The sequence below is a fragment of the Oncorhynchus keta genome, chromosome 17 (genome assembly GCF_023373465.1).
Source record: "Oncorhynchus keta strain PuntledgeMale-10-30-2019 chromosome 17, Oket_V2, whole genome shotgun sequence".
Classification (NCBI taxonomy): Eukaryota; Metazoa; Chordata; class Actinopteri; order Salmoniformes; family Salmonidae; genus Oncorhynchus; species Oncorhynchus keta.
The window spans coordinates 55,801,705-55,945,883 of record NC_068437.1 but is presented as its reverse complement, the minus strand read 5'-3'; the positions used below and the strand labels follow the sequence as shown (position 1 = coordinate 55,945,883).

General features: G+C 42.1%; 3 protein-coding genes and 2 long non-coding RNA genes across 7 annotated transcripts in view; 3 read left to right on the top strand and 2 right to left on the bottom strand.

Annotated features, from left to right (window-relative positions):
• Nucleotides 1-46,505, top strand: part of LOC118374167 (tyrosine-protein kinase CSK-like) — a 54,866-nt gene extending 8,361 nt beyond the window's left edge. Inside the window, exons 2-12 of the mRNA XM_052466677.1 lie at nt 31,930-32,023; nt 34,906-35,022; nt 35,629-35,741; nt 38,728-38,947; nt 40,250-40,409; nt 40,720-40,819; nt 42,241-42,331; nt 42,450-42,523; nt 43,840-44,035; nt 45,668-45,754; nt 46,168-46,505. Of these exons, the coding sequence (XP_052322637.1) occupies nt 32,009-32,023; nt 34,906-35,022; nt 35,629-35,741; nt 38,728-38,947; nt 40,250-40,409; nt 40,720-40,819; nt 42,241-42,331; nt 42,450-42,523; nt 43,840-44,035; nt 45,668-45,754; nt 46,168-46,350 (1,356 nt within the window). The 5' untranslated portion in view covers nt 31,930-32,008 and the 3' untranslated portion in view covers nt 46,351-46,505. The remainder of the gene's footprint in view (nt 1-31,929; nt 32,024-34,905; nt 35,023-35,628; nt 35,742-38,727; nt 38,948-40,249; nt 40,410-40,719; nt 40,820-42,240; nt 42,332-42,449; nt 42,524-43,839; nt 44,036-45,667; nt 45,755-46,167) is intronic.
• Nucleotides 46,506-51,906: 5,401 nt separating this feature from the next.
• On the bottom strand, nt 51,907-108,787 carry LOC118374171 (caprin-1-like). 3 transcript variants are annotated; one of them, XM_052466653.1, is made up of 17 exons: nt 108,618-108,787; nt 86,527-86,700; nt 83,604-83,666; nt 82,995-83,081; nt 82,068-82,315; nt 81,671-81,753; nt 74,261-74,461; nt 73,799-73,851; nt 73,451-73,528; nt 71,517-71,693; nt 61,467-61,907; nt 61,092-61,202; nt 57,114-57,245; nt 54,296-54,440; nt 53,966-54,136; nt 53,444-53,553; nt 51,907-52,992 (listed from the first exon to the last, which is right to left on the bottom strand). In XM_052466653.1, the coding sequence occupies exons 2-17, from the start codon at nt 86,698-86,700 to the stop codon at nt 52,879-52,881; spliced, it is 2,388 nt and encodes a 795-aa protein (XP_052322613.1). In that variant the 5' UTR covers nt 108,618-108,787; the 3' UTR covers nt 51,907-52,878. The 3 variants fall into 3 exon arrangements, with proteins under 3 accessions (XP_052322613.1, XP_052322611.1, XP_052322612.1); XM_052466651.1 differs by lacking the exon at nt 108,618-108,787 and adding an exon at nt 91,756-91,907; XM_052466652.1 differs by lacking the exon at nt 108,618-108,787 and adding an exon at nt 87,606-87,777.
• Nucleotides 57,252-59,942, top strand: LOC127908390 (uncharacterized). The gene is made up of 3 exons (XR_008067080.1): nt 57,252-57,911; nt 58,425-59,304; nt 59,729-59,942. It is a non-coding gene; the product is annotated as an uncharacterized LOC127908390 (long non-coding RNA).
• On the bottom strand, nt 76,095-78,397 carry LOC127908400 (uncharacterized). Its single transcript, XR_008067097.1, has 3 exons — nt 77,704-78,397; nt 76,630-76,703; nt 76,095-76,555 (listed from the first exon to the last, which is right to left on the bottom strand). It is a non-coding gene; the product is annotated as an uncharacterized LOC127908400 (long non-coding RNA).
• A 3,994-nt stretch (nt 108,788-112,781) lies between the features above and the next one.
• lmo2 (LIM domain only 2 (rhombotin-like 1)) lies at nt 112,782-124,047 on the top strand. Its single transcript, XM_052466696.1, has 13 exons — nt 112,782-113,445; nt 114,083-114,298; nt 114,563-115,832; nt 115,877-115,915; nt 116,492-116,886; nt 117,087-117,325; nt 117,487-118,081; nt 118,243-118,520; nt 121,223-121,617; nt 121,819-121,896; nt 122,014-122,091; nt 122,131-122,520; nt 123,868-124,047. Exons 1-3 carry the CDS (start codon nt 113,405-113,407, stop codon nt 114,783-114,785), a joined length of 480 nt encoding a protein of 159 aa, XP_052322656.1. The 5' UTR covers nt 112,782-113,404; the 3' UTR covers nt 114,786-115,832; nt 115,877-115,915; nt 116,492-116,886; nt 117,087-117,325; nt 117,487-118,081; nt 118,243-118,520; nt 121,223-121,617; nt 121,819-121,896; nt 122,014-122,091; nt 122,131-122,520; nt 123,868-124,047.
• The last annotated feature ends 20,132 nt before the right edge of the window (nt 124,048-144,179 follow it).

Below are 144,179 nucleotides of genomic sequence, written 5' to 3'. Positions count from 1 at the left end.
GCAAATGTACAAAAAATAGAAAACTGATATCACGTTTACATAAGTATTCAGACCCTGTACTCAGTACTTAGTTGAAGCACCTCTGTCAGCGATTACAGCATTGAGTTTTCTTGGGGAATGATGCTACAAGCTTGTCACACCTGTATTTGGGGAGTTTCTCCCGTTCTTCTCTGCAGATCCTCTCAAGCTCTGTCAGGTTGGATGGGGAGCGTCACTGCACAGCTACTTTCAGGTCTCTCCAGAGATGTTCGATTAGGTTCAAGTCGGGGCTCTGGCTGAGCCACTCAAGGACATTCAGACACTTGTCCTGAAGCCACTCCTGCGTTATCTTGGTTGTGTGCTTAGGGTCGTTTTCCTGTTGGAAGGTGAACCATCGCCCCAGTTTGAGGTCCTGAGCACTCTGGAGCAGGTTTTCATCAATGATCTCTCTGTACTTTGCTCCGTTCATCTTTCCCTCGATCCTGACTAGTCTCCATTAGACTCTTAGCGGTTTTAAAGTCACCTTTGGCCTCCTGATAAAAATCCCTGAGATGTTTCGTTCCTAATTCACACACTTATCAAGAAAACAACCCTGGTCATCCCTGCTGCCTCTGGTGTTGCAGACTCACTAAGCACACGCTTAGTTTGTAAATCAAGTCTGAGTGTTGGAGTGTGCCTCTGCTTATCCATAAATGTAAAAAAAAACAAGAACATTATGCCGTCTAGTTTGCTTTATATATGGAATTTGAAATGATTTATACATCTTTTGATACTTAAGTATATTTAAAACCAAATACTTTGACTTTTACTCAAGTAGTATTTTACTGGGTGACTTTCACTTTTACTCAAGTCATTTTCTATGAAGGTATCTTTACTTTTACTCAAGTATGACTGTTTACTTTTTCCAGTAGTAGTAACAGTAGTAGTAGTAGTAACAACAGTAGTAGTAGTAGTAACAGCAGTAGTAGTAACAGCAGTAGTAGTAACAGCAGTAGTAGTAGTAACAGCAGTAGTAGTAGTAACAGCAGTAGTAGTAGTAACAGCAGTAGTAGTAGTAACAGTAGTAGTAGTAGTAACAGTAGTAGTAGTAGTAACAGCAGTAGTAGTAGTAACAGTAGTAGTAGTAGTAGTAACAGTAGTAGTAGTAGTAACAGTAGTAGTAGTAGTAACAGTAGTAGTAGCAGTAACAGTAGTAGTAGTAGTAGTAACAGCAGTAGTAGTAGTAGTAGTAGTAACAGCAGTAGAAGTAGTAGTAACAGCAGTAGAAGTAGTAGTAACAGCAGTGGTAGTAGTAGTAGTAGTAACAGCAGTAGTAACAACAGTAGAAGTAGTAGTAACAGCAGTAGTAGTAACAGCAGTAGTAGTAGTAACAGCAGTAGTAGTAACAGCAGTAGTAGTAACAGCAGTAGTAGTAACAGCAGTAGTAGTAACAGTAGTAGTAGTAACAGTAGTAGTAGTAACAGCAGTAGTAGTAGTAATAACAGTAGTAGTAACAGCAGTAGTAGTAACAGCAGTAGTAGTAACAGTAGTAGTAGTAGTAACAGTAGTAGTAGTAGTAACAGCAGTAGTAGTAGTAATAACAGTAGTAGTAACAGCAGTAGTAGTAACAGCAGTAGTAGTAACAGCAGTAGTAGTAACAGTAGTAGTAGTAACAGCAGTAGTAGTAACAGTAGTAGTAGTAACCGCAGTAGTAGTAACAGTAGTAACAGTAGTAGTAGTAGTAACAGCAGTAGTAGTAACAGCAGTAGTAGTAACAGCAGTAGTAGTAGTAACAACAGTAGCAGTAGTAGTAACAGTAGTAGTAGTAGTAGTAGTAACAGTAGTAGTAGTAACAGTAGTAGTAGTAGTAACAGTAGTAGTAGTAGTAACAGTAGTAGTAGTAGTAACAGTAGTAGTAGTAGTAGTAGTAACAGCAGTAGTAGTAGTAGTAACAGCAGTAGTAGTAGTAGTAGTAACAGTAGTAGTAGTAACAGTAGTAGTAGTAACAGTAGTAGTAGTAACAGTAGTAGTAGTAATAACAGTAGTAGTAACAGCAGTAGTAGTAATAACAGTAGTAGTAACAGCAGTAGTAGTAACAGCAGTAGTAGTAACAGTAGTAGTAGTAACAGTAGTAGTAGTAACCGTAGTAGTAGTAACCGCAGTAGTAGTAACAGTAGTAGTAGTAACAACAGTAGCAGTAGTAGTAACAGTAGTAGTAGTAGTAACAGCAGTAGTAGTAACAGCAGTAGTAGTAACAGCAGTAGTAGTAGTAACAACAGTAGCAGTAGTAGTAACAGTAGTAGTAGTAGTAGTAGTAACAGTAGTAGTAGTAACAACAGTAGCAGTAGTAACAGTAGTAGTAGTAACAGCAGTAGTAGTCGTAACAGCAGTAGTAACAGCAGCAGTAGTAGTAACAACAGTAGTAGTCGTAACAGCAGTAGTAACAACATCAGTAGTAGTAACAACAGTAGTAGTAACAGTAGAAACAGCTACAGTAGTAACAGTAGTAACAGCAGCAGTAGTAACAGAAGTAGTAGTAGTAGCAGCAGTAGTAGTAGTAGCAGCAGTAGTAGTAACAGCTGCAGTAGTAACAGCTGCAGTAGTAACAGTAGAAACAGCTGCAGTAGTAACAGTAGAAACAGCTACAGTAGTAACAGTAGAAACAGCTGCAGTAGTAACAGTAGAAACAGCTGCAGTAGTAACAGTAGTAACAGCAGCAGTAGTAACAGAAGTAGTAGTAGTAGTAACAGCAGTAGTAGTAACAGCAGTAGTAGTAACAGAAGTAGTAGTAACAGAAGTAGTAGTAGTAGTAACAGCAGTAGTAGTAACAGCAGTAGTAGTAGTAGTAACAGCAGTAGTAGTAACAGCAGCAGTAGTAACAGAAGTAGTAGTAGTAGTAACAGCAGTAGTAGTAACAGCAGTAGTAGTAGTAGTAACAGCAGTAGTAGTAACAGCAGCAGTAGTAGTAGTAGTAGTAGTAGTAGTAGTAACAGCAGTAGTAGTAGTAGTAACAGCAGTAGTAGTAACAGTAGTAGTAGTAGTAACAGCAGTAGTAGTAGTAGTAGTAGCAGCAGTAGTAGTAGCAGTAGTAGTAACAGCTGCAGTAGTAACAGTAGAAACAGCTGCAGTAGTAACAGTAGAAACAGCTGCAGTAGTAACAGTAGAAACAGCTGCAGTAGTAACAGTAGAAACAGCTGCAGTAGTAACAGTAGAAACAGCTGCAGTAGTAACAGTAGTAACAGCTGCAGTAGTAACAGTAGAAACAGCTACAGTAGTAACAGTAGAAACAGCTACAGTAGTAACAGTAGTAACAGCAGCAGTAGTAACAGAAGTAGTAGTAACAGCAGCAGTAGTAACAGCAGCAGCAGTAGTAGTAGTAGTAACAGCAGTAGTAGTAGTAACAGCAGTAGTAGTAGTAACAGCAGTAGTAGTAGTAGTAGTAACAGCAGTAGTAGTAGTAGTAGTAACAGCAGTAGTAGTAGTAGTAGTAGTAACAGCAGTAGTAGTAGTAGTAGTAGTAACAGCAGTAGTAGTAGTAGTAGTAGTAACAGCAGTAGTAGTAGTAGTAGTAACAGCAGTAGTAGTAGTAGTAGTAGTAACAGCAGTAGTAACAGTAGTAGTAGTAGTAACAGCAGTAGTAGTAGTAGTAGTAGTAACAGCAGTAGTAGTAGTAGTAGTAGTAACAGCAGTAGTAGTAGTAGTAGTAGTAACAGCAGTAGTAGTAGTAGTAGTAGTAACAGCAGTAGTAGTAGTAGTAGTAGTAACAGCAGTAGTAGTAGTAGTAGTAGTAACAGCAGTAGTAGTAGTAGTAGTAACAGCAGTAGTAGTAGTAGTAGTAGTAACAGCAGTAGTAGTAGTAGTAGTAACAGCAGTAGTAGTAGTAGTAACAGCAGTAGTAGTAGTAGTAGTAGTAGTAACAGCAGTAGTAGTAGTAGTAGTAGTAGTAACAGCAGTAGTAGTAACAGTAGTAGTAGTAGTAATAGTAGTAGTAGTAGTAACAGTAGTAGTAGTAGTAACAGTAGTAGTAGTAGTAACAGCAGAAGTAATAACAGCAGTAGTAGTAACAGCTGCAGTAGTAACAGTAGTAACAGCAGTAGTAACAGTAGAAACAGCTGCAGTAGTAACAGTAGAAACAGCTGCAGTAGTAGTAGAAACAGCTGCAGTAGTAACAGTAGAAACAGCTAGTAGTAAGTAGTAACAGCAGAAACAGCTGCAAGTAACAGAAACAGCTGCAGTAGTAACAGCTGCAGTAGTAACAGTAGAAACAGCTGCAGTAGTAACAGTAGAAACAGCTGCAGTAGTAACAGTAGAAACAGCTGCAGTAGTAACAGTAGAAACAGCTGCAGTAGTAACAGTAGAAACAGCTGCAGTAGTAACAGTAGAAACAGCTGCAGTAGTAACAGTAGAAACAGCTGCAGTAGAAACAGCTGCAGTAGTAACAGTAGAAACAGCTGCAGTAGTAACAGTAGAAACAGCTGCAGTAGTAACAGTAGAAACAGCTGCAGTAGTAACAGTAGAAACAGCTGCAGTAGTAACAGTAGAAACAGCTGCAGTAGTAACAGTAGAAACAGCTACAGTAGTAACAGTAGTAACAGTAGAAACAGCTACAGTAGTAACAGCTGCAGTAGTAACAGTAGAAACAGCTGCAGTAGTAACAGTAGAAACAGCTGCAGTAGTAACAGTAGAAACAGCTACAGTAGTAACAGTAGTAACAGTAGAAACAGCTACAGTAGTAACAGCTGCAGTAGTAACAGTAGTAACAGCTGCAGTAGTAACAGTAGAAACAGCTGCAGTAGTAACAGTAGTAACAGCTGCAGTAGTAACAGTAGAAACAGCTGCAGTAGTAACAGTAGAAACAGCTGCAGTAGTAACAGCTGCAGTAGTAACAGTAGTAACAGCTGCAGTAGTAACAGTAGAAACAGCTGCAGTAGTAACAGTAGAAACAGCTACAATAGTAACAGTAGTAACAGCTGCAGTAGTAACAGCTGCAGTAGTAACAGTAGAAACAGCTACAGTAGTAACAGTAGAAACAGCTGCAGTAGTAACAGCTGCAGTAGTAACAGTAGAAACAGCTACAGTAGTAACAGTAGTACCAGCTGCAGTAGTAACAGTAGAAACAGCTGCAGTAGTAACAGTAGAAACAGCTGCAGTAGTAACAGTAGAAACAGCTGCAGTAGTAACAGTAGAAACAGCTGCAGTAGTAACAGTAGTAACAGCTGCAGTAGTAACAGTAGTAACAGCTGCAGTAGTAACAGTAGTAACAGTAGTAACAGTAGTAACAGTAGAAACAGCTGCAGTAGTAACAGTAGTAACAGCTGCAGTAGTAACAGTAGAAACAGCTGCAGTAGTAACAGTAGAAACAGCTGCAGTAGTAACAGTAGTAACAGCTGCAGTAGTAACAGTAGAAACAGCTGCAGTAGTAACAGTAGAAACAGCTGCAGTAGTAACAGTAGTAACAGCTGCAGTAGTAACAGTATAAACAGCTGCAGTAGTAACAGTAGAAACAGCTGCAGTAGTAACAGTAGAAACAGCTGCAGTAGTAACAGTAGTAACAGCTGCAGTAGTAACAGTAGTAACAGCTGCAGTAGTAACAGTAGAAACAGCTGCAGTAGTAACAGTAGAAACAGCTGTAGTAACAGTAGTAACAGTAGTAACAGCTGCAGTAGTAACAGTAGAAACAGCTGCAGTAGTAACAGTAGAAACAGCTGCAGTAGTAACAGTAGAAACAGCTGCAGTAGTAACAGTAGAAACAGCTGCAGTAGTAACAGTAGTAACAGCTGCAGTAGTAACAGTAGTAACAGCTGCAGTAGTAACAGTAGAAACAGCTGCAGTAGTAACAGTAGAAACAGCTGCAGTAGTAACAGTAGAAACAGCTGCAGTAGTAACAGTAGTAACAGCTGCAGTAGTAACAGTAGAAACAGCTGCAGTAGTAACAGTAGAAACAGCTGCAGTAGTAACAGTAGAAACAGCTGCAGTAGTAACAGTAGAAACAGCTGCAGTAGTAACAGCTGCAGTAGTAACAGCTGCAGTAGTAACAGTAGAAACAGCTGCAGTAGTAACAGTAGAAACAGCTGCAGTAGTAACAGTAGTAACAGCTGCAGTAGTAACAGTAGTAACAGCTGCAGTAGTAACAGTAGTAACAGTAGTAACAGTAGTAACAGTAGTAACAGTAGAAACAGCTGCAGTAGTAACAGTAGTAACAGCTGCAGTAGTAACAGTAGTAACAGTAGTAACAGTAGTAACAGTAGTAACAGTAGAAACAGCTGCAGTAGTAACAGTAGTAACAGCTGCAGTAGTAACAGTAGAAACAGCTGCAGTAGTAACAGTAGAAACAGCTGTAGTAGTAACAGTAGTAACAGCTGCAGTAGTAACAGTAGAAACAGCTGCAGTAGTAACAGTAGAAACAGCTGCAGTAGTAACAGTAGAAACAGCTGCAGTAGTATAAACAGCTGCAGTAGTAACAGTAGAAACAGCTAACAGTAGAAACAGCTGCAGTAGTAACAGTAGTAACAGCTGCAGTAGTAACAGTAGAAACAGCTGCAGTAGTAACAGTAGAAACAGCTGCAGTAGAAACAGCTGCAGCTAGTAACAGTAGAAACAGCTGCAGTAGTAACAGTAGAAACAGCTGCAGTAGTAACAGTAGAAACAGCTGCAGTAGTAACAGTAGTAACAGCTGCAGTAGTAACAGTAGAAACAGCTGCAGTAGTAACAGTAGAAACAGCTGCAGTAGTAACAGTAGTAACAGCTGCAGTAGTAACAGTAGTAACAGCTGCAGTAGTAACAGTAGAAACAGCTGCAGTAGTAACAGTAGAAACAGCTGCAGTAGTAACAGTAGTAACAGCTGCAGTAGTAACAGTAGTAACAGCTGCAGTAGTAACAGTAGTAACAGTAGTAACAGTAGTAACAGTAGTAACAGTAGAAACAGCTGCAGTAGTAACAGTAGTAACAGCTGCAGTAGTAACAGTAGAAACAGCTGCAGTAGTAACAGTAGAAACAGCTGTAGTAGTAACAGTAGTAACAGCTGCAGTAGTAACAGTAGAAACAGCTGCAGTAGTAACAGTAGAAACAGCTGCAGTAGTAACAGTAGTAACAGCTGCAGTAGTAACAGTAGAAACAGCTGCAGTAGTAACAGTAGAAACAGCTGCAGTAGTAACAGTAGTAACAGCTGCAGTAGTAACAGTAGTAACAGCTGCAGTAGTAACAGCTGCAGTAGTAACAGAAACAGCTGCAGTAGTAACAGTAGAAACAGCTGCAGTAGTAACAGTAGTAACAGCTGCAGTAGTAACAGTAGTAACAGCTAGTAAGTAGTAACAGCTGCAGTAGTAACAGTAGAAACAGCTGCAGTAGTAACAGCTGCAGTAGTAACAGTAGAAACAGCTGCAGTAGTAACAGTAGTAACAGCTGCAGTAGTAACAGTAGAAACAGCTGCAGTAGTAACAGTAGTAACAGCTGCAGTAGTAACAGTAGAAACAGCTGCAGTAGTAACAGTAGAAACAGCTGCAGTAGTAACAGTAGTAACAGCTGCAGTAGTAACAGTAGTAACAGCTGCAGTAGTAACAGTAGAAACAGCTGCAGTAGTAACAGTAGAAACAGCTGCAGTAGTAACAGTAGAAACAGCTGCAGTAGTAACAGTAGAAACAGCTACAGTAGTAACAGCTGCAGTAGTAACAGTAGAAACAGCTGCAGTAGTAACAGTAGTAACAGTAGAAACAGCTGCAGTAGTAACAGCTGCAGTAGTAACAGCTGCAGTAGTGACAGTAGAAACAGCTGCAGTAGTAACAGTAGAAACAGCTACAGTAGTAACAGCTGCAGTAGTAACAGCTGCAGTAGTAACAGTAGAAACAGCTGCAGTAGTAACAGTAGAAACAGCTGCAGTAGTAACAGCTGCAGTAGTAACAGCTGCAGTAGTAACAGTAGTAACAGCTGCAGTAGTAACAGTAGAAACAGCTGCAGTAGTAACAGTAGAAACAGCTGCAGTAGTAACAGTAGAAACAGCTGCAGTAGTAACAGTAGAAACAGCTGCAGTAGTAACAGTAACAGCTGCAGTAGTAACAGTAGAAACAGCTGCAGTAGTAACAGTAGAAACAGCTACAGTAGTAACAGTAGAAACAGCTGCAGTAGTAACAGTAGAAACAGCTGCAGTAGTAACAGTAGAAACAGCTACAGTAGTAACAGTAGAAACAGCTGCAGTAGTAACAGTAGAAACAGCTGCAGTAGTAACAGTAGAAACAGCTGCAGTAGTAACAGTAGAAACAGCTGCAGTAGTAACAGTAGAAACAGCTGCAGTAGTAACAGTAGAAACAGCTGCAGTAGAAACAGTAGAAACAGCTGCAGTAGAAACAGTAGAAACAGCTGCAGTAGTAACAGTAGAAACAGCTGCAGTAGTAACAGTAGAAACAGCTGCAGTAGTAACAGTAGAAACAGCTGCAGTAGTAACAGTAGAAACAGCCGCAGTAGTAACAGTAGAAACAGCTGCAGTAGTAACAGTAGAAACAGCTGCAGTAGTAACAGCTGCAGTAGTAACAGTAGAAACAGTAGAAACAGCTGCAGTAGTAACAGTAGAAACAGCTGCAGTAGTAACAGCTGCAGTAGTAACAGTAGAAACAGCTGCAGTAGTAACAGTAGAAACAGCTGCAGTAGTAACAGTAGTAACAGCTGCAGTAGTAACAGTAGAAACAGCTGCAGTAGTAACAGCTGCAGTAGTAACAGTAGAAACAGCTGCAGTAGTAACAGCTGCAGTAGTAACAGTAGTAACAGCTACAGTAGTAACAGCTGCAGTAGTAACAGTAGAAACAGCTGCAGTAGTAACAGTAGTAACAGCTGCAGTAGTAACAGTAGTAACAGCTGCAGTAGTAACAGTAGAAACAGCTGCAGTAGTAACAGCTGCAGTAGTAACAGTAGAAACAGCTGCAGTAGTAACAGTAGAAACAGCTGCAGTAGTAACAGTAGAAACAGCTGCAGTAGTAACAGTAGAAACAGCTGCAGTAGTAACAGCTGCAGTAGTAACAGTAGAAACAGCTGCAGTAGTAACAGTAGAAACAGCTGCAGTAGTAACAGCTGCAGTAGTAACAGTAGAAACAGCTGCAGTAGTAACAGCTGCAGTAGTAACAGTAGTAACAGCTACAGTAGTAACAGCTGCAGTAGTAACAGTAGAAACAGCTGCAGTAGTAACAGTAGTAACAGCTGCAGTAGTAACAGTAGTAACAGCTGCAGTAGTAACAGTAGAAACAGCTGCAGTAGTAACAGCTGCAGTAGTAACAGTAGAAACAGCTGCAGTAGTAACAGTAGAAACAGCTGCAGTAGTAACAGTAGAAACAGCTGCAGTAGTAACAGCTGCAGTAGTAACAGTAGAAACAGCTGCAGTAGTAACAGTAGAAACAGCTGCAGTAGTAACAGTAGAAACAGCTGCAGTAGTAACAGTAGAAACAGCTGCAGTAGTAACAGTAGAAACAGCTGCAGTAGTAACAGTAGAAACAGCTGCAGTAGTAACAGTAGAAACAGCTGCAGTAGTAACAGCTGCAGTAGTAACAGTAGTAACAGTAGAAACAGCTGCAGTAGTAACAGTAGAAACAGCTGCAGTAGTAACAGTAGAAACAGCTGCAGTAGTAACAGCTGCACTAGTAACAGTAGAAACAGCTGCAGTAGTTACAGTAGTAACAGCTGCAGTAGTAACAGTAGTAACAGTAGAAACAGCTACAGTAGTAACAGTAGAAACAGCTACAGTAGTAACAGCTGCAGTAGTAACAGTAGTAACAGCTGCAGTAGTAACAGTAGAAACAGCTGCAGTAGTAACAGTAGTAACAGTAGAAACAGTAGTAACAGCTGCAGTAGTAACAGTAGTAACAGCTGCAGTAGTAACAGCTGCAGTAGTAACAGTAGGAACAGCTGCAGTAGTAACAGTAGTAACAGCTGCAGTAGTAACAGTAGTAACAGTAGTAACAGTAGGAACAGCTGCAGTAGTAACAGTAGAAACAGCTGCAGTAGTAACAGCTGCAGTAGTAACAGTAGAAACAGCTACAGTAGTAACAGCTGCAGTAGTAACAGTAGAAACAGCTGCAGTAGTAACAGCTGCAGTAGTGACAGTAGAAACAGCTGCAGTAGTAACAGCTGCAGTAGTAACAGTAGAAACGGCTGCAGTAGTAACAGTAGAAACAGCTGCAGTAGTAACAGCTGCAGTAGTAACAGCTGCAGTAGTAACAGTAGTAACCGCTGCAGTAGTAACAGTAGAAACAGCTGCAGTAGTAACAGCTGCAGTAGTAACAGTAGTAACAGTAGAAGCAGCTGTAGTAGTGACAGTAGAAACAGCTGCAGTAGTAACAGTAGAAACAGCTACAGTAGTAACAGCTGCAGTAGTAACAGTAGTAACAGTAGAAACAGCTACAGTAGTAACAGTAGTAACAGTAGAAACAGCTGCAGTATTAACAGTAGTAACAGTAGAAACAGCTGCAGTATTAACATTAGTAACAGTAGAAACAGCTGCAGTAGTAACAGTAGAAACAGTAGAAACAGCTGCAGTAGAAACAGCTGCAGTAGTAACAGTAGTAACAGTAGAAACAGTAGAAACAGCTGCAGTAGTAACAGTAGAAACAGCTGCAGTAGAAACAGCTGCAGTAGTAACAGTAGAAACAGCTGCAGTAGAAACAGTAGAAACAGCTGCAGTAGTAACAGTAAAAACAGCTACAGTAGTAACAGTAGAAACAGCTGCAGTAGTAACAGTAGAAACAGCTGCAGTAGTAACAGTAGTAACAGTAGTAACAGCTGCAGTAGTAACAGTAGAAACAGCTGCAGTAGTAACAGTAGAAACAGCTGCAGTAGTAACAGTAGAAACAGCTGCAGTAGTAACAGTAGTAACAGCTGCAGTAGTAACAGTAGTAACAGCTGCAGTAGTAACAGTAGTAACAGCTGCAGTAGTAACAGTAGAAACAGCTGCAGTAGTAGAAAACAGTAGTAACAGTAACAGAAACAGCTGCAGTAGTAACAGTAGAAACAGCTGCAGTAGTAACAGTAGAAACAGCTGCAGTAGTAACAGTAGAAACAGCTAGCAGTAGAAACAGCTGCAGTAGTAGTAACAGTAGTAGTAACAGCTGCAGTAGTAACAGTAGAAACAGCTGCAGTAGTAACAGTAGAAACAGCTGCAGTAGTAACAGTAGAAACAGCTGCAGTAGTAACAGTAGAAACAGCTACAGTAGTAACAGTAGAAACAGCTACAGTAGTAACAGTAGAAACAGCTACAGTAGTAACAGTAGAAACAGCTGCAGTAGTAACAGTAGAAACAGCTACAGTAGTAACAGCTACAGTAGTAACAGCTGCAGTAGTAACAGCTGCAGTAGTAACAGCTGCAGTAGTAACAGTAGAAACAGCTGCAGTAGTAACAGTAGAAACAGCTGCAGTAGTAACAGTAGAAACAGCTACAGTAGTAACAGTAGAAACAGCTGCAGTAGTAACAGTAGTAACAGCTACAGTAGTAACAGCTACAGTAGTAACAGCTGCAGTAGTAACAGCTGCAGTAGTAACAGCTGCAGTAGTAACAGTAGAAACAGCTGCAGTAGTAACAGTAGAAACAGCTGCAGTAGTAACAGTAGTAACAGCTGCAGTAGTAACAGTAGAAACAGCTGCAGTAGTAACAGTAGAAACAGCTGCAGTAGTAACAGTAGAAACAGTAACAGTAGTAACAGTAGTAACAGTAGTAACAGCTACAGTAGTAACAGAAACAGCAGTAGTAACAGCTGCAGTAGTAACAGCTGCAGTAGTAACAGTAGAAACAGCTGCAGTAGTAACAGTAGAAACAGCTGAAACAGTAGTAACAGTAGTAACAGCTGCAGTAGTAACAGTAGAAACAGCTGCAGTAGTAACAGTAGAAACAGCTACAGTAGTAACAGCTACAGTAGTAACAGCTAACAGTAGTAAAGTAGTAACAGCTGCAGTAGTAACGGTAGAAACAGCTGCAGTAGTAACAGTAGAAACAGCTGCAGTAGTAACAGTAGAAACAGCTGCAGTAGTAACAGTAGAAACAGCTGCAGTAGTAACAGTAGAAACAGCTGCAGTAGTAACAGTAGAAACAGCTGCAGTAGTAACAGTAGAAACAGCTGCAGTAGAAACAGCTGCAGTAGTAACAGTAGAAACAGCTGCAGTAGTAACAGTAGAAACAGCTGCAGTAGTAACAGTAGAAACAGCTGCAGTAGTAACAGTAGAAACAGTAGTAACAGTAGAAACAACTACAGTAGTAACAGTAGTAACAGTAGAAACAGCTGCAGTAGTAACAGCTGCAGTAGTAACAGTAGAAACAGCTGCAGTAGTAACAGTAGAAACAGCAGTAGTAACAGCTGCAGTAGTAACAGTAGAAACAGCTGCAGTAGTAACAGTAGAAACAGCTGCAGTAGTAACAGTAGAAACAGCTGCAGTAGTAACAGTAGAAACAGCTGCAGTAGTAACAGTAGTAACAGCTGCAGTAGTAACAGTAGTAACAGCTGCAGTAGTAACAGTAGTAACAGCTGCAGTAGTAACAGTAGTAACAGCTGCAGTAGTAACAGTAGAAACAGTAACAGCTGCAGTAGTAACAGTAGAAACAGCTGCAGTAGAAACAGTAGAAACAGCTGCAGTAGTAACAGTAGAAATAGTAGTAACAGTAGTAACAGTAGAAACAGCTGCAGTAGTAACAGTAGAAACAGCTGCAGTAGTAACAGTAGAAACAGCTGCAGTAGTAACAGTAGAAACAGCTGCAGTAGTAACAGTGAAACAGTAGAAACAGCTGCAGTAGTAACAGCTGCAGTAGTAACAGCTGCAGTAACAGTAACAGCTGCAGTAGTAACAGTAGAAACAGCTGCAGTAACAGAAACAGCTGCAGTAGTAACAGCTAGTAACAGTAGTAACAGCTGCAGTCAGTAGTAACAGTAGTAACAGCTGCAGTAGTAACAGTAGTAACAGCTGCAGTAGTAACAGTAGTAACAGCTGCAGTAGTAACAGTAGAAACAGCTGCAGTAGTAACAGCTGCAGTAGTAACAGTAGAAACAGCTGCAGTAGTAACAGTAGAAACAGCTACAGTAGTAACAGTAGTAACAGCTACAGTAGTAACAGCTAACAGTAGTAACAGCTGCAGTAGTAACAGCTGCAGTAGTAACAGTAACAGCTGCAGTAGTAACAGTAGAAACAGCTGCAGTAGTAACAGAGAAACAGCTGCAGTAGTAACAGTAGAAACAGCTGCAGTAGTAACAGTGCAGAAACAGCTAGCAACAGCTGCAGTAGTAACAGTAGAAACAGCTACAGTAGTAACAGTAGAAACAGCTGCAGTAGTAACAGTAGTAACAGCTAACAGTAGTAACAGCTACAGTAGTAACAGCTGCAGTAGTAACAGCTGCAGTAGTAACAGCTGCAGTAGTAACAGTAGAAACAGCTGCAGTAGTAACAGTAGAAACAGCTGCAGTAGTAACAGTAGTAACAGCTGCAGTAGTAACAGTAGAAACAGCTGCAGTAGTAACAGTAGAAACAGCTGCAGTAGTAACAGTAGTAACAGCTAACAGTAGTAACAGCTACAGTAGTAACAGTACAGTAACAGCTGCAGTAGAAACAGCTGCAGTAAACAGCTGCAGTAGTAACAGTAGAAACAGCTGCAGTAGTAACAGTAGAAACAGCTGCAGTAGTAACAGTAGAAACAGCTACAGTAGAAACAGTAGAAACAGCTGCAGTAGTAACAGTAGAAACAGCTGCAGTAGTAACAGTAGAAACAGCTGCAGTAGTAACAGTAGAAACAGCTGCAGTAGTAACAGTAGAAACAGCAGTAGTAACAGCTGCAGTAGTAACGGTAGAAACAGCTGCAGTAGTAACAGTAGAAACAGCTGCAGTAGTAACAGTAGAAACAGTAGTAACAGTAGAAACAACTGCAGTAGTAACAGTAGTAACAGTAGTAACAGTAGAAACAGCTGCAGTAGTAACAGCTGCAGTAGTAACAGTAGAAACAGCAGTAGTAACAGCTGCAGTAGTAACAGTAGAAACAGCTGCAGTAGTAACAGTAGAAACAGCTGCAATAGTAACAGTAGTAACAGCTGCAGTAGTAACAGTAGTAACAGCTGCAGTAGTAACAGTAGTAACAGCTGCAGTAGTAACAGTAGTAACAGCTGCAGTAGTATCAGTAGTAACAGCTGCAGTAGTATCAGTAGTAACAGCTGCAGTAGTAACAGTAGAAACAGCTGCAGTAGAAACAGTAGTAACAGCTGCAGTAGTAACAGTAGTAATAGTAGTAACAGTAGTAACAGTAGAAACAGCTGCAGTAGTAACAGTAGAAACAGCTGCAGTAGTAACAGTAGAAACAGCTGCAGTAGTAACAGTAGAAACAGCTGCAGTAGTAACAGTAGAAACAGTAGAAACAGCTGCAGTAGTAACAGCTGCAGTAGTAACAGCTGCAGTCGTAACAGCTGCAGTAGTAACAGTAGAAACAGCTGCAGTAGAAACAGCTGCAGTAGTAACAGCTGCAGTAGTAACAGCTGCAGTCGTAACAGTAGTAACAGCTGCAGTAGTAAAAGTAGTAACAGCTGCAGTAGTAACAGTAGTAACAGCTGCAGTAGTAACAGTAGAAACAGCTGCAGTAGTAACAGCTGCAGTAGTAACAGTAGAAACAGCTGCAGTAGTAACAGTAGAAACAGCTGCAGTAGTAACAGCTGCAGTCGTAACAGTAGAAACAGCTGCAGTAGTAACAGTAGAAACAGCTGCAGTAGTAACAGTAGAAACAGCTGCAGTAGTAACAGCTGCAGTCGTAACAGTAGTAACAGTAGAAACAGTTGCAGTAGTAACAGTAGAAACAGCTGCAGTAGTAACAGTAGAAACAGCTGCAGTAGTAACAGCTACAGTAGTAACAGCTGCAGTAGTAACAGCTGCAGTAGTAACAGCTGCAGTAGTAACAGTAGAAACAGCTGCAGTAGTAACAGTAGAAACAGCTGCAGTAGTAACAGTAGAAACAGCTGCAGTAGTAACAGTAGAAACAGCTGCAGTAGTAACAGTAGAAACAGCTGCAGTAGTAACAGTAGTAACAGCTACAGTAGTAACAGCTACAGTAGTAACAGCTGCAGTAGTAACAGCTGCAGTAGTAACAGCTGCAGTAGTAACAGCTGCAGTAGTAACAGTAGAAACAGCTGCAGTAGTAACAGTAGAAACAGCTGCAGTAGTAACAGTAGTAACAGCTGCAGTAGTAACAGTAGAAACAGCTGCAGTAGTAACAGTAGAAACAGCTGCAGTAGTAACAGTAGTAACAGCTACAGTAGTAACAGCTACAGTAGAAACAGCTGCAGTAGTAACAGTAGAAACAGCTGCAGTAGTAACAGTAGAAACAGCTGCAGTAGTAACAGTAGAAACAGCTACAGTAGAAACAGTAGAAACAGCTGCAGTAGTAACAGTAGAAACAGCTGCAGTAGTAACAGTAGAAACAGCTGCAGTAGTAACAGTAGAAACAGCTGCAGTAGTAACAGTAGAAACAGCTGCAGTAGTAACAGTAGAAACAGCTGCAGTAGTAACAGTAGAAACAGCAGTAGTAACAGCTGCAGTAGTAACAGTAGAAACAGCTGCAGTAGTAACAGTAGAAACAGCTGCAGTAGTAACAGTAGAAACAGTAGTAACAGTAGAAACAACTGCAGTAGTAACAGTAGTACCAGTAGAAACAGCTGCAGTAGTAACAGTAGTAACAGTAGAAACAGCTGCAGTAGTAACAGCTGCAGTAGTAACAGTAGAAACAGCTGCAGTAGTAACAGTAGAAACAGCAGTAGTAACAGCTGCAGTAGTAACAGTAGAAACAGCTGCAGTAGTAACAGTAGAAACAGCTGCAGTAGTAACAGTAGAAACAGCTGCAGTAGTAACAGTAGTAACAGCTGCAGTAGTAACAGTAGTAACAGCTGCAGTAGTAACAGTAGTAACAGCTGCAGTAGTAACAGTAGTAACAGCTGCAGTAGTAACAGTAGAAACAGCTGCAGTAGAAACAGTAGTAACAGCTGCAGTAGTAACAGTAGTAATAGTAGTAACAGTAGTAACAGTAGAAACAGCTGCAGTAGTAACAGTAGAAACAGCTGCAGTAGTAACAGTAGAAACAGCTGCAGTAGTAACAGTAGAAACAGCTGCAGTAGTAACAGTAGAAACAGTAGAAACAGCTGCAGTAGTAACAGTAGAAACAGCTGCAGTAGTAACAGTAGAAACAGCTGCAGTAGTAACAGTAGAAACAGCTGCAGTAGTAACAGTAGAAACAGCTGCAGTAGTAACAGTAGAAACAGCTGCAGTAGAAACAGCTGCAGTAGTAACAGCTGCAGTAGTAACAGCTGCAGTAGTAACAGCTGCAGTAGTAACAGCTGCAGTCGTAACAGTAGTAACAGCTGCAGTAGTAACAGTAGTAACAGCTGCAGTAGTAACAGTAGAAACAGCTGCAGTAGTAACAGCTGCAGTAGTAACAGTAGAAACAGCTGCAGTAGTAACAGTAGAAACAGCTGCAGTAGTAACAGCTGCAGTCGTAACAGTAGAAACAGCTGCAGTAGTAACAGTAGAAACAGCTGCAGTAGTAACAGTAGAAACAGTTGCAGTAGTAACAGTAGAAACAGCTGCAGTAGTAACAGCTGCAGTCGTAACAGTAGTAACAGTAGAAACAGTTGCAGTAGTAACAGTAGAAACAGCTGCAGTAGTAACAGTAGAAACAGCTGCAGTAGTAACAGCTGCAGTAGTAACAGTAGTAACAGCTGCAGTAGTAACAGTAGAAACAGCTGCAGTAGTAACAGTAGAAACAGCTGCAGTAGTAACAGTAGAAACAGCTGCAGTAGTAACAGTAGTAACAGTAGTAACAGTAGTAACAGCTGCAGTAGTAACAGTAGAAACAGCTGCAGTCGTAACAGTAGTAACAGCTGCAGTAGTAACCGTAGAAACAGCTGCAGTAGTAACAGTAGAAACAGCTGCAGTAGAAACAGCTGCAGTAGTAACAGCTGCAGTAGTAACAGTAGTAACAGCTGCAGTAGTAACAGTAGTAACAGTTGCAGTAGTAACAGTTGCAGTAGAAACAGTTGCAGTAGTAACAGCTGCAGTAGTAACAGTAAAAACAGCTACAGTAGTAACAGTAGAAACAGCTGCAGTAGTAACAGTAGAAACAACTGCAGTAGTAACAGTAGAAACAGCTGCAGTAGAAACAGTAGAAACAGCTGCAGTAGTAACAGTAGAAACAGCTGCAGTAGTAACAGCTGCAGTAGTAACAGTAGAAACAGCTGCAGTAGTAACAGCTGCAGTAGTAACAGTAGTAACAGCTGCAGTAGTAACAGTAGTAACAGTAGTAACAGTAGAAACAGCTGCAGTAGAAACAGTAGAAACAGCTGCAGTAGTAACAGTAGAAACAGCTGCACTAGTAACAGTAGAAACAGCTGCAGTAGTAACAGTAGAAACAGCTGCAGTAGTAACAGCTGCAGTAGTAACAGTAGTAACAGTAGTAACAGTAGTAACAGCTGCAGTAGTAACAGTAGTAACAGTAGTAACAGTAGAAACAGCTGCAGTAGTAACAGTAGAAACAGCTACAGTAGTAACAGTAGAAACAGCTGCAGTAGTAACAGTAGAAACAGCTGCACTAGTAACAGTAGAAACAGCTGCAGTAGTAACAGTAGAAACAGCTGCAGTAGTAACAGCTGCAGTAGTAACAGTAGTAACAGCTGCAGTAGAAACAGTAGAAACAGCTACAGTAGAAACAGTAGAAACAGCTGCAGTAGTAACAGTAGAAACAGCTGCAGTAGTAACAGCTGCAGTAGTAACAGTAGTAACAGCTGCAGTAGTAACAGTAGTAACAGTAGTAACAGCTGCAGTAGTAACAGTAGTAACAGTAGTAACAGTAGAAACAGCTGCAGTAGTAACAGTAGAAACAGCTACAGTAGTAACAGTAGTAACAGCTGCAGTAGTAACAGTAGAAACAGCTGCAGTAGTAACAGTAGAAACAGCTGCAGTAGAAACAGTAGAAACAGCTGCAGTAGAAACAGTAGAAACAGCTGCAGTAGTAACAGTAGAAACAGCTGCAGTAGAAACAGTAGAAACAGCTACAGTAGAAACAGTAGAAACAGCTGCAGTAGTAACAGTAGAAACAGCTGCAGTAGTAACAGCTGCAGTAGTAACAGTAGTAACAGCTGCAGTAGTAACAGTAGTAACAGCTGCAGTAGTAACAGTAGAAACAGCTGCAGTAGTAACAGCTGCAGTAGTAACAGTAGAAACAGCTACAGTAGTAACAGCTGCAGTAGTAACAGTAGTAACAGCTGCAGTAGTAACAGTAGAAACAGCTGCAGTAGAAACAGTAGAAACAGCTGCAGTAGAAACAGCAGTAGTAACGGCTGCAGTAGTAACGGTAGAAACAGCTGCAGCGGTAGTAACTGTAGTGACTGCAGTCGAAACGGCAGTAGTAACAGTGGCAGCAGAAACAGCAGCAGTAGATGTGATTTATTAGGACCCCAATTAACCGACGCCAACGGCGACAGCTGGTTTTACTGGGGTTCCGACATATAACGAAAAATACATTACATACAAGACTTTTCAATTTAAAAAATGTGTGTGTGCATCTATCAGTTACATACATGTCAGTACATACACAACAACAAGTATATCACATGGGGGAGAGGCGTTGTGCCATGAGGTGTTGCTTTAATGTTTCTAAAAGCAAGAAATGACAAGTCAGTCTTTCCTCAACTCTCAGCCAAGAGAGACTAGCATACATAGTATTAGCCCTCTAACTACAATGAAGAGCAAGATGTGCCGCTCTGTTCTGTTCTGCAGCTTAACTAGGTCTTTCTTTGCATCAGTTGACTGATGACTGGACAATAATCGAGATGAGATCAAACTTGAGCCTGCAGGACATGTTTTGTGGAGTGTGGTGTCAAAACTCGGAGCATCTCTTTTATTACGGACAGACCTCTCCCCATCTTTAGAACCATTGAGTCTATATGTTTGGACCATTACAGTTTACAATCTGGTAATACCAAGTAATTTAGTCTCCTCAACTTGTTCAACAGCCACACCACGCATTACCAGATTCAGCAGAGGTCTAGAACTTAGGAAATGATTTGTACCAAATACAAACGCTCTTAGTTTTAGAGATGTTCAGGGCCAGTTTGTTACTGGCCACCTATTCCAAAACAGACCTACAACCCTTTAAGGGTTTCAGTGACTTCATCAGCTGTGGTTGCTGATGTGTATATGGATTAATCATCAGCGTAAATGGACACACATACTTTGTTTAATGCCAGGTCATTGGTGAAAATAATAGTAGAGGGCCTAGAGAGCTGCCCTGCGGTACACCACACTTTAGATGTTTGACATTCGATAAGCTTCCGTTAAAGAAAACCCTTTGAGTTCTATTAGATTGCCATATCGTGGATTCAGAGCTGAGGTTGAAAAGCCATAACGCATAGTTTTCTCAACAATAGATGATGGTCAATATCAAAAGCTACATTGAAATCTTACTGTACAGCTCCCACAGTCCTCTCATCAATTTATTTTTCACCAATCATCAGTCATTTGTGTCAGTGCGGTAAAAATAATAATATAAAATATAATAATATATGCCATTTAGCAGACGCTTTTATCCAAAGCGACTTACAGTCATGTGTGCATACATTCTACGTATGGGTGGTCCCGGGGATCGAACCCACTACCCTGGCGTTACAAGCGCCATGCTCTAACAACTGAGCTACAGAAGGACCAGTACTCTATAAGCATGCTGAAAGTCTGTTGTTAATTAGTTTACAGAGAAATAGCATTGTTTTTGGTGAAACACTCCTTTTTTTCCCCCCAACAGTTTGCTAAGAGCTGGCAGCCATCTGATAGGTCTGCTGTTAGAGCCAGTAAAGGTCACTTTACCACTCTTGGGTAGAGGAATTACTGTAGCTGAGAACAGACTTTCCTCTTGGCTCAGATTTAACGATGTGACAGGTAAGAGTGGCTATAGAGTCAGCTATTATCCTCAGTAGCTTTCCATCTAACATGCTGACCAAACTGGACGTGCGCACATTGTTTTTGTTCACCCACACCAGAAGGGATCAGGACACGCAGGTTAAAATATCAAAACAAACTCTGAACCAATTATTTTAATTTGGGGACAGGTCGAAAAGCATTAAACACTTTTGACAATTTAGCTAGCTAGCTAGCTAGCTGTTGCTAGCTAATTTGTTAACTATTTAGCTAGCTTGCTGTTGCTAGCTAATTTGTCCTGGGATATAAACATTGTGTTATTTTACCTGAAATGTACAAGGTCCTCTACGCTGACAATGAATCCACAGATGAAACGGTCAACCAAATTCCTTTCTCGTCATCCCTCCTCCTTCCTCATGCTGCTTCTTACTATTTTGGACTTTAATAGGATGGTTGGAAACCAACTTTACAGCGTCACATTCCAGTAGGTTGTAGTAGAAGTTCATCTTTCAATCACCCATGTGGGTATTTTTTATTTTTTATTTATTTTACCTTTATTTAACCAGGCAAGTCAGTTAAGAACAGATTCTTATTTTCAATGACGGCCTAGGAACAGTGGGTTAACTGCCTGTTCAGGGGGCAGAACGACAGATTTGTACCTTGTCAGCTCAGGGGTTTGAACTTGCAACCTTCCGGTTACTAGTCCAACTAGTATATGCTCATAAAAACCTATGAGGAGATGTGAGAGGCCAGACTTGCAGCGTGTTGAGCATCACAAATAGAACCGATTTTTCTATTTTAGCGCCTGTCCACCGAGATGTTCGTGAGGCATTGTGGGTGCAGTGATTGAATAACATGTATGTGTAAGATTTATTTTGCAGTGCTCGCGCACGTGACGTGTCTAGTATGGTCAGCGTGTAAGTTGTCAACGCCAGGAGGTTTGGCATTTTCATTTTGTTTTATTTAACCTACGTTTTAACTAGGCAAGTCCGTTAAGAACAAATTGTTATTTACAACGACGGCCTACGCTGGGCCAATTGTGTGCCGCCCTATGAGACTACCAATCACGGCCGGATGTGATACAGCCTGGATAGTATCACTTAGAGACATCAGAGGTTTTAGCATGCCATGACACTTTCCATATACTATGGAAAACAAATTCTATGGGTCTGAGCGTAGAGACCTGAGGAACGCCAAATGTGCCAATTGTGCGCCGCCCTATGAGACTTGTTAACAGTTATTGTCCACAATTGTTGGTTACACGATTGCTGTATATGATAGTTGGTTACACGATTGCTGTATATGATTGTTGGTTACACGATTGCTGTATATAATAGTTGGTTACACGATTGCTGTATATGATAGTTGGTTACACGATTGCTGTATATGATAGTTGGTTACACGATTGCTGTATATAATATTTGGTTACACGATTGCTGTATATGATAGTTGGTTACACGATTGCTGTATATAATTGTTGGTTACACGATTGCTGTATATGATAGTTGGTTACACGATTGCTGTATATAATAGTTGGTTACACGATTGCTGTATATGATAGTTGGTTACACGATTGCTGTATATAATAGTTGTGCCATCCTTAGCCTTTAGACTATCGACCAACATCGTAGAGATGTTGTGTTGACGTACTTCAATATCTTCTCTCTGGGACTGTCTATTTCATGATGTTAGTTAGCTGTGCCTCTACCTCTGTAAGTCAGTCACAGAGCACATCATGTCGCCATGCTGAGAGAGGCTTTTCATTGAAGCTAACTTCCTGGTTCCTGTTGTAGCCTCGGGCACATGTCACGCAGCACGACAGGCATTCTACTCTACTGTACTGCATGCACTGCAGCATGTATAGAGGAAACTGTGTGTGTGTGTGTGTGTGTGTGTGTGTGTGTGTGTGTGTGTGTGTGTGTGTGTGTGTGTGTGTGTGTGTGTGTGTGTGTGTGTGTGGAAGCCTGGTGGTGTCCATCAGAAAATATGTAGGCTGAGTTCACTTTGCTGAATTGTCAGTCAGGAACCAAGGTTAGCAGAGATTCGACTGCACTTCAGACCTCTGCAACTAAAGTATGTCTGACCCACACACACTCTGAGACCAGTAGAACCAGACCACAAAGACTGTGTAGTGTCTTCCTGTAAAGGGAAAGGCTGTGTAGTGTCTTTCTGTAAAGGGAAGGGCTGTGTAGTGTCTTTCTGTAAAGGGAAGGGCTGTGTAGTGTCTTTCTGTATAAAGGGAAGGGCTGTGTAGTGTCTTTCTGTATAAAGGGAAGGGCTGTGTAGTGTCTTTCTGTATAAAGGGAAGGGCTGTGTAGTGTCTTTCTGTATAAAGGGAAGGGCTGTGTAGTGTCTTTCTGTATAAAGGGAAGGGCTGTGTAGTGTCTTTCTGTATAAAGGGAAGGGCTGTGTAGTGTCTTTCTGTATAAAGGGAAGGGCTGTGTAGTGTCTTCCTGTAAAGGGAAGGGCTGTGTAGTGTCTTCCTGTAAAGGGAAGGGCTGTGTAGTGTCTTCCTGGAAAGGGAAGGGCTGGGTTAGGGGGTGGGGTTAGGGTTGGGTTAGGGGTAGGGTTGGGTAGGGGGTAGGGTTGGGTTGGGTTAGGGGGTAGAGTTGAGTTTCCCTACACTATGATGTTGGGCCTATCCAAGGAGTTTGCCTATGCTATGATGTTGGCCTATGCTATGATGTTGGGCCTATCCAAGGAGTTAGGGTTTCCCTACACTGATGTTGGGCCTATCCAAGGAGTTAGGGTTTCCCTACACTATGATGTTGGGCCTATCCAAGGAGTTAGGGTTTCCCTACACTATGATGTTGGGCCTATCCAAGGAGTTTTTCATACTGCATGTTCTTCACCCGGCAGGGCTAAATGCAGTGTGAACGCAAATTTACGTGGAGCTATTTCTGGTAGAGAGAAATGAAAAGTATCATGTGATGCAGGTGTGGTCCATGTTGTTCCATTCCTTACACAGTGATGTCACTGGCCGGGGGGCGGGACTTTGCCCAGACCCTCTCCTGTGGTCCATGTTGTTCCATTCCTTACACAGTGATGTCACTGGTCGGGGGGCGGGACTTTGCCCAGACCCTCTCCTGTGGTCCATGTTGTTCCATTCCTTACACAGTGATGTCACTGGCCGGAGGGGGGGGACTTTGCCCAGAGCCTCTCCTGTGGTCCATGTTGTTCCATTCCTTACACAGTGACGTCACTGGCCGGGGGGCGGGACTTTGCCCAGACCCTCTCCTGTGGTCCATGTTGTTCCATTCCTTACACAGTGATGTCACTGGCCGGGGGGCGGGACTTTGCCCAGACCCTCTCCTGTGGTCCATGTTGTTCCATTCCTTACACAGTGACGTCACTGGCCGGGGGGCTGCTGCTGCTATCAATATAACAAATCCAGATGTATTGTCATACAGATCAATATGTAAACAACAGTGAATCAAATTGATATCTCAAAAGCATCAGTTTGCATCAGTTAACCCACTGTTCCTAGGCTGTCATTGAAAATAAGAATTTTGTTCTTAACCGACTTGCCTCGTTAAATAAAAGGTATAAAAAATATATAGAAAAAAAGAACAGATTTGTCAGCTCGGGGATTTGAACATGCAACCTTTCAGTTACTATTAAATAAAGGTAACATAAATAACTTCAGACACGTCAGCTAATCTATTTCTGCATGTGAAGGAAGTGTGTGCTTGACCTTTGACCCGATAAAGGGCAACAGTATGTGGTATTACTCCTCATCATTACAACACCATGTGGAACTGAACCGCCTTGCCCAATGCCCAATGTGTCATGGGTAGGTCATACATTATATGACTGGGAGCCTTCAAGTGTTCTGACCTCTCCTGCTGCTCTACACACAATGTAGCTGTGTTGACCTGACCTCTCCTGCTGCTCTACACGCACCGTAGCTGTGTTGACCTGACTTCTCCTGCTGCTCTACACACACCGTAGCTGTGTTGACTTCTCCTGCTGCTCTACACACAGTAGCTGTGTTGACTTCTCCTGCTGCTCCACGCACACCGTAGCTGTGTTGACCTGACCTCTCCTGCTGCTCTACACGCACCGTAGCTGTGTTGACTTCTCCTGCTGCTCCACACACACCGTAGCTGTGTTGACCTGACCTCTCCTGCTGCTCTACACACAATGTAGCTGTGTTGACCTGACCTCTCCTGCTGCTCTACACGCACCGTAGCTGTGTTGACCTGACTTCTCCTGCTGCTCTACACGCACCGTAGCTGTGTTGACTTCTCCTGACGTAGCTGTCTCCTGACTTCTCCTGCTCTACACGCACCGTAGCTGTGTTGACTTCTCCTGCTGCTCCACACACACCGTAGCTGTGTTGACTTCTCCTGCTGCTCCACACACACCGTAGCTGTGTTGACCTGACTTCTCCTGCTGCTCTACACACACCGTAGCTGTGTTGACTTCTCCTGCTGCTCCACACACACCTTAGCTGTGTTGACTTCTCCTGCTGCTCTACACGCACCGTAGCTGTGTTGACTTCTCCTGCTGCTCCACACACACCGTAGCTGTGTTGACCTGAACTCTCCTGCTGCTCCACACACACCGTAGCTGTGTTGACCTGACTTGCGTTTAAAAAAAAATAAGTGTCTGTAGCGTAGTAACCATGGATGAAAGGTGTTTTCAAAGGGAAATGTCGTAGGTCCTCCTCACTACCAGTCACTCTAGCTGTGCAGCCAGCAGCAAAAAATGAAATGAACAAGAAAAAAATGACAGTGAACATTACACTCACAGAAGTTCCAAGTGAATAAAGACATTTCAAAAGTACAAAAAGGGAAAATAAATAAGCATAAATATGGGTTGTATTTACAATGGTGTTTGTTCTTCACTGGTTGCCCTTTTCTTTGTGGCAACAGGTCACAAATCTTGCTGCTGTGATGGCACACTGTGGAATTTCACCCAGTAGATATGGGAGGTTATCAAAATCAGGTTTGTTTTTTGAATTCTTTGTGGATCTGTGTAATCTGAGGGAAATATGTCTCTCTAATATGGTCATACATTGGGTAGAAGGTTAGGAAGTGCAGCTCCGTTTCCACCTCATTTTGTGGGCAGTGGCTCTTCTCTTGAGAGCCAGGTCTGCCTAAAGAATAGCAAGGCTATGCTCAATGAGTCTGTACATAGTCAAATATTTCCTTAATTTTGATGCATATCCCCCAGTAGTTATTGGGGTCAAATTTGTTTCCACTCTTGTGGATTGGGGTGATCAGTCCTTGGTGCCAAATATTGGGGAAGATGCCAGAGCTAAGGATGATGTTAAAGAGTTTAAGTATAGCCAATTGGAATTTGTTGTCTGCATATTTTATCATTTCATTGAGGATACCATCAACCCCACAGGCTTTTTTGGGTTGGAGGGTTTGTATTTTGTCCTGTAGGTCATTCAATGTAATTGGAGAATCCAGTGGGTTCTGGGAGTCTTTAATAGTTGATTATAAGATTTGTATTTGATCATGTATATGCTTTTGCTGTTTGTTCTTTGCTATAGAGCCAAAAAGACTGGAGAAGTGGTTTACCCATACATCTCCATTTTGGATAGATACAGTGGGGCAAAAAAGTATTTAGTCAGCCACCAATTGTGCAAGTTCTCCCACTTAAAAAGATGAGAGGCCTGTAATTTTCATCATAGGTACACTTCAACTATGACAGACAAAATGAGAAAAAAAATCCAGAAAATCACATTGTAGGATTTTTAATGAATTTATTTGCAAATTATGTTGGAATATAAGTATTTGGTCAATAACAAACGTTTATCTCAATACTTTGGTATATACACTTTGTTGGCAATGACAGAGGTGAAGACTTACAGAAAACGTTTGACAACGTTTGACACACTGTTGCTGGTATTTTGGCCCATTCCTCCATGCAGATCTCCTCTAGAGCAGTGATGTTTTGGGGCTGTTGCTGGGCAACACGGACTTTCAACTCCCTCCAAAGATTTTCTATGGGGTTGAGATCTGGAGACTGGCAAGGCCACTCGAGGAAGGAGGTTTTCACTCAAAATCTCACAATACATGGCCCCATTCATTCTTTCCTTTACACAGATCAGTCGTCCTGGTCCCTTTGCAGAAAAACAGCCCCAAAGCATGATGTTTCCATCCCCATGCTTCACAGTAGGTATGATGTTCTTTGGTGCAAATCAGCATTCTTTGTCCTCCAAACACGACGAGTTGAGTTTTTACCAAAAAGTTATATTTTGGTTTCTTCTGACCATATGACATTCTCCCAATCTTCTTCTGGATCATCCAAATGCTCTCTAGCAAACTTCAGACGGGCCTGGACATGTACTGGCTTAAGCAGGGGGACACGTCTGGCACTGCAGGATTTGAGTCCCTGGCGGTGTAGTGTGTTACTGATGGTAGGCTTTGTTACTTTGGTCCCAAGGTCATTCACTAGGTCCCCCTGTGTGGTTCTGGGATTTTTGCTCACTGTTCTTGTGATCATTTTGACCCCACGGGGTGAGATCTTGCATGGAGCCCCAGACCGAGGGAGATTATCAGTGGTCTTGTATGTCTTCCATTTCCTAATAATTGCTCCCACAGTTGATTTCTTCAAACCAAGCTGCTTACCTATTGCAGATTGTCTTCCCAGCCTGGTGCAGGTCTACAATTTTGTTTCTGGTGTCCTTTGACAGCTCGTTGGTCTTGGCCATAGTGGAGTTTAGAGTGTGACTGTTTGAGGTTGTGGACAGGTGTCTTTTATACTGATAACAAGTTCAAACAGGTGCCATTAATACAGGTAACGAGTGGGGGACAGAGGAGCCTCTTAAAGAAGAAGTTATAGGTCTGTGAGAGCCACTAAGTCTTGCTTGTTTGTAGGTGACCAAATACTTATTTTCCACCATCATTTGTAAATAAATTCATAAAAAATTTGATTTTCTGGATTTCTTTTCTAATTTTGTCTGTCATAGTTGAAGTGTACCTATGATGACAATTACAGGCCTCTCTCATCTTTTTAAGTGGGAGAACTTGCACAATTGGTGGCTGACTAAATACTTTTTTGCCCCACTGTAATTCTTCGTGTTGTTTTCATTCTAATTTTCCCAGAAGTGATTTGATTCTATGGATTATTCAATTACATTGAGCTGATTTCTGACGTGCTGTTCCTTCTTTTTCCGTAGTGTATTTCTGTATTGTTTTAGTGATTCACCCCAGTGAAGGTGTAGACTCGGGTTTTCTGGGTCTTTCTTGGAGTTTTTTTACGTTCTTCATCAAAACATTTGTCATTGTTGTTCATTTTCTTAGGTTGTCTGCTGACGTTGTTTATATTTGATAGAGACGCTGAGAGGTCAAACATACTGTTTACGTTTTCTACTGCCAAGTTTACACCGTCACTATTACAGTGGAACATCTTGATGTTGTCTAGAAGGGATTTCATTGGTTGCCTAATTGTTTTTTGGTAGGTTTCCACACTACTTTCCTTCTATAGAAAGCATTTGGCATGATTGAGTATTGCTCTGTCCAAGTAGACTGTGATTTTGCTGTGGTCTGATAGGGGTGTCAGTGGGCTGACTGAACGCTCTGAGAGACTCTGGGTTGAGGTCCGTGATAAAGTAGTCTACAGTACTACTGCCAAGAGATGAGCTATAGGTGTACCTACCGTAGGAGTCTCCTCGAAGCCTAACAGTGACTATGTATTGACTATGTACATACCCATTCATTTTCCCCCACCAGGATGCAGAAGCTGTCATCATTAAAGTATGGGGATTGTGTCTCTCTCTGTCTCTCTCTCTCTGTCTGTCTTTCTCAATTCAATTTGCTTTATTGGCATGATGTAACAATGTACATATTGCCAAAGCTTACTTTGGATATTTACAATATATAAGATAATATGAATCAACATTGTCACCGGGACAACAGTAACCACAATAACCAACACATTGAACAATAACAATAAGTATACAGTAGAGACATGTGCAGGTTGATTGGTCTGTCAGACACTGTCCCTCATCTTATGGCAGGCAGCAATGTAGTGCGCTGCCAACCCACAGCTCTCTGCGTCCTCCCCCAACAGGACAGGTAGCCTATCCTCATCAGAGAGGTCTTCAATGTAGTGCGCTGCCAACCCACAGCTCTCTGCGTCCTCCCCCAACAGGACGGGTAGCCTATCCTCATCAGAGAGGTCTTCAATGTAGTGCGCTGCCAACCCACAGCTCTCTGCGTCCTCCCCCAACAGGACGGGTAGCCTATTCTCATCAGAGAGGTCTTTGATGTAGTGGTCTGCCAACCCACAGCTCTCTGCGTCCTCCCCCAACAGGACAGGTAGCCTATCCTCATCAGAGAGGTCTTTTGAATTGAAACCTTGAATCAGGGTTTAAAATTTGGGGAAATGACACTAATTGTTTTATATTTTTTACATTTTGTCAGGAAATGCAGCTCCGTCTCAGGTTCTGCTGTGGTGCAGTGGTTGCACAGCCTTTCCTCTACAGGGAGACAGGTTCTGCTGTGGTGCAGTGGTTGCACAGCCTTTCCTCTACAGGGAGACAGGTTTTCATGTGCCTACCCTTCTCAATGGCAAGGCTGTACTCACTGAGCCTGTTTTGATCAGTAACCATGGTCTAATAGTTTGCCACGGTGTACAGTCGATTTAGGGCCAGATAGCACTGCATTTTGCTTTGTGTTTGTGTTTCCCAATAAGCAATGTAGTTTTGTAATTTGTTTTATTCTGATTGATTAGATGTTCTGGTCCTGAGGATTCAGTGTGTTAGTCTTTCTCTTGCTCTCGCTCTCGCTCTTTTCTCTCTTTCTCTTGCTCTCGCTCTCGCTCTTTTCTCTCTTTCTCTCTCTCTCTCTTTTCGCTCTTTTCTCTCTTTCTCTCTCTCTCTTTTCTCTATTTTCTCTCTTTCTCTCTCTCTCTCTCTTCTCTCTCTCTCTCTCTTTTCTCTCTCTCTCTCTTTTCTCTCTCTCTCTCTTTTCTCTCTCTCTTTTCTCTCTCTCTCTCTCTTTTCTCTCTCTCTCTCTCTTTTCTCTCTATCTCTCTCTTTTCTCTCTCTTTTCTCTCTCTTTTCTCTCTCTCTCTCTTTTCTCTCTCTGTCTCGCTCTCTCTCTCTCTCTCTCTGTCTCGCTCTACTTTTTCTCTCTCTCTCTGTCTCGCGCTTTTCTCTGTCTCTCTCTCTAAGCGTGTTTTTTAGTGAAACTACCCTAGTGTGGATTAATCAGTCTTGGCTCTCTGTCGTACAGGAAGTTCACCATTGGCAGTCCTCTCTAGCTGTAATGGGTTCTCTCTGTGATATGTCTCTAGGAGGAAATGATCTCACGTCGTTACTCAGCAGCCAGGGTCCTGTTCATTAGGGCATGCAACAGAAAACCTTTTATAAAACAGCGGAATAGGGAAACTGTGCATTTCACATTTGGAATAGGACCAAGTAGTCTCTCCCTGTTTTCAGTCGTTTCTTTTCATGTGGTCCCTAATGAACACTGCCCAGGACTCATCCATGGCAACTGACCCTGGCTGTGAAGTGGTTTGTCCCGGGATGATGACATCACTCATGGGCTGTGCATCCCCCGTGTGCATGGAAACAGAATTACTAGAATGGGTTTTTGTCTGTTCTGTTAATGACATCATCTACGCTTCTACATGCTGCTCTGTTTTGTGGATAAATACTATGTCCAATACATCCATATGTCATTTACTGTGGCCAATTTTTGTTAGAATAAAATATGCTTTAAAAAAAAAAACGCTTCACTCCCTATGGTTAGTGTCTGCCAACCTAGAAAATGAAGAATGAGAAGAATCCTTTAATGGTCCAACCACTGGTTTCCATTCCAGTGTTGAGGAGAACTATATTAACCCTACAGTAGATTCACTGGGTCTGAAAGTATCAACTCTGTTTTGGTGAGAAAAGGAATCCAGATGTCTTCTCCATATGGAATGAAACTATATTTTTAGTTTTTGGTTCATAGTTGCTTTTAACTAGCCTGGTTCCAGATCTGTTTGTATTTTCTTGCCAACTATTATGGTCATTGAGTTGTTTATACAGATCTGGGATCAGGCTAGTTTTAAACTGAGTAGGAGGAGATATACTGTGTTTAAAACCAAGTGGGAATTTGCCACCATAGAGTTGGATAGAGGACTCTAGGTGGATATAAACTGTTTTGGCATGGACATTGATGGTTTCACCATTTTAAAATAGTCAACTGGGTGGGCCGTCCTATGGGTGAATGATGGTTTCACCATTTTAAAATAGTCAACTGGGTGGGCCGTCCTATGGGTGAATGAGGGTTTCACCATTTTAAAATAGTGAACTGGGTGGGCCTTCCTATGGGTGAATGATGGTTTCACCATTTTAAAATAGTTAACTGGGTGGGCCGTCCTATGGGTGAATGAGGGTTTCACCATTTTAAAATAGTCAACTGGGTGGGCCGTCCTATGGGTGAATGAGGGTTTCACCATTTTAAAATAGTCAACTGGGTGGGCCGTCCTATGGGTGAATGAGGGTTTCACCATTTTAAAATAGTCAACTGGGTGGGCCGTCCTATGGGTGAATGAGGGTTTCACCATTTTAAAATAGTCAACTGGGTGGTGGTTTCACCATTTTAAAATAGTCAACTGGGTGGGCCGTCCTATGGGTGAATGATGGTTTCACCATTTTAAAATAGTCAACTGGGTGGGCCGTCCTATGGGTGAATGAGGGTTTCACCATTTTAAAATAGTCAACTGGGTGGGCCGTCCTATGGGTGAATGAGGGTTTCACCATTTTAAAATAGTCAACTGGGTGGGGTCCTATGGGTGAATGAGGGTTTCACCATTTTAAAATAGTATGGGTGAATGAGGGTTTCACCATTTTAAAATAGTCAACTGGGTGGGCCGTCCTATGGGTGAATGAGGGTTTCACCATTTTAAAATAGTCAACTGGGTGGGCCGTCCTATGGGTGAATGAGGGTTTCACCATTTTAAAATAGTCAACTATGGGTGAAAGAAGGATCACATGACTCTATCCGGGTCATTAGAAACCAATGAATTATAGTTGAAAGCTGGGGCGGCAGGGTAGCCTAGTGGTTAGAGCATTGGACTAGTAACCGAAAGGTTGCAAGTTCAAATCCCCGAGCTGACAAGGTACAAAATCTGTCGTTCTACTCTGAACAGGCAGTTAACCCGCTGTTCCTAGGCCGTCATTGAAAATAAGAATTTGTTCTTAACTGACTTGCCTGGTTAAATAAAGGTAAAATAAAAAAATAAAAAAAATAGTTGAAAGCAAATATTCCATAACTGTGATGTAGATGGCAGTAAATCACCGTGGAGCCCTTGGTGACGCTGCCCGTGCGCTCATGGACGCCATAAATGGGACATATAAAGATGTCTTTCTCTCTCTTTCTGTCTTTCTCTCTGTTTATCACATATTCCTGTGAATAATCTATTTAAATCGTACTGGTCATTACGAGGATCACTTTCCATCTTTAAGCTCAGGCCCAGAGGCTCCGTACGTGTGACTCAATTGCGGTACCTCTAGAGGCAGAGGTACCTCTAGAGGCAGAGGCCAAATCGAGCTCCGTATCGCATTGCCGTGTGCAAATTCTGTAACAATGTGGAGGGCTCTGCATTGACATGATTGGGGGGGGGGGCGTCCTGTATAAACTCACTACTTTTGACAACTTCCTTCACAACAGCTCTGCAGAGCGCAAGAAGAAGTTCTGCGGAGGCCGCATCACATCTAAATGCAGATTCCAGGAATGACCATAAATGGTCTTCTACATACGCAGCATTAATCTGCAGTTCTGTCTACCGTATTGGGCTGGGCCGAACAAAAATGTTGCTGATAACTCGGGAGTATGGTTATTATTGATTTGAAACAAAGATTACCCCCCTCCCCCATCACCACACGGTGACACCGTTGGATCGTAATGGAAACTTGGTAACCCACGGTTGCGAAAGTGACATGGAAAAAAAGAATTATCAAAAGACCTACTTACTTCTGCTTTCTACAGCCGGCTGTTATTTATACTCCTCCCTGTTCACCTGTTTTACTTTCAGATGTGTCTACTGACTGCCCCATTTTGAATGTTGAGTTTAGGTGGTGGTTGTTCACAGTATTGTACGTAACGGTCGCTTCTTGTCTCTCCACAGGTGTGTGTGTGTGTGAGTGTGCTATGGTAACGTCTGGTGTGTGAGGCCTGCGTCAGGAGACCCCACTGCCTTGTTCAGCATGTCTGAATCCCAGGTGAGACCCGGAGATCACAGACGAAGATGGCTTCATGTTGAATAGAGAAAACACGACACTATATACACAACATGTCATTTGATTTTTAGTTGTAGCCCTGAACCAGCTCACCTGATTCACCTATTCAGGGAGCTTGATGATCAGTCGACAAGTTGAATCGGGTGTGCTGGCCCCCGGAGTAGTTGAATCGGGTGTGCTGGCCCCCGGAGTAGTTGAATCGGGTGTACTGGCCCCCGGAGTAGTTGAATCGGGTGTGCTGGCCCCCGGAGTAGTTGAATCGGGTGTACTGGCCCCCGGAGTAGTTGAATCGGGTGTACTGGCCCCCGGAGTAGTTGAATCGGGTGTGCTGGCCCCGGAGTAGTTGAATCGGGTGTACTGGCCCCCGGAGTAGTTGAATCGGGTGTACTGGCCCCCGGAGTAGTTGAATCGGGTGTGCTGGCCCCCGGAGTAGTTGAATCGGGTGTGCTGGCCCCGGAGTAGTTGAATCGGGTGTGCTGGCCCCCGGAGTAGTTGAATCGGGTGTGCTGGCCCCCGGAGTAGTTGAATCGGGTGTGCTGGCCCCCGGAGTAGTTGAATCGGGTGTGCTGGCCCCCGGAGTAGTTGAATCGGGTGTGCTGGCCCCCGGAGTAGTTGAATCGGGTGTGCTGGCCCCCGGAGTAGTTGAATCGGGTGTGCTGGCCCCGGAGTAGTTGAATCTGGGTGTGAATCTGGCCCCGGAGTAGTTGAATCGGGTGTGCTGGCCCCCGGAGTAGTTGAATCGGGTGTGCTGGCCCCCGGAGTAGTTGCCCCGGAGTAGTTGAATCGGGTGTACTGGCCCCCGAGTAGTTGAATCGGGTGTACTGGCCCCCGGAGTAGTTGAATCGGGTGTACTGGCCCCCGGAGTAGTTGAATCGGGTGTACTGGCCCCCGGAGTAGTTGAATCGGGTGTACTGGCCCCCGGAGTAGTTGAATCGGGTGTACTGGCCCCCGGAGTAGTTGAATCGGGTGTACTGGCCCCCGGAGTAGTTGAATCGGGTGTACTGGCCCCGGAGTAGTTGAATCGGGTGTACTGGCCCCGGAGTAGTTGAATCGGGTGTACTGGCCCCCGGAGTAGTTGAATCGGGTGTACTGGCCCCCGGAGTAGTTGAATCGGGTGTACTGGCCCCGGAGTAGTTGAATCGGGTGTACTGGCCCCGGAGTAGTTGAATCGGGTGTACTGGCCCCCGGAGTAGTTGAATCGGGTGTACTGGCCCCGTAGTAGTTGAATCGGGTGTACTGGCCCCCGGAGTAGTTGCCCCGGAGTAGTTGAATCGGGTGTACTGGCCCCCGGAGTAGTTGAATCGGGTGTACTGGCCCCCGGAGTAGTTGAATCGGGTGTACTGGCCCCCGGAGTAGTTGAATCGGGTGTACTGGCCCCGGAGTAGTTGAATCGGGTGTACTGGCCCCGGGTAGTTGAATGAATCGGGTGCTGGCCCCCGGAGTAGTTGAATCGGGTGGCTGGCCCCGGAGTAGTTGAATCGGGTGTGCTGGCCCCCGGTGTACTGGCCCCGGAGTAGTTGAATCGGGTGTGCTGGCCCCGGAGTAGTTGAATCGGGTGTGCTGGCCCCGGAGTAGTTGAATCGGGTGTACTGGCCCCGGAGTAGTTGAATCGGGTGTGCTGGCCCCCGGAGTAGTTGAATCGGGTGTACTGGCCCCCGGAGTAGTTGAATCGGGTGTGCTGGCCCCCGGAGTAGTTGAATCGGGTGTGCTGGCCCCCGGAGTAGTTGAATCGGGTGTACTGGCCCCCGGAGTAGTTGAATCGGGTGTGCTGGCCCCCGGAGTAGTTGAATCGGGTGTGCTGGCCCCCGGAGTAGTTGAATCGGGTGTACTGGCCCCCGGAGTAGTTGAATCGGGTGTACTGGCCCCCGGAGTAGTTGAATCGGGTGTGCTGGCCCCGGAGTAGTTGAATCGGGTGTGCTGGCCCCGGAGTAGTTGAATCGGGTGTGCTGGCCCCCGGAGTAGTTGAATCGGGTGTACTGGCCCCCGGAGTAGTTGAATCGGGTGTGCTGGCCCCCGGAGTAGTTGAATCGGGTGTACTGGCCCCCGGAGTAGTTGAATCGGGTGTACTGGCCCCGGAGTAGTTGAATCGGTGTACTGGCCCCGGAGTAGTTGAATCGGGTGTACTGGCCCCGGAGTAGTTAGTTGAATCGGGTGTACTGGCCCCGGAGTAGTTGAATCGGGTGTGCTGGCCCCGGAGTAGTTGAATCGGGTGTACTGGCCCCGGAGTAGTGAGTAGTTGAATCGGTGTGCTGGTGAGTGCGGGTGTGCTGGCCCCGGAGTAGTTGAATCGGGTGTACTGGCCCCCGGAGTAGTTGAATCGGGTGTACTGGCCCCCGGAGTAGTTGAAGTACTGGTTGAATCGGGTGTACTGGCCCCCGGAGTAGTTGCCCCGGAGTAGTTGAATCGGGTGTGCTGGCCCCCGGAGTAGTTGAATCGGGTGTGCTGGCCCCCGGAGTAGTTGAATCGGGTGTACTGGCCCCCGGAGTAGTTGCCCCGGAGTAGTTGAATCGGGTGTGCTGGCCCCCGGAGTAGTTGAATCGGGTGTACTGGCCCCCGGAGTAGTTGAATCTGGTGTGCTGGCCCCCGGAGTAGTTGAATCGGGTGTACTGGCCCCCGGAGTAGTTGAATCTGGTGTGCTGGCCCCCGGAGTAGTTGAATCGGGTGTGTTGTTGAGGTACATAAAACGTCTGGTGGTCCCTGAGGAGACGTTTCAGAACCCCTTTGCACTACACCACCTATTGTCATTGAACTGGTTTCTGGCAGTGTTGAGGTCACTTCACTTTCAAATCCAGAATAAATCAAATAAATCAATTCCACTTTTGCTTTTTTGTGATAACCTTTTCCTCACTCCTCCTGTCCCTCAGACCCCATCATGGCCACGGGGCACAGAGTGTATGGCCAAGTACAACTTCAAGGGCACCACAGAGCAGGACTTGCCCTTCAACAAAGGAGATGTCTTGACCATCATCATTGTCACTAAGGTAAAGTACCTAAACTCTCTGTGTTTAGGAAGCAGGTTGTCTTTCACCACAGCTGCCATTGTCTCTGGCAAGCGAGACTAGAAAAACAGACCCAAATGGTTTATGGTTTTAAGGAGAAACGTAGGCTTAATCTTTCACATTTTTGTCGTGTTTCTTGAAATTCTAAAGAATAAAAAATAAAAAAAATAGTTTAGACAGTTTTTTTAATTTTTTTAAAGGAGGCGTAGTACTAAATAATATTTAACAATCTATATTTTATTGTTTTTTATTTAACTAGTCAAGTCAGTTAACAAATTCTGAAATGTATTCAGATCACTATTGTGATCTAACAATTGTTGACCAATCCAAAAGGTTATAAGCCACCCAATCAGCCAGCATCCTCTAGGAAAGGGGTGACATCTATGATGGTCTGAGGAGGTTGACTGTAAAATCACTGTCCTTTTGTGTTTTCTGGGTATTTGCCAAGCAGCCCCAGGTGACAGAACACATCATGATGTAGGACCAAGTCCCCCAGAGGGTTTCAGTCATGTTGTCCATCTCACTACATTATTTACTCAGTCAATCCTGATCTTCTAATCAGAGTAACGGTCACATGTTTTGTCTCAGGACCCCAACTGGTACAAAGCCAAGAACACAGCAGGTCGAGAAGGCACCATCCCAGCTAACTACGTCCAGAAGAGGGAAGGGGTGAAGCAAGGGGGCAAGCTGAGTCTAATGCCGTAAGTACAGTCTCCATAGCCTGGTTAAACCAGTCTGAGTCAGGGGAAGTACAGTCTCCATAGCCTGGTTAAACCAGTCTGAGTCAGGGGAAGTACAGTCTCCATAGCCTGGTTAAACCAGTCTGAGTCAGGGAAGTACAGTCTCCATAGCCTGGTTAAACCAGTCTGAGTCAGGGGAAGTACAGTCTCCATAGCCTGGTTAAACCAGTCTGAGTCAGGGGAAGTGCAGTCATCACTCCATGTTGTACTGAAATGACTTCCCATGGATACACTCGCCGTGGCGTGTTGCTGCAGGACTCGCCAGTGGCGAGGTGTTGCTGCAGGACTCGCCAGTGGCGAGGTGTTGCTGCAGGACTCGCCAGTGGCGAGGTGTTGCTGCAGGACTCGCCAGTGGCGAGGTGTTGCTGCAGGACTCGCCAGTGGCGAGGTGTTGCTGCAGGACTCGCCAGTGGCGAGGTGTTGCTGCAGGACTCGCCAGTGGCGAGGTGTTGCTGCAGGACTCGCCAGTGGCGAGGTGTTGCTGCAGGACTCGCATAGGAATGTGTTTTTGTAAGGGCTCTCATCAATTAAAGAATAAACACATTCAATGTAAAGTGAAGTCAAACTATGAAACATTTACGACTTTCAGTTGTTGTTCACCACTCAGTGACTGATACTCGGGGTTGAACGGTTTCTGTGTATCGGTATGTTTCTGTGTTTCTGTGTATCAGTGTGTTTCTGTGTATCAGTATGTTTCTGTGTTTCTGTGTATCAGTATTTTTCTGTATGTTTCTGTGTATCGGTATGTTTCTGTGTATCGGTATGTTTCTGTGTATCGGTATGTTTCTGTGTGTATCGGTATGTTTCTGTGTGTATCGGTATGTTTCTGTGTGTATCGGTATGTTTCTGTGTGTATCGGTATGTTTCTGTGTGTTTCTGTGTATCAGTATTTTTCTGTATGTTTCTGTGTATCGGTATGTTTCTTTGTATCGGTATGTTTCTGTGTATCGGTATGTTTCTTTGTATCGGTATGTTTCTGTGTATCGGTATGTTTCTGTGTATCGGTATGTTTCTTTGTATCGGTATGTTTCTGTGTATCGGTGTGTTTCTGTGTATCGGTGTGTTTCTGTGTATCAGTATGTTTCTGTTTCTGTGTATCGGTATGTTTCTGTGTATCGGTATGTTTCTGTGTATCGGTATGTTTCTGTATGTTTCTGTGTATCGGTGCGTTTCTGTGTATCGGTATGTTTCTGTGTATCGGTGTGTTTCTGGTATGTTTCTGTGTGTATCGGTATGTTTCTGTGTGTTTCTGTGTATCAGTATCGGTGTGTTTCTGTGTATGTTTCTGTGTATCGGTATGTTTCTGTGTATCTGTGTATCGGTATGTATCTGTGTATCGGTATGTTTCTGTGTATCGGTGTGTTTCTGTGTGTTTCTGTATATCGGTATGTTTCTGTGTATCAGTATGTTTCTGTGTATCAGTATGTTTCTGTGTATCAGTGTGTTTCTGTGTATCGGTGTGTTTCTGTGTATCGGTGTTTCTGTGTATGTTTCTGTATGTTTCTGTGTATCGGTGTGTTTCTGTGTATCGGTGTGTTTCTGTGTATGTGTGTGTTTCTGTGTATCGGTATGTTTCTGTGTATCGGTATGTTTCTGTATGTTTCTGTGTATCGGTGTGTTTCTGTGTATCGGTGTGTTTCTGTGTATCGGTGTGTTTCTGTGTATCGGTGTGTTTCTGTGTATCGGTGTGTTTCTGTGTATCGGTATGTTTCTGTGTGTGTTTCTGTATATCGGTATGTTTCTGTGTATCGGTGTGTTTCTGTGTGTTTCTGTATATCGGTATGTTTCTGTGTATCGGTATGTTTCTGTGTATCGGTATGTTTCTGTATGTTTCTGTGTGTTTCTGTGTATGTTTCTGTGTATCGGTGTGTTTCTGTGTGTGTGTTTCTTTGTGTTTCTGTGTATCTGTGTGTTTCTGTGTATCGGTGTGTTTCTGTGTATCGGTGTGTTTCTGTGTATCGGTGTGTTTCTGTGTATCGGTGTGTTTCTGTGTGTTTCTGTATATCGGTATGTTTCTGTGTATCGGTGTGTATCGGTGTGTTTCTGTGTGTTTCTGTATATCGGTATGTTTCTGTGTATCGGTGTGTTTCTGTGTGTTTCTGTGTATCTTTGTGTTTCTGTGTATCGTATCGGTGTGTTTCTGTGTATCGGTGTGTTTCTGTGTATCGGTGTGTTTCTGTGTGTTTCTGTGTATCGGTGTGTTTCGGTGTGTTTCTGTGTATCGGTGTGTTTCTGTGTATCGGTGTGTTTCTGTGTATCGGTGTGTTTCTGTATATCGGTATGTTTCTGTGTTTCTGTATGTTTCTGTGTTTCTGTGTATCGGTATATTTCTGTGTATCGGTATGTTTCTGTATATCGGTATGTTTCTGTATCGGTGTGTTTCTGTGTTTCTGTGTTTCTGTGTGTTTCTGTGTTTCTGTGTATCGGTGTGTTTCTGTGTTTCTGTGTGTTTCTGTGTATCGGTAAGTTTCTGTGTATCGTGTATCGGTGTGTTTCTGTGTATCGGTGTGTTTCTGTGTATCGGTATGTTTCTGTGTATCGGTGTGTTTCTGTGTGTTTCTGTATATCGGTATGTTTCTGTGTATCGGTATGTTTCTGTGTATCGGTATGTTTCTGTATATCGGTATGTTTCTGTGTGATTGAACAGTGCAGATAGGCTGTTTGTCGTGGCAGTGTGTTATGTGAATCTTAACCCCAGTTGGGCCGTGCAGGGCTGAGTCCTGCCTCTGTCTACTCAGCCCTGTAATTGTAGTGCACTGTCTGTTTCCAGCACCGCTTTGTGCTGTCTGTCTGTCTGTCTTTCTTGTTTCCTGTTGGTTCCTTTCAATCTCCCACATTTAGCCACATACTTCAGTTCTGAGAAGTGTGTGTGAGACTCTTTGTTGTAAAAAGAAAAGCACTTTGTGACAACTGTTGACAACAATGTTGACCCCCCCCCCATTTCCAGATGGTTCCATGGTAAGATCACCAGGGAGCAGGCAGAGGGTCTCCTGATCCCCCCAGAGACTGGCCTGTTCCTGGTCAGAGAGAGCACCAACTACCCCGGAGACTACACTCTGTGTGTCAGCTGTGACGGCAAGGTGGAGCACTACCGTATAGTCTACAAGGAGGGTCAGCTCAGCATCGACGAGGACGAGTTCTTCGAGAACCTCATGCAGCTGGTGGAGGTACAGGGGAAGACATATATATATGTGTGTGTGTGTGTGTGTGTGTGTGTGTGTGTGTGTGTGTGTGTGTAAGCCACCCAATCGCTCCCTACCCCCTCAACCTGACCCCTTGGCCCTTTACCATTTTGACTGTAGTAGATCTGAATATTCTAGATGGGTTTAAACAGTGTAGTTGTGGAGATTCTACCATATTGCGTCCACCTTACAGGTCTGTAAACATCAAAGGGCCAAGGGAAAAATGTAGGGAAGGAATTGGGACCGGCTCCTAAAGCAAGCTGGTACCAATGAGCTTTCCACTTGGTCAAAAAAGCTGTCTATTATTTTGCAAGCAGAGTGTGTGAGCACTGAGCACCGTTGTTGACTATACAGACATGGTTTCGCTGTTAGTGAGGTGTTCTGGCCTCTGAAACGGTTTGTTAGCGGTAGGTTCTAGATCATTTCCCCTGAAGACACCTGATCTGGCTTTCACTTTCAAAACCAGCCTCTTCCTTCTAAACCCCCCTCTCTCTTCCTTCCTTCTAAACCCCCCTCTCTCTTCCTTCCTTCTAAACCCCCCTCTCTCTCTCTCTTCCTTCCTTCTAAACCCCCCTCTCTCTCTCTTCCTTCCTTCTAAACCCCCCTCTCTCTCTCTTCCTTCCTTCTAAACCCCCCTCTCTCTCTTCCTTCCTTCTAACCCCCCCTCTCTCTCTCTTCCTTCCTTCTAAACCCCCCTCTCTCTTCCTTCCTTCTAAACCCCCCCCTCTCTCTCTCTCTTCCTTCTAAACCCCCCTCTCTCTCTTCCTTCCTTCCTTCTAAACCCCTCTCTCTCTTCCTTCCTTCTAAACCCCCCTCTCTCTCCCTTCCTTCTAAACCACCCTCTCTCTCTTCCTTCCTTCCTCCTAAACCCCCCTGTCTCTCCCTTCCTTCTAAACCACCCTCTCTCTCTTCCTTCCTTCCTTCTAAACCACCCTCTCTCTCTTCCTTCACTGTACATGTGCTTTAGGTCCACAACTCAGTCCATGTTGATGACATGCGTATATATATGCGTGTATATATTTTAAAAAAAATTTTTAAACCCAAACCAATGGTCTGCTGTATTTAATAATGCTGCCCTCTGTTGGTTACTGCGAGGTCCTGCTGAATAAATCCTAAAGTTCCTACCAGGGTTGGGATCAACTCTCTTTACTTCCTGAATTGACCCCAAACCTGGTTAAAATCTAACGCATCAACCATCACCAGTATTCACAACCTTTAACCCTTCCAGGGTCATGTTATTGACCTACGCCTTCTCTCTCTCTCTCTTTGTCCTCTCCTTGTCCTCAGCACTATACCAAAGACGCAGATGGTCTCTGCACCAAACTGATCAAGCCGAAGCTGGAGGAGGGAACTGTGGCAGCCCAGGATGAGTTCTCTAGGAGTGGCTGGGCTCTGAACAGGAAGGAGCTAAACATTCAGCAGTCCATAGGCAAGGGAGAGTTTGGAGGCAAGTATGTGTGTGCCTGTCCATGTATGTCTGCGGTTGTATGGGGACGTTAGGCCCTCGGGGGGGGGGGGGAGTCACACCCTGTTCTGGGATGTCAGTTCACTGGACCCAATATCTGTTCTGTTGGAGTGTGTGTGAAAAATGGTCTTAAATGGATGCTCTCATTCTCACTTACGCAGACGCAGGATGAGTGTTTAAACCGTTTACACAGAGTGTGCCGCTCATTGGCCACCCATGACTATTGAGCCCAGGTATTTCCAGGATGTGGAAGGGTTAAACACTGAGTCTGTGTCTCTCTCTCTCTCTTCAGATGTGAAGGTGGGAGACTACAGAGGGACCAAAGTAGCTGTGAAGTGTATCAAGCATGACGCCACGGCACAGGCCTTCATCGCAGAGGCCTCGGTTATGACGTAAGTTTCCGAGCTTTCAGAGAGGACCACAACTCTGGTCAGTTTCAGAGAGGACCACAACTCTGGTTACTTTCAGAGCTTTGAGAGAGGACCACAACTCTGGTCAGTTTCAGAGAGGACCACAACTCTAGTCAGTTTCAGAGAGGACCACAACTCTGGTCAGTTTCAGAGAGGACCACAACTCTGGTCAGTTTCAGAGCTTTGAGAGAGGACCACAACTCTAGTCAGTTTCAGAGAGGACCACAACTCTGGTTAGTTTCAGAGAGGACCACAACTCTAGTCAGTTTCAGAGAGGACCACAACTCTGGTCAGTTTCAGAGAGGACCACAACTCTGGTCAGTTTCAGAGAGGACCACAACTCTGGTCAGTTTCAGAGAGGACCACAACTCTAGTCAGTTTCAGAGAGGACCACAACTCTGGTCAGTTTCAGAGAGGACCACAACTCTGGTCAGTTTCAGAGAGGACCACAACTCTAGTCAGTTTCAGAGAGGACCACAACTCTGGTCAGTTTCAGAGAGGACCACAACTCTGGTCAGTTTCAGAGAGGACCACAACTCTGGTTAGTTTCAGAGCTTTGAGAGAGGACCACAACTCTAGTCAGTTTCAGAGAGGACCACAACTCTGGTTAGTTTCAGAGAGGACCACAACTCTGGTCAGTTTCAGAGAGGACCACAACTCTGGTTACTTTCAGAGCTTTGAGAGAGGACCACAACTCTGGTCAGGTTCAGAGAGGACCACAACTCTGGTTAGTTTCAGAGCTTTGAGAGAGGACCACAACTCTAGTCAGTTTCAGAGAGGACCACAACTCTGGTTAGTTTCAGAGAGGACCACAACTCTGGTCAGGTTCAGAGAGGACCACAACTCTGGTCAGTTTCAGAGAGGACCACAACTCTGGTCAGTTTCAGAGAGGACCACAACTCTGGTCAGGTTCAGAGAGGACCACAACTCTGGTCAGGTTCAGAGAGGACCACAACTCTGGTCAGTTTCAGAGAGGACCACAACGCTGGTCAGTTTCAGAGAGGACCACAACGCTGGTCAGTTTCAGAGAGGACCACAACGCTGGTCAGTTTCAGAGAGGACCACAACTCTGGTCAGTTTCAGAGAGGACCACAACTCTGGTCAGTTTCAGAGAGGACCACAACGCTGGTCAGTTTCAGAGAGGACCACAACTCTGGTCTGTTTCACAGTGAACCACAACTCTCATCAGTTTCAGAGAGGACCACAACTCTGGTCAGTTTCAGAGAGGACCACAACTCTGGTCAAGTGTTTAACATCCTTATTGTTTTCTTAGATCAGTTTGAGTGTTTGTTTGATCTGTGAGGTTTTGGTTGAATAAAATGTGTTGGTTTACTGTGCAGCTATTTAAACAGTGTTTCTAAAATGTTGAACTCTTGCTAATGTGTGTTGGTCCTCTTCTGCAGGCAGCTGAGACACAATAACCTGGTTCAGTTGATAGGTGTCATCGTTGAGGAGACGGGAAGCCTGTTTATTGTCAGCGAGTACATGGCCAAGGTAGGAAGGCTCTTTATGATTCAGTTAAGTTAAAGGGAGTTTATATATATAAAGAAAGAAAGAAAGAAAGAAAGAAAGAAAGAAAGAAAGAAAGAACTGAAGACTTGTCTTTCTATAGGGCAGTCTAGTGGACTACCTGCGCTCCAGAGGCCGGACAGTAATCTTCGGGGACTGTCTACTCAAGTTCTCACTGTGAGTATGATCATGATTGATCTGTACATCTTCAATCATATTATCAGAAGTCTGTTGACAGTGGCTTAGAGCAGCCAGTTGGAATTGTAACATCGTCAATTTTGGTTAGCATTGTCAGACTCTACATGTCGACCCCCCATTGTGACTTGCGTGTGAGGCGATGGAGTATCTCGATGCCAACAACTTGAACAGAGACCTCACTGCCAATGTAAACTGTACATTAAATAATTAAACTAAATGTTGCCTGTCCCTCCTCCTCCTCCCTCCTCCTCCCTCCTCCCCCTCCTCCCCTCCTCCCTCCTCCCCCTCCTCCCCCTCCCCCCCTCTTCCCCCTCCTCCCTCCTCCTCCCCCTCCTCCTCCCTCCTCCCCCTCCTCCCCCTCCTCCCCCTCCTCCCCCTCCTCCCCCTCCTCCTCCTCCCCTCTTCCTCCTCCTCCTCCCCCTCCCTCCTCCCCCCTCCCCCTCCTCCCCCTCCTCCTCCTCCCTCCTCCCCCTCTTCCCCCTCCTCCTCCTCCTCCCCCTCCTCCCCCTCTTCCCCCTCCTCCCTCCTCCTCCCTCCTCCTCCCCCTCCTCCTCCCTCCTCTCCCTCCTCCCCTCTTCCCCCTCCTCCCCTCCTCCTCCCTCCCTCCCCTCCCCCCTTCCCCCTCCTCCTCCCTCCTCCCCCTCTTCCCCCTCCTCCTCCTCCTCCCCCTCCTCCCCCTCCTCCTCCCCCTCCTCCCCCTCCTCCTCCCTCCTCCCCCTCTTCCCTCCCCCTCCTCCTCCCCTCCTTCCCCCTCTTCCCCTCCTCCTCCTCCCTCCTCCCCCCTCCCCCTCCCCTCCTCCCTCCCTCCCCCTCCCCCTCCTCCTCCCTCCCTCCTCCTCCCTCCTCCCTCCCCCCCTCCTCCCCCTCCTCCCCCCTCCCTCCCCCCTTCCCCCTCCTCCTCCTCCTCCTCCCTCCTCCCCCTCCTCCTCCTCCCTCCCTCCTCCCTCCTCCCCTCCCCCTCCTCTCCTCCCCCTCCTCCTCCTCCTCCCTCCTCCCCCTCTTCCCCCTCCTCCCTCCTCCTCCCCCCCCTCCTCCTCCTCCCCCTCTTCCCCCTCCTCCTCCCTCCTCCTCCCCTCCCCTCCTCCCTCCTCCTCCTCCCTCCTCCTCCTCCCTCCCTCCTCCCCTCCTCCTCCTCCTCCTCCTCCTCCTCCCTCCCTCCCTCCCCTCCTCCCTCCTCCTCCCTCCTCCCCCTCCTCCCCCTCTTCCCCCTCTTCCCCCTCTTCCCCCCTCCCCCCCTCTTCCCCCTCCTCCCCCTCTTCCCCCCCCCCCTCCCTCTTCCTCCTCCTCCTCCGTAGTGACGTGTGTGAGGCCATGGAGTATCTGGAGGCCAATAACTTTGTCCACAGAGACCTGGCGGCGCGAAACGTTCTGGTGTCTGACGAAAACATCGCTAAGGTCAGCGACTTTGGCCTGACCAAAGAGGCCTCATCCAATCAGGACACGGCCAAACTGCCCATCAAGTGGACCTCACCAGAGGCTCTGAGGGAAAAGGTAGGCTAGAACTCGCTAGCTGGAAATGTTCTCAATGTCGCTATCGAATGTGATCGTTTTCCATAGCTCAACTGGTTTGTATTTTGTCAAGGAGGGAGGTCACGTTTTAGCGAGGCACAGGGCCCGAGTTTGAGCCGTGGTATGGAAAGTTTACCCTGGGTTGTGTTCAGAAAGGGAGGAATCTGTAGGTCGTGGACTGGCAGTGCGCTCTGTTTCCCCAATAGATGGTGCTGTGGCCTGGCAGTGCGCTCTGTTTCCCCAATAGATGGTGCTGTGGCCTGGCGGCACGCTCCGTCATCGCAGCCACTTCATTCCTTGACGACTTTTGACGTGAAAAATGAGTGCTGCGAAAATGAGAAGTGGACTGAATGTTGTTTTAAAGAAGAATGGACAGCAAAATACTTGTTTTACTAATAATATGCCAAGAAAGTGTTGCCGTTTAACCTCTCTGGGATATTCGGGACGCTCAGGTCCCACCTCAACAACAGCCAGTGAAAGTGCAGGGCACCAAATTCAAAACAAACAGAAATCTCATAATTAAAATGCCTCAAGCATACAAGTATTTTACACCATTTTAAAGATAAACTTCTTGTTAATCCAGCCACAGTGTCTGATTTCAAAAAGGCTTTACGGCGAAAGCATACCAAACGAAACGTACGATGTTCAAGGCCAAACGTACGATGTTCAAGGCCAAACGTACGATGTTCAAGGCCAAACGTACGATGTTCAAGGCCAAACGTACGATGTTCAAGGCCAAACGTACGATGTTCAAGGCCAAACGTACGATGTTCAAGGCCAAACGTACGATGTTCAAGGCCAAACGTACGATGTTCAAGGCCAAACGTACGATGTTCTAGGCCAAACAGCAGGTCTTTTGCTCATGTTTCCACACTGAACACGCCCACATCAGGACATAGTTGCACGCAGAGTTTTCCCACCTCTTCTCAGACTTCACCAAGATCGAAACTGAGATGGAGCTTGTAGTATCATGGCTCCCTGTCTGTCGACAGTGAGAAAGCACCACCACACAGACACACACAGACAGACACACACAGACACACACACACACAATTGTAGCTCATCGACATCTATATATTTTTTTTAAAAGTTTGCACTTTACAAGGGTAGAGATGCAGGATCTGTGTATGCGTTTGACAGTGTCTGCGATGATATAAATTATATCAATTTTGTGAAGAATGTGTTCACAAGCAAACAAAGGGTAGGAAATGTTCTGCAGGCATATGTACTGTACCTACAGTTCACTAGTTGTTGCTGTGTCGCTGTGAAAATGAATAAAGGCTTCACACGTTGTCACACGTATAATATGTGGCCCTTGAGCCAAAAGGTTGGCCCAACCCCCCCTGCTCTTGGAACTTGTTTTGATTGGAGGAGATTGAATAGGTGTAAAGCAATATGGTAGCAATTCCATCTAGCCTATCGAGGGGACAAAATGGAGCTACCACCATATTGCTTACACTTATCTAAATCCTCTGAGATCTACAGGGAGTGTAGGGGTTAGAGGTCGACTTGAGATTTTAGAATATATCGATGGTATTGTACTGCTGATTGGCACCATTTTAATGATGTACTGTATGTGTTACACATGAGCTGAAATGCTGTCTTGATCAACAGAAATTCTCCACCAAGTCAGATGTGTGGAGCTATGGGATCTTGCTGTGGGAGATCTACTCCTTTGGCCGAGTGCCTTACCCCAGAATTGTAAGTATATTTTTGCCTGGACAGATTGGCAGGTGTGTGACAGCTTATACAGTATATATGAATCCAAGCAGTTAAGAGTTGATGTAGTAAATCTGAAATGTGTCCACTCTGATCCTCTATGACTCCCGTGTCCACTCTGATCCTCTATGACTCGTGTCCACTCTGATCCTCTATAAATGACTCCCGTGTCCACTCTGATCCTCTATAAATGACTCCCGTGTCCACTCTGAGCCTCTATAAATGACTCCCGTGTCCACTCTGATCCTCTATGACTCCCGTGTCCACTCTGATCCTCTATAAATGACTCCCGTGTCCACTCTGATCCTCTATAAATGACTCCCGTGTCCACTCTGATCCTCTATAAATTCATTATTTTCCGATTTCCTCATCCCGACCTTCTCCTCCTCCCTCAGCCTCTGAAGGAGGTGGTACCACGCGTAGAGAAGGGCTACAAGATGGACGCCCCGGACGGCTGTCCTGAGGTGGTGTATGAAGTCATGAAGCAGTGCTGGACCCTGGACCCCCTGGTGCGACCCCGCTTCAGAGTCCTCCGGGAGAAACTGCATCATATCCTAGCCAAGGAGCTCTACCTTTGAGAGGATAGGAATAGGAGGAAGGGGAGAGAGGACAAGGGTGGCTCTCCTTTCATTGAGGAAGAGGGGGAGGTAGAGAAATGATGAGAGAGAGGACAGACAAGGGTGGCTCTCCTTTCATTGAGGAAGAGGGGGAGAGAGAAATGATGAGAGAGAGAGAGAGAAGAGAGAGAGAGAGGGGAGAAAGGAGGAGAGAGAGAGAGAGAGAGAGGAGAGGAAGAGAGAGAGAGAGAGAGAGAGAGAGAGAGAGAGAGAGAGAGAGAGAGAGAGAGAGAGAGAGAGAGAGAGAGAGAGAGAGAGAGAGAGAGAGAGAGAGAGAGAGAGAGAGTGGCTCAGAGAAGAGAGAGAGGAGAGAGAGAGAGAGAGAGAGAGAGAGAGAGAGAGAGAGAGAGAGAGAGAGAGAGAGAGAGAGAGAGAGAGAGAGAGAGAGAGAGAGAGAGAGAGAGAGAGAGAGAGAGAGAGAGAGAGAGAGAGAGAGAGAGAGAGAGAGAGAGAGAGAGAGAGAGAGAGAGAGAGAGAGAGACAGACAGACAGACAGACAGCTCTCCTTTCATTGAGGAACAGACAGACAGACAGACAGACAGACAGACAGACAGACAGACAGACAGACAGACAGACAGACAGACAGACAGACAGACAGACAGACAGACAGACAGACAGACAGACAGACAGACAGACAGACAGACAGACAGACAGACAGACAGACAGACAGACAGACAGACAGACAGACAGACAGACAGACAAGGATTGCTCTTCTTCTGTGATGGGACCTGCCTTTATCAAGACCTCAGTCAGATCTTCCTTCCTTTATTTTTCTCCATAAATGAAAGAATCCCACCAGATTGTGTTAAAAGTTCACTGCTTTTCTGACTTGATGTTTTATCATTTCTCATTCTGTTGAAATGTTTTTGCCACTTGTTGGCACTCCCCCCACCCCACCTCAGGGTTGCCTGTACTACAGTACAGTAGTGGGTGTGTCTGTCTGGCTGACTACAGTGTGTACCCGGTGTCAAACAAACCTATCCTGCCCTGTCGTGACATACTATACTCCTTTCACACTCTCGCACCGTGCTGGCTCAAATATGTTATTATTATTTTGTTTTACGTTAGATGTATAACCAGGCCAGTGCAGTAGGTAGTGCTTGGCTCAGTAGTGTGAATCCACCCAGAGCCAGGTATTACACTTCCCATGTCCCTGCTCTCTACCCATACGGGTTAAGAGGGTATTAATCTGTGCCAAAGTGCCTCCAGAATGAACGCAGGACTATCCCCACAGACACGTCACGCCTCTACACGCTTGCCTTTTTTTCTTTCTTTCTATTTTTCTATGTTTTATACATTGTCTAAATGTCATTCCACATATCCTTCTCTCTTATGGACAAGTGTTCATCTCACATTTACCAAACTGGAAAGCAGGACAAATCCTCCAGGAAAAAAAGTATTTGATGAGCTGTAACATGACAAAGAGCAGGGGTACCAGAGGGAAAATACATTATGGAGAAGAAAAAAATAATAATTTTGTAACAGATAAATTTATGGGCCTTGGAATATTCAGAGTAAAATAAATAAAGTTGAGAACTCAAAGGAACTGTGCATGTGGGATGAAAAGCCCTGATTCTAATGTTATTTTTTACTTTGCTGAGATGATTAAATCATTCCACTTAAATGTTTTGAGACTTGTCTTATTTTGTTCTTTGGTGATGTGCGTTTGTGAGTATAGTTGTGGAACTATTATTTAGCTTCCGGTGGAATGGGGAACTTGTTTCACGGTTGCAACGTAGTGGTGCAACAGGGAAATGAGCACTGAAAACAAAAAGCAAGCATCTGCGCTGAACAAGTAATCGCGCAGGTTCAAAGATCCTTGAGTACATGTATTTCCCGGTAAAGTTTGCATTGGATGAAGCTGATGTATATTATTGACAGCTGCCGACAGTGCTAAGTAACCAAGTCTACAATATATCTTGTTTTTGACCTGGCTGAAGACAAAGTTATTTTTGAGAAGTGAAAATAAATAGCCAGCCAGTTCGAGAAGCCGAGACATTTCACTCCCAACAGATTGGTACGCCAACAGCAAGCTTGTTATCCTTTATCTACTCCGGAGTTCCCATCTCAATGGTTTGTCAGCTTCTCAACCTTCGAGAAACGAATATCTATTTAACACAGAATGACAGCGGTCCGAAAAGGACACTGGACGAGTACGAAGATTAGACTGATTGTTTCTCTGAGTCCACGATGCATTGATTTGAACATCTATAGTACATGATAATCGGACAGGAAATAATACTGTCCACCTTACTGTGTATAAAAACACTCTTGTCTGGTCCCCGCAGAGCATCCATTATTTAGTAGATACAGAAGAGTAACATGGTAAAGAAGGAGATATTGGTTGTCTGTCACTGTTAACTATCAAATGTTATAATTGTGATTTTGAACTATCGGGTGTTTATGTCAAACGGTTGTGTTATATTTCAGTCTTCTGTGATGTATATAAAGGTGGTTTTCGTAAATTCAATCTGGAGTGCAGAGTGTGCTCAGATTGTCCATTTGTAACTTAATAAATTCAGAGCGCACACTGGACGCGTTGACCTCACAACGGCACCCAAGATAACTTCACTGGCAAACATTGGCTCGTTTACTCGCTATTTCCAGACACAAATGAGAGAACCTCACTGACCATTTTACTCGCCCTAGCAGAGCTAGTTAGGCTGTTTTCATGTTATCCAGGGCGTTTGTAACTGTGCTGCTGGCAGCAATTTTTAATTACGCTTTTTTTTTGTGCCGACGTTTTCTGAAACCGGCCTCATCAGCTATTCTGCGCTCTGAAATCCGAGTAGAGAGCCAGAGTGAATTTACAAACGCACTCAAAATTTAATACATTTAAAATCTGACATGATACAGGTGTCTTTTTTTAAGCCCATAACCATGTGTGTGAGGTGTATACTTTGGTTTCTAAGTATATTTATTTATGACTACCAAGGAACACAGTGTGACCCTGATTTAGCCCACTGCAGCAAAAAGTAAACCCCATGGACTCCGCGTTGAATACATGGATTTAACCTAAAATGTGTCACTTCTCTTGCAACAGAGTCAGGGTATATGCAGCAGTTTGGGACGCCTGGCTCGTTGTGAACTGTGTGAAGACTATTTCTTCCTAACAAAGACATCCAACTGGGGAATGATTTAACAAAAGCGCATTTGCGAAAAAATCACAATCGTTGCACGACTGTACCTAACCAGTACCATGCCTTTCTTAAAATCAATACACAGAAGTATATAGAATTTGCCAGAATTTTACATAATAACATAACATTGAAGGTTGTGCAATGTAACAGCCAATATTTAGACTTAGGGTTGCCACCCGTTAGATAAAATATGGAACGGTTCCGTATTTCACTGAAAGAATAAACGTTTTGTTTTCGAAATGATAGTTTCCGGATTCGACCATATTAATGACAAAAGGCTCGTATTTCTGTGTGTTATGTTATAATTAAGTCTATGATTTTATATTTGATAGAGCAGTCTGACTGAGCGATGGTTGGCAGCAAGTTTTCCAGCAGCTCTTCGCAATGCTTGAAGCACAGCGCGGTTTGACTTCAAGCCTATCAACTCTTGAGATTAGACTGGTGTAATTTATTTTCCACCATAATTTGCAAATAAATTCATTAAAAATCCTACAATGTGATTTTCTGGATTTTTTTTCTTCTAATTTTGTCTGTCATAGTTGACGTGTACCTATAATGAATATGACAGGCCTCTCATCTTTAAGTGGGAGAACTTGCACAATTGGTGGCTGACTAAATACTTTTTGCCCCACTGCTCAAAAAAATAAAGGGAACACTAAAATAACACATCCTAGATCTGAATGAATTAAATATTCTTATTAAATACCTTTTTCTTTACATAGTTGAATGTGCTGACAACAAAATCACACAAATTATCAATGGAAATCAAATGTATCAACCCATGGAGGTCTGGATTTGGAGTCACACTCAAAATTAAAGTGGAAAACCACACTACAGGCTGATCCAACTTTGTAATGTCCTTAAAACAAGTCAAAATGAGGCTCAGTAGTGTGCGTCACCTCCACGTGCCTGTATGACCGCCCTACAACGCCTGGGCATCCTGATGAGATGGCGGATGGTCTCCTGAGGGATCTCCTCCCAGACCTGGACTAAAGCATCCGCCAACTCCTGGACAGTCTGGTGCAACGTGGCGTTGGTGGATGGAGCGAGACATGTCTAGGTCTGGGGAAAGGGCGGGCCAGTCCATAGCATCAATGCCTGCTGACACACTCTAGCCACATGAAGTCTAACATGGTCTTGCATTAGGAGGAACCCGGGGCCAATCGCACCAGCATATGGTCTCACGAGGGGTCTGAGGATCTCATCTCAGTACCTAATGGCAGTCAGGCTACCTCTGGCGAGCACATAGAGGGATGTGCAGCCCCCCAAAGAAATGCCACCCCACACCATGACTGACCCACCGCGAAACCGGTCATGCTGGAGGATGTTGCAGGCAGCAGAACGTTCTCCACGGCGTCTCCAGACTCTGTCACGTCTCTCACGTGTGCTCAGTGTGAACCTGCTTTCATCTGTGAAGAGCACAGGGCGCCAGTGGCGAATTTGCCAATCTTGGTGTTCTCTGGCAAATGCCAAAACGTCCTGCACGGTGTTGGGCTGTAAGCACAACCCCCATCTGTGGACGTTGGGCTCTCATACCACCCTCATGGAGTCTGTTTCTGACCGTTTGAGCAGACATGCACATTTGTGGCCTGCTGGAAGTCATTTTGCAGGGCTCTTGGAGTGCTCCTCCTTGCACAAAGGCGGAGGTAGCGGTCCTGCTGCTGGGTTGTTGGCCTCCTGATGTACTGGCCTGTCTTCTAGTAGCACCTCCATGCTCTGAACACTACGCTGACAGACACAGCAAGCCTTGATGTGCCATCCTGGATGAGCTGCACTACCTGAGCCACTTGTGTGGGTTGTAGACTCCGTCTCATGCCACCACTAGAGTGAAAGCACCGCCAGCATTCAAAAGTGACCAAAACATCAGCCAGGACGCATAGGAACTGAGAAGTGGTCTGTGGTCACCACCTGCAGAACTACTACCTTTATTGGGGGCGTCTTGCTAATTGCCTATAATTTCCACCTGTTGTCTAATCCATTTGCACAACAGCATGTGCAATTTATTGTCAATCAGTGTTGCTTCCTAAGTAGAGTTTGATTTCACAGAAGTGTGATTGACTTGGAGTTACATTGTGTTGTTTAAGTGTTCCCTTAATTTTTTTTGAGCAGTATATATCACACACGTCACCCAACATCAATGTGAAATATATATACACACACACCAGAATTTGTAATGATCGTCAAATTGTGTGTATTGGAAACATGTTCTAGTAATCCACACTCTCCATAAAGACATCTCCTGTTTAACTCCAAGTCATCCATCTGCTGCGATCACTTTTCTATGGAGAAGACAATTCAACAAGGAAACCATCTTGTTCGATCCTTGCTGCTCCCGAATCACTCAGCAATAGACGACACTGGACGCAACGACCACAAATCAAGGATAAAGCAACATCATCTTTATTGAAACCCTTCGATGCAACATCAATTTACAAACTGAGGAATTGAGAGATTCTTTAAAAAACAATTAAAAACAAAATACTTTTTTTAGAACCCAGAATCACATTATGTGGGAGGGGGGACTGGGCAAGAGAACAGAGAAGTACTCCTGGGGGCTCGGACCAGCAGTGACAGAGTGTGTGTGTGTTATTTCATAAAAATGAAAACTTTCAAGTTTACAGGAATATTTGTTTCAAAACAGGGAATGCTTAAAACCATTTGTCGGATTTACAGCTTGGCTTGTATATTCAGACTCCTTTTAAAACAAATATTTTTTTCATTTAAATGTCAAAGCAGGCATGACTGATCCAAAAGTCAGGATTTTAATTATTATTATTGTTTTTTAATCTAATGAGGACCACATGACAAATAAAAAGTGAGGTGGGTGCAAACTGCATTCTGGATATCTTGAATAAGTGTGGCATGTTGTCGCTCAGTCAAAACCTGTCCCAATTCGCTCCTTACACCACCACCCCCCACCACCACCTTAGACCCTTACATTTGTTTTTTTTTTTACAGATCTGTAAGACGCAATATGGTGGAAACTCCACATGCGATTGTTGCATCGTTGTCCCACTCAGGACAACAACAAAAAAAGAGACCTAAATCAGTCTACCACTACACCGGTTTTACATCTCCAGACGTTTTAAGGCTCACAGACCAGTAGCTTTTTCCAGCTGAGAGTACTTAACACCTCTGTTCAGAGTGCTGACTGCAAACAGATTTTACACGTAGAGTCACGCGAAAATGTCACATGTCCACCAGCGCTCAGGTGGTCGCTGAACAAACAGCAGATCAACATTCAGTACGGTGCGTGTGATCCCTTCGATCTGAAAACATTGAAATGTTAGGGCCAAGAGGACAAGGAGTGAGTTGGAACCAGCAGTCGGAGTCAGTCAAACAGGCCCGATCAGGACCTGATGGCCTGGGCATTGCCTCCTCGAGACACACCTCTGGGTCCCTGACCCGCACCACGTTTGTAGTTCTGATTCAGCATTTCACGGTCTACCTGATTATAACCGTCCTGAAGTGGTGGGGGAAGAGGGACAAAAACATTATTGACAGTTCTTAGAGAGAGTAGTCCTTTATAGATTCCTAACAAATACAATGAGACTATTCAGTAGAATGGCAAGGAGAAGGAACACAAAACCAGTCCGCTCTGGGATACCGGCCCACCGCTCGTAACCGCTAGGCAACCTGCCACTCCCTGCTCTTATAGATGCCAAACAGAACATTTGCGACCATTCAAGATCCCTTATGGCAAAGGGAAGGACAACTTCGAGGGCCAACTTCCTAGACACAGATTAAGTCTAGTCTTGGACTACAAAAAAAAAAAAAAAAAAAAAAAGAAGCTCCCCCAATTGAAAGTGATTTTTAGTCCAGAGCTTAATCCGTGTCCGGGAAACTGGTCCTGAGCATGTTAGCTCAACATCCATCCCAAACCTGTGTGAGTGATAAGGTCAAAAGTGATTTACCCCCCGTTGGTAGTTGCCCCCGTTGGAGTAGTCCCGAGGTGTGTTGAACTGGGCCTGTTGGTATCCAGAGTTAGGAGTGTTGGTGAAGGCAGACTGGTAACTGTCACACCCTGGAATGGATCGGTAAACTCAAGTTAGATCCACTGCCATTTAAAAAAAAAAAATATATATATATACACATGTATATTTTAAAAAGTCTCACTTCTCAAACACAATATCATCAACTCCAAAAGCGAACAGAAAGCTGTAGTATATTGAAGATGCTGGGCGGCAGGGTAACCTAGTGGTTAGAGCATTGGACTAGTAACCGGAAGGTTGCAAGTTCAAATCCCCGAGCTGACAAGGTACAAATCTGTCGTTCTGCCCCTGAACAGGCAGTTAACCCACTGTTCCTAGGCCGTCATTGTAAATAAGAATTTGTTCTTAACTGACTTGCCAAGTTAAATAAAAGGTAAAATCTAAAAATAAATGCTGTGTGGCCCTGCAGTAGTTAACAGTGACTGTAGAGGACCGATACTGGACCTCTGTAGCCGTTGGCATTACGTGGCCCTCCGCGGGTCATGCCTCGGCTGTTGTAGAAAGCCTGGTGACTGGCCCCAGGGCCAAACCCTGTACCCTGCTGGCTGAGCTGCTGCCTCTGGGACAAGTCCTGGCTGGGCAGGGATAGGTCCTGGGAGTGGAAGGCACTAACCACTACAGGAAAAAAATAAATGTTTATGTAAAATGGCAATTTTAAGACCAGTCATGAAATATCGTTGTTCAACGTGTCCTTCCAGGATGGTGTATGGCTCCACTCGGTTTGGCTCAGAAGTGGGAAAAGAGCCAAAAACTGCTCTAACCCTGCTAGCTCACCAGACTGCAGCTGTTCTGTCTGCATATCCGTCTGCTGTGATTGGCTGCTGAAGCCCTGTTGGCTGTAGCTGTTCTGGTATTGGCTGGCCTGGGTCAAGGCTTCCGTCTCATTGGCTGGCGGGACAGGGGCGTTGAGGTTGAATACCTGAGGGGAATAAGGCAGCCTGGTGAGAGTACTGTGGTTCAACCATGAACAATAGGTACTTCCTGAAAAAGACTGAGAAAAGGTCAGAGTTAGTCACAGGCCAATCCCTGCCACAAACTAAGGAATGTAATCTGTTGCTACTCAACCTTGTCCAAGTGTAGCTCGTCAAATCAAACTTTGTCACATGCGCCGAATACAAGTACGCCGTGAAATTCGTACTTACAAGCCCTTAACTCTTCTTGAACTGCGCTGTTGGTTAAGAAAATATTGACCAAATAAACTAAAAGTTTAAAAAATAAAAACAAAATAACAATAATGAGGCTATATACAGGGGGCACCGGTACCTAGTCAGTGTGCTGTACAAAATAAAAATAAATAAACAAAATAAAAATGGAGGGGGGGTCAATGCTTATTTAAAATTTTATTTTACCTTTATTTAACCCGGTAAGCTAGTTGAGAACAAGTTCTCATTTGCAACTGCGACCTGGCCAAGATAAAGCAAATTGTAATGTCCAGGTGGCCATTTGATGAATTGTTCAGCAGTCTCATGGTTTGGTGGTAGAAGCTGTTAATTAAAAGGAGCCTCTTGGTCCTCGACTTGGAACCGCTTGCAGCAGTAGTAGTAGCAGCAGAGAGAACAGTCTATGACTTGGGAGACTGGAGTCATATTTATGGGCTTTCCTCTGACATTATGCACAGTTGATGTCTGAAGTTTACATACACCTTAGCCAAATACATTTCAACTCAGTTTCACAATTCCTGACATTTAATCCTAGTAAAGAAATCCCTGTCTTAGGTCAGTTAAATAAAAGTGGTGTTACTAAGAAGGTGAAAATGTCAGAATAATACTAGAGAGAATGATTTATTTCAGCTTTTATATCTTTCATCACATTCCCAATGGGTCAGAAGTTTAGATACTAATTGAGTGCATTTGGTAGCATCGCTTAACTTGGGTCAAACGTTTCGGGTAGCCTTCCACAAGCTTCCCACAATAAGTTGAGGAATGGGCCAAAATTCACCCATGACAGATGGTGTAACTGAGTCAGGTTTGTAGGCCTCCTTGCTCACACAAGCTTTTTCAGTTCTGCCCACACATTTTCTATAAGTGTGAGGTCAGGGCTTTGTGATGGCCACTCCAATACCTGGACTTTGTTGTCCTTAAAACTATTTTGCCACAACTTTGGAAGTATGCTTGGGGTCATTGTCCATTTGGAAGACCTATTTGCAACCAAGCTTTAACTTCCTGGCTGATGTCTTGAGATGTTGCTTCAATATATCCACATACATTTCCTTCCTCATGAAGCCATCTATTTTGTGAAGTGCACCGGTCCCTCCTGCAGCAAAGCACCCCCCACAACATGATGCTGCCACCCCCACAACATGATGCTGCCACCCCCACAACATGCTGCCACCCCCACAACATGATGCTGCCACCCCCACAACATGATGCTGCCACCCCCACAACATGATGCTGCCAACCCCACAACATGATGCTGCCACCCCCGTGCTTCACGGTTGGGATGTTGTTCTTCGGCTTGCAAGTCTCCCCCTTTTCCCTCCAAACATAACGATGGTCATTATGGCCAAACAGTTCTATTTTTGTTTTATCAGACCAGAGGACATTTCTCCAAAAAGTATGATCTTTGTCCCCATGTGCAGTTGCAAACCGTAGTCTGGCTTTTTTTAATGGCGGTTTTGGAGCAGTGGCTTCTTCCTTGCTGAGCAGCCTTTCAGGTTATATCAATATAGTACCTGTTTCCTCCAGCATCTTCACAAGGTCCTTTGCAGTTGTTCTGGCATTGATTCGCACATTTCGCACCAAAGTACGTTCATCTCTAGGAGACTGCGTCTCCTTCCTGAGCGGTATGACGGCTGCGTGGTCTCATGGTGTTTATACTTGCGTACTATTGTTTGTACAGATGAATGTGGTACCTTCAGGCATTTGGAAATTGCTCCGAAGGATGAACCAGACTTGTGGAGGTCCACAATTTTATTTCTGAGGTCTTGGCTGATTTCTTTTTATTTTCCCATGTCAAGCAAAGAGGCACTGAGTTTGAAGGTAGGCCTGGAAATACATCCACAGGTACACCTCCAATTGACTCAAATGATGTCAATGAGCCTATCAGAAGCATCTAAAGCCATGACATCATTTTCTGGAATTTTCCAAGCTGTTTAAAGGCACAGTCAAATTACTGTATGTAAAAATTCTGACCCAGTGGAATTGTGATACAGTGAATTATAAGTGAAATAATCTGCCTGTAAACAATTGTTGGAAAAATTACTTGTGTCATGCACAAAGTAGATCTCTTAACCGACTTGCCAAACCTATAGTTTGTTAACAATAGATTTGTGGAGTGGTTGAAAAACGAGTTTTAATGACTCCAACCTAGGTGTATGTAAACTTCTGACTTCAACTGTAGGTCCTGGATGGCGGGAAGCTCAGCCTCAGTGGTATGGCTCAAATCAAACCAATGTTCTTCTCTTAGTTCAGTAACGTTAACATAGGGTGTCAGACCAAGCTTCTTTTCCTAATATCACAGAATGGTTTTGGGTGTAAAATCCCCCCTCCCCAAAATAGTAATAAAAAAAGTAGCTTCCTGGTCTCAGAAAAGATGACATTTGAGCCATTTTGTGTGTGTGTGTCTCCAAGTATCCAAAAGTGTGTGACCTTACTGTCTGCATGGACCTGAATGGTGCTGCGTTGACATTGATGCCGGAGCTGCGTGGGGGTTTGGGGCCGTTGACAGACTGGAAGACCTGGGTCTGAGAGGAGGAGGCAGGGGGCTGCTCTGACGACAGGGACACCTGGATGGGAAGGAATAATGGCTTTAACATGTATGTCACCAGGGAGAGATGGTGGTTGTCCCCACCTAGCGAAACTACGCGACCAACTGTGTGTGGACGCCTGCCCGTCGAACATGTCACTCCATAATCATGGGTGTTAATATGGAGTTGGCCCCCCCTCGCTGCTATAACAGCCTCCGCTCTGCTGGGAAGGATTTCCACTAGATGTTGGAACATTGCTGCTATAACAGCCTCCGCTCTGCTGGGAAGGCTTTCCACTAGATGTAGGAACATTGCTGCTATAACAGCCTCCACTCTGCTGGGAAGGCTTTCCACTAGATGTTGGAACATTGCTGCTATAACAGCCTCCGCTCTGCTGGGAAGGCTTTCCACTAGATGTTGGTATATTGCTGCTATAACAGCCTCCACTCTTCTGGGAAGGCTTTCCACTAGATGTTGGTACATTGCTGCTATAACAGCCTCCACTCTTCTGGGAAGGCTTTCCACTAGATGTTGGAACATTGCTGCTATAACAGCCTCCGCTCTGCTGGGAAGGCTTTCCACTAGATGTTGGTATATTGCTGCTATAACAGCCTCCACTCTTCTGGGAAGGCTTTCCACTAGATGTTGGTACATTGCTGCTATAACAGCCTCCACTCTTCTGGGAAGGCTTTCCACTAGATGTTGGTACATTGCTGCTATAACAGCCTCCTCTCTGCTGGGAAGGCTTTCCACTAGATGTTGGAACATTGCTGCTATAACAGCCTCCACTCTTCTGGGAAGGCTTTCCACTAGATGTAGGAACATTGCTGCTATAACAGCCTCCACTCTTCTGGGAAGGCTTTCCACTAGATGTTGGAACATTGCTGCTATAACAGCCTCCACTCTTCTGGGAAGGCTTTCCACTAGATGTAGGAACATTGCTGCTATAACAGCCTCCACTCTTCTGGGAAGGCTTTCCACTAGATGTAGGAACATTGCTGCTATAACAGCCTCCACTCTTCTGGGAAGGCTTTCCACTAGATGTAGGAACATTGCTGCTATAACAGCCTCCACTCTGCTGGGAAGGCTTTCCACTAGATGTTGGAACATTGCTGCTATAACAGCCTCCACTCTTCTGGGAAGGCTTTCCACTAGATGTAGGAACATTGCTGCTATAACAGCCTCCACTCTTCTGGGAAGGCTTTCCACTAGATGTAGGAACATTGCTGCTATAACAGCCTCCACTCTTCTGGGAAGGCTTTCCACTAGATGTTGGAACATTGCTGCTATAACAGCCTCCACTCTTCTGGGAAGGCTTTCCACTAGATGTTGGAACATTGCTGCGGGGACTTGCCTCAATTCAGCCAGAAGAGCATTAGTGTGGTTGGGCACTGATGTTGGGCGATTAGGCCTGGTTCGCAGAATGGCTTATTTTAGAGCTCAGTAAAAATCGTGTCCTTGGTTGCAACACTCACTAACGAGTTCCAAACTGCCTCTGGAAGAAACGTCAGCACAAGAACTGTTCGTCGGGAGCTTCATGAAACAGGTTTCCATGGCCGAGCAGCCATGGAATCCCATATGTGGAAGAACTTGACTGGCCTGCACAGAGCCCTGACCTCAACCCCATCGAACACCTTTGGGAATCAATTGGAACGCTGACAGAGCCAGGCCTAATCGCTCAACATCGGTGCCGATGTTATATATATATATATTTTTTTTTTAAGGTACGGTGATACGCTTCAAACGACTATTTCTCGCAAACTTCTCTGTAGGAACACGCTCCTATGATGGTAAACATCCCAAACCTCTAAAAATGCAATATCCCTACTGGTCAATTCCTTAGACCAGTGGTCACCAACCGGTTGATCGCAATAAGACTAGTCGATCTTCAAGGCATTCCTAGCAGATCACCAAGTGTTTCTGTAGAAAAGCCAACGAAAGGATTTCGCTCCTATTTTTTGGTTTTATTAGTCTCACGCTGTTGGAAGTGGGTGCACTTGATTCACAAGCCCTGTCGGCGAGAGGCGGGTGCACTTGATTCACAAGTCCCGTCGGCGAGAGGCGGGTGCACTTGATTCACAAGCCCCGTCGGCGAGAGGTGGGTGCACTTGATTCACAAGCCCCGTTGGTCGAGAGGCGGGTGCACTTGATTCACAAGCCCCGTCGGTCGAGAGGCGGGTGCACTTGATTCACAAGCCCTGTCGGCAAGGCGGGTGCACTATTTCACAAGCCCTGTCGGGAGGCGGGCTCCTATGATTCATCCCAAGCCCCTCTAAAGAGGCGGGTCCCTACTGATTCAAGCCCTGTCGGGACCAGTGGTCACTTGATTCAGAAGCCCTGTCGGCGATAAGACGGGTGCACTTGATTCAGAAGCCCTTCCTAGGCGGGTCACCAAGTGATTCAGAAGCCCTGTCCAGAGGCGGGTGCATGATTCAGAAGCCCTGTCGGAGAGGCGGGTTTTATTCAGAAGCCCTGTCGGTTGGAAGTGGGTGCACTTGATTCAGAAGCCCTGTCGGCGAGAGGCGGGTGCACTTGATTCAGAAGCCCTGTCGGCGAGAGGCGGGTGCACTTGATTCAGAAGCCCTGTCGGCGAGAGGCGGGTGCACTTGATTCAGAAGCCCTGTCGGGCGAGAGGCGGGTGCACTTGATTCAGAAGCCCTGTCGGTCGAGAGGCGGGTGCACTTGATTCAGAAGCCCTGTCGGCGAGAGGCGGATGCACTTGATTCAGAAGCCCTGTTGGGCGAGAGGCGGGTGCACTTGATTCAGAAGCCCAGAAGCAAAAATAATGCAATGCGCCTGGAGTGTCGCCATCAGTTGGAAGACTGTCCCCCCCCTCTCTGGTCATATGTGTGTTCATTCCACCGATTCTGTTGCAAAAGGTTTCTTAAATGGAATGAAACAGAGAGGGACCTACCCGAACTTGTCCAATAGAAACGCTTGTTTTAGTTGCAAAATGTTTTGCAACTGTTTGGAGGAATGACGCCACCCCAGTCTCACCAGAGGAAAGAGGACCGTGAGAGGCCCTCTGCTGCGGTCTTCTGCCAACGTGACTGAACATCAGGTACTATCAGTCCAGTAAAAAATGTTAAAAAGCGAATTATTTCAATTTATGCTCAGCTATGCCTCGCAAGTGATACAAATGATCTATTCTGTCATCAAAGCTCGAGTTTTGAAATATATTATGGTCCGAGAACAACATTGACAGTCACCAGTTGAATTCTCCTGGGGGTAAGGAATGACAGTCACCAGTTGAATTCTCCTGGGGGTAAGGAATGACAGTCACCAGTTGAATTCTCCTGGGGGTAAGGAATGACAGTCACCAGTTGAATTCTCCTGGGGGTAAGGAATGACAGTCACCAGTTAAATTCTCCTGGGGGTAAGGAATGACAGTCACCAGTTGAATTCTCCTGGGGGTAAGGAATGACAGTCACCAGTTGAATTCTCCTGGGGGTAAGGAATGACAGTCACCAGTTGAATTCTCCTGGGGGTAAGGAATGACAGTCACCAGTTGAATTCTCCTGGGGGTAAGGAATGACAGTCACCAGTTGAATTCTCCTGGGGGTAAGTAATGACAGTCACCAGTTGAATTCTCCTGGGGGTAAGGAATGACAGTCACCAGTTGAATTCTCCTGGGGGTAAGGAATGACAGTCACCAGTTGAATTCTCCTGGGGTTAAGGAATGATTTTGGGATTTTCAAGTCCCTCAGTCAAGCACCCGATCCCCCTTTTTCTTGTTTAAGCTGGGCTGAAGCGTGTATTTCCACTGTTCAGGAGCCTGTTGGTGCTCGATGCACCGGTACCACTTGCTGTGCAGAAGCAAAGAGAACAGCCTATGGCTTTTGGGTGGCTGCAGTCTCACAATACTCCAGGACTTCCTTTATTTACCTGGATGGTGTCGATGGACTCGGTCTGCGGTCGGGATTCTGCCGCGTGTGACGAGTGGAACATGGGAGGCGGCGTGGAGTAGACCTCGGGCGTGGGGGACACCATGGGGACCTAGGGAGAACAGAGGACTGAGACATCACACTTCTACCACACCTCAGACAGTAGTACTTTCCAACAATCCCTAAAAGGGAAAACGGATTAATCGGCACAAGCGAGTGGTCGACAATAGAGTTACAGACAGATATCAAGTAATAAACAAGGTCGCAGTAGGAGAAACAGAGGATCGTATCTGGACAGGTGGGATGATGATGTTATGGTGCTTTTGGAAAGGACAACCTGCTGTCATGCTGTGGTAAAACCCCTCTGTAAACTCACTTGTGTGGCCTCAGGCTGTACAGAAACAGTGTGTGGTGAGAAGCAGGATTCTGGGTGGGCTGGGGGACAGCCCATCTGAGGCAGGTCTATGTTCTGTGTTGGAAGCTTCATGGGCTGGGCTGATACGATGGCCGGGTCGATGGGCTGGGCCGAAACGATGGCCGGGTCAATGGGCTGGGCCGATACGATGGCTGGGTCGATGAGCTGGGCCGATAAGATGGCTGGGTCGATGGGCTGGGCCGATACGATGGCTGGGTCGATGGGCTGGGCCGATACGATGGCCGGGTCGATGAGCTGGGCCGATACGATGGCAGGGTCGATGAGCTGGGCCGATACGATGGCAGGGTCGATGGGCTGGGCCGATACGATGGCCGGGTCGATGGGCTGGGCCGATACGATGGCTGGGTCGATGGGCTGCCCATCAAACTCCAGCATTGAGTCCTGAGGCAGGAAGCATAAAACAGTTATGGCTGAATATCAAAAATGCTTCCTTAATCATCATGTCCAAGGTCCAAATAGAGAAACCACAGTCAACCAGCTAGGAGCCCAACGCTCTATATCTGTACCACAGTCAACTAGCTAGGAGTCCAACGCTCTATATCTGTACCACAGTCGACTAGCTAGGAGCCCAACGCTCTATATCTGTACCACAGTCAACTAGCTAGGAGCCCAACGCTCTATATCTGTCCCATAGTCAACTAGCTAGGAGTCCAACGCTCTATATCTGTACCACAGTCAACTAGCTAGGAGTCCAACGCTCTATATCTGAACCAGTCAAACAGCGAGGAGCCCAACGCTCTATATCTGTCCCATAGTCAACCAGCTAGGAGCCCAACGCTCTATATCTGTACCAGTCAACCAGCTAGGAGCCCAACGCTCTATATCTGAACCAGTCAACCAGCTAGGAGCCCAACGCTCTATATCTGAACCAGTCAACCAGCTAGGAGCCCAACACTCTATATCTGAACCAGTCAACCAGCTAGGAGCCCAACGCTCTATATCTGTCCCACAGTCAACCAGCTAGGAGCCCAACGCTCTATATCTGAACCAGTCAACCAGCTAGGAGCCCAACGCTCTATATCTGAACCAGTCAACCAGCTAGGAGCCCAACGCTCTATATCTGAACCAGTCAACCAGCTAGGAGCCCAACGCTCTATATCTGAACCAGTCAACCAGCTAGGAGCCCAGCGCTCTATATCTGAACCAGTCAACCAGCTAGGAGCCCAACGCTCTATATCTGAACCAGTCAACCAGCTAGGAGCACAATGCTTCTTATGTGTACTTGGGATGGGCACGATTAAATCGAATATCTGGATATTGGAATGGACATTTGTATTGATTTCTTGAGACATTTTCCCCCCCCTTTGTTAAAAAGGCAGTTTATGTCTAAATTATCCTTGGTGACATTTTAACCTACAAGGATATACCATGACATTTGAAATTCTCAAATTGAATAAAACAAAAACTTTTGAATGTAGTTTTTCATAACTGCGTTGAGCTACTGCAGGACATTTAGCCCACCAGAATGCCCTGAAGTCGGCGTGCTATTTTCCACCACTACAAATACCAATTACAGGCGTTCACCTAACAGAATTTCCACAATAACCGACACAGTTCAATGCAAAACAGAATCCGTTCTATCATGGCGAAAACCACATCTTTTGCTGGTGTTGTTAGCCAAACCGATGTCTACCTCTGCCATGTGCATTTGAGTCATTCTAAATTAGTCAAGAGTCAATAGAAAAATGTTGACTGTTCAGATATTTGAAAAGAAGTGCCCGTCCATAATCTATACCACAGTTGACCTGCTAGAGAGCAGCTGAGCACTTAACGGAGAGCCTAGAGTTTAGCTCAGCAGGCTAACATTGTTGAAGGCTAACATTGTTGAAGGCTAACATTGTTGAAGGCTAATATTGTTGAAGGCTAACATTGTCCCATCTAACGTATCAAAATAAATAAAAATGAGACTGATCGAATTGACGCAACTCTACCATACAAAATATCAATGCTGAAAAGGTGTTTTAATGACTCCAACCTAAGTGTATGTAAACTTCCGACTTCAACTGCACGTCAGCTTAGACATTACGGCATCTACCTACGCTATATACAGTTGAAGTCGGAAGTTTACATACACTTAGGTTGGAGTCATTAAAACTAGTTTACATACACTTAGGTTGGAGTCATTAAAACTCGTTTTTCAACCACTCCACAAATTTCTTGTTAACTAACTATAGTTTTGGCAAGTTGTTTATTTTTGTTTATTTAGAACATCTACTTTATGGATGACGCAAGTATTTTTTTCCCGACAATTGTTTACAGACAGATTATTTCATTTATAACTCACTGTATCACAATTCCAGTGGGTCAGAAGTTTACATACACCAAGTTGACTGTGCCTTTAAACAGCTTGAAAAATTCCAGAAAATGATGTCATGGCTTTAGAAGCTTCTGATAGGCTAATTGACATCATTTGAGTCAATTGGAGGTGTACCTGTGGATGTATTTCAAGGCCTACCTTCAAACTCTGTGCCTCTTTGCTTGACATCATGGGAATATCAAAAGAAATCAGTCAAGACCTCAGAAAAAACAATTGTAGACCTCCATAAGTCTGGTTCATCCTTGGGAGCAATTTCCAAACACCTGAAGGTACCACGTTCATCTGTACAAACAATAGTACGCAAGTATAAACACCATGGGACCACGCAGCCGGCCTACCGCTCAAGAAGGCGATGCACTTTGTCTCCTAGAGATGCACGTACTTTTGTGCAAAACGTGCAAATCAATCCCAGAACAACAGCAAAGGACCTTGTGAAGATGCAGGAGGAAACAGGTACAAAACTATCTATATCCACAGTAAAACGAGTCCTATATCAACATGACCTGAAAGGCCTCTCAGCAAGGAAGAAGCTACTGCTCCAAAACCGCCATAGAAAAGCCAGACTACGGTTTGCAACTGCACATGGGGACAAAGATCGTACTTTTTGGAGAAATGTCCTCTGGTCTGATGAAACTAAAATAGAACTGTTTGCCCATAATGACCATCGTTATGTTTGGAGGAAAAAGGGGGAGGAAAATGATGTGGATATATTGAAGCAACATCTTAAGACATCAGTCAGGAAGTTAAAGCTTGGTCGTAAATGGGTCTTCCAAATGGACAATGACCCCAAGCATACTTCCAAAGTTGTGGCAAAATAGCTTAACTTCTTGAGGGCCGGGGGCAGTATTCGGATGACTGACGTGCCCAAAGTAAACTGCTTGTTACTACTCAGGGCCTGAAGCTAGGATATGCATAGTATTGGATAGAAAACACTGAAGTTTATAAAAGTGTTAAAATAATGTCTGTGAGTAAAACGGTACTGATATGGCAGGTGAAAACCCGAGGAGAATCCATTCTTATTTTTTATTTTTTTTGAGCTGTCTGCCCATTAAAATCCTTGTTATTGGGAAAATCAAAAGGAATACCTCCCAGATTGCAGTTCCTAGGACTTCCACAAGATGTCAGTCTTTAGACAGAAATTCAGGCTTGGTTTTTGATAAATGAGCTAGAATTCAGCTCCCATTTTGACTGTAGTGTTGTGGTGCGCACTTCCTTATTTATCTCCGGAACATACTATTCTCCGTCTTAAATTGTATTTTTTATTTACATATTAGGGTACCTGAGGATTGATTTAGAAACGTTGTTTGACTTGTTTGGACGAAGTTAATTGGTAACGTTTGGGATTCATTTTGAATGAAGGAAACAGGTGGATTACTGAATCAAGCATGCCAACTAAACAGATTTTTTTGGCATATATAGGACTTATTGAACAAAACAACCATTTGATGTGTAGCTGGGACCCTTGGGATTGCAAACAGAGGAAGATCTTCAAAAGGTAAGTGATTTATTTTATCGCTACTTCTGACTTTCGTGACACCTCTGCTTGTTTGGAAAATGGTTAATGCTTTTGTACGCTGTCCTCAGATAATCGCATGGTATGCTTTCGCCGTAAAGCCTTTTTGAAATCTGACAAAGCAGCTGGATGAACAAGAAGTTAAGCTTTTAAACGATGTAAGACAATTGTATTTTCATGACTAAGAGGGTAAGGACCACAAAGTCAAGGTAATGGAGAGGTCATCAAAGCCCTGACCTCAATCCTATAGAACATTTGTGGGCAGAACTGAAAAAGCGTGTGCGAGCAAGGAGACCTGACTCAGTTACACCAGCTCTGTCATGAGGAATGGGCCAACATTCACCCAACTTTTTGTGGGAAGATTGTGGAAGGTCTACCTGAAACGTTTGACCCAAGTTAAACAATTTAAAGGCAATGCTACCCAATACTAATTAAGTGTATGTAAACTTCTGACCCACTGGGAATGTGATGAAAGAAATAAAAGCTGAAATAAATCATTCTCTCTACTATTATTCCGACATTTCACATTCTTTAAATAAAGTGGTGATCCTAACTGACGTAAGACAGGACATTTTTACCAAGATTAAATGTCAGGAATTGTGAAAAACTGAGTTTAAATGTATTTGGCTAAGGTGTATGTAAACTTCTGACTTGAACTGTAGGCAGGCACGTCATCTACCTACGTTATACAGGTATGGCACGTCATCTACCTACGTTACACAGGTATGCAGGTCATCTACCTACGTTACACAGGTATGTAGGTCATCTACCTACGTTATACAGGTATGGCACGTCATCTACCTACGTTACACAGGTATGCAGGTCATCTACCTACGTTACACAGGTATGTAGGTCATCTACCTACGTTATACAGGTATGGCACGTCATCTACCTACGTTACACAGGTATGCAGGTCATCTACCTACGTTACACAGGTATGTAGGTCATCTACCTACGTTATACAGGTATGGCACGTCATCTACCTACGTTACACAGGTATGCAGGTCATCTACCTACGTTACAGGTATGTAGGTCATCTACCTACGTTATACAGGTATGCAGGTCATCTTCCTACGTTATACAGGTATGGCACGTCATCTACCTACGTTATACAGGTATGGCACGTCATCTACCTACGTTATACAGGTATGGCACGTCATCTACCTACGTTATACAGGTATGGCACGTCATCTACCTACGTTACACAGGTATGGCACGTCATCTACCTACGTTATACAGGTATGTAGGTCATCGTTACAGGTATGTAGGTCATCTACGTTACACAGGTATGTAGGTCATCTACCAGGTACGTTACACAGGTATGTAGGTCATCTACCTACGTTATACAGGTATGGCACGTCATCTACCTACGTTATACAGGTATGTAGGTCATCTACCTACGTTACACAGGTATGTAGGTCATCTACCTACGTTATACAGGTATGGCACGTCATCTACCTACGTTATACAGGTCATGGCACGTCATCTACCAGGTATGTAGGTCATCTACCTACGTAGGTCATTACACAGGTACAGGTCATCTATGCAGGTCATCTTCCTACGTTACACAGGTATGCAGGTCATCTACGTTACACAGGTATGCAGGTCACGTTACACAGGTATGCAGGGCACAGGTATGCAGGTCATCTACCCGTTACACAGGTATGCAGGTCACACAGGTATAGGCACAGGTATGTAGGTCATCTACCTACGTTACACAGGTATGCAGGTCATCTTCCTACACAGGTATGCAGGTCATCTACCTACGTTACACAGGTATGTAGGTCATCTACCTACGTTATACAGGTATGTAGGTCATCAGGTCACCTACGTTATACAGGTATGCAGGCACAGGTATGTAGGTCATCTACCACGTTACACAGGTATGCAGGTCATCTACCCGTTTATACAGGTATGCAGGTTACACAGGTATGTAGGTCATCTACCCTACGTTATCACCAGGTATACAGGTAGGTCATCTACCTACGTTACACAGGTATGCAGGTCATCTACCTACGTTACAGGTATGTAGGTCATCTACCTACGTTATACAGGTATGCAGGTCATCTTCCTACGTTACACAGGTATGCAGGTCATCTACCTACGTTACACAGGTATGCAGGTCATCTACCTACGTTACAGGTATGTAGGTCATCTACCTACGTTATACAGGTATGCAGGTCATCTTCCTACGTTATACAGGTATGTAGGTCATCTACCTACGTTACACAGGTATGCAGGTCATCTACCTACGTTACACAGGTATGCAGGTCATCTTCCTACGTTATACAGGTATGCAGGTCATCTTCCTACGTTATACAGGTATGCAGGTCATCTTCCTACGTTATACAGGTATGTTATACAGGTATGTCATCTACCTACGTTATACAGGTATGCAGGTCATCTTCCCTACGTCATCTCTTATACAGGTATGCAGGTCATCTACCTCGTTATACAGGTATGTAGGTCATCTTACCTACGTTATACAGGTATGTAGGTCATCTACCTACGTTACACAGGTATGCAGGTCATCTTACCTACGTTATACAGGTATGTAGGTCATCTACCTACGTTATACAGGTATGTAGGTCATCTACCTACGTTACACAGGTATGCAGGTCATCTTCCTACGTTAGGTACAGGTATACAGGTATAGGTCATCTACCTACGTTATACAGGTATGTAGGTCATCTACCTACGTTACACAGGTATACGTTATACAGGTATGCAGGTCATCTACCTACGTTATACAGGTATGCAGGTCATCTTCCTACGTTATACAGGTATGCAGGTCATCTACCTACGTTATACAGGTATGCAGGTCATCTTCCTACGTTATACAGGTATGCAGGTCATCTACCTACGTTACAGGTATGTAGGTCATCTACCTACGTTATACAGGTATGCAGGTCATCTTCCTACGTTATACAGGTATGTAGGTCATCTACCTACGTTATACAGGTATGTAGGTCATCTACCTACGTTACACAGGTATGCAGGTCATCTTCCTACGTTACACAGGTATGTAGGTCATCTACCTACGTTATACAGGTATGTAGGTCATCTACCTACGTTATACAGGTATGTAGGTCATCTACCTACGTTATACAGGTACGTTATACAGGTATGTAGGTCATCTACCTCGTTATACAGGTATGCAGGTCATCTTCCTACGTTATACAGGTATGTAGGTCATCTACCTACGTTACACAGGTATGCAGGTCATCTTCCTACGTTATACAGGTATGTAGGTCATCTACCTACGTTACACAGGTATGCAGGTCATCTACCTACGTTATACAGGTATGCAGGTCATCTACGTTATACAGGTATGCCAGGTCATCTACCTACGTTATACAGGTATGTAGGTCATCTACCTACGTTATACAGGTATGCAGGTCATCTTCCTACGTTATACAGGTATGCAGGTCATCTACCCAGGTCATCTACCTACGTTATACAGGTATGCAGGTCATCTACCTACGTTATACAGGTATGTAGGTCATCTACCTACGTTATACAGGTATCAGGTCATCTACCTACGTTATACAGGTATGTAGGGTCATCTACCTACGTTATACAGGTATGTAGGTCATCTACCTACGTTATACAGGTATGCAGGTCATCTACCTACGTTTACAGGTACAGGTCATGTTATACAGGTCATCTACCTACGTTATACAGGTATGTTATACAGGGTCATCTACCTACGTTATACAGGTATGCAGGTCATCTACCTACGTTATACAGGTATGTAGGTCATCTACCTACGTTATACAGGTATGCAGGTCATCTACCTACGTTACACAGGTATGCAGGTCAGGTATAGGTCATCTACCTAGGGTCATCAGGTATGCAGGTCATCTTCCTACGTTATACAGGTATGCAGGTCATCTACCCTACAGGTATGCAGGTCATCTACCTACGTTATACAGGTATGTAGGTCATTACACAGGTATGCAGGTCATCTTCCGTTATACAGGTATGCAGGTCATCACAGGTATACAGGTAGGTCATCTACCTACGTTACACAGGTATGCAGGTCATCTTCCTACGTTATACAGGTATGTAGGTCATCTACCTACGTTATACAGGTATGTAGGTCATCTACCTACGTTACACAGGTATGGCACGTCATCTTCCTACGTTATACAGGTATGCAGGTCATCTACCTACGTTATACAGGTATGCAGGTCATCTACCTACGTTATACAGGTATGCAGGTCATCTACCTCGTTATCAGGTATAGGTCATCTACCTACGTTATACAGGTATGCAGGTCATCTACCTACGTTATACAGGTACAGGTATGGTATAGGTCATCTACCTACGTTATACAGGTATGCAGGTCATCTACCTACGTTATACAGGTATGTAGGTCATCTACCTACGGTATACAGGTATGTAGGTCATCTACCTACGTTACACAGGTATGCAGGTCATCTACCTATGTTATACAGGTATGTAGGTCATCTACCTACGTTATACAGGTATGTAGGTCATCTACCTACGTTATACAGGTATGCAGGTCATCTACCCGTTACAGGTATGTAGGTCATCTACCTACGTTATACAGGTATGTAGGTCATCTACCTACGTTATACAGGTATGTAGGTCATCTACCTACGTTACACAGGTATGCAGGTCATCTTCCTACGTTACACAGGTATGTAGGTCATCTACCTACGTTACACAGGTATGCAGGTCATCTTCCTACGTTATACAGGTATGTAGGTCATCTACCTACGTTATACAGGTATGTAGGTCATCTACCTACGTTACACAGGTATGGCACGTCATCTTCCTACGTTATACAGGTATGCAGGTCATCTACCTACGTTATACAGGTATGCAGGTCATCTACCTACGTTATACAGGTATGCAGGTCATCTACCTACGTTATACAGGTATGTAGGTCATCTACCTACGTTATACAGGTATGTAGGTCATCTTCCTACGTTATACAGGTATGCAGGTCATCTTCAGGTATGCAGGTCACGTTATACAGGTATGTAGGTCATCTACCTACGGTATACAGGTATGTAGGTCATCTACCTACGTTACACAGGTATGCAGGTCATCTACCTATGTTATACAGGTATATAGGTCATCTACCTACGGTATACAGGTATGTAGGTCATCTACCTACGTTATACAGGTATGCAGGTCATCTACCTACGTTATACAGGTATGTAGGTCATCTACCTACGGTATACAGGTATGTAGGTCATCTACCTACGTTATACAGGTATGTAGGTCATCTACCTACGTTATACAGGTATGTAGGTCATCTACCGTTACGTTATACAGGTATGCAGGTCATCTTCCTACGTTACAGGTACAGGTCATACCAGGTCATCTTCATCTACGTTATACAGGTATGTAGGTCATCTACCTACGGTATACAGGTATGTAGGTCATCTACCTACGTTATACAGGTATGTAGGTCATCTACCTACGGTATACAGGTATGCAGGTCATCTACCTACGTTATACAGGTATGTAGGTCATCTACCTACGTTATACAGGTATGTAGGTCATCTACCTACGTTATACAGGTATGTAGTAGGTCATCTACCTACGTTATACAGGTATGTAGGTCATCTACCTACGTTATACAGGTACGTCAACTTTGACATCGGTTTTGCACATCGGTGTTAAACCTACACATCGGGCCGATGCAGATGCTGCCATTTTTTAGCTAATATCGTCCGATTCCGACATGTTCACCGATATCGTTCGTCCCTAAAATACAGTCTGGACGATAACGTTGTTTGATTGAAACATAAAGGCTGTTTTTCATAAAGTTAAAATCTGCTTTACGTTCAGTTTCCTTGCCACGACACTAACGAGTATCGTGATATTGTCATAGCCCTAATTTTAAAAAGATCTTTTCACTATCCTGCAGTTTTTTAGTAAACATCAGTTTTTCCAGTTGTCTTTTACAGTTTAATATGCGATAGTCTGTATGCCCTTTGCTGCAAAATAAATTGCCTCGAGGACATGAAAGTCCTCAATCTGAAAAGTCTTGAAGGAAGCTCAGCTTCTTTACCTGCATGGAGTTGTAAGGGCCCTGCATCTGTCACCAGTCAGAGATAATGCCTGGGCTTTAGCACTGCGGGAAAACAGTCTGAAATAGAGTTGTTGTTTAAATCCTCACCTGCATGAAGTTGTAAGGGCCCTGCATCTGTGACAAGAGGTTCTGGACCTCCTGCTTCCTGACCACCGGGTCTGCAGGGGGTGTGCCTGGGGGCGTGGTCCTGTTCAGGGATTGGGCCTCTGTGGTGATAGGGGGAGGGGCTGACTGTACAGGCTGTTGCAGGATGGTACTCACCACCTGAAAAAAAAAAAAAAATTGGGGGAAAGTATGGTCAGTGGTTGTCATGGAAACCCGGGAGGACCTGGGGTTGAAAATCTTCGGATACTTTCCCGATCTATAAACAAGAATGTTAATAAACAAAAATGTTAAAGGGCATTATGGGAATGTTTTTATTTAATTTTTTTAGAATGTTGCAACCCTAAACTGGCGCTCTACAACCAGAGTTGGTTACTTTCTAAATGTAATCTATTAGTTGTAATCAGTTAAACTTTATACCCAAACTAAAGTAATCGGAATAGTTTACTTTTACATTACTTTCCCCTTAAAAAAAGATAAACAATATTACAATTTTTTTTGCAGGATAAATCAATGTTACATTTTACTTTGTGTTGGTCATGTTGACTTCTACTCATTGCTTTCTCCTACATGTAATGCCATTAGGCTATATCTTTATATATATAAAAATAAAAATAAGTCTGTCAGATTCAGTCATTTAATTTAATACTCGTGGGGCTTCAAAAGTTGGACTTGGAAATAGATTAGGGAAAACATTGTTCGACCTGAGCATAACCCACAAACTAAGAAATCATTAGTCTAATCTGTCAATTGTGATTTTGTCGTCATGGAGGACTGATTGGGCTCACTGCTTCGAGTTGAAAAATAAATGCTGCTCTCGTGGAATGGCATGCTTTGTGCAATAACGAAAAGTGCTATTTGCGTGTGAAAAATTAAATTGTTCTTCCACCACACTTTCTCCCTTATCTCAAACTTTCCAAGTGCCAGTAGTTTTCCCCAGTCACAGCTCATGAAGTACACTTCATTACCTTCTCACCCCCCGTCTCCGTGGTCAGGCTTCTCACCTTAACGTTACCTCTTCGTTATCGTTCAGGGGACGTGCTGCTGCAACTAGTAAATTGGTCGTCTCTTCAGTCGAGTGCCGCGTTGCATTCTGTTATGTAAACGACTGACTGAGCGTTGGATACAGCAGCCAGGGGTGCGCCAAACGCGCATCACTCGTTCGCTTACAGCCAGTAGTGATCTAACCCCCCCACCAAAAAAAACTTCATCGGATCTACACGAATCACGTAGGTCACCTATTTTGGATTCAAAACGGCGAATTCCACCGAAACGCGACTAATTTACATCCCTGCTGCGGTCATCCTAACATCCAAGCCGTATATTCAAGTTGAATCATCTTCAGATGTCGACAGCAGTCGCACCATTGGAAGACATATCTGTACTGTAGTTGACTGTAGTTGACAAAAAGCCCATTCCTGCCATTTTCCCGCGATCCAAATGTATTTGGTGTCATCAGTTTCCCCTAGCTTGTCAGAATCGTTCACCCCCAATGCAGATTTGAATGTCATTTCGAAAACAGAAAGGTGTCAACTTTCGCAAACATCCTTTATGAATTTAAAAAGTCATTTTAGATGTAATTAATTTTTTTATTTGTTTTTATGTCTCCGATTAATGTTAGCTGGTAATGTAACTGATGTTGTTTCGTAACCCCTTACTCCCCGACCCGGTCTACAACCTACCTGGTTTGTGTGGAGCATGTTCAATGGATCTTTAACAGATGCTGTCTGTTAATGACCAGAGATATAATTTTTATTAAACGTTTCTATATCAACAAAACAAAAAAAAAGATACCCATCAGTGTTGTGTGATGGCAGGGAGAGAACTAGTGGACTGTCAGTGAAGAGGACACATTAGAGTCAATACAAAATGGAGGACGAAGGATGAGGTCGTCAGGAGCAGGCGAGCAGCATAAATACCTCCGTTTCAGTGGTCCACTCATCTCCTTGCTCCTTGTCGCTGTATGTGGTGTCTAGAATGAATTGTCTGTTAACGAACTGAAAGACAGAAACAAGATGGCCGCCGTCACAAACCAGCCGAGTCATAAGAACTTAAACAGAAGGGTCGTGTTCAGTAGGCACTAAACGGAAGAAATCGCCCCGAAATCAGTGAACTTGAGAGGTACCATCTGAATTCAATTTGTCCAATAAGAACCACTAATTTTAGTTTTCCGTCACAAAATGCTGGGCCATTATTTAATCGTTTCAAGTTTGGCCAAAACGGAGCTCTAATCAACACGACCCAGGGTAGGAAAGCCTCTCTCTCACCTCTGTAGCTTCCACCTCAATGGGCTCTATGTACTCTTCAACTATTTCGCCCTCTGGAAAGAGAAAATAACTTTCAGAACGCAGGACGAAAGCCAATCAATCAATCATCTTTATTGTCCCAATTGGGAAATTTGTGGTGGTAAAATAAAACAACAATTACAACAAACTTAAGCTAACAGCTACATTTTGTATCGCTTACAAATTAACTTTAAAGTGTACTTAAGCTAACTACATTTTGTATTGCTTCCAGCTCGATGACAAATTAACCAACTAAAGTGTACTTTCGCTAACATTGGTATTGCTTAGTCATTTAAAAAATAACAAATAAAAAAAAAAGGGAATAAGTGCACATTTGTAAGGATGGTCAAGGAAAGAGACTCATTTAGCTAACATAATATGTATAACTTTGGTCAATTTATAACTCAGTGCACATTTCTAAACGCCAACGTCAAAGATTTTGACCTGGGTCGACGGCCTTCTCCTCGGTCTCCTCCACTACGGCCTTCTCCTCGGTCTCCTCCACTACGGCCTTCTCCTCGGTCTCCTCCACTAGAGCGACGGCCTGCTCCTCGCTCTCCTCACACACTCCATTCTGGTGAGACTGGGCTTGGTCAAAGTACCCACTTAGCAGCACTCGGTTCAGGCTGTCCTTCAGAGCTTTGTCTGGGTAGGGAGAGGAATTGAGAATACCATTCAGAAACACCATTAACAAACATGTAAATTGTACAAAACAATATGGTGGACATCTACATTTGAGAAGAATCAAATCAATCAAATCAAATGTATTTATATAGCCCTTCGTACATCAGCTGATATCTCAAAGTGCTGCACAGAAACCCTGCCTAAAACACTAAACAGCAAGCAATGCAGGTGTAGAAGCACATAGCCGATGTTTTCAACTCGGCTAGGCAGAGACTGCTGATGTCTAAAGGGACCATCTGACACCCCCTTTTCAAACCATCATGCCAAGACAAACTTGTGATGGAGTCATCAGTAACAATTGAAACTCCATGTAAAAAAAATAACACACTACACTGTGATGGTGGACAAATCTAACCAGCGAAGCTAACAAGAAACGGAATCGAGCTAAATCACAAGTCCAATCTGTTTTCCCCAGACAGACAAATCCCCTTTCATGTAGGACAATAACCTAAAACACAAGGCCAAATCTACACTCGAGTTGCTTACCAAGACGACAGTGAATGTTTCCAAGTGGCCTAGTTACAGTTAACTTGAAAATCTGTGTCAAGACATGGAAAATGGCCGTCTAGCAATGATCAACAACCAACTTGAAGAATCTCAAATAATAAATGAGCAAATATTGTACAGTACAGGTCAACCGATTAGGATTTTTCAATGCTGATACCGATTATTGAAAAAAAGGTGATACCGATTAATCGGCAGGGAGATATATCTCTCTAGAGATATATATATATATAAATAAAATCAATTTAGTCTCAAATAAATAATGAAACATGTTCAATTTGGTCTAAATAATGCAAAAATAGTGTCGGAAAAGTAAAAGTGCAGTATGTGCCATGTAAAAAAGCTAACGTTTAAATATCCTTGCGCAGAAATAAAAAAATATGTGCCATGTACATATATGTGCCATGTAAGAAAGCTAAGGTTTCAGTTCCTCAGAGCATGAGAACATATGAAAGTTGGTGGTTCCTTTTAACTCGAGTCGTCAATATTCCCAGGTAAGAGGTTTTAGGTTGTAGTTATTATAGGAATTATAGGACTATTTCTCTCTATACCATTTGTATTTCATATACCTTTGACTATTGGATGTTCTAACAGGCACTTTAGTATTGCCAGTCTAATCTCAGGAGTTGATTGGCTTGAAGTCATAAACAGCGCTGTGATTCAGGCATTGCTAAGAGCTGCTGTTTGAATGAATGCTTACGAGCCTGCTGTTGCTGCCTAACATCCCTCAGTCACTGCCCTATCAAATATAAAATCATATACTAAATTATAATATAATAAACACACAGAAATACGAGCCTTTGGTCATGAATATGGTCAAATCCAGAAACGATTAATTTAAGAGCTGCTGGCAAACGGAGTAACGTTTGAATGAATGCTGACGAGCCTGCTGTTGCTGCCTACCACCACTCAAGACTGCTCTATAAAATCATAAGACTTAATTATAATATAACAAAACACACAGAAATACGAGCCTTTGGTCATGAATATGGTCAAATCCGGAAAAGTATCATTTCGAAGCATGCAGGACAAGCTCGTTAAACTAGTAATATCGTCAACAATGTGTAGTTAACTAGCGATTATGTTAAGATTGATTTATTTTTATATAAGATACGTTTAATGCGAGCTAACATCTTTATTTTACCTTTATTTAACTAGGCAAGCTGACATCTTTATTTTACCTTTATTTAACTAGGCAAGCTGACATCTTTATTTTACCTTTATTTAACTAGGCAAGCTGACATCTTTATTTTACCTTTATTTAACTAGGCAAGCTGACATCTTTATTTTACCTTCATTTAACTAGGCAAGCTGACATCTTTATTTTACCTTTATTTAACTAGGCAAGCTGACATCTTTATTTTACCTTTATTTAACTAGGCAAGCTGACATCTTTATTTTACCTTCATTTAACTAGGCAAGCTGACATCTTTATTTTACCTTCATTTAACTAGGCAAGCTGACATCTTTATTTTACCTTCATTTAACTAGGCAAGCTGACATCTTTATTTTACCTTCATTTAACTAGGCAAGCTGACATCTTTATTTTACCTTTATTTAACTAGGCAAGCTGACATCTTTATTTTACCTTTATTTAACTAGGCAAGCTGACATCTTTATTTTACCTTCATTTAACTAGGCAAGCTGACATCTTTATTTTACCTTCATTTAACTAGGCAAGCTGACATCTTTATTTTACCTTTATTTAACTAGGCAAGCTGACATCTTTATTTTACCTTTATTTAACTAGGCAAGCTGACATCTTTATTTTACCTTTATTTAACTAGGCAAGCTGACATCTTTATTTTACCTTTATTTAACTAGGCAAGCTGACATCTTTATTTTACCTTTATTTAACTAGGCAAGCTGACATCTTTATTTTACCTTTATTTAACTAGGCAAGCTGACATCTTTATTTTACCTTTATTTAACTAGGCAAGCTGACATCTTTATTTTACCTTTATTTAACTAGGCAAGCTGACATCTTTATTTTACCTTTATTTAACTAGGCAAGCTGACATCTTTATTTTACCTTCATTTAACTAGGCAAGCTGACATCTTTTTTTACCTTTATTTAACTAGGCAAGCTGACATCTTTATTTTACCTTTATTTAACTAGGCAAGCTGACATCTTTATTTTACCTTTATTTAACTAGGCAAGCTGACATCTTTATTTTACCTTTATTTAACTAGGCAAGCTGACATCTTCATTTTACCTTTATTTAACTAGGCAAGCTGACATCTTTATTTTACCTTTATTTAACTAGGCAAGCTGACATCTTTATTTTACCTTTATTTAACTAGGCAAGCTGACATCTTTATTTTACCTTTATTTAACTAGGCAAGCTGACATCTTTATTTAACTAGGCAAGCTGACATCTTTATTTTACCTTTATTTAACTAGGCAAGCTGACATCTTTATTTAACTAGGCAAGCTGACATCTTTATTTTACCTTTATTTAACTAGGCAAGCTGACATCTTTATTTTACCTTTATTTAACTAGGCAAGCTGACATCTTTATTTTACCTTTATTTAACTAGGCAAGCTGACATCTTTATTTAACTAGGCAAGCTGACATCTTTATTTTACCTTTATTTAACTAGGCAAGCTGACATCTTTATTTTACCTTTATTACTAGGCAAGCTGACATCTTTATTTTACCTTTATTTAACTAGGCAAGCTGACATCTTTATTTTACCTTCATTTAACTAGGCAAGCTGACATCTTTATTTTACCTTTATTTAACTAGGCAAGCTGACATCTTTATTTTACCTTCATTTAACTAGGCAAGCTGACATCTTTATTTTACCTTTATTTAACTAGGCAAGCTGACATCTTTATTTTACCTTTATTTAACTAGGCAAGCTGACATCTTTATTTTACCTTTATTTAACTAGGCAAGCTGACATCTTTATTTTACCTTTATTTAACTAGGCAAGCTGACATCTTTATTTTACCTTTATTTAACTAGGCAAGCTAACATCTTTATTTTACCTTTATTTAACTAGGCAAGCTGACATCTTTATTTTACCTTCATTTAACTAGGCAAGCTGACATCTTTATTTTACCTTTATTTAACTAGGCAAGCTGACATCTTTATTTTACCTTTATTTAACTAGGCAAGCTGACATCTTTATTTTACCTTTATTTAACTAGGCAAGCTGACATCTTTATTTTACCTTTATTTAACTAGGCAAGCTGACATCTTTATTTTACCTTTATTTAACTAGGCAAGCTGACATCTTTATTTTACCTTTATTTAACTAGGCAAGCTGACATCTTTATTTTACCTTTATTTAACTAGGCAAGCTGACATCTTTATTTTACCTTTATTTAACTAGGCAAGCTGACATCTTTATTTTACCTTTATTTAACTAGGCAAGCTGACATCTTTATTTTACCTTTATTTAACTAGGCAAGCTGACATCTTTATTTAACTAGGCAAGCTGACATCTTTATTTTACCTTTATTTAACTAGGCAAGCTGACATCTTTATTTAACTAGGCAAGCTGACATCTTTATTTTACCTTTATTTAACTAGGCAAGCTGACATCTTTATTTTACCTTTATTTAACTAGGCAAGCTGACATCTTTATTTTACCTTTATTTAACTAGGCAAGCTGACATCTTTATTTTACCTTTATTTAACTAGGCAAGCTGACATCTTTATTTTACCTTTATTTAACTAGGCAAGCTGACATCTTTATTTTACCTTTATTTAACTAGGCAAGCTGACATCTTTATTTTACCTTTATTTAACTAGGCAAGCTGACATCTTTATTTTACCTTATTTAACTAGGCAAGCTGACATCTTTATTTTACCTTTATTTAACTAGGCAAGCTGACATCTTTATTTTACCTTCATTTAACTAGGCAAGCTGACATCTTTATTTTACCTTTATTTAACTAGGCAAGCTGACATCTTTATTTTACCTTTATTTAACTAGGCAAGCTGACATCTTTATTTTACCTTTATTTAACTAGGCAAGCTGACATCTTTATTTTACCTTTATTTAACTAGGCAAGCTGACATCTTTATTTTACCTTTATTTAACTAGGCAAGCTAACATCTTTATTTTACCTTTATTTAACTAGGCAAGCTGACATCTTTATTTTACCTTCATTTAACTAGGCAAGCTGACATCTTTATTTTACCTTTATTTAACTAGGCAAGCTGACATCTTTATTTTACCTTTATTTAACTAGGCAAGCTGACATCTTTATTTTACCTTTATTTAACTAGGCAAGCTGACATCTTTATTTTACCTTTATTTAACTAGGCAAGCTGACATCTTTATTTTACCTTTATTTAACTAGGCAAGCTGACATCTTTATTTAACTAGGCAAGCTGACATCTTAACATGGCTCCTTGGTCAGCCTGCCACGCAGTCTCCCCATGGAGTGGAATCTAGTCAGTGTCCAAAATTGCTGATTAGCGATTGTTACCAAAAACTTGAAATTGGCCCTATAAAAAAATAAATATATATATATTTTTTTTAAATATCGGTCGACCTCTTATAGGTGAGAAAAGCTCTTAAGAGACTTATCCAGAAAGACTCACAGCTGTAACCACTTCCAAAGCTCACCCAGGGGGTTGAATTCCTATCAAAATCAGGATATGTCAGTTCCAAAATCATTGTGTGTATGTCCCCCCCCCCCCCAGACCTCAGCAATAAACCCCCCCCCCAACTAACCCTAACCCAATCTCAAACCACCACTCACATAGCCATGACTACTCATGCTTCTACACCTGCATTGCTTGCTGTTTGGGGTTTTAGGCTGGGTTTCTGTACAGCACTTTGAGATATCAGCTGATGTACGAAGGGCTTTATAAACACATTTGATTTGATTCTTCTAAAAATGTAGATGTCCTGGTGCCAGATGTATTAGATCTAGGGGAACACGCTATGGCCAAACTAGCCTGGTGCCAGATGTATTAGATCTGTGGGAACACGCTATGGCCAAGCTAGCCTGGTGCCAGATGTATTAGATATGGCCAAACTAGCCTGGTGCCAGATGTATTAGATCTAGGGGAACAAGCTATGGCCAAACTAGCCTGGTGCCAGATGTATTAGATCTAGGGGAACACGCTATGGCCAAACTAGCCTGGTGCCAGATGTATTAGATCTGGGGGAACAAGCTATAGTCAAACTGGAACACCGAACCCCCCCCAGCAATGCTACTCTACAGCCACTGGCATCTATTTTTATTATGAAAATAAAATGCTTTTCAGTAGCTTCCATCGATGCAGAGACGACTGCAGAGGGGCCTGATGTAAATCAAGTTAAAGAACATACCAACAAACAAATAAGTATGCTGTAGAACAGAAATGGTTGTCAGCTAGAATATAGAATCCTCTCAGCAACATCACTGAACACTTGTCAAGGCAAGGGCTGATTTCAAGGTTTTACTGCTAACCTACAAAGCATTACATGGGCTTGCTCCTACCTATCTCTCTTATTTGGTCCTGCCGTACATACCTACACGTACGCTACGGTCACAAGATAGGCCTCCTTATTGTCCCTAGAATTTCTAAGCAAACAGCTGGAGGCAGGGCTTTCTCCTATAGAGCTCCATTTTTATGGAACGGTCTGCCTACCCATGTCAGAGACGCAAACTCGGTCTCAACCTTTAAGTCTTTACTGAAGACTCATCTCTTCAGTGGGTCATATGATTGAGTGTAGTCTGGCCCAGGAGTGGGAAGGTGAACAGAAAGGCTCTGGAGCAACGAACCGCCCTTGCTGTCTCTGCCTGGCCGGTTCCACTCTTTTCCACTGGGATTCTCCGCCTCTAACCCTATTACAGGGGCTGAGTCACTGGCTTACTGGGGCTCTCTCATGCCGTCCCTGCAGGGGGTGCGTCACCTGAGTGGGTTGATTCACTGTTGTGGTCACCCCCCTTGGGTTGTGCCGTGGCGGAGATCTTTGTGGGCTATACTCAGCCTTGTCTCAGGATGGTAAGTTGGTGGTTGAAGATATCCTTGTAGTGGTGTGGGGGCTGTGCTTTGGCAAAGTGGGTGGGGTTATATCCTTCCTGTTTGGCCCTGTCCGGGGGTGTCCTCGGATGGGGCCACAGTGTCTCCTGTCCCCTCCTGTCTCAGCCTCCAGTATTTATGCTGCAGTAGTTTGTGTCGAGGGGCTAGGGTCAGTTTGTTATATCTGGAGTACTTCTCCTGTCCTATTAGGTGTCCTGTGTGAATCTAAGTGTGCGTTCTCTAATTCTCTCCTTTATTTCTCTCTCGGAGGACCTGAGCCCTAGGACCATGCCCCAGGACTACCTGACATGATGACTCCTTGCTGTCCCCAGTCCACCTGGCCATGCTGCTGCTCCAGTTTCAACTGTTCTGCCTTACTATTATTCGACCATGCTGGTCATTTATGAACATTTGAACATCTTGGCCATGTTCTGTTATAATCTCCACCCGGCACAGCCAGAAGAGGACTGGCCACCCCACATAGCCTGGTTTCTCTCTAGGTTTCTTCCTAGGTTTTGGCCTTTCTAGGGAGTTTTTCCTAGCCACCGTGCTTCTACACCTGCATTGCTTGCTGTTTGGGGTTTTAGGCTGGGTTTCTGTACAGCACTTTGAGATATCAGCTGATGTACGAAGGGCGATATAAATACATTTGATTTGATTTGTACACACACAGGCAGTTGGTTAGACTTACACGTAGTTCCTGCCACTGCTTTGTCCTTCCCCTCCAACAGATCCATGAGGTGTTGAGAAGCCTCCTCGTACTGGTCAGTAAATCTGCAATGGGAGTGGTAAAGTTGGAACGTGGGGAAAGAAAGGTAACCCCCCGCTGTTCAGTGCTCCTGCGGTTTTATGGAGTGCAACATTGACACAAATGTCTTGGTCAGGCTTGAGTTGCAACTCCCTCTCAAATCGGGGCTGTCAACAAACAACAAAGGTGAAACCCCAGTTTCTAAACATCCAAGTTGACCATCATGTTCATGGTATGTATTTGACAGATAGCCGAGAAGCCCTCTCCTGAAACCCAAGACATGTTATAGAAAAACAACAAAAAAACGTCCACACATATATATTTTCTCCCACTGTCTAACCTGGTGTTTTGATCTGGTTCTGGTCCCACTAGTTTATAGAGCTCGTCCAGGGCAGTGAGCTCCGTGTCGGTGAGGAGTGAGGGTGTGTCAACACTGGCAGCCCCCTGTCTCAGCTCCTGCCTCACACTGTCCTCTCCAAGCCTGTCCAGGAGAAACTGGAGCTCTAGCACAGTCTTCAGCCTCTTCTGCTCAGACTCTTCTCTCTGGAGCTGTTCCCGTCGCGCTGCCTTCTTCACCGCCTTCTGGATCTGGAGAGAAATCGCATGTCATTGGTCACGTTGGCCCCGAATACGACTGATACAGACTTTACCCTGAAATTCTTGCTTACGAGCCCTTCCCCAACAACACAAAGTTAAGTCGAGGGTTCTGGAATACTTTCTAAACATACTGTATAGTCTAGTGAGTAATGCGCATGGTTCATGCAAGAGAGTCAGTGCAGATAGTTTTGGTACCACTCATTGACTATTTTGTGGTCTGGCTATTTAATCAGTCTTATGGCTTGGGGAGCCGGTTCGTCCGAGAGCCAACTTTCCGGTACCGTTTGCCAGACAGATAGGCAGGCAGGTAGTCAGACCACAATGTTATGAAAATATTTTTTTGAAAATCAGTCTCCTGGTACCTCTAGCGTATAGGAGCTTTGGTGTTAGCCATATCAATGCAAAAAGACATGGGGCTAATGCCAGAGACCCCCAGCGCCAGAGACCCCCAGCGCCAGAGACCCCCCAGCGTTAGAAGAATGCTTTATCATCCATTGCCATTTTCTATTTTAACCTCCAAAGAAAACCCCCAGGGGCAGGAATCTAGGGTCAGCAGGAATCTAGGGTCAGCAGGAATCTAGGGTCAGCAGGAATCTAGGGTCAGCAGGAATCTAGGGTCAGCCAGATCAGTGCAGCCTGGAGCAGTTTAGTGGTCAAGCGTCTTGCTTACATCTTGTCCCAGGGACAGGAAGCTCTTCTGTAACTCCCTGGCAAACTCCAGGTTATTAGTCACTTCCTGGTACTTGGTCAGGGCATCCTTCAGAGACGAGAGCAAGAGAGAGAGAGCGAGAGAGGAAACTGGTTAACACAGAAAGCCTAACATATACTGTTCAAAGTCTTAAAATGCATTGCATCCCTAATTCCTGCTTCCTTGAAGCACTGAACTGAAGACAGGCTAATTGGTGAAAAGCAATGCGGTGGACCGTTTGCAAACACCAACCCAGTGATGTTAGTTGAGGGACTACAAATGACTCATACAGTATGTTGTTGAACGTTATAAACTGGGGTGGTTCGAGCCCTGAATGCCGATTGGCTGACAGCCGTGGTATATCAGACCACATACCACATGTATGACAAAACATTTAATTCCATGTTCTAATTCCATTGGGAAACAGTTTATAATAGCAATAAGGCACCTCGGGGGTTTGTGATATTTGGCCAATATACCACGGCTAAGGACTGTAATTCAGGCACTCCGTGTTGTGTCGTGCCCAAGAACAGCCCTTGGCCGTGGTACATTAAGCCATATACAACCCCCCTTATTGGTTAATTGACCCACCAGTTGGTCCTGGTTGAGACGTTCCCCTTTATTCTTCTTCGATTGATAATCGTCCAGCTTGCCCTGTAAGACAGAAAGAACCATTACAACAAAAAAACACTAAAACCTGCAACAGAGATCCAATGGTAACCTCATCCCCAGGATCAATTGCTAATCCCATGGTAACGGTACACTAACAAAAATGCAAGGTTTGTTGGACACCTCTGAGCAACACAATACTAGTGTGCCTTTACAGCTAGTAGGTTAAATGAGATGGACACAAGCTTCTTCAGAACAGCTTTGGCTAATACCACGTGTGTAAACTCAAGTCCAGTGTTTTCCCCCCAACTGCGATCCTCCAGTACGCTCACACTAAATGTTTGTATGATTCTACACATACAAAATAATGCTTCATAATTAATTGTCGGCATCTGCCTAATGTGCTTGCTAACTAGCTTGCTACAGTAGCTAGCTAGAGCAGGGGTTCTCAAATGAGGGTCCACAGCCTACTACGGGTACTGCAGGGCCTACGCAATTAGTACTTTCTGTGATTTTTGGGATAGTTTTGTGAAATTATTTGAATATTGCTAGCGGCAACAGAATACCATCGTGGATAAAAATGTTATATGTGTAAAAAAGGAAGTTAGAGGTAGTTTCACAAGCCAATGCTAACTAGCGTTAACACAATGACTGGAAGTCTACAGGAACTGTTAGCATGGTAGTTGTTCCTGTTCATCTGACTTTGGGGGAAGTGCATAAGTGGCTTCATTGGCAAAATCTCCTCCTTCAAAATGGAGGACATTACAGTAATTGGAGCTAATTTAAAAAAAACATTCATATAAAAAGTAATTTGGAAAAACAGTTTGTCTCAACTTAAAAAAAAAAATCTTCACCGCCAAGATATCCTTCTAGCTAATAGACTGATAGAGTTTACACTTCCTCTTCCAGGTCAAAATAAAACTGCCTCACATATCAATTCATTTTTTTTTTTTTTTAAATGTTGATTACTTCTAACATATGATGGGGATTCCTGGGTCGTCGGTTTGCCTGGGCGGGGGGGGATCCCTTGGCAAGAAGAGTTTGAAAACCCCCTGAGCTAGCTGGCCAGGGACTGCACTTTCATCGTGCAACTGTGAAATGTCGGCGAAGACGACGTGATGACGTTGCAACTAAGCAGTGAGACCCAGAAAGCAAGACGCTGTGTCTGCAGCAATGATGACTTACTAGGACAGCTGTGTCTATTTTAGAGCACCCTCCTCCTCCCCTACAAAAAAACACAGTTGGAAGGAATTGGATAATGCAATTTGCATTGATTGATTTTGTCAGAGAGGAAACTACTGTAATGATCAGCACAATGATGTTGGCACTGAACCTGTGCAGTAGCACATGCGTCAATAGAAAAACCATGCAAGTCGTAACTGTTGTCCATCAAAACAGAAAATGTGTCTGTTTGCAGTCTTTTTTTTTTTAAAAGTCCCCCGACACACAAGACGCTGGAGGCATTGCCCGGATCAGCCCAAGAGCAGGGGTGTATCACTAGGAACCAAACGAGAAGGGACCTAGCTGAATTTGTCTCAATAGATACTCCCGCAGGCCTGGAATTTTGTGGTTTTAGGGGCAAGACCATTTGGCCTTCAAGAGGTGCCCAGTCTGCCAGGGCACCAAAGCCATCATCTCTGCCAGGGCAACATCCAAAATATTCAATGACCCCCCCCTATTCAAAGTGTAGCTGATAGCCTACTGGGTACAGCCTGTCATGGAGGCACCCGAAAATGTATCCACATTTATTTATTTTTTAAAGTGACTTGTCACACACACACCACTAAACGCCGTTCATGTTCGACAAATATAATGTAGGATCATGACTAATATTAAACATCTAAAGACGTGAGTCTGTGGACATACTGAAGGCACTAAATCATTCGTATAGGGAGAGAAGGGTCAGTGTCTGTTGCACACTGCAAACTGAGCAGAGGCAGTCAACATTTTGAAAACGATTATAAACCATAAACGTAAATTGTTTAAAACCTGGACATTTCTTTATCATTGAGGCTTGTCTTACCATGGTCCGACCATAGGAATGTTAAGTGAATTATTTTATTACATTTTATATTTATTTTTAAAACACCTCATATGCCATTGAAACCAGTATGTTCTCAACTTTCTTTAGTTGTCCAGCAAACCAAAGACACAACCCTAGTCGTCAACCCTAGTCGCCAACCCTAGTCGCCAACCCTAGTCGTCAACCCTAGCAACTTTTCTACTATGGGAGATAGTAGATTGACACAGGCTAGTGCTTCGTTACTCATTTTGTTGGCTGACGAAAAAAGTAAAACGTGGACAGTTCATACATCTTCAATATATTATCTTCGATAATGATACGTGCCGTTGCGAAAAGAACCCAGTCACATGATGGCATTAGCAAATAGGAATTGAGATATCTGAGAAAGCCATGCGAGTGAGGTGCTTCAGAGCGATCGTCAGCCGGGAGAAGGGAATACTAATTATTATATTCAGCCCAAGGGCACAACGGCCACAAGGCATAGATTTTTTTTTAGGCTGCATTAGGACCACAAAATTCAAGGCCTGAACTCTCATTTCCATTGCAAAACGTTTTGAACTAATGATTACAGCCCAAGCAAGGTGTGTTGCTCAATGGCAGGAGGTAGCCTAGTGGTTAGAGCGTTGGGTCAGTAACCTAAAGGTTTCTAGATCGAATCCCCGAGCTGACAAGGTGAAAATATGCCTTTCTGCCCCTGAACAAGGCAGTTAACCCACTGTTCCCCGGTAGATTGTAAATAAGAACTAGTTCGCAACGGACTTGCCTAGCTACTTTTGAAAAAACTAGCTAAAAAAAAAATGGAGGTATCAAAAGGCAGAGGCACTTTTCACCCTCATCACAATTGTTGGAAGTTTCATTCCCCAAAAATAAAAGGAGTTTTGCCTTTTTCTTCTCCATGTTCCGGACTTTCTTGTCGACGACGCCCAGGACTTGCTTCATTGCCTCGGTCTGGGCCCCAGAGGACTGTCCTCCGCCCAAGGTGATCTGTCCAGGAGCAGATCCCACATCTGGGCTGGCCGACTGCACTGTCCTGTTACCATTCATTGCTGAGGGCATCTGAATAGACAAAGCGAAAGCCACATCAATAAGTTAGTTATGGAGGTGGAGACGAGTAACAATGGATGGATTTTTATAGTTTTCCCAGACACTCAAGTTTGCCTTTTAGTCTAGGTCTGGACTTAAATCTGTGTCCAGGAAACCACCCACTCACCTAACAAAATAACTACCGGTGTAGCCAAATCGTGGGTAACATAAGAAAGTTCACATAATTTCAGCCATTTCACTTGCCCAGGAGGGAGGAATAAGTATGACCGTTTTAATGCAGCGTTGGATTGGTGCACAACGAGCGTCATGGTGGAATATAAAGTCGAAGTTCAACAAGTAGTTAGTTACATACACGATCCACTTAAACGGATCCAAGTGTTGCCAGCCAGCTCCGCCGGACCATTTAAAAATAATAATAACTAATTAACTTGTTAACCAATTTCAGGAATATTAGTTGACCTAGCTCGCTAACACGTCCAGCTCAAAGTCACCGAGATGATAAGCTAGCTAGCTAACTTTAAAATGAGCCGATCATCGCATAAAGCCCGTGTACCAAGAGCCTTGTCGTCTATCTGGCCCGTTAGCTACCTGCTAGCAGATGTTCAACCATGCAGATTGCCCAGCTAACTGACATTAGCTAAATCTAGGCAAAAAATAATAAAAAAATACATCACACTTATGATCAAAGGAGAAAATTCAATGTAGATGTAACGTTAGCTAGTTAATAACTAAACGATTTTAGCAATTGTGGCTCATTAGCTAGCTATAAATCATTGCTTTAACAAGGAACTTTAGCTGTGCTACAGCCACACTGGCCCATAAACTCAGCTAGCTAAAGTTAGCATATCATTAGCTAGAATAAGCTATTTGCTTTCCTTGTCTCATAGGTTCATTTGGCTAGCTTTATATTCCCTTACCTTTATGCTCTATGTATCCACTGGGGGAAGCTTATTCACGAGAGAAATGCAATAACCAAGGTTGTTTAAAAAAAAAAATATATTATTATTTTTTTGTTTTGTTTTTATTGTGTTGCTTTATTTTCTCTTTGAAAAGTGAGGATCCGCCCAGCCGGCCTCACCGACAACTGAGACAGTGTGATTAGTGAAGGAACTCTTTATAAAGAAGAAGGACCCCTGTTCGGCTGTCCAACGATATGCCAGACTGAACGAACCGGACGGATCTGATCGAAACAAATCAACTGGGAGATAAAAACACAATATAGAGACAGCTTGTGAAAGACGATGTTATTGCGATGTTGATTAAATATTCAAATGTACATAACAGATAGTAAGTTTTCTAATACGGCCCAAAAAAATGTGCATATAGCAAATCTTCGCCCCACAAAAAATCGCCAAAATAACTTGTATTGATTTGTTCAAGCTCAGTGGTGTGTGCGCTCTTGCACTGTACAATGCTGCTACAGTGTCTGTAATCAGTGCAGTGATTTAAATTGAAGTTTTTCAGATTAATGTAGCCTATTGCTAGCTACATGACATTGTGACATTGTTGAGTCGACAGTTTTGAGTGTTAAGATGTTTGGTGATGAGATCGATGTATCTACTGTAGATCAGCAGGGGGCAGTAATGAGCCATGGACGGTGTTGGGAGTCCTGAACAACATAGAGTTCAACGAGTCTTTTAATTGACTTTTTGCAGTAGCTTGGTAGTAGTTGAACAAACGAAATAAACATGTTGGTAGTGTTTCAGTAGTTATTTACTCTTTTTTTTGCCATGCAGTGGCTAATTACTGGCTAACTACTGGAACTACACACTACATTTATTGCAAAAAAGAAGAGAAAATATGACAAAACTAGGCAAGAATTTCCTTTCCTTTTTCAGCATTAGACTTGCCTAATTCTCACTTGAAACTTAGTTTTTAATAGGCTAAATTACACATTCGGTTAACATCTGACTTCAGATTGAGATACGATACTTTTTCACAAAGTACTTTGTATTTAGTAAACTACTTTATCAAAGTAACTTTAGTTAAGTAAACAATATTTTTTATTAATGTTACCTTAACTTATTCCAATGTGAAGTAATTGGTAGTTTGGTACTATATTTTCAGTAGTAGCTTCCCCAACACTTGCCGTGGAAAGTAACTGTACTGTATACCGTAGACCTATGACTGTCAGATTGGTGACCGAGATTCCTGACCTGTTTTAGCTTTTAAATTGTGCACCTTGGCTCACCGGAACTGAGGACCGGCACATCAAATGTTCTACTCTTTTGAGTTCCTGCACCTATTATAGAATATTAGCTCAAAAGTATTGTGGAGTTCCTGAACCTTACGTGTCGCTCTGGATAAGAGCGTCTGCTAAATGACTTAAATGTAAATGTACTACTGCTATTATACTACTGCATAGTTAAATACAATTAAAATAATGGCCATACACCAGTTACTAAAAGTGATATCAAGTTTATTTGGTCACAAGTCCTACTTGGATTATCCAGATTTTCTTCTATTGGTTTGTTGATTCAAAGGTGTGGATGAATTGAACATTATTCCTCAGCTTTTACATTTTTATTTATTATTTTATTTCACCTTTATTTAACCAGGTAAGCTAGTTGAGAACACCTTTATTTAACCAGGTAAGCTAGTTGAGAACACCTTTATTTAACCAGGTAAGCTAGTTGAGAACACCTTTATTTAACCAGGTAAGCTAGTTGAGAACACCTTTATTTAACCAGGTAAGCTAGTTGAGAACACCTTTATTTAACCAGGTAAGCTAGTTGAGAACACCTTTATTTAACCAGGTAAGCTAGTTGAGAACACCTTTATTTAACCAGGTAAGCTAGTTGAGAACACCTTTATTTAACCAGGTAAGCTAGTTGAGAACACCTTTATTTAACCAGGTAGGCCAGTTGAGAACAAGTTCTCATTTACAACTGTGACCTGGCCAAGATAAAGCAAAGCAGTGCGACACAAACAACAACACACATGGAATAAACAAGAGTACAGTCAATAACACAATAGAAAAAAAATGAAAGTCTATATACAGTGTGTGCAAATGGCGTGAGGAGGTAAGGCAATAAATAGGCCATAGTAGCAAAGTAATTACAATTTAGCAAATGAGCACTGGAGTGATAGATGAGCAGATGGTGATGTGCAAGTAGAAATACTGGTGTGCAAAAGAGCAGGAAAGTAAATAAAAACAATATGGGGATGAGGTAGGTAGATTGGGTGGGCTATTTACAGATGGGCTATGTACAGCTGCAGCGATCGGTTAGCTGCTCAGATAGCTGATGTTTACAGTTAGTGAGGGAAATATAAGTCTCCAGCTTCAGCGATTCTTGCCATTCGTTCCAGTCATTGGCAGCAGAACCCAACCATAACATACATAATTATTGGCATTTCCACAATTTGGAAACATGACAGTTAAGTACACAAACAATTCTCCTCCATTTGGAAAAAAAAATGGAGATAAAACTATCTCAATGTCTATGGGGTGTTCTCTATTCCCATGAAAATGAACGTCCCTCTGAAATACATTCGGATGTTGTTTCTTCAAGTCAGAGCCTGTATTTAACATCAAACTCTCCAACAGGACAAACTAACCAGAGTCCATAAGAATGTGGAATCAGCCTTCATGAGGTTTTGTTTGGCTTATTCAGGAAGCAGTTAACATGGCCGCGCTGCTCTTTGATTGCACTGGCCCATTGAAAGGCTGTTTTTTTTTGTGATAATACTGATTATGGGAGGTTCCCTAAGGGAAGCGAAGCTCCCTTTCAACCAGTGACTCATTTCCTCTCCATGGTAACCTGCTCTGTTCCAGTTAGACAGCAGGGTTGTACTGTTTGTCCTCCATTTTCTAAACTACTGTATTTATTGCGTAATGTTCAATAAGCAAGAAATACAATGTCTTATTGGACAAGTCCAGGTAGTCCCCTCCTGTTCCAGGATGCTTTCTTCCGTTCTATGCATAATTAACACAACCCTGGCTAAAGCTCTGACCTCTGACCTCTGCCCTTATCAGCAGGAGTTTGTCAAACCATCAACTCGATTCTCTCCAGCCTATTTTCTCAAAGTTCACCACGGCAACGGTGTAATAAGGCAGAATGAATCCGATGGCTTTTCATCAAAGAAGTGAACTAAACTTTAACAAAAATAAAATAATACTGGATTTGCTTCAGATTATAGACAGGAAGCTGTAGCCTGGCTATTGCTGCTCCAGAGTTTGCAGTTTCACCACAGTGTCCAGAGCACTCTCTCTCTCTAGTTACAGGAAATAGGCCTGTGTGTGTGTGTGTGTGTGTGTGTGTGTGTGTGTGTGTGTGTGTGTGTGTGTGTGTGTGTGTGTGTGTGTGTGTGTGTGTGTGTGTGTGTGTGTGTGTGTGTGTGTGTGTGGACAGTCTGTGATGGATGACCACGGCGTCTTGCCAGTTGATGTATGCTTTAAACAGAAAAAAACAAGGAGTCTACATGTGTCCAACTAGCTTTCTCTACCCTTAACCTTGTTCTGAACACCTCCAAAACAAAGGTCATGTGGTTTGGTAAGAAGAATGCCCCTCTCCCCACAGGTGTGATTACTACCTCTGAGGGTTTAGAGCTTGAGGTAGTCACATCATACAAGTACTTGGGAGTTTGGCTAGACGGTACACTGTCCTTCTCTCAGCACATATCCAAGCTGCAGGCTAAAGTTAAATCTTGTCTTGGTTTCCTCTATTGTAATCGTTCCTCTTTCACCCCAGCTGCCAAAGTAACCCCGATGAGTCCTTTTGCCTTTTGGTAGGCCGTCGTTGTAAATAAGAATTTGTTCCTAAAGGTTAAATAAAAGGTTCTGTGTGGGACGGAGTCCATGAGGTGACCTAGCCTGGCCCCAGATCTGTTTGTGCTGTCTTGCCAACTCCTATAACACAGTGACCATAGGAGTTGGGAAGAGAGCACAATCAGATCTGGAGCCAGGCTATTTGTGACCGACTAAAATCCCCAACTTTCGTGCCGATCAATGAGCTTGACCTAATCTCCATAGTTCACTATATGATTACAGAGAGTTACAAGTGGTATCAACGACAAATAGTTTTACTGTTTGCTTAATAGCCCCGACCCATTATATTTTCCACTTGCCTTGAAATTCCACCCAACAGCCTTCAACTCCATAATGCTCTCTCTCTCTCAACGCCAAACAGCACAAAACAGGAAGCCAGATATGAGTGACACCACTTCCCAAAAGTTCATCTAGCAAAGATCATTAACTGTTTGTTTCCCATTTTCTGCTGTCAGACAGCAAAAGCCTCGGCCGGTGAATAACAGTCCTGTATACTAGATCATATCCATTCAACAGGGTTGACTGTCTTTAAGTTCAGATAGCTTGGTAGCCAGATCTGTTTCTGCGTTACCGTGTAGTTACAGTATATTATAACATGTTATAATGTAGTTACAGTATATTATAACATGTTATAATGTAGTTACAGTATATTATAACATGTTACCATGTAGTTACAGTATATTATAACATGTTACCATGTAGTTACAGTATATTATAACATGTTACCATGTAGTTACAGTATATTATAACATGTTACCATGTAGTTACAGTATATTATAACATGTTACCATGTAGTTACAGTATATTATAACTTGTTGTCATGTTACCATGGTAATATAATGTGTTGTCATGAAGTTACAATATATTATAATGTGTTACCATGTAGTTACAGTATATTATAACATGTTACCATGTAGTTACAGTATATTATAACATGTTACCATGTAGTTACAGTATATTATAACATGTTATAATGTAGTTACAGTATATTATAACATGTTACCATGTAGTTACAGTATATTATAACACGTTATCATGTTACCATGTAGTTACAGTATATTATAACATGTTACCATGTAGTTACAGTATATTATAACGTGTTGTCATGTTACCATGTAGTTACTGTATATTATAACATGTTACCATGTAGTTACAGTATATTATAACATGTTACCATGTAGTTACAGTATATTATAACATGTTACCATGTAGTTACAGTATATTATAACATGTTACCATGTAGTTACAGTATTTTATAACATGTTACCATGTAGTTACAGTATATTATAACATGTTACCATGTAGTTACAGTATATTATAACATGTTACCATGTAGTTACATTATATTATAACATGTTACCATGTAGTTACAGTATATTATAACGTGTTACCATGTAGTTACAGTATATTATAACGTGTTACCATGTAGTTACAGTATATTATAACGTGTTATCATGTAGTTACAGTATATTGTAACATGTTACCATGTAGTTACAGTATATTATAACATGTTACCATGTAGTTACTGTATATTATAACGTGTTACCATGTAGTTACAGTATATTATAACATGTTAACATGTAGTTACAGTATATTATAACATGTTACCATGTAGTTACAGTATATTATAACGTGTTACCATGTAGTTACAGTATATTATAACATGTTATAATGTAGTTACAGTATATTATAACATGTTACCATGTAGTTACAGTATATTATAACATGTTACCATGTAGTTACAGTATATTATAACTTGTTGTCATGTTACCATGTAGTTACAGTATATTATAACATGTTATAATGTAGTTACAGTATATTATAACATGTTACCATGTAGTTACAGTATATTATAACATGTTACCATGTAGTTACAGTATATTATAACTTGTTGTCATGTTACCATGGTAATATAATGTGTTGTCATGAAGTTACAATATATTATAATGTGTTACCATGTAGTTACAGTATATTATAACATGTTACCATGTAGTTACAGTATATTATAACATGTTACCATGTAGTTACAGTATATTATAACATGTTACCATGTAGTTACAGTATATTATAACATGTTACCATGTAGTTACAGTATATTATAACACGTTATCATGTTACCATGTAGTTACAGTATATTATAACATGTTACCATGTAGTTACAGTATATTATAACGTGTTGTCATGTTACCATGTAGTTACTGTATATTATAACATGTTACCATGTAGTTACAGTATATTATAACATGTTACCATGTAGTTACAGTATATTATAACATGTTACCATGTAGTTACCATGTAGTTACAGTATATTATAACATGTTACCATGTAGTTACAGTATTTTATAACATGTTACCATGTAGTTACAGTATATTATAACATGTTACCATGTAGTTACAGTATATTATAACATGTTACCATGTAGTTACATTATATTATAACATGTTACCATGTAGTTACAGTATATTATAACGTGTTACCATGTAGTTACAGTATATTATAACGTGTTACCATGTAGTTACAGTATATTATAACGTGTTACCATGTAGTTACAGTATATTATAACGTGTTACCATCTAGTTACAGTATATTATAACGTGTTACCATGTAGTTACAGTATATTATAACGTGTTACCATGTAGTTACAGTATATTATAACATGTTACCATGTAGTTACTGTATATTATAACGTGTTACCATGTAGTTACAGTATATTATAACATGTTAACATGTAGTTACAGTATATTATAACATGTTACCATGTAGTTACAGTATATTATAACGTGTTACCATGTAGTTACAGTATATTATAACATGTTGTCATGTTATCATGTAGTTACAGTATATTATAACATGGTACCATGTAGTTACAGTATATTATAACGTGTTACCATGTAGTTACAGTATATTATAACATGTTGTCATGTTATCATGTAGTTACAGTATATTATAACATGTTACCATGTAGTTACAGTATATTATAACATGTTACCATGTAGTTACAGTATATTATAACATGTTACCATGTAGTTACAGTATATTATAACATGTTACCATGTAGTTACAGTATATTATAACATGTTACCATGTAGTTACAGTATATTATAACGTGTTACCATGTAGTTACAGTATATTATAACATGTTACCATGTAGTTACAGTATATTATAACATGTTACCATGTAGTTACAGTATATTATAACATGTTACCATGTAGTTACAGTATATTATAATGTGTTGTCATGTTACCATGTAGTCACAGTATATTATAACATGTTACCATGTAGTTACAGTATATTATAACATGTTACCATGTAGTTACTGTATATTATAACATGTTACCATGTAGTTACAGTATATTATAATGTGTTGTCATGTTACCATGTAGTTACAGTATATTATAACGTGTTACCATGTAGTTACAGTATATTATAACATGTTACCATGTAGTTACAGTATATTATAACATGTTACCATGTAGTTACAGTATATTATAACGTGTTGTCATGTTACCATGTAGTTACAGTATAGTGTAACATGTTACCATGTAGTTACAGTATATTATAATGTGTTACCATGTAGTTACAGTATATTATAACATGTTACCATGTAGTTACAGTATATTATAACATGTTACCATGTAGTTACTGTATATTATAACATGTTACCATGTAGTTACAGTATATTATAACGTGTTGTCATGTTACCATGTAGTTACAGTATATTATAACATGTTACCATGTAGTTACAGTATATTATAACATGTTACCATGTAGTTACAGTATAGTATAACATGTTACCATGTAGTTACAGTATATTATAACGTGTTACCATGTAGTTACAGTATATTATAACGTGTTACCATGTAGTTACAGTATATTATAACATGTTACCATGTAGTTACAGTATATTATAACATGTTACCATGTAGTTACAGTATATTATAACATGTTACCATGTAGTTACAGTATATTATAACATGTTACCATGTAGATACAGTATATTATAACGTGTTACCATGTAGTTACAGTATATTATAACGTGTTACCATGTAGTTACAGTATATTATAACATGTTACCATGTAGTTACAGTATATTATAACATGTTACCATGTAGTTACAGTATATTATAACATGTTAACATGTAGTTACAGTATATTATAACTTGTTGTCATGTTACCATGTAGTTACAGTATATTATAACATGTTAACATGTAGTTACAGTATATTATAACTTGTTGTCATGTTACCATGTAGTTACAGTATATTATAACATGTTACCATGTAGTTACAGTATATTATAACATGTTACCATGTAGTTACAGTATATTATAACATGTTACCATGTAGTTACAGTATATTATAACATGTTAACATGTAGTTACAGTATATTATAACGTGTTGTCATGTTACCATGTAGTTACAGTATATTATAATGTGTTACCATGTAGTTACAGTATATTATAACATGTTACCATGTAGTAACAGTATATTGTAACATGTTATCATGTAGTTACAGTATATTATAACGTGTTGTCATGTTACCATGTAGTTACAGTATATTATAACATGTTACCATGTAGTTACAGTATATTATAACATGTTACCATGTAGTAACAGTATATTGTAACATGTTATCATGTAGTTACTGTATATTATAACATGTTATCATGTAGTTACAGTATATTATAACATGTTATCATGTAGTTACAGTATTTTATAACATGTTACCATGTCGTTACAGTATTTTATAACGTGTTACCATGTAGTTACAGTATATTGTAACGTGTTGTCACGTTACCATGGTAATATAATGTGTTGTCATGTAGTTACAGTATATTATTATAACATGTTACCATGGAGTTACAGTATATTATAACATGTTAGCATGTAGTTACAGTATATTGTAACGTGTTGTCACGTTACCATGGTAATATAATGTGTTGTCATGTAGTTACAGTATATTATAACATGTTACCATGTAGTTACAGTATATTATAACATGTTACCATGTAGTTACAGTATATTATATCATGTTACCATGTAGTTACAGTATATTATAACATGTTACCATGTAGTTACAGTATAGTATAACATGTTACCATGTAATTACAGTATATTATAACGTGTTACCATGTAGTTACAGTATATTATAACATGTTACCATGTAGTTACAGTATATTATAACGTGTTGTCATGTTACCATGTAGTTACAGTATATTATAACATGTTACCATGTAGTTACAGTATATTATAACATGTTACCATGTAGTTACAGTATATTATAACGTGTTACCATGTAGTTACAGTATATTATAACATGTTACCATGTAGTTACAGTATATTATAACATGTTACCATGTAGTTACAGTATATTATAACATGTTTCCATGTAGATACAGTATATTATAACGTGTTACCATGTAGTTACAGTATATTATAACATGTTACCATGTAGTTACAGTATATTATAACATGTTACCATGTAGTTACAGTATATTATAACATGTTAACATGTAGTTACAGTATATTATAACTTGTTGTCATGTTACCATGTAGTTACAGTATATTATAACATGTTACCATGTAGTTACAGTATATTATAACATGTTACCATGTAGTTACAGTATATTATAACATGTTACCATGTAGTTACAGTATATTATAACATGTTAACATGTAGTTACAGTATATTATAACATGTTGTCATGTTACCATGTAGTTACAGTATATTATAATGTGTTACCATGTAGTTACAGTATATTATAACATGTTACCATGTAGTAACAGTATATTGTAACATGTTATCATGTAGTTACAGTATATTATAACGTGTTGTCATGTTACCATGTAGTTACAGTATATTTTAACATGTTACCATGTAGTTACAGTATATTATAACATGTTACCATGTAGTTACAGTATATTATAACATGTTACCATGTAGTAACAGTATATTGTAACATGTTATCATGTAGTTACAGTATATTATAACATGTTATCATGTAGTTACAGTATATTATAACATGTTATCATGTAGTTACAGTATTTTATAACATGTTACCATGTCGTTACAGTATTTTATAACGTGTTACCATGTAGTTACAGTATATTGTAACGTGTTGTCACGTTACCATGGTAATATAATGTGTTGTCATGTAGTTACAGTATATTATTATAACATGTTACCATGGAGTTACAGTATATTATAACATGTTACCATGTATTTACAGTATATTATAACATGTTACCATGTAGTTACAGTATATTATAACATGTTACCATGTAGTTACAGTATATTATAACGTGTTACCATGTAGTTACAGTATATTATAACATGTTACCATGTAGTTACAGTATATTATAACATGTTACCATGTAGATACAGTATATTATAACGTGTTACCATGTAGTTACAGTATATTATAACGTGTTATCATGTAGTTACAGTATATTGTAACATGTTATCATGTAGTTACAGTATATTATAACATGTTATCATGTGGTTACAGTATTTTATAACATGTTACCATGTCGTTACAGTATTTTATAACGTGTTACCATGCAGTTACAGTATATTGTAACGTGTTGTCACGTTACCATGGTAATATAATGTGTTGTCATGTAGTTACAGTATATTATAACATGTTACCATGGAGTTACAGTATATTATAACATGTTAGCATGTAGTTACAGTATATTGTAACGTGTTGTCACGTACCATGGTAATATAACATGTTATCATGTCTGTACAGCATATTATAACATGTTAACATGTAGTTGCAGTATATTTTAACGTGTTGTCACATTACTATGTAGTTACAGTATATTGTAACATGTTATCATGTAGTTACAGTATATTATAACATGTTATCATGTAGTTACAGTATATTATAACATGTTATCATGTAGTTACAGTATTTTATAACATGTTACCATGTAGTTACAGTATATTGTAACGTGTTACCATGTAGTTACAGTATATTGTAACGTGTTGTCACGTTACCATGGTAATATAATGTGTTGTCATGTAGTTACAGTATATTATAACATGGTACCATGGAGTTACAGTATATTATAACATGTTAACATGTAGTTACAGTATATTGTAATGTGTTGTCACGTTACCATGGTAATATAATGTGTTGTCATGTAGTTACAGTATATTAATAACGTGTTACCATGGAGTTACAGTATATTATAACATGTTGTCATGTAGTTACAGTATATTATAACGTGTTACCATGTAGTTACAGTATATTATAACTTGTTGTCATGTTACCATGTAGTTACAGTATATTATAACGTGTTACCATGTAGTTACAGTATATTATAACGTGTTACCATGTAGTTACAGTATATTGTAACGTGTTACCATGTAGTTACAGTATATTGTAACGTGTTGTCACGTTACCATGGTAATATAATGTGTTGTCATGTAGTTACAGTATATTGTAACGTGTTGTCATGTTACCATGGTAATATAACATGTTATCATGTCTGTACAGCATATTATAACATGGTACCATATAGTTACAGTATATTATAACATGTTAACATGTAGTTACAGTATATTGTAATATGTTAACATGTAGTTACAGTATATTGTAACATGTTAACATGTAGTTACAGTATATTGTAATATGTTACCATGTAGTTACAGTATATTGTAACGTGTTGTCATGTTACCATGGTAATATAACATGCTATCATGTATGTACAGCATATTGTAACATGTTAACATGTAGTTACAGTATATTGTAACATGTTACCACGTAGTTACAGTATTTTATAACGTGTTATCCTGTTACCATGTAGTTACATTATATTATAACATGTTAAAATGTAGTTACAGTATATTATAACATTTTAACATGTAGTTACAGTATATTGTAACGTGTTGTCAGGTTACCATGGTAATATAACATGTTATCATGTCTGTACAGTATATTATAACATGTTACCATGTAGTTACAGTATATTATAACATGTTGTCATGTAGTTACAGTATATTGTAACATGTTATCATGTAGTTACAGTATATTATAACATGTTATCATGTAGTTACAGTATATTATAACATGTTATCATGTAGTTACAGTATTTTATAACATGTTACCATGCAGTTACAGTATATTGTAACGTGTTGTCACGTTACCATGGTAATATAATGTGTTGTCATGTAGTTACAGTATATTATAACATGGTACCATGGAGTTACAGTATATTATAACGTGTTGTCATGTTACCATGTAGTTACAGTATATTGTAACGTGTTGTCACGTTACCATGGTAATATAATGTGTTGTCATGTAGTTACAGTATATTATTATAACATGTTACCATGGAGTTACAGTATATTATAACATGTTGTCATGTAGTTACAGTATATTATAACGTGTTACCATGTAGTTACAGTATATTATAACATGTTACCATGTAGTTACAGTATATTATAACATGTTACCATGTAGTTACTGTATATTATAACATGTTACCATGTAGTTACAGTATATTATAACGTGTTGTCATGTTACCATGTAGTTACAGTATATTATAACATGTTACCATGTAGTTACAGTATATTATAACATGTTACCATGTAGTTACAGTATATTATAACATGTTACCATGTAGTTACAGTATAGTATAACATGTTACCATGTAGTTACAGTATATTATAACATGTTACCATGTAGTTACAGTATATTATAACATGTTACCATGTAGTTACAGTATATTATAACGTGTTGTCATGTTACCATGTAGTTACAGTATATTATAACATGTTACCATGTAGTTACAGTATATTATAACATGTTACCATGTAGTTACAGTATATTATAACGTGTTACCATGTAGTTACAGTATATTATAACATGTTACCATGTAGTTACAGTATATTATAACATGTTACCATGTAGTTACAGTATATTATAACATGTTACCATGTAGATACAGTATATTATAACGTGTTACCATGTAGTTACAGTATATTATAACGTGTTACCATGTAGTTACAGTATATTATAACATGTTACCATGTAGTTACAGTATATTATAACATGTTACCATGTAGTTACAGTATATTATAACATGTTAACATGTAGTTACAGTATATTATAACTTGTTGTCATGTTACCATGTAGTTACAGTATATTATAACATGTTAACATGTAGTTACAGTATATTATAACTTGTTGTCATGTTACCATGTAGTTACAGTATATTATAACATGTTACCATGTAGTTACAGTATATTATAACATGTTACCATGTAGTTACAGTATATTATAACATGTTAACATGTAGTTACAGTATATTATAACGTGTTGTCATGTTACCATGTAGTTACAGTATATTATAATGTGTTACCATGTAGTTACAGTATATTATAACATGTTACCATGTAGTAACAGTATATTGTAACATGTTATCATGTAGTTACAGTATATTATAACGTGTTGTCATGTTACCATGTAGTTACAGTATATTATAACATGTTACCATGTAGTTACAGTATATTATAACATGTTACCATGTAGTAACAGTATATTGTAACATGTTATCATGTAGTTACTGTATATTATAACATGTTATCATGTAGTTACAGTATATTATAACATGTTATCATGTAGTTACAGTATTTTATAACATGTTACCATGTCGTTACAGTATTTTATAACGTGTCACCATGTAGTTACAGTATATTGTAACGTGTTGTCACGTTACCATGGTAATATAATGTGTTGTCATGTAGTTACAGTATATTATTATAACATGTTACCATGGAGTTACAGTATATTATAACATGTTAGCATGTAGTTACAGTATATTGTAACGTGTTGTCACGTTACCATGGTAATATAATGTGTTGTCATGTAGTTACAGTATATTATAACATGTTACCATGTAGTTACAGTATATTATAACATGTTACCATGTAGTTACAGTATATTATATCATGTTACCATGTAGTTACAGTATATTATAACATGTTACCATGTAGTTACAGTATAGTATAACATGTTACCATGTAATTACAGTATATTATAACGTGTTACCATGTAGTTACAGTATATTATAACATGTTACCATGTAGTTACAGTATATTATAACGTGTTGTCATGTTACCATGTAGTTACAGTATATTATAACATGTTACCATGTAGTTACAGTATATTATAACATGTTACCATGTAGTTACAGTATATTATAACATGTTACCATGTAGTTACAGTATATTATAACATGTTACCATGTAGTTACAGTATATTATAACATGTTACCATGTAGTTACAGTATATTATAACATGTTACCATGTAGATACAGTATATTATAACGTGTTACCATGTAGTTACAGTATATTATAACGTGTTACCATGTAGTTACAGTATATTATAACATGTTACCATGTAGTTACAGTATATTATAACATGTTAACATGTAGTTACAGTATATTATAACTTGTTGTCATGTTACCATGTAGTTACAGTATATTATAACATGTTACCATGTAGTTACAGTATATTATAACATGTTACCATGTAGTTACAGTATATTATAACGTGTTACCATGTAGTTACAGTATATTATAACATGTTACCATGTAGTTACAGTATATTATAACATGTTGTCATGTTACCATGTAGTTACAGTATATTATAATGTGTTACCATGTAGTTACAGTATATTATAACATGTTACCATGTAGTAACAGTATATTGTAACATGTTATCATGTAGTTACAGTATATTATAACGTGTTGTCATGTTACCATGTAGTTACAGTATATTATAACATGTTACCATGTAGTTACAGTATATTATAACATGTTACCATGTAGTTACAGTATATTATAACATGTTACCATGTAGTAACAGTATATTGTAACATGTTATCATGTAGTTACAGTATATTATAACATGTTATCATGTAGTTACAGTATATTATAACATGTTATCATGTAGTTACAGTATTTTATAACATGTTACCATGTCGTTACAGTATTTTATAACGTGTTACCATGTAGTTACAGTATATTGTAACGTGTTGTCACGTTACCATGGTAATATAATGTGTTGTCATGTAGTTACAGTATATTATTATAACATGTTACCATGGAGTTACAGTATATTATAACATGTTACCATGTATTTACAGTATATTATAACATGTTACCATGTAGTTACAGTATATTATAACATGTTACCATGTAGTTACAGTATATTATAACGTGTTACCATGTAGTTACAGTATATTATAACATGTTACCATGTAGTTACAGTATATTATAACATGTTACCATGTAGATACAGTATATTATAACGTGTTACCATGTAGTTACAGTATATTATAACGTGTTATCATGTAGTTACAGTATATTGTAACATGTTATCATGTAGTTACAGTATATTATAACATGTTATCATGTGGTTACAGTATTTTATAACATGTTACCATGTCGTTACAGTATTTTATAACGTGTTACCATGCAGTTACAGTATATTGTAACGTGTTGTCACGTTACCATGGTAATATAATGTGTTGTCATGTAGTTACAGTATATTATAACATGTTACCATGGAGTTACAGTATATTATAACATGTTAGCATGTAGTTACAGTATATTGTAACGTGTTGTCACGTACCATGGTAATATAACATGTTATCATGTCTGTACAGCATATTATAACATGTTAACATGTAGTTGCAGTATATTTTAACGTGTTGTCACATTACTATGTAGTTACAGTATATTGTAACATGTTATCATGTAGTTACAGTATATTATAACATGTTATCATGTAGTTACAGTATATTATAACATGTTATCATGTAGTTACAGTATTTTATAACATGTTACCATGTAGTTACAGTATATTGTAACGTGTTACCATGTAGTTACAGTATATTGTAACGTGTTGTCACGTTACCATGGTAATATAATGTGTTGTCATGTAGTTACAGTATATTATAACATGGTACCATGGAGTTACAGTATATTATAACATGTTAACATGTAGTTACAGTATATTGTAATGTGTTGTCACGTTACCATGGTAATATAATGTGTTGTCATGTAGTTACAGTATATTAATAACGTGTTACCATGGAGTTACAGTATATTATAACATGTTGTCATGTAGTTACAGTATATTATAACGTGTTACCATGTAGTTACAGTATATTATAACTTGTTGTCATGTTACCATGTAGTTACAGTATATTATAACGTGTTACCATGTAGTTACAGTATATTATAACGTGTTACCATGTAGTTACAGTATATTGTAACGTGTTACCATGTAGTTACAGTATATTGTAACGTGTTGTCACGTTACCATGGTAATATAATGTGTTGTCATGTAGTTACAGTATATTGTAACGTGTTGTCATGTTACCATGGTAATATAACATGTTATCATGTCTGTACAGCATATTATAACATGGTACCATATAGTTACAGTATATTATAACATGTTAACATGTAGTTACAGTATATTGTAATATGTTAACATGTAGTTACAGTATATTGTAACATGTTAACATGTAGTTACAGTATATTGTAATATGTTACCATGTAGTTACAGTATATTGTAACGTGTTGTCATGTTACCATGGTAATATAACATGCTATCATGTATGTACAGCATATTGTAACATGTTAACATGTAGTTACAGTATATTGTAACATGTTACCACGTAGTTACAGTATTTTATAACGTGTTATCCTGTTACCATGTAGTTACATTATATTATAACATGTTAAAATGTAGTTACAGTATATTATAACATTTTAACATGTAGTTACAGTATATTGTAACGTGTTGTCAGGTTACCATGGTAATATAACATGTTATCATGTCTGTACAGTATATTATAACATGTTACCATGTAGTTACAGTATATTATAACATGTTGTCATGTAGTTACAGTATATTGTAACATGTTATCATGTAGTTACAGTATATTATAACATGTTATCATGTAGTTACAGTATATTATAACATGTTATCATGTAGTTACAGTATTTTATAACATGTTACCATGCAGTTACAGTATATTGTAACGTGTTGTCACGTTACCATGGTAATATAATGTGTTGTCATGTAGTTACAGTATATTATAACATGGTACCATGGAGTTACAGTATATTATAACATGTTAACATGTAGTTACAGTATATTGTGATGTGTTGTCACGTTACCATGGTAATATAATGTGTTGTCATGTAGTTACAGTATATTAATAACGTGTTACCATGGAGTTACAGTATATTATAACATGTTGTCATGTAGTTACAGTATATTATAACGTGTTACCATGTAGTTACAGTATATTATAACTTGTTGTCATGTTACCATGTAGTTACAGTATATTATAACGTGTTACCATGTAGTTACAGTATATTGTAACGTGTTACCATGTAGTTACAGTATATTGTAACGTGTTGTCACGTTACCATGGTAATATAATGTGTTGTCATGTAGTTACAGTATATTGTAACGTGTTGTCATGTTACCATGGTAATATAACATGTTATCATGTCTGTACAGCATATTATAACATGGTACCATATAGTTACAGTATATTATAACATGTTAACATGTAGTTACAGTATATTGTAATATGTTAACATGTAGTTACAGTATATTGTAACATGTTAACATGTAGTTACAGTATATTGTAATATGTTACCATGTAGTTACAGTATATTGTAACGTGTTGCCATGTTACCATTGTAATATAACATGCTATCATGTATGTACAGCATATTGTAACATGTTAACATGTAGTTACAGTATATTGTAACATGTTACCACGTAGTTACAGTATTTTATAACGTGTTATCCTGTTACCATGTAGTTACATTATATTATAACATGTTAAAATGTAGTTACAGTATATTATAACATTTTAACATGTAGTTACAGTATATTGTAACGTGTTGTCAGGTTACCATGGTAATATAACATGTTATCATGTCTGTACAGTATATTATAACATGTTACCATGTAGTTACAGTATATTATAACATGTTGTCATGTAGTTACAGTATATTATAACATGTTACCATGTAGTTACAGTATAGTATAACATGTTACCATGTAGTTACAGTATATTATAACGTGTTGTCATGTTACCATGTAGTTACTGTATATTATAACATGTTAACATGTAGTTACAGTATATTATAACGTGTTACCATGTAGTTACAGTATATTATAACGTGTTATCATGTAGTTACAGTATATTATAACATGTTACCATGTAGTAACAGTATATTGTAACATGTTATCATGTAGTTACAGTATATTATAACATGTTATCATGTAGTTACAGTATATTATAACATGTTAACATGTAGTTACATTATATTATAACATGTTACCATGTAGTTACAGTATATTTTAACGTGTTGTCACGTTACTATGTAGTTACAGTATATTGTAACATGTTATCATGTAGTTACAGTATATTATAACATGTTGTCATGTTACCATATAGTTACAGTATATTATAACATGTTAACATGTAGTTACAGTATATTATAACGTGTTACCATGTAGATACAGTATATTATAACGTGTTACCATGTAGTTACAGTATAGTATAACATGTTACCATGTAGTTACAGTATATTATAACATGTTGTCATGTAGTTACAGTATATTGTAACGTGTTGTCAGGTTACCATGGTAATATAACATGTTATCATGTCTGTACAGTATATTATAACATGTTACCATGTAGTTACAGTATATTATAACATGTTGTCATGTAGTTACAGTATATTATAACATGTTACCATGTAGTTACAGTATAGTATAACATGTTACCATGTAGTTACAGTATATTATAACATGTTGTCATGTTACCATGTAGTTACAGTATATTATAACATGTTGTCATGTAGTTACAGTATATTATAACTTGTTGTCATGTTACCATGTAGTTACAGTATATTATAACATGTTACCATGTAGTTACAGTATATTATAACGTGTTACCATGTAGTTACAGTATATTATAACATGTTGTCATGTTACCATGTAGTTACAGTATATTATAACATGTTACCATGTAGTTACAGTATATTATAACATGTTACCATGTAATTACAGTATATTATAACGTGTTACCATGTAGTTACAGTATATTATAACATGTTGTCATGTTACCATGTAGTTACAGTATATTATAACATGTTACCATGTAGTTACAGTATATTATAACATGTTACCATGTAATTACAGTATATTATAACGTGTTACCATGTAGTTACAGTATATTATAACATGTTACCATGTAGTTACAGTATATTATAACATGTTACCATGTAGTTACAGTATATTATAACATGTTGTCATGTTATCATGTAGTTACAGTATATTATAACATGTACCATGTCGTTACAGTATATTATAACATGTTACCATGTAGTTACAGTATATTATAACATGTTGTCATGTCGTTACAGTATATTATAACATGTTACCATGTAGTTACAGTATATTATAACATGTTACCATGTAGTTACAGTATATTATAACATGTTGTCATGTTACCATGTAGTTACAGTATATTATAACATGTTACCATGTTACCATGTAGTTACAGTATATTATAACATGTTACCATGTCGTTACAGTATATTATAACATGTTACCATGTAGTTACAGTATATTATAACATGTTACCATGTAGTTACAGTATATTATAACATGTTACCATGTAGTTACAGTATATTATAACATGTTGTCATGTTACCATGTAGTCACAGTATATTATAACATGTTACCATGTAGTTACAGTATATTATAACATGTTACCATGTAGTTACAGTATATTATAACATGTTGTCATGTTACCATGTAGTTACAGTATATTATAACATGTTGTCATGTTACCATGTCGTTACAGTATATTATAACATGTTACCATGTAGTTACAGTATATTATAACATGTTGTCATGTAGTTACATTATATTATAACATGTTACCATGTAGTTACAGTATATTATAACATGTTACCATGTAGTTACAGTATATTATAACATGTTACCATGTAGTTACAGTATATTATAACATGTTACCATGTAGTTACAGTATATTATAACATGTTGTCATGTAGTTACAGTATATTATAACATGTTACCATGTCGTTACAGTATATTATAACATGTTACCATGTAGTTACAGTATATTATAACATGTTACCATGTAGTTACAGTATATTATAACATGTTACCATGTAGTTACAGTATATTATAACATGTTACCATGTAGTTACAGTATATTATAACATGTTGTCATGTTACCATGTAGTTACAGTATATTATAACATGTGGTCATGTTACCATGTCGTTACAGTATATTATAACATGTTACCATGTAGTTACAGTATATTATAACATGTTACCATGTCGTTACAGTATATTATAACATGTTGTCATGTAGTTACATTATATTATAACGTGTTACCATGTAGTTACAGTATATTATAACGTGTTACCATGTAGTTACAGTATATTGTAACATGTTGTCATGTCGTTACAGTATATTATAACGTGTTACCATGTAGTTACAGTATATTATAACGTGTTACCATGTAGTTACAGTATATTGTAACGTGTTGTCACGTTACCATGGTAATATAACGTGTTGTCATGTCATACACCATTTGTTTTAGAAGCAGCAAAGGAAACCCTTGAGGACTAATGGATTCCTTCCCACCTATTGAACTCAGAACAACAAACCAGGGTTGTGGTCGTTAAAGGTGCATTCTGCAGTTGTGACATCCATTTATGGACATATAAATCAATGATAGTATGTACCCAATGATTATTGAAGAATATCATTTAAAAAATGCCTCAAAGTAAATGCTAACAATTATGGTATAACCTCAAAACATGATATCATGGATGGTCAGTCCTTGCATCTATAGCTCTGTTTTTAAATTTGAGAGTGGTTACATTTCTCCAGCGCCAACCCTCAGCCTTTTACCGAAACCGTGACGGGGACACACTTTGTTACCGTGTCAACTGCTGATTCCCACTTTTAGCACCAAAATGGACTGAAACATTTAGGGACTATCTAGACTTGCACAGTAAGAAAGGCTCACTTTCTGTTTCCTGTTGCATGCCCTCATGTACAGACCTCAATTTTCTCCAGTGCTCTATCAGCGTCGTCAGCCGCCTATCAGTTTGAGCCAACTGCAGTCAGACAGCGGAGTCAGTGGGGCGATTGAGAGTAAGCAGTAGAGCAGTAGTAAAAGTGGGCCTGACCCCTCCCAGGAAAGACAGCTCTTCTTCTGTGATGTAAAATTGCGCAACTGAGATCTACTCTGCAAAAACAAATGTATGACAGATTTCTTGAGTTATTTTAGATTAATTCAGACTATTTTGAGGAAGTGCATACTGGCTACGGCGTCTCAAAATGGACAAGCAGTACTATTGCCACTTTTTTTTCTTGTTTATCAAACAAAGGTTTTTAAGGGAGTATGCGAGCACACTCGTTCGGTTCGCTTAGGCACCAGCCGAACTGAAGCATGCTGACACGTTTAGCACATCCTTCTAGGCCTGCCCTGTCAAATCCACAGGAAATGGTGAATGGTTTTAAGTACTGGATTCATCTTCACAGCAGCACCAACTGTTGGGGATATGCTGACTGCGTTGTCTCAAAGTCTTTGGATTTAGGCTTAGGCTTAGACTTAGACTTAGACTTGGGCTATAGCCCTTGGAAGACTAGACTACAGTCTTAGACAAAGGTTTTTTAAATGTATTCATCAACTGTCCCCATAGGAGAACACTTTTTGGTTCTAGGTCAAAACCCGTTTTTGTTCCAGGTAGAACCATTTTGGGTTCCATGTAGAACCTTCTGTGGAAAGGGTTCTACGTGGAACTCAAACGGTTCTACTTGGAACCAAAAGGGTTCTCCCTGGATCAACAAAGGTTCTCCTATGGGGACAGCCGATGAACCTTCTTAAGTTCTAGAGAGCACCTTTTTGTGTGCCACTGTATATGATGAAGCTTGTGTTGGTTTCTCTGGATAAGGGCATCATTATTCCCCTTTTCCATCAAAGGCTCCACGAGCACCAACATGTAAAGTTAATAGGAGCACATCAACTTGGGTTTTGGGTTTCAAATAAATCTTCATTCAGAGCAGATATGTAACCGTATAAAAAAAGAATGTAGTCTCATAAAAACCTGAGGTAGATTTAACCGTATTTCCATTACCAAAGTTAGCATCTGCACAGTTCTTCCACAAAATTTGTTTTTGGACACTTTTCTGAGGAAATTGTTAAAAGTAGTCTTGTGTGTAGAGTTGTATGGTTTGTTAAACTTTTAACTCGATGATTTTTGTTTGACATACAATTTAAAGTGAAAAAAAAAACGTAGTCAAGGTGTAACTCCAAAGTCTATTGTCGTAGACATCATAAGCTCTTCTCCAAATCACCTGTCATCAGATAAGATAAAACCCTATTTCAAATAAAGGTTCCAAGATTCCTGTCTAACCAAATGTCTTGGTTGGTGTTCTAGAACTCATTAGCCTCTTAATTAAGATTCCTGTCTAACCAAATGTCTTGGTTGGTGTTCTAGAACTCATTAGCCTCTTAAGATTCCTGTCTAACCAAATGTCTTGGTTGGTGTTCTAGAACTCATTAGCCTCTTAATTAAGATTCCTGTCTAACCAAATGTCTTGGTTGGTGTTCTAGAACTCATTAGCCTCTTAAGATTCCTGTCTAACCAAATGTCTTGGTTTGTGTTCTAGAACTGCTATCTAACCTCCAAACGAGCTTCAATGCCATACAACACTCCTTCCGTGGCCTCCAACTGCTCTTAAACGCTAGTAAAACCAAATGCATGCTTTTTAACCGATCGCTGCCTGCACCCGCATGCCCGACTAGCATCACCACACTGGATGGTTCCGACCTTGAATATGTGGACACCTATAAGTACCTAGGTGTCTGGCTAGACTGCAAACTCTCCTTCCAGACCCATATCAAACATCTCCAATCGAAAATCAAATCAAGAGTCGGCTTTCTATTCCGCAACAAAGCCTCCTTCACTCACGCTGCCAAGCTTACCCTAGTAAAACTGACTATCCTACCGATCCTCGACTTCGGCGATGTCATCTAAAAAATCGCTTCCAACACTCTACTCAGCAAACTGGATGCAGTTTATCACAGTGCCATCCGTTTTGTCACTAAAGCACCTTATACCACCCACCACTGCGACTTGTATGCTCTAGTCGGCTGGCCGTCGCTACATATTCGTCGCCAGACCCACTGGCTCCAGGTCATCTACAAGGTCATGCTAGGTAAAGCTCCGCCTTATCTCAGTTCACTGGTCACGATGGCAACACCCATCCGTAGCACGCGCTCCAGCAGGTGTATCTCACTGATCATCCCTAAAGCCAACACCTCATTCGGCCGCCTTTCGTTCCAGTACTCTGCTGCCTGTGACTGGAACGAATTGCAAAAATCGCTGAAGTTGGAGACTTATCTCCCTCACCAACTTCAAACATCAGCTATCTGAGCAGCTAACCGATCGCTGCAGCTGTACATAATATTATATGTATAATATTATTATATTATTATACATAATCTATTGGTAAATAGCCCACCCATTTTCACCTACGTCATCCCCACAGTTTTTATTCATTTACTTTTCTGCTCTTTTGCACACCAATATCTCCACCTGTACATGATCATCTGATCATTTATCACTCCAGTGTTAATCTGCAATATTGTAATTATTCGCCTACCTCCTCATGCCTTTTGCACACATTGTATATAGACTCCCCCCTTTTTCTACTGTGTTATTGACTTGCTAATTGTTTACTCCATGTGTAACTCCGTGTTGTCTGTTCACACTGCTATGCTTTATCTTGGCCAGGTCGCAGTTGCAAATGAGAACTTGTTCTCAACTAGCCTACCTGGTAAAATAAAGGTGAAATAAAAAATTAAAAAATTAGCCTCTTAAGATTCCTGTCTAACCAAATGTCTTGGTTGGTGTTCTAGAACTCATTAGCCTCTTAATTAAGATTCCTGTCTAACCAAATGTCTTGGTTGGTGTTCTAGAACTCATTAACTGTGAATTGTGTTCTGTTCTGTGATCATGTAACTCTGAATAGTCATCTCTCTGTCTCTCAAAGCTGTTCTGCATTAGATCTCCACTAAACATAGCTGTGCTCCGGGGCCTTCTCAGCTCTGTTTCTGTCTCTGTGTGGCCACTGGGCCTACACAACAAAACCCACAACACAACCTAACAGCCAGAATCTAGCCACAGGCTGTGATCGACCTACATTTAACCAAGCATCTGCCTGGGGAGGAGTACACTCGGCCTAGCCTGAGTGCCAGCTTGAGTGGCATGACAATGAGTGACAATGAGTTGGCATGATGGCACAAACAGACTGGCACTCTCAGGCTGTATTCGGTCCACCCACCATCAGCAGTAATGTAACAGTAGAAATTGGGGTTGATGATGATTGATTATTAATGCCTGACAAGTGTGTATAAACCGGGTGTTGCAGTAGGCAAGGTGCTTTATCTCTCAGCTCAGTCCAACTGCTGTGTGTGTCTCCCTCCCTCTCTCCCTCTAACAGCCAGCCTGGGACCCTGGCAGCAGATAAGAGGAAGGCTCCCTGAGGACGTTGGTTGAGGATGGGTGTAAGAACACAGATTATACAGAGAGAGATAGGGAGTCTTTCTGCTGGTTAAATAAACCTTTTTTTTTTTTTACATGAGAGTTGTAGATCCCTTTTCAGACTGTAAGGATATATATGCATGTTAACCAAGTCCAATGCTCCTATAACACAAATGTTACTCGTCCAATGTGATGTCATAAAACTGCTGAGAAAAGGCACTGTCCAAAAGAACACATACCATGGCACATTTCAACATTTATTTTCAATAAAAGGCAATAGACCCATCAAGGCTCATGATAATCCAAGCTGGGGTTTTCCACCAGGAGCTGCTGTACCCAGAGCAATGCTTTTATGTTATGTTTGCTCCTAATTGTATTTTGACTGTTGGATAATTTACCTATTAGGAATGAAACAAACCATAAATAAACAGGCACTAATAAGACTACCACACGGTGCAGTGAGAATGTTTCACACAAATAAGCTAAAAGGCTTTTATTTATCTCACTTGTGTTGCCATTTAGACATATAGACACCACTTGAACTCGAGGCAACACTTCGTGACCCCAAGTTCTGTCACGACTTACTTCTTCAATCATGCATGAAGGAGTTGAGCTCGAGAGCTCTGCTCTGGGCTGGCTATCTGTCGCTTTAAGAGCGATTTCCCCCCATTGTCAAGTAGTCGTGAGCAGGAAGGGTGAAACGAAACCAGAGACCGAGCTAGGGGGCCGGAGCTGGTATTTAAAAGCACGACGCAGCCGCTCAATAACGGAACCGCGGTAACGTTCATTCTCAGGACAGAGCGCGTGTGGAGAAGAAGGGAATATAAATAAGAACTGAAGAGGAAGGGAAGACTCAGTCAAGCAACCTTTGCTGATTTTAATTATTCTAGGGTTTGAAGACATATACACAGTCGCAATGGAGTTGAAAAAAAATGCACTTATGAAAGACGAAGGCTACACCGAATTTCACTGCGGTTTCTCAATTGCCTGAGGAAATATACAGAATAGCCTCCATCATTGAAAATGCGTCACATGTCAGGATGATCTTCGTTGGACATAGACTGCTGGTGGAAATTATGTCATATAAAATGAAGGCAAATTCCGCGCGCAACTGACGTCTAGGACGACATTATATCAGAGCAGGTGCAGTGTGTGTCCCTTCGACATTTACCGTTATACGCGTGTTCTGAAGATTTAACTGTGAACGTGGTGTGGGCCTGCCAGGCTGATCACAGAGAAGAGAAGCGGGAACATCTTTGATTGATATCAACCTGAGAAATAAAACATACTGGGAAAATGTCATCTGCAATTGAAAGGAAGACGATGGAGGCTAACGAGTAAGTGACGTACCAGTCGGCTGTTTCCTTGAAATATAATATAATAGAATAGGCTATAATAGATTCAAGGACCTTCAATGTAGACTTGATACTGCCGTAGAATGTCTTATTACGCAAATTACAATAGTTGCTTGGAAATAAGCAAACGCAATAGACCAAGTGGCAGTTTCCAAAGTCTCTTCAGAGTTCAATCCAATTCAAATACAAAATCATGAAAGAACCAATTGAAAAAGGAAGCACCAATAAATGGGAAAGGGATCATTATAAAGAACAATATAAGTCTATTTAGAAGGCTGCTGAATGTCGTGACCCTTTTGTCAGTGCATATTTTGGCTGTATGAACAGGACACAGGGATTATGTGCTGCACTCACTGGTATATAGGTCAATGGCTCCATCCTGTGGGTTAAACTAATAATAATATGTGCATATTACATGGTAGAACACACACACACACACACACACACACACACACACACACACACACACACACACACACACACACACACACACACACACACACACACACACACACACACACACACACACACACACACACACACACACACACACAGCCTTCTTATTATGGACTTGTATTCTTCCATGTCCTCATCTGTTTCTTGTCGTCGTTCCCCCTAGGGAGCCGGTGGACGAGGTGTTACAGATGGCCCCGTCCCTCTTGAACTGTGGGGGTTGCCAGCAGAGCATCGGGGACAGGTTCTTCCTGAAAGCCATAGAGAAGTACTGGCATGAGGACTGTCTGAGCTGTGACCTGTGTGGCTGCAGACTGGGAGAGGTGGGACGAAGACTCTACTACAAACTGGGACGTAAGCTCTGTCGCAGAGACTACCTCAGGTTAGACACTTTACAGTTGACATTTACCATATGCACTCACCCCAAAAACAGAGTTAGATATTTTGCTGTTGGGCACCCCCAAGAGTCAATAAGTAATTGAAATCCTGCACATATGACGCTTACATATAAATTATTTTAAATGTTTCCAAAATTCATACAAATATGACAAAATATGAATTAGTCAATAGCATGTAAACTCTTTATAATGTTTTATTAATGCTTATCCCGTGGAAGTTATACACCTTCATCTCCCTTCCCTCCCAGGCTGTTTGGACAGGACGGGCTGTGTGCTAGCTGTGAGAAGAGAATCAGAGCGTTTGAGATGACCATGCGTGTGAGGGACAAGGTCTACCACCTGGAGTGTTTTAAATGCGCGGCCTGCCAGAAACACTTCTGTGTCGGGGACCGTTACTTGCTCATCAACTCAGACATTGTGTGTGAGCAGGACATCTTTGAGTGGACCAAACTCAACAATAACATGGTTTAGCAGATTCATGAACATTCTAGAACATTCTACAACACTTTAGAACACCTCAAAAACATGGTGTAGAACACTGTAGAACATTCTACAACACTTTAGAACACCTCAAAAACATGGTGTAGAACACTGTAGAACATTCTACAACACTTTAGAACACCTCAAAAACATGGTGTAGAACACTGTAGAACATTCTACAACACTCCAGAGCACCTCAAAAACATGGTGTAGAAAACTCTAGAATATTGTAGAACACAACGATGAGATGGTTTTGATTGTGATCGTGATCTCTCCATTTGGGGATCAACAGCATGATAAAATATCTCCAGATGTACAGCAAGATAATAGATCTCAAACTTTCGGACAAAGGTCGCCACATACAGGCTCTCTTGTACCTCTCAAAGCTGTTAGATGTTTGAAGAGAGTTGTTTCACCATTGATCTGTACTGGAGGCTGAATGAAGGCTCGATCCACCAGCGAATGGAGAACTGTTTCATTATCTTGAGTTCCACCCTTTCAATGCAAAAAAGGACAATGTAATAATGCAATAATCTATGTGCTCATTGCAGAAATCTGAATATTTCTTGTATCATACAGTGTAATAGAGATTTGCTCATTGAGCTAAATGATGAGCGATGTCACTGGAATTTGTTGTAGTCCAACACTGTTATTTCACCTCTAGAGAAATATGTATTATGACATTTGTTATGAATATATATAAAGTGTTATGTCCAAAAAGGTCTGGTCCATTCCGGAGTAAAACATTCATAAAGTAAAGGTCTGGTCCATTCTGGAGTAAAACATTCATAAAGTAAAGGTCTGGTCCATTCCAGAGTAAAACATTCATAAAGTAAAGGTCTGGTCCATTCTGGAGTAAAACATTCATAAAGTAAAGGTCTGGTCCATTCTGGAGTAAAACATTCATAAAGTAAAGGTCTGGTCCATTCTGGAGTAAAACATTCATAAAGTAAAGGTCTGGTCCATTCTGGAGTAAAACATTCATAAAGTAAAGGTCTGGTCTGGTCCATTCCAGAGTAAAACATTCATAAAGTAAAGGTCTGGTCTGGTCCATTCCAGAGTAAAACATTCATAAAGTAAAGGTCTGGTCCATTCTGGAGTAAAACATTCATAAAGTAAAGGTCTGGTCTGGTCCATTCCGGAGTAAAACATTCATAAAGTAAAGGTCTGGTCCATTCCAGAGTAAAACATTCATAAAGTAAAGGTCTGGTCCATTCTGGAGTAAAACATTCATAAAGTAAAGGTCTGGTCCATTCTGGAGTAAAACATTCATAAAGTAAAGGTCTGGTCCATTCTGGAGTAAAACATTCATAAAGTAAAGGTCTGGTCCATTCTGAAGTAAAACATTCATAAAGTAAAGGTCTGGTCTGGTCCATTCCAGAGTAAAACATTCATAAAGTAAAGGTCTGGTCTGGTCCATTCCGGAGTAAAACATTCATAAAGTAAAGGTCTGGTCCATTCTGGAGTAAAACATTCATAAAGTAAAGGTCTGGTCCATTCTGAAGTAAAACATTCATAAAGTAAAGGTCTGGTCTGGTCCATTCTGGAGTAAAACATTCATAAAGTAAAGGTCTGGTCTGGTCCATTCCGGAGTAAAACATTCATAAAGTAAAGGTCTGGTCCATTCTGGAGTAAAACATTCATAAAGTAAAGGTCTGGTCTGGTCCATTCCGGAGTAAAACATTCATAAAGTAAAGGTCTGGTCCATTCCAGAGTAAAACATTCATAAAGTAAAGGTCTGGTCCATTCTGGAGTAAAACATTCATAAAGTAAAGGTCTGGTCCATTCTGGAGTAAAACATTCATAAAGTAAAGGTCTGGTCCATTCCAGAGTAAAACATTCATAAAGTAAAGGTCTGGTCCATTCTGGAGTAAAACATTCATAAAGTAAAGGTCTGGTCCATTCTGGAGTAAAACATTCATAAAGTAAAGGTCTGGTCCATTCTGGAATAAAACATTCATAAAGTAAAGGTCTGGTCCATTCCGGAGTAAAACATTCATAAAGTAAAGGTCTGGTCCATTCTGGAGTAAAACATTCATAAAGTAAAGGTCTGGTCTGGTCCATTCCAGAGTAAAACATTCATAAAGTAAAGGTCTGGTCCATTCCGGAGTAAAACATTCATAAAGTAAAGGTCTGGTCCTTTCCGGAGTAAAAAATTCATAAAGTAAAGGTCTGGTCCATTCTGGAGTAAAACATTCATAAAGTAAAGGTCTGGTCCATTCTGAAGTAAAACATTCATAAAGTAAAGGTCTGGTCTGGTCCATTCCAGAGTAAAACATTCATAAAGTAAAGGTCTGGTCCATTCTGGAGTAAAACATTCATAAAGTAAAGGTCTGGTCCATTCTGGAGTAAAACATTCATAAAGTAAAGGTCTGGTCCATTCTGGAGTAAAACATTCATAAAGTAAAGGTCTGGTCTGGTCCATTCTGGAGTAAAACATTCATAAAGTAAAGGTCTGGTCCATTCTGGAGTAAAACATTCATAAAGTAAAGGTCTGGTCCATTCCGGAGTAAAACATTCATAAAGTAAAGGTCTGGTCCATTCCGGAGTAAAACATTTATAAAGTAAAGGTCTGGTCCATTCCGGAGTAAAACATTCATAAAGTAAAGGTCTGGTCTGGTCCATTCTGGAGTAAAACATTCATAAAGTAAAGGTCTGTTCCATTCTGGAGTAAAACATTCATAAAGTAAAGGTCTGGTCCATTCTGGAGTAAAACATTCATAAAGTAAAGGTCTGGTCCATTCTGGAGTAAAACATTCATAAAGTAAAGGTCTGGTCTGGTCCATTCTGGAGTAAAACATTCATAAAGTAAAGGTCTGGTCCATTCTGGAGTAAAACATTCATAAAGTAAAGGTCTGGTCCATTCTGGAGTAAAACATTCATAAAGTAAAGGTCTGGTCCATTCTGAAGTAAAACATTCATAAAGTAAAGGTCTGGTCCATTCTGGAGTAAAACATTCATAAAGTAAAGGTCTGGTCCATTCCGGAGTAAAACATTCATAAAGTAAAGGTCTGGTCCATTCTGGAGTAAAACATTCATAAAGTAAAGGTCTGGTCTGGTCCATTCTGGAGTAAAACATTCATAAAGTAAAGGTCTGGTCCATTCTGGAGTAAAACATTCATAAAGTAAAGGTCTGGTCCATTCTGGAGTAAAACATTCATAAAGTAAAGGTCTGGTCCATTCTGAAGTAAAACATTCATAAAGTAAAGGTCTGGTCCATTCTGGAGTAAAACATTCATAAAGTAAAGGTCTGGTCCATTCCGGAGTAAAACATTCATAAAGTAAAGGTCTGGTCCATTCCGGAGTAAAACATTTATAAAGTAAAGGTCTGGTCCATTCCGGAGTAAAACATTCATAAAGTAAAGGTCTGGTCTGGTCCATTCTGGAGTAAAACATTCATAAAGTAAAGGTCTGTTCCATTCTGGAGTAAAACATTCATAAAGTAAAGGTCTGGTCCATTCTGGAGTAAAACATTCATAAAGTAAAGGTCTGGTCCATTCTGGAGTAAAACATTCATAAAGTAAAGGTCTGGTCTGGTCCATTCTGGAGTAAAACATTCATAAAGTAAAGGTCTGGTCCATTCTGGAGTAAAACATTCATAAAGTAAAGGTCTGGTCCATTCTGGAGTAAAACATTCATAAAGTAAAGGTCTGGTCCATTCTGAAGTAAAACATTCATAAAGTAAAGGTCTGGTCCATTCTGGAGTAAAACATTCATAAAGTAAAGGTCTGGTCCATTCTGGAGTAAAACATTCATAAAGTAAAGGTCTGGTCCATTCTGGAGTAAAACATTCATAAAGTCTGGTCCATTCTGGAGTAAAACATTCATAAAGTAAAGGTCTGGTCCATTCTGGAGTAAAACATTCATAAAGTAAAGGTCTGGTCCATTCTGGAGTAAAACATTCATAAAGTAAAGGTCTGGTCCATTCTGGAGTAAAACATTCATAAAGTAAAGGTCTGGTCCATTCTGGAGTAAAACATTCATAAATTCTGGAGTAAAACATTCATAAAGTAAAGGTCTGGTCCATTCTGGAGTAAAACATTCATAAAGTAAAGGTCTGGTCCATTCTGGAGTAAAACATTCATAAAGTAAAGGTCTGGTCTGGTCCATTCCGGAGTAAAACATTCATAAAGTAAAGGTCTGGTCCATTCTGGAGTAAAACATTCATAAAGTAAAGGTCTGGTCCATTCTGGAGTAAAACATTCATAAAGTAAAGGTCTGGTCCATTCTGTAAAACATTCATAAAGTAAAGGTCTGGTCCATTCTAGTAAAACATTCATAAAGTAAAGTAAAGGTCTGGTCCATTCAGAGTAAAACATTCATAAAGTAAAGGTCTGGTCCATTCTGGAGTAAAACATTCATAAAGTAAAGGTCTGGTCCATTCTGGAGTAAAACATTCATAAAGTAAAGGTCTGGTCCATTCTGGAGTAAAACATTCATAAAGTAAAGGTCTGGTCCATTCTGGAGTAAAACATTCATAAAGTAAAGGTCTGGTCCATTAAAACATTCATAAAGTAAAGGTATTCTGGTAAAACATTCATAAAGTAAGTCCCGGTCCACATAAAACATTCAAAGTAAAGGTCTGGTCCATTCTGGAGTAAAACATTCATAAAGTAAAGGTCTGGTCCATTCTGGAGTAAAACATTCATAAAGTAAAGGTCTGGTCCATTCTGGAGTAAAACATTCATAAAGTAAAGGTCCATTCTGGAGTAAAACATTCATAAAGTAAAGGTCTGGTCCATTCTGGTAAAACATTCATAAAGTAAAGGTCTGGTCCATTCTGGAGTAAAACATTCATAAAGTAAAGGTCTGGTCCATTCATTCGGAGTAAAACATTCATAAAGTAAAGGTCTGGTCCATTCTGGAGTAAAACATTCATAAAGTAAAGGTCTGGTCCATTCTGGAGTAAAACATTCATAAAGTAAAGGTCTGGTCCATTCTGGAGTAAAACATTCATAAAGTAAAGGTCTGGTCCATTCTGGAGTAAAACATTCATAAAGTAAAGGTCTGGTCCATTCTGGAGTAAAACATTCATAAAGTAAAGGTCTGGTCCATTCTGGAGTAAAACATTCATAAAGTAAAGGTCTGGTCCATTCTGGAGTAAAACATTCATAAAGTAAAGGTCTGGTCCATTCCGGAGTAAAACATTCATAAAGTAAAGGTCTGGTCCATTCTGGAGTAAAACATTCATAAAGTAAAGGTCTGGTCCATTCTGGAGTAAAACATTCATAAAGTAAAGGTCTGGTCCATTCTGGAGTAAAACATTCATAAAGTAAAGGTCTGGTCCATTCTGGAGTAAAACATTCATAAAGTAAAGGTCTGGTCCATTCTGGTAAAACATTCATAAAGTAAAGGTCTGGTCCATTTAAAACATTAAAGTAAAGGTCTGGTCCATTCTGGAGTAAAACATTCATAAAGTAAAGGTCTGGTCTGGTCCATTCCATTCTGGAGTAAAACATTCATAAAGTAAAGGTCTGGTCCATTCTGGAGTAAAACATTCATAAAGTAAAGGTCTGGTCCATTCTGGAGTAAAACATTCATAAAGTAAAGGTCTGGTCCATTCTGGAGTAAAACATTCATAAAGTAAAGGTCTGGTCCATTCTGGAGTAAAACATTCATAAAGTAAAGGTCTGGTCCATTCTGGAGTAAAACATTCATAAAGTAAAGGTCTGGTCCATTCTGGAGTAAAACATTCATAAAGTAAAGGTCTGGTCCATTCTGGAGTAAAACATTCATAAAGTAAAGGTCTGGTCCATTCTGGAGTAAAACATTCATAAAGTAAAGGTCTGGTCCATTCTGGAGTAAAACATTCATAAAGTAAAGGTCTGGTCCATTCTGGAGTAAAACATTCATAAAGTAAAGGTCTGGTCCATTCTGGAGTAAAACATTCATAAAGTAAAGGTCTGGTCCATTCTGGAGTAAAGCATTCATAAAGTAAAGGTCTGGTCCATTCTGGAGTAAAACATTCATAAAGTAAAGGTCTGGTCTGGTCCATTCCGGAGTAAAACATTCATAAAGTAAAGGTCTGGTCCATTCTGGAGTAAAACATTCATAAAGTAAAGGTCTGGTCCATTCTGGAGTAAAACATTCATAAAGTAAAGGTCTGGTCTGGTCCATTCTGGTCCATTCTAAAACATTCATAAAGTAAAGGTCTGGTCCATTCTGGAGTAAAACATTCATAAAGTAAAGGTCTGGTCCATTCTGGAGTAAAACATTCATAAAGTAAAGGTCTGGTCCATTCTGGAGTAAAACATTCATAAAGTAAAGGTCTGGTCTGGTCCATTCCGGAGTAAAACATTCATAAAGTAAAGGTCTGGTCCATTCTGGAGTAAAACATTCATAAAGTAAAGGTCTGGTCCATTCTGGAGTAAAACATTCATAAAGTAAAGGTCTGGTCCATTCTGGAGTAAAACATTCATAAAGTAAAGGTCTGGTCCATTCCAGAGTAAAACATTCATAAAGTAAAGGTCTGGTCCATTCTGGAGTAAAACATTCATAAAGTAAAGGTCTGGTCCATTCTGGAGTAAAACATTCATAAAGTAAAGGTCTGGTCCATTCCAGAGTAAAACATTCATAAAGTAAAGGTCTGGTCCATTCTGGAGTAAAACATTCATAAAGTAAAGGTCTGGTCCATTCTGGAGTAAAACATTCATAAAGTAAAGGTCTGGTCCATTCTGGAGTAAAACATTCATAAAGTAAAGGTCTGGTCCATTCTGGAGTAAAACATTCATAAAGTAAAGATCTGGTCTGGTCCATTCTGGAGTAAAACATTCATAAAGTAAAGGTCTGGTCCATTCCAGAGTAAAACATTCATAAAGTAAAGGTCTAGTCCATTCTGGAGTAAAACATTCATAAAGTAAAGGTCTGGTCCATTCCAGAGTAAAACATTCATAAAGTAAAGGTCTGGTCTGGTCCATTCCAGAGTAAAACATTCGTAAAGTAAAGGTCTGGTCCATTCCAGAGTAAAACATTCATAAAGTAAAGGTCTGGTCCATTCCGGGAGTAAAACATTCATAAAGTAAAGGTCTGGTCCATTCCGGAGTAAAACATTCATAAAGTAAAGGTCTGGTCCATTCTGAAGTAAAACATTCATAAAGTAAAGGTCTGGTCCATTCCAGAGTAAAACATTCATAAAGTAAAGGTCTGGTCCATTCTGGAGTAAAACATTCATAAAGTAAAGGTCTGGTCCATCCCGGAGTAAAACATTCATAAAGTAAAGGTCTGGTCCATTCCGGAGTAAAACATTCATAAAGTAAAGGTCTGGTCCATTCTGGAGTAAAACATTCATAAAGTAAAGGTCTGGTCCATTCTGGAGTAAAACATTCATAAATTAAAGGTCTGGTCCATTCTGGAGTAAAACATTCATAAAGTAAAGGTCTGGTCCATTCCGGAGTAAAACATTCATAAAGTAAAGGTCTGGTCCATTCTGGAGTAAAACATTCATAAAGTAAAGGTCTGGTCCATTCTGGAGTAAAACATTCATAAAGTAAAGGTCTGGTCCATTCTGGAGTAAAACATTCATAAAGTAAAGGTCTGGTCCATTCTGGAGTAAAACATTCATAAAGTAAAGGTCTGGTCCATTCTGGAGTAAAACATTCATAAAGTAAAGGTCTGGTCCATTCTGGAGTAAAACATTCATAAAGTAAAGGTCTGGTCCATTCTGGAGTAAAACATTCATAAAGTAAAGGTCTGGTCCATTCCGGAGTAAAACATTCATAAAGTAAAGGTCTGGTCCATTCTGGAGTAAAACATTCATAAAGTAAAGGTCTGGTCCATTCTGGAGTAAAACATTCATAAAGTAAAGGTCTGGTCCATTCTGGAGTAAAACATTCATAAAGTAAAGGTCTGGTCCATTCTGGAGTAAAGCATTCATAAAGTAAAGGTCTGGTCCATTCTGGAGTAAAACATTCATAAAGTAAAGGTCTGGTCTGGTCCATTCCGGAGTAAAACATTCATAAAGTAAAGGTCTGGTCCATTCTGGAGTAAAACATTCATAAAGTAAAGGTCTGGTCCATTCTGGAGTAAAACATTCATAAAGTAAAGGTCTGGTCCATTCTGGAGTAAAACATTCATAAAGTAAAGGTCTGGTCCATTCTGGAGTAAAACATTCATAAAGTAAAGGTCTGGTCCATTCTGGAGTAAAACATTCATAAAGTAAAGGTCTGGTCCATTCTGGAGTAAAACATTCATAAAGTAAAGGTCTGGTCTGGTCCATTCCGGAGTAAAACATTCATAAAGTAAAGGTCTGGTCCATTCTGGAGTAAAACATTCATAAAGTAAAGGTCTGGTCCATTCTGGAGTAAAACATTCATAAAGTAAAGGTCTGGTCCATTCTGGAGTAAAACATTCATAAAGTAAAGGTCTGGTCCATTCCAGAGTAAAACATTCATAAAGTAAAGGTCTGGTCCATTCTGGAGTAAAACATTCATAAAGTAAAGGTCTGGTCCATTCTGGAGTAAAACATTCATAAAGTAAAGGTCTGGTCCATTCTGGAGTAAAACATTCATAAAGTAAAGGTCTGGTCCATTCTGGAGTAAAACATTCATAAAGTAAAGGTCTGGTCCATTCCAGAGTAAAACATTCATAAAGTAAAGGTCTGTTCCATTCTGGAGTAAAACATTCATAAAGTAAAGGTCTGGTCCATTCTGGAGTAAAACATTCATAAAGTAAAGGTCTGGTCCATTCTGGAGTAAAACATTCATAAAGTAAAGGTCTGGTCCATTCTGGAGTAAAACATTCATAAAGTAAAGATCTGGTCTGGTCCATTCTGGAGTAAAACATTCATAAAGTAAAGGTCTGGTCCATTCCAGAGTAAAACATTCATAAAGTAAAGGTCTGGTCCATTCTGGAGTAAAACATTCATAAAGTAAAGGTCTGGTCCATTCCAGAGTAAAACATTCATAAAGTAAAGGTCTGGTCTGGTCCATTCCAGAGTAAAACATTCATAAAGTAAAGGTCTGGTCCATTCCAGAGTAAAACATTCATAAAGTAAAGGTCTGGTCCATTCCGGGAGTAAAACATTCATAAAGTAAAGGTCTGGTCCATTCTGGAGTAAAACATTCATAAAGTAAAGGTCTGTTTGGGGAGTCCGCATGCGCCCCCTAGTGGCCAAGTTCAAAAGACAAGTTTCCAATGTTTATGTGTTTTGTTTTTGTAACTTTTCTTTTGTTTCAATATGGCTCAAAAACTTTGGGATATTTGTTATATATATATATCTGTTTAATTAAACCCTCATTAAAATATGTTACATTTAGTAGACCACGGATCCTCTCTTTTCAGATGATACATTTTATATTCGTTGGCTGGAGCAAAGATACATTTTATATTCGTTGGCTGGAGCAAAGATACATTTTATATTCGTTGGCTGGAGCAAAGATACATTTTATATCCGTTGGCTGGAGCAAAGATACATTTTATATCCGTTGGCTGGAGCAAAGATACATTTTATATTCGTTGGCTGGAGCAAAGATACATTTTATATTCGTTGGCTGGAGCAAATATACATTTTATATTCGTTGGCTGGAGCACCACTGAGGAAGTACAGTTCCCGCTCAGCCCAGTCAAAACTGTTCGCTGCTCTGGCCCCCCAATGTTGGAACAAACTCCCTCACGACGCCAGGACAGCGGAGTCAATCACCACCTTCCGGAGACACCTGAAACCCCACCTCTTTAAGGAATACCTAGGATAGGATAAAGTAATCCTTCTCACCCCCCTTAAAAGATTTAGATGCACTATTGTAAAGTGGCTGTTCCACTGGATGTCATAAGGTGAATGCACCAATTTGTAAGTCGCTCTGGATAAGAGCGTCTGCTAAATGACTTAAATGTAAATGTAAATGTAAACTAAACTTTAGAGTTGACACTATGCATTCGGGCAGGTAGCGTTCTCCTAGCAAACCCAGATTCATCAAACCCAGATTAATCCGTCGGACTGCCTGGTGCTAAAGCGTGATTCAGGGGCAACACACTGCAGCTATATAGCACTTCCTGTAGGGACAACACACTGCAGCTATATAGGACTTCCTGTAGGGGCAACACACTGCAGCTATATAGCACTTCCTGTAGGGGCAACACACTGTAGCTATATAGGACTTCCTGTAGAGGCAACACACTGCAGCTATACAGGACTTCCTGTAGAGGCAACATACTGCAGCTATACAGGACTTCCTGTAGGGACAACACACTGCAGCTATACAGCACTTCCTGTAGGGACAACACACTGCAGCTATATAGGACTTCCTGTAGGGACAACACACTGCAGCTATATAGGACTTCCTGTAGGGGCAACACACTGCAGCTATATAGGACTTCCTGTAGGGGCAACACACTGCAGCTATATAGGACTTCCTGTAGGGACAACACACTGCAGCTATATAGGACTTCCTGTAGGGGCAACACACTGTAGCTATATAGCACTTCCTGTAGGGGCAACACACTGTAGCTATATAGCACTTCCTGTAGGGACAACACACTGCAGCTATATAGGACTTCCTGTAGAGGCAACACACTGCAGCTATACAGGACTTCCTGTAGGGACAACACACTGCAGCTATACAGCACTTCCTGTAGGGACAACACACTGTAGCTATATAGCACTTCCTGTAGGGACAACACATTGCAGCTATACAGCACTTCCTGTAGGGACAACACATTGCAGCTATACAGCACTTCCTGTAGGGACAACACACTGCAGCTATATAGCACTTCCTGTAGGGACAACACATTGCAGCTATATAGGACTTCCTGTAGGGACAACACGTTATATCAAATCAAATTGTATTTGTTAAATCCACATGGTTTGCAGATGTCAATGCGAGTGTAGCGAAATGCTTGAAGAGCACTTCCTGTAGGGGCAACAAACTGAAGCTATATAGCACTTCCTGTAGGGGACACACACTGTAGCTATATAGCACTTCCTGTAGGGGCAACTCACTGTAGCAAAATAGTACTTCCTTTTAAAGGCAACACACTATAGCTATATAGCTCGTCCTGCAGGGCAACACATTGCAGCTATATAGCACTTCCTGTAGGGACAACACACTGCAGCTATATAGGACTTCCTGTAGGGACAACACGTTATATCAAATCAAATTGTATTTGTTAAATCCACATGGTTTGCAGATGTCAATGCGAGTGTAGCGAAATGCTTGAAGAGCACTTCCTGTAGGGGCAACAAACTGAAGCTATATAGCACTTCCTGTAGGGGACACACACTGTAGCTATATAGCACTTCCTGTAGGGGCAACTCACTGTAGCAAAATAGTACTTCCTTTTAAAGGCAACACACTATAGCTATATAGCTCGTCCTGCAGGGCAACACATTGCAGCTATATAACACTTCCTGTTGGGTCAACACACTGTAGCTATGTTGCACTTCCTGCAGGGGCAACTCACTGTAGCAAAATAGTACTTCCTGTATTTGCAAAACACTGGAGCTATATAGCACTTCCTGTAGAGGCAACACACTGCAGCTATACAGGACTTCCTGTAGGGACAACACATTGCAGCTATACAGCACTTCCTGTAGGGACAACACACTGCAGCTATATAGCACTTCCTGTAGGGACAACACATTGCAGCTATATAGGACTTCCTGTAGGGACAACACGTTATATCAAATCAAATTGTATTTGTTAAATCCACATGGTTTGCAGATGTCAATGCGAGTGTAGCGAAATGCTTGAAGAGTACTTCCTGTAGGGGCAACAAACTGAAGCTATATAGCACTTCCTGTAGGGGACACACACTGTAGCTATATAGCACTTCCTGTAGGGGCAACTCACTGTAGCAAAATAGTACTTCCTTTTAAAGGCAACACACTATAGCTATATAGCTCGTCCTGCAGGGCAACACATTGCAGCTATATAGCACTTCCTGTAGGGACAACACACTGCAGCTATATAGGACTTCCTGTAGGGACAACATGTTATATCAAATCAAATTGTATTTGTTAAATCCACATGGTTTGCAGATGTCAATGCGAGTGTAGCGAAATGCTTGAAGAGCACTTCCTGTAGGGGCAACAAACTGAAGCTATATAGCACTTCCTGTAGGGGACACACACTGTAGCTATATAGCACTTCCTGTAGGGGCAACTCACTGTAGCAAAATAGTACTTCCTTTTAAAGGCAACACACTATAGCTATATAGCTCGTCCTGCAGGGCAACACATTGCAGCTATATAACACTTCCTGTTGGGTCAACACACTGTAGCTATGTTGCACTTCCTGCAGGGGCAACTCACTGTAGCAAAATAGTACTTCCTGTATTTGCAAAACACTGGAGCTATATAGCACTTCCTGTAGAGGCAACACACTGCAGCTATACAGGACTTCCTGTAGGGACAACACATTGCAGCTATACAGCACTTCCTGTAGGGACAACACACTGCAGCTATATAGCACTTCCTGTAGGGACAACACATTGCAGCTATATAGGACTTCCTGTAGGGACAACACGTTATATCAAATCAAATTGTATTTGTTAAATCCACATGGTTTGCAGATGTCAATGCGAGTGTAGCGAAATGCTTGAAGAGCACTTCCTGTAGGGGCAACAAACTGAAGCTATATAGCACTTCCTGTAGGGGACACACACTGTAGCTATATAGCACTTCCTGTAGGGGCAACTCACTGTAGCAAAATAGTACTTCCTTTTAAAGGCAACACACTATAGCTATATAGCTCGTCCTGCAGGGCAACACATTGCAGCTATATAGCACTTCCTGTAGGGACAACACACTGCAGCTATATAGGACTTCCTGTAGGGACAACACGTTATATCAAATCAAATTGTATTTGTTAAATCCACATGGTTTGCAGATGTCAATGCGAGTGTAGCGAAATGCTTGAAGAGCACTTCCTGTAGGGGCAACAAACTGAAGCTATATAGCACTTCCTGTAGGGGACACACACTGTAGCTATATAGCACTTCCTGTAGGGGCAACTCACTGTAGCAAAATAGTACTTCCTTTTAAAGGCAACACACTATAGCTATATAGCTCGTCCTGCAGGGCAACACATTGCAGCTATATAACACTTCCTGTTGGGTCAACACACTGTAGCTATGTTGCACTTCCTGCAGGGGCAACTCACTGTAGCAAAATAGTACTTCCTGTATTTGCAAAACACTGGAGCTATATAGCACTTCCTGTAGGGACAACACACTGTAGCTATATAGCACTTCCTGTAGAGGCAAAACACTCTTGCAAAAATAACTTCCTGTATTTGCAACACACTGTAGCTGTGTAGCACTTCCTGTATTTGCAACACACTGTAGGTATATAGCACTTCCTGTATTTGCAACACACTGTAGCTATATAGCACTTCCTGTAGGGACAACACACTGTAGCTATATAGCACTTCCTGTAGGGGCAACACACTGTAGCTATATAGCACTTCCTGTAGAGGCAAAACACTCTTGCAAAACTAACTTCCTGTAGGGGCAACACACTGTAGCTCTGTAGCACTTCCTGTAGGGACAACACACTGTAGCTGTATAGCACTTCCTGTAGAGGCAACACACTGAAGCTATATAGCACTTCCTGTAGAGGCAACACACTGTAGCGATATAGCACTTCCTGTAGAGGCAACACACTGTAGCGATATAGCACTTCCTGTAAGTGCAACACACTGTAGCGATATAGCACTTCCTGTAAGTGCAACACACTGTTGCTATTTTTCTGTTCCTGTATCTAAACCACACCAGAAGAGGTCACCAGAGGACTATGTGTTACATTCCAACTGCACTTTCCACATATATAACTCTACTACCACTGGATCTGACAAGTCATTGGTGGATTCTTTCAGTTTATGATACCTTCAGCCTACATATTGAGAGTCTGATACTGTACCTTCAGTCTACATATTGAGAGTCAGATACTTTCAGCCTACATATTGAGTCAGATATCCTCAGTCTACATATTGAGAGTCAGATACTGTACCTTCAGCCTACATATTGAGTCAGATATCCTCAGTCTACATATTGAGAGTCAGATATCTTCAGTCTACATATTGAGAGTCAGATACTGTACCTTCAGTCTACATATTGAGAGTCAGATACTGTACCTTCAGCCTACATATTGAGTCAGATATCTTCAGCCTACATATTGAGAGTCAGATACCTTCAGCCTACATATTGAGTCAGATATCTTCAGCCTACATATTGAGAGTCATATACCTTCAGCCTACATATTGAGAGTCTGATACTGTACCTTCAGCCTACATATTGAGAGTCAGATACCTTCAGCCTACATATTGAGAGTCTGATATCTTCAGCCTACATATTGAGAGTCATATACCTTCAGCCTACATATTGCGAGTCTGATACTGTACCTTCAGCCTACATATTGAGAGTCAGATACTGTACCTTCAGCCGACATATTGAGAGTCAGATACTTTCAGCCTACATATTGAGAGTCAGATACCTTCAGCCTACATATTGAGAGTCAGATACTGTACCTTCAGCCGACATATTGAGAGTCAGATACTTTCAGCCTACATATTGAGAGTCTGATACTGTACCTTCAGCCTACATATTGAGAGTCAGATACTTTCAGCCTACATATTGAGAGTCAGATACCTTCAGCCTACATATTGAGAGTCTGATACCTTCAGCCTACATATTGAGAGTCAGATACCTTCAGCCTACATATTGAGAGTCAGATACCTTCAGCCTACATATTGAGAGTCTGATACTGTACCTTCAGCCTACATATTGAGAGTCAGATACCTTCAGCCGACATATTGAGAGTCAGATACTTTCAGCCTACATATTGAGAGTCAGATACCTTCAGCCTACATATTGAGAGTCAGATATCTTCAGCCTACATATTGAGAGTCAGATACCTTCAGCCTACATATTGAGAGTCAGATATCTTCAGCCTACATATTGAGAGTCAGATATCTTCAGCCGACATATTGAGAGTCTGATACTGTACCTTCAGCCGACATATTGAGAGTCAGATATCTTCAGCCTACATATTGAGAGTCTGATACTGTACCTTCAGCCGACATATTGAGAGTCAGATACTTTCAGCCGACATATTGAGAGTCAGATACCTTCAGCCTACATATTGAGAGTCTGATACTGTACCTTCAGCCTACATATTGAGAGTCAGATACCTTCAGCCTACATATTGAGAGTCAGATATCTTCAGTCTACATATTGAGAGTCTGATACTGTACCTTCAGCCGACATATTGAGAGTCAGATATCTTCAGCCGACATATTGAGAGTCTGATACTGTACCTTCAGCCGACATATTGAGAGTCAGATATCTTCAGCCTACATATTGAGAGTCAGATACCTTCAGCCGACATATTGAGAGTCAGATACCTTGAGCCTACATATTGAGAGTCAGATACCTTCAGCCTACATATTGAGAGTCAGATACTGTACCTTCAGCCTACATATTGAGAGTCAGATATCTTCAGCCGACATATTGAGAGTCAGATATCTTCAGCCGACATATTGAGAGTCAGATACTTTCAGTCTACATATTGAGAGTCAGATACCTTCAGCCTACATATTGATAGTCAGATACCTTCAGCCTACATATTGAGAGTCAGATATCTTCAGCCTACATATTGAGAGTCTGATACTGTACCTTCAGCCGACATATTGAGAGTCAGATACCTTCAGCCTACATATTGAGAGTCAGATATCTTCAGCCTACATATTGAGAGTCTGATACTGTACCTTCAGCCGACATATTGAGAGTCAGATATCTTCAGCCTACATATTGAGAGTCTGATACTGTACCTTCAGCCTACATATTGAGAGTCAGATACCTTCAGCCTACATATTGAGAGTCAGATACCTTCAGCCTACATATTGAGAGTCAGATACCTTCAGCCTACATATTGAGAGTCAGATACCTTCAGCCTACATATTGAGAGTCAGATACCTTCAGCCTACATATTGAGAGTCAGATACCTTCAGCCTACATATTGAGAGTCAGATATCTTCAGCCTACATATTGAGAGTCTGATACTGTACCTTCAGCCGACATATTGAGAGTCAGATACCTTCAGCCTACATATTGAGAGTCAGATATCTTCAGCCTACATATTGAGAGTCTGATACTGTACCTTCAGCCGACATATTGAGAGTCAGATGCCTTCAGCCTACATATTGAGAGTCAGATACTGTACCTTCAGCCAACATATTGAGAGTCAGATACCTTCAGCCTACATATTGAGAGTCAGATGCCTTCAGCCTACATATTGAGAGTCAGATACCTTCAGCTTACATATTGAGAGTCAGATGCCTTCAGCCTACATATTGAGAGTCTGATACTGTACCTTCAGCCTACATATTGAGAGTCAGATACCTTCAGCCTACATATTGAGAGTCAGATACCTTCAGCCTACATATTGAGAGTCAGATACCTTCAGCCTACATATTGAGAGTCAGATACTGTATCTTCAGCCGACATATTGAGAGTCTGATGCCTTCAGCCTACATATTGAGATGTCAGATACCTTCAGCCTACATATTGAGAGTCAGATACCTTCATACCTTCAGCCTACATATTGAGAGTCAGATACCTTCAGCCTACATATTGAGAGTTTGATACTGTACCTTCAGCCTACATAGTGAGAGTCAGATACCTTCAGCCGACATATTGAGAGTCTGATACTGTACCTTCAGCCTACATATTGAGAGTCTGATGCCTTCAGCCTACATATTGAGATGTCAGATACCTTCAGCCTACATATTGAGAGTCAGATGCCTTCTGCCTACATATTGAGAGTCAGATACTGTATCTTCAGCCTACATATTGAGAGTCAGATACTGTATCTTCAGCCTACATATTGAGAGTCAGATACTGTATCTTCAGCCTACATATTGAGAGTCAGATACTGTATCTTCAGCCTACATATTGAGAGTCAGATACTGTATCTTCAGCCTACATATTGAGAGTCAGATGCCTTCAGCCTACATCTTGAGAGTCAGATGCCTTCAGCCTACATATTGAGAGTCTGATACTGTACCTTCAGCCTACATATTGAGAGTCTGATACTGTACCTTCAGCCTACATATTGAGAGTCTGATACTGTACCTTCAGCCTACATATTGAGAGTCTGATACTGTATCTTCAGCCTACATATTGAGAGTCAGATACCTTCAGCCTACATATTGAGAGTCAGATTTTTTCAGCCTACATATTGAGAGTCAGATGCCTTCAGCCTACATATTGAGAGTCTGATACTGTACCTTCAGCCTACATATTGAGAGTCTGATACTGTACCTTCAGCCTACATCTTGAGAGTCAGATACCTTCAGCCTACATATTGAGAGTCTGCTACTGTACCTTCAGCCTACATATTGAGAGTCAGATACCTTCAGCTTACATATTGAGAGTCAGATACTGTACCTTCAGCCTACATATTGAGAGTCTGATACTGTACCTTCAGCCTACATATTGAGAGTCAGATACCTTCAGCATACATATTGAGAGTCTGATACTGTACCTTCAGCCTACATATTGAGAGTCTGATACTGTACCTTCAGCCTACATATTGAGAGTCAGATACCTTCAGCCTACATATTGAGAGTCAGATACCTTCAGCCTACATATTGAGAGTCAGATACCTTCAGCCTACATATTGAGAGTCAGATACCTTCAGCCTACATATTGAGTCAGATACCTTCAGCCTACATATTGAGAGTCAGATACCTTCAGCCTACATATTGAGAGTCAGATACCTTCAGCATACATATTGAGAGTCTGATACTGTACCTTCAGCCTACATATTGAGAGTCTGATACTGTACCTTCAGCCTACATATTGAGAGTCAGATACCTTCAGCCTACATATTGAGTCAGATACCTTCAGCCTACATATTGAGTCAGATACCTTCAGCCTACATATTGAGTCTGATACCTTCAGCCTACATATTGAGAGTCTGATACTGTACCTTCAGCCTACATATTGAGAGTCAGATACCTTCAGCCTACATATTGAGTCAGATACCTTCAGCCTACATATTGAGTCTGATACCTTCAGCCTACATATTGAGAGTCTGATACTGTACCTTCAGCCTACATATTGAGAGTCTGATACTGTACCTTCAGCCTACATATTGAGAGTCAGATACCTTCAGCCTACATATTGAGTCAGATACCTTCAGCCTACATATTGAGAGTCTGATACCTTCAGTCTACATATTGAGTCAGATACCTTCAGCCTACATATTGAGAGTCTGATACCTTCAGCCTACATATTGAGAGTCTGATACTGTACCTTCAGCCTACATATTGAGAGTCTGATACTGTACCTTCAGCCTACATATTGAGAGTCAGATACCTTCAGCCTACATATTGAGTCAGATACCTTCAGCCTACATATTGAGAGTCTGATACCTTCAGTCTACATATTGAGTCAGATACCTTCAGCCTACATATTGAGAGTCTGATACCTTCAGTCTACATATTGAGAGTCAGTCTGCACGATCAGAAAGGGGGGGAATGAAATGCAAAACAGAGAAATACGATAATGAGGACATGATGTTGTTCCTTTGTGTGACTGTGTGTGTGTGTGTGTGTGTGTGTGTGTGTGTGTGTGTGTGTGTGTGTGTGTGTGTGTGTGTGTGTGTGTGTGTGTGTGTGTGTGTGTGTGTGTGTGTGTGTGTGTGTGTGTGTGTGTGTGTAACAGTATAGTTAGGAGGAGGAGGAGGAGGAGGGGGGATCCTCTGTACCCTAGGGACCTGATCCTCTGTACCCTTGGGACCTGATCCTCTGTACCCTAGGGGCCTGATCCTCTGTACCCTAGGGACCTGATCCTCTGTACCCTAGGGACCTGATCCTCTGTACCCTAGGGACCTGATCCTCTGTACCCAAGGGGCCTGATACTCTGTACCCTAGGGGACTGATCCTCTGTACCCTAGAGGCTTGATCCTCTGTACCCTAGGGGCCTGATCCTCTGTACCCTAGGGACCTGATCCTCTGTACCCAAGGGGCCTGATACTCTGTACCCTAGGGGACTGATCCTCTGTACCCTAGGGACCTGATCCTCTGTACCCTAGGGACCTGATCCTCTGTACCCTAGGGACCTGATCCTCTGTACCCAAGGGGCCTGATACTCTGTACCCTAGGGGACTGATCCTCTGTACCCTAGGGACCTGATCCTCTGTACCCTAGGGGCCTGATCCTCTGTACCCTAGGGACCTGATCCTCTGTACCCAAGGGGCCTGATACTCTGTACCCTAGGGGCCTGATCCTCTGTACCCTAGGGGCCTGATCCTCTGTACCCTAGGGGCCTGATCCTCTGTACCCTAGGGGCCTGATCTTCTGTACCCTAGAGGCTTGATCCTCTGTACCCTAGGGGCCTGATCCTCTGTACCCTAGGGACCTGATCCTCTGTACCCTAGGGGCCTGATCTTCGGTACCCTAGGGGCCTGATCCTCTGTACCCTAGGGGCCTGATCCTCTGTACCCTAGGGGACTGATCCTCTGTACCCTAGGGGCCTGATCCTCTGTACCCTAGGGGCCTGATCCTCTGTACCCTAGGGGCCTGATCTTCTGTACCCTAGGGCCTGATCCTCTGTACCCTAGGGGCCTGATCCTCTGTACCCCAGGGGCCTGATCCTCTGTACCCCAGGGGCCTCCTGATCCTCTGTAGCCTAGTGACCTGATCCTCTGTACCCTAGGGGCCTGATCCTCTGTACCCTAGGTGCCTGATCCTCTGAACCCCAGGGGCCTGATCCTCTGTACCCTAGGGGCCTGATCCTCTGTACCCCAGGGGCCTGATCCTCTGTACCCCAGGGGCCTCCTGATCCTCTGTAGCCTAGTGACCTGATCCTCTGTACCCTAGGGGCCTGATCCTCTGTACCCTAGGTGCCTGATCCTCTGAACCCCAGGGGCCTGATCCTCTGTACCCTAGGGGCCTGATCCTCTGTACCCTAGGACCTGATCCTCTGTACCCAAGGGGCCTGATACTCTGTACCCTAGGGCCTGATCCTCTGTACCCTAGGGGCCTGATCCTCTGTACCCTAGGGGCCTGATCTTCTGTACCCAGAGGCTTGATCCTCTGTACCCTAGGGACCTGATCCTCTGTTTAGGGACCTGATCCTCTGTACCCAAGGGGCCTGATACTCTGTACCCTAGGGGACTGATCCTCTGTACCCTAGAGGCTTGATCCTCTGTACCCTAGGGGCCTGATCCTCTGTACCCTAGGGACCTGATCCTCTGTACCCAAGGGGCCTGATACTCTGTACCCTAGGGGACTGATCCTCTGTACCCTAGGGACCTGATCCTCTGTACCCTAGGGACCTGATCCTCTGTACCCTAGGGACCTGATCCTCTGTACCCAAGGGGCCTGATACTCTGTACCCTAGGGGACTGATCCTCTGTACCCTAGGGACCTGATCCTCTGTACCCTAGGGGCCTGATCCTCTGTACCCTAGGGACCTGATCCTCTGTACCCAAGGGGCCTGATACTCTGTACCCTATGGGACCTGATCCTCTGTGCCTAGGGGCCTGATCCTCTGTACCCTAGGGGCCTGATCCTCTGTACCCTAGGGGCCTGATCTTCTGTACCCTAGAGGCTTGATCCTCTGTACCTAGGGGCCTGATCCTCTGTACCCTAGGGACCTGATCCTCTGTACCCAGGGGCCTGATCTTGTACCTAGGGGCCTGATCCTTTGTACCCTAGGGGCCTGATCCTCTGTACCCTAGGGAACTGATCCTCTGTACCCTAGGGGCCTGATCCTCTGTACCCTAGGGGCCTGATCTTCTGTACCCTAGGGGCCTGATCCTCTGTACCCTAGGGGCCTGATCCTCTGTACCCCAGGGGCCTGATCCTCTGTACCCCAGGGGCCTCCTGATCCTCTGTAGCCTAGTGACCTGATCCTCTGTACCCTAGGGGCCTGATCCTCTGTACCTAGGTGCCTGATCCTCTGAACCCCAGGGGCCTGATCCTCTGTACCCAGGGGCCTGATCCTCTGTACCCTAGGGACCTGATCCTCTGTACCCAAGGGGCCTGATACTCTGTACCCTAGGGGCCTGACCTCTGTACCCTAGAGGGCCTGATCCTCTGTACCCAGGGGCCTGATCTTCTGTACCCTAGAGGCTTGATCCTCTGTACCTAGGGACCTGATCCTCTGTACCCTAGGGACCTGATCCTCTGTACCCTAGGGCCTGATCTTCTGTACCCTAGGGGCCTGATCGTCTGTACCCTAGGGGCCTGATCTTCTGTACCCTAGGGGCCTGACAGTCTTCTGTACCCTAGGGGCCTGAGGGTGCCTCTGTACCCTAGGGGCCTGATCCTCTGTACCCTAGGGGCCTGATCCTCTGTACCCTATGGGGCCTGATCCTCTGTACCCTAGGGGCCTGATCTTCTGTACCCTAGGGGCCTGATCCTCTGTACCCTAGGGGCCTGATCCTCTGTACCCCAGGCCCAGCCTGATCCTCTGTACCCTAGTGACCTGATCCTCTGTACCCTAGGGGCCTGATCCTCTGTACCCTAGCGGCCTGATCATTTGGAACCCCAGGGGCCTGATCCTCTGTACCCTAGGGGCCTGATCCTCTGTACCCTAGGGGCCTGATCCTCTGTACCCTAGCGGCCTGATCCTCGGAACCCCAGGGGCCTGATCCTCTGTACCCAAGGGGCCTGATACTCTGTACCCTAGGGGACTGATCCTCTGTACCCTAGGGACCTGATCCTCTGTACCCTAGGGGCCTGATCCTCTGTACCCTAGGGACCTGATCCTCTGTACCCAAGGGGCCTGATACTCTGTACCCTAGGGACCTGATCCTCTGTACCCTAGGGGCCTGATCCTCTGTACCCTAGGGGCCTGATCCTCTGTACCCTAGGGGCCTGATCTTCTGTACCCTAGAGGCTTGATCCTCTGTACCCTAGGGGCCTGATCCTCTGTACCCTAGGGACCTGATCCTCTGTACCCTAGGGGCCTGATCTTAAAAACCCTAGGGGCCTGATCCTTTGTACCCTGGGGGCCTGATCCTCTGTACCCTAGGGGACTGATCCTCTGTACCCTAGGGGCCTGATCCTCTGTACCCTAGGGGCCTGATCCTCTGTACCCTAGGGGCCTGATCTTCTGTACCCTAGGGGCCTGATCCTCTGTACCCTAGGGGCCTGATCCTCTGTACCCCAGGGGCCTGATCCTCTGTACCCCAGGGGCCTCCTGATCCTCTGTAGCCTAGTGACCTGATCCTCTGTACCCTAGGGGCCTGATCCTCTGTACCCTAGGTGCCTGATCCTCTGAACCCCAGGGGCCTGATCCTCTGTACCCTAGGGGCCTGATCCTCTGTACCCTAGGGACCTGATCCTCTGTACCCAAGGGGCCTGATACTCTGTACCCTAGGGGCCTGATCCTCTGTACCCTGGGGCCTGATCCTCTGTACCCTAGGGGCCTGATCTTCTGTACCCTAGAGGCTTGATCCTCTGTACCCTAGGGACCTGATCCTCTGTACCCTAGGGACCTGATCCTCTGTACCCTGGGGCCTGATCTTAAGAACCCTAGGGCCTGATAGTCTGTACCCTAGGGGCCTGATCTTCTGTACCCTAGGGGCCTGATCTTCTGTACCCTAGGGGCCTGATCCTCTGTACCCTAGGGGCCTGATCCTCTGTACCCTAGGGGCCTGATCCTCTGTACCCTAGGGGCCTGATCCTCTGTACCCTAGGGGCCTGATCTTCTGTACCCTAGGGGCCTGATCCTCTGTACCCTAGGGGCCTGATCCTCTGTACCCCAGGGGCCTCCTGATCCTCTGTACCCTAGTGACCTGATCCTCTGTACCCTAGGGGCCTGATCCTCTGTACCCTAGGGGCCTGATCCTCGGAACCCCAGGGGCCTGATCCTCTGTACCCTAGGGGCCTGATCCTCTGTACCCTAGGGGCCTGATCCTCTGAACCCCAGGGGCCTGATCCTCTGTACTCTAGTGGCCTGATCCTCTGTACCCTAGGGGCCTGATCCTCTGTACCCTAGGGGCCTGATCCTCTGTACCCTAGGGACCTGATCCTCTGTACCCTAGAGGCCTGATCCTCTGTACCCTAGTGGCCTGATCCTCTGTACCCTAGGGGCCTGATCCTCTGTACCCTAGGGGCCTGATCCTCTGTACCCTAGAGGCCTGATCCTCTGTACCCTAGTGGCCTGATCCTCTGTACCCTAGTGGCCTGATCCTCTGTATCCTAGTGGCCTGATCCTCTGTACTCTAGGGACCTGATCCCTGCTGGAGGGAGTTCATTGTGTTTAATGAAGAGAATGGAGACAAAGAGATGCCGCCAGTCTCTGGTCCCTTCATGACGTCCAGTAGATCAGATCCCCACAGAACAGAACAGGACCAGGCAACCAACACGCTGGTCTGGTCTGGCCTGGTTCAGGCCTGGTTCAGGCCTTGTCTTGCCTGGCCTGGTCTGGTCTGCTTTCCATTCCCTTTTTCTCCTCTTGCTCTCCTCCAGTGCAGCGCCCCCCAGCCTGAGCTTCTCCAGAGAGCAGCCCTGACTCACTCACATGCATGCACAAACTCAAACTCACACACACGAACTCACACACACGAACACACACACACACACACACACACACACACACACACACACACACACACACACACACACACACACACACACACACAACACACACACACACACACACACACACACACACACACACACACACACAAAACACACACACACACACTCAATAAAGGCGTTCTGTTCCTCTTGTGTCATCCCTAGCAGCTGCACACAAGGCCGGGAGTGTAATGCTGTGTTCTGTGTTTGTGTGCAGAGGAGGGTCTGTTTCGTCTCTCAGTGCCTATGTCACAGCATTGCCCAACGGGTACACCTAAAAACAACCAGCTGTGCTCATGGAAACCAAGGAGCCTTTTACCAAGGATGAAACCAGTGTGTTGCAGCTTGTTTTTGTCCAACGGAGCAGAGGGGTGAAGTCTCACCCATTGCGTGAAACCCCAATTATCCTGGATCATGCAACTGCGAGGTGGTGTTATGTTCACTGTGTCCAGTAGATGGCGTGTGTGTTCTGATGGATGCCTATGGTTCTCCTGGGCTCCTGGTCTGATATGAGGCCAAGCCAACAGAGAGCCAGCATCAAGCCAGCAGAGAGCCAACAGAGAGCCAGGAAGCACAATAATTAGGCCCAGTTAGCAGAGACCCAGCCAGCACAGAAATTAGGCACAATCAGCAGAGAGCCAACAGAGAGCCAGAGAGCCAGGCAGTACAGTAATGAGGCCCCGCCACCAGGGAGCCAGCCACCAGGGAGCCAGGCAGTATGGTAATGAGGCCCAGCCACCAGGGAGCCAGCCAACAGGGAGACAGGCAGTATGGTAATGAGGCCCAGCCACCAGGGAGCCAGCCAACAGGGAGACAGGCAGTATGGTTTTGAGGCACAGCCAGCCCAGTCAGTAGGGTGCCAGACAGTAGAGTAATGAGTCCCAGCCAGCAGGGAGCCAGGCAGTACAGTAATGAGGCCCCGCCACCAGGGAGCCAGCCACCAGGGAGACAGGCAGTATGGTAATGAGGCCCAGCCACCAGGGAGCCAGCCAACAGGGAGACAGGCAGTATGGTAATGAGGCCCAGCCACCAGGGAGACAGGCAGTATGGTTTTGAGGCACAGCCAGCCCAGTCAGCAGGGTGCCAGACAGTACATTAATGAGGCCCAGCCAGTAGGGTGCCAGACAGTAGAGTAATGAGTCCCAGCCAGCAGGGAGCCAGGCAGTACATTAATGAGTCCCAGCCAGTAGGGTGCCAGACAGTACATTAATGAGGCCCAGCCAGTAGGGTGCCAGACAGTAGAGTAATGAGGCCCAGCCAACAGGGAGACAGGCAGTATGGTTTTGAGGCACAGCCAGCCCAGTCAGCAGGGTGCCAGACAGTACATTAATGAGGCCCAGCCAGTAGGGTGCCAGACAGTACATTAATGAGGCCCAGACAGTAGAGTAATAATCATTACTATCATTCGATCCATCACTACACACATTCACACATGTGTTCTAGACAACTGTGAAAAGGAGGGGAGGAAGACAATAGCTGAAAGAAGAAAGACAGATTACAGGAATGAGAATATGAGAATGAAAGGTTAGGTGGAAAGAGAGAGAGAGAGAGAGGGAGATAGGGAGAGAGATAAATAGGGTAAGATAGTAAAAATGAAAAGGTGAGGGAGTCTGGGGAGGAAGACAGTTGGGTCCTGTAGTCTGTTGGGGCCTAGTAAGAAGACAGTTGGTTCATGTAGTCTGCTGGGGCCCAGTAAGAAGACACTTGGGTCCTGTAGTCTGTTGGGGCCCAGTAAGAAGGCAGTTGGTTCATGTAGTCTGTTGGGACCTAGTGAGAAGGCAGTTGGGTCATGTAGTCTGCTGGGGCCTAGTAAGAAGACACTTGGTTCATGTAGTCTGCTGGGGCCTAGTAAGAAGACACTTGGGTCCTGTAGTCTGTTGGGGCCTAGTAAGAAGACAGTTGGTTCATGTAGTCTGTTGGGACCTAGTAAGAAGACAGTTGGGTCATGTAGTCTGTTGGGGCCCAGTAAGAAGTCAGTTGGGTCCTGTAGTCTGTTGGGGCCTAGTAAGAAGACACTTGGGTCCTGTAGTCTGTTGGGGCCCAGTAAGAAGACAGTTGGGTCATGTAGTCTGTTGGGGCCTAGTAAGAAGACAGTTGGGTCCTGTAGTCTGTTGGGGCCCAGTAAGAAGACAGTTGGGTCCTGTAGTCTGTTGGGGCCCAGTAAGAAGACAGTTGGGTCCTGTAGTCTGTTGGGGCCTAGTAAGAAGACAGTTGGGTCATGTAGTCTGTTGGGGCCCAGTAAGAAGACACTTGGGTCCTGTAGTCTGTTGGGGCCCAGTAAGAAGGCAGTTGGTTCATGTAGTCTGTTGGGGCCTAGTAAGAAGGCAGTTGGGTCATGTAGTCTGTTGGGGCCCAGTAAGAAGACAGTTGGTTCATGTAGTCTGTTGGGGCCAAGTAAGAAGACACTTGGTTCATGTAGTCTGTTGGGGCCTAGTAAGAAGACAGTTGGGTCATGTAGTCTGTTGGGGCCCAGTAAGAAGACAGTTGGGTCATGTAGTCTGTTGGGGCCTAGTAAGAAGACAGTTGGGTCATGTAGTCTGTTGGGGCCTAGTAAGAAGACAGTTGGGTCATGTAGTCTGTTGGGGCCCAGTAAGAAGACAGTTGGTTCATGTAGTCTGTTGGGGCCCAGTAAGAAGACAGTTGGTTCATGTAGTCTGTTGGGGCCTAGTAAGAAGACAGTTGGTTCATGTAGTCTGTTGGGACCTAGTAAGAAGACAGTTGGGTCATGTAGTCTGTTGGGGCCCAGTAAGAAGTCAGTTGGGTCCTGTAGTCTGTTGGGGCCTAGTAAGAAGACACTTGGTTCATGTAGTCTGTTGGGACCTAGTAAGAAGACAGTTGGGTCATGTAGTCTGTTGGGGCCCAGTAAGAAGACAGTTGGGTCCTGTAGTCTGTTGGGGCCTAGTAAGAAGACACTTGGGTCCTGTAGTCTGTTGGGGCCCAGTAAGAAGACAGTTGGGTCATGTAGTCTGTTGGGGCCTAGTAAGAAGACAGTTGGGTCATGTAGTCTGTTGGGGCCCAGTAAGAAGACACTTGGGTCCTGTAGTCTGTTGGGGCCCAGTAAGAAGACAGTTGGGTCCTGTAGTCTGTTGGGGCCCAGTAAGAAGACAGTTGGGTCATGTAGTCTGTTGGGGCCCAGTAAGAAGACAGTTGGGTCATGTAGTCTGTTGGGGCCTAGTAAGAAGACACTTGGGTCATGTAGTCTGTTGGGGCCTAGTAAGAAAACACTTGGGTCATGTAGTCTGTTGGGGCTGAGTAAGAAGACAGTTGGGTCCTGTAGTCTGTTGGTGCCCAGTAAGAAGACAGTTGGGTCCTGTAGTCTGTTGGGGCCCAGTAAGGAGACAGTTGGGTCCTGTAGTCTGTTGGGGCCTAGTAAGAAGATAGTTGGGTCATGTAGTCTGTGGGGGCCTAGTAAGAATGCATTTGGGTCATGTAGTCTGTTGGGGCCTAGTAAGAAGACACTTGGGTCCTGTAGTCTGTTGGGGCCTAGTAAGGAGACAGTTGGGTCCTGTAGTCTGTTGGGGCCTAGTAAGAAGACACTTGGGTCCTGTAGTCTGTTGGGGCCCAGTAAGGAGCCAGTTGGGTCCTGTAGTCTGTTGGGGCCCAGTAAGGAGACAGTTGGGTCCTGTAGTCTGTTGGGGCCTAGTAAGGAGACAGTTGGGTCCTGTAGTCTGTTGGGGCCCAGTAAGGAGACACTTGGGTCCTGTAGTCTGTTGGGGCCCAGTAAGGAGACAGTTGGGTCCTGTAGTCTGTTGGGGCCCAGTAAGGAGACACTTGGGTCCTGTAGTCTGTTGGGGCCTAGTAAGGAAGATAGTTGGGTCCTGTAGTCTGTTGGGGCCCAGTAAGAAGACAGTTGGGTCATGTAGTCTGTTGGGGCCTAGTAAGAAGACAGTTGGGTCATGTAGTCTGTTGGGGCCCAGTAAGAAGACAGTTGGGTCCTGTAGTCTGTTGGGGCCCAGTAAGAAGACAGTTGGGTCCTGTAGTCTGTTGGGGCCCAGTAAGAAGACAGTTGGGTCATGTAGTCTGTTGGGGCCCAGTAAGAAGACAGTTGGGTCATGTAGTCTGTTGGGGCCCAGTAAGAAGACACTTGGGTCATGTAGTCTGTTGGGGCCTAGTAAGAAGACAGTTGGGTCCTGTAGTCTGTTGGGGCCCAGTAAGAAGACAGTTGGGTCCTGTAGTCTGTTGGGGCCCAGTAAGAAGACAGTTGGGTCCTGTAGTCTGTTGGGGCCCAGTAAGGAGACAGTTGGGTCATGTAGTCTGTTGGGGCCTAGTAAGAAGATAGTTGGGTCATGTAGTCTGTGGGGGCCTAGTAAGAATGCAGTTGGGTCATGTAGTCTGTTGGGGCCTAGTAAGAAGACACTTGGGTCCTGTAGTCTGTTGGGGCCTAGTAAGGAGACAGTTGGGTCCTGTAGTCTGTTGGGGCCTAGTAAGAAGACACTTGGGTCCTGTAGTCTGTTGGGGCCCAGTAAGGAGTCAGTTGGGTCCTGTAGTCTGTTGGGGCCCAGTAAGGAGACACTTGGGTCCTGTAGTCTGTTGGGGCCCAGTAAGGAGTCAGTTGGGTCCTGTAGTCTGTTGGGGCCCAGTAAGGAGACACTTGGGTCCTGTAGTCTGTTGGGGCCCAGTAAGGAGACAGTTGGGTCCTGTAGTCTGTTGGGGCCCAGTAAGGAGACACTTGGGTCCTGTAGTCTGTTGGGGCCTAGTAAGGAGACAGTTGGGTCCTGTAGTCTGTTGGGGCCCAGTAAGGAGACAGTTGGGTCCTGTAGTCTGTTGGGGCCCAGTAAGGAGACAGTTGGGTCCTGTAGTCTGTTGGGGCCCAGTAAGGAGACAGTTGGGTCCTGTAGTCTGTTGGGGCCTAGTAAGAAGACAGTTGGGTCCTGTAGTCTGTTGGGGCCTAGTAAGAAGACAGTTGGGTCCTGTAGTCTGTTGGGGCCTAGTAAGAAGACACTTGGGTCCTGTAGTCTGTTGGGGCCCAGTAAGGAGACACTTGGGTCCTGTAGTCTGTTGGGGCCCAGTAAGGAGACAGTTGGGTCCTGTAGTCTGTTGGGGCCCAGTAAGGAGACAGTTGGGTCCTGTAGTCTGTTGGGGCCTAGTAAGAAGACACTTGGGTCCTGTAGTCTGTTGGGGCCCAGTAAGGAGACAGTTGGGTCCTGTAGTCTGTTGGGGCCCAGTAAGGAGACAGTTGGGTCCTGTAGTCTGTTGGGGCCCAGTAAGGAGACTGTTGGGTCCTGTAGTCTGTTGGGGCCTAGTAAGAAGACACTTGGGTCCTGTAGTCTGTTGGGGCCCAGTAAGGAGACAGTTGGGTCCTGTAGTCTGTTGGGGCCCAGTAAGGAGACAGTTGGGTCCTGTAGTCTGTTGGGGCCCAGTAAGGAGACAGTTGGGTCCTGTAGTCTGTTGGGGCCTAGTAAGAAGACAGTTGGGTCCTGTAGTCTGTTGGGGCCCAGTAAGGAGACAGTTGGGTCCTGTAGTCTGTTGGGGCCTAGTAAGGAGTCAGTTGGGTCCTGTAGTCTGTTGGGGCCCAGTAAGGAGACAGTTGGGTCCTGTAGTCTGTTGGGGCCCAGTAAGGAGACAGTTGGGTCCTGTAGTCTGTTGGGGCCCAGTAAGGAGACACTTGGGTCCTGTAGTCTGTTGGGGCCTAGTAAGAAGACAGTTGGGTCCTGTAGTCTGTTGGGGCCCAGTAAGGAGACAGTTGGGTCCTGTAGTCTGTTGGGGCCTAGTAAGAAGACACTTGGGTCCTGTAGTCTGTTGGGGCCTAGTAAGAAGACAGTTGGGTCCTGTAGTCTGTTGGGGCCTAGTAAGAAGACACTTGGGTCCTGCAGTCTGTTGGGGCCCAGTAAGGAGACAGTTGAATCTCCCACTG

Bases quoted from the DNA above. Each gene is read 5' to 3' on its own strand.
- LOC118374171 (XM_052466651.1), bottom strand. From the start codon at position 91,788: ATGGAGTTGAAGGCTGTTGGGTGGAATTTCAAG. The intron at 81,754-82,067 runs GTTAGACAGTGG...CTCCCATTGCAG, and splicing joins GAACCAGATCAAAACACCAG to ATTTACTGACCAGTACGAGG. The intron at 73,529-73,798 runs GTGAGAGAGAGG...TCTGTCTTTCAG, and splicing joins TTGAGGTGGAAGCTACAGAG to TTCGTTAACAGACAATTCAT.
- lmo2 (XM_052466696.1), top strand. From the start codon at position 113,405: ATGTCATCTGCAATTGAAAGGAAGACGATGGAGGCTAACGA. The intron at 113,446-114,082 runs GTAAGTGACGTA...CGTTCCCCCTAG, and splicing joins AAGACGATGGAGGCTAACGA to GGAGCCGGTGGACGAGGTGT. The intron at 114,299-114,562 runs GTTAGACACTTT...CTTCCCTCCCAG, and splicing joins TGTCGCAGAGACTACCTCAG to GCTGTTTGGACAGGACGGGC.